At 42.1% G+C, this 144179-nt stretch overlaps 3 protein-coding genes across 6 annotated transcripts; 1 reads left to right on the top strand and 2 right to left on the bottom strand.

Moving 5' to 3' along the window:
* The first annotated feature begins 46011 nt into the window (after positions 1 to 46011).
* LOC112233762 (protein eva-1 homolog B) lies at positions 46012 to 60011 on the top strand. 2 transcript variants are annotated; one of them, XM_024401611.2, is made up of 4 exons: positions 46013 to 46329; positions 55434 to 55595; positions 57936 to 58035; positions 58244 to 60011. In XM_024401611.2, the coding sequence occupies exons 3-4, from the start codon at positions 57969 to 57971 to the stop codon at positions 58672 to 58674; spliced, it is 498 nt and encodes a 165-aa protein (XP_024257379.1). In that variant the 5' UTR covers positions 46013 to 46329; positions 55434 to 55595; positions 57936 to 57968; the 3' UTR covers positions 58675 to 60011. The 2 variants fall into 2 exon arrangements, with proteins under 2 accessions (XP_024257387.1, XP_024257379.1); XM_024401619.2 differs by lacking the exon at positions 55434 to 55595 and having other exon boundaries at positions 46012 to 46329.
* A 9158-nt stretch (positions 60012 to 69169) lies between these two features.
* LOC112246550 (CD2-associated protein-like) lies at positions 69170 to 87083 on the bottom strand. The gene is made up of 17 exons (XM_024414946.2): positions 86921 to 87083; positions 85658 to 85815; positions 85322 to 85379; positions 84667 to 84776; positions 83600 to 83690; positions 83442 to 83503; positions 83291 to 83330; positions 82051 to 82145; positions 80238 to 80339; positions 79479 to 79530; positions 74310 to 74360; positions 73977 to 74100; positions 72781 to 72946; positions 71839 to 71892; positions 71380 to 71588; positions 70772 to 70835; positions 69170 to 70455 (listed from the first exon to the last, which is right to left on the bottom strand). Exons 1-17 carry the CDS (start codon positions 86922 to 86924, stop codon positions 70417 to 70419), a joined length of 1479 nt encoding a protein of 492 aa, XP_024270714.2. The 5' UTR covers positions 86925 to 87083; the 3' UTR covers positions 69170 to 70416.
* Positions 87084 to 92794: 5711 nt separating this feature from the next.
* LOC112246620 (thyroid hormone receptor-associated protein 3-like) lies at positions 92795 to 125020 on the bottom strand. 3 transcript variants are annotated; one of them, XM_024415062.2, is made up of 11 exons: positions 124620 to 125018; positions 115023 to 115174; positions 102931 to 103869; positions 101441 to 102181; positions 100893 to 101065; positions 100238 to 100349; positions 99642 to 99726; positions 95491 to 95672; positions 94898 to 95078; positions 94459 to 94608; positions 92795 to 94244 (listed from the first exon to the last, which is right to left on the bottom strand). In XM_024415062.2, the coding sequence occupies exons 2-11, from the start codon at positions 115142 to 115144 to the stop codon at positions 93969 to 93971; spliced, it is 2961 nt and encodes a 986-aa protein (XP_024270830.1). In that variant the 5' UTR covers positions 115145 to 115174; positions 124620 to 125018; the 3' UTR covers positions 92795 to 93968. The 3 variants fall into 3 exon arrangements, with proteins under 3 accessions (XP_024270830.1, XP_024270831.1, XP_024270832.1); XM_024415064.2 differs by having other exon boundaries at positions 94103 to 94244; positions 94455 to 94608; positions 124620 to 125020; XM_024415063.2 differs by lacking the exons at positions 115023 to 115174; positions 124620 to 125018 and adding an exon at positions 104910 to 105038.
* Positions 125021 to 144179: the final 19159 nt, after the last annotated feature.

Genomic DNA, 144179 nt, shown 5'->3' with positions numbered 1-144179 from the left:
CTTCCCTGGTCATCTCTACTGCCTCTGATCTGACGGACTCACTAACACTAATGTATGTTTATGTCTGAGTGTTGGAGTGTGCCCCTGGCAATCTGCAAATACATTTTTTTTTAAACAAGAAAATAGTGCAGTCTGGTTTGCGTAATATAAGGAATTTGAAATGATTTATACTTTGACTTTTGATACTTAAGTATATTTTTGCAATTACATTTACTTTTGATACTTAAGAATATTTAAAACCAAATACTTTTAGACTTTTACTCAAGTAGTATTTTACTGGCTGAAATTCACTTTTACTTTGTTCATTTTCTATGAAGGTATCTTTACATATATATTCAAGTATGACAATTGGGTACTTTTTCCACCCCTGTTCATATCCATGTGTGTATGTGTATCTTCATAGGTCTGTGTGTGTGTGTGCGTGCGTGCATGTGTCTGTGTGTGCTCTGTGTGTGTCTTCATACGTCCTATGTGGAAATTGATTAATGGTGGAGTCTGAGGGTTTTTCAAACTGTTCGGTTTCACTGTAAACACTCTGACACAGCACAAGCCAATTACAAGTGAAGCAAATGGTTGAACTTCCAGGGAGTTGTGTTTTTGCATTCCACTGTCACGGGAGAGCTGAGAAATGCAATGCAACCCCCCCCGCCCCCCACACACACACACAAACCCCACCACAGTGCCGAAAATATTGCCTTCATGTACTGTACTCCGAACTGGGACTCGGTTGATGTATCTGGTTTTCACACTGGAGACATATCTATCTGAGTTATATAATTATAGTTGTGCATTCCCTGGGGTGGATCAAGGAGATCGATCTCAGTAAAAGTTGGCTGTGTGTACTACTTCTGTTATGAAGGGATTTGTTGTTAGGCACAGAGTGCTGGATGGTCTGGCCCTGGGGGAAAGTGCAGCACCAAACTCCATAATGGGTTGAAGAGTTGAGTTTCAAGTCCCAGGTTTTGGATGAAAGTTCTCAAATTGATATCCACATACATGGGCTGTGAATAAGGCCTCTTAATGTCTTATAAGGCCAACACTATCATTGCATGGACCCTCTGAACTCCCTAAATTTCAGCCCTCCCTACTTTTATGCCCGGTGTAAGGACACCGTATTGGACAGTAATCAGTGGAGGCGGGTCCAGGTAGAGGATGGAAAGTAGCTCCCTTGTAAATGTGATGGACAGTAATTACTAGGCGGTGTCTATTCTCAGCTGTGCCTGCAGGAAGAAGAGCCTATTCTAGAGTAGGCGCCATGCTTCGACATGTGCCAACTGTACACAAAGGGATGAGTGCGTGGAGATAATGACTAAATCCTTTTGATATTAATGCATTATTTGAGATCCATGCATTGATGATAAAGGTTCAAACAAAATGTGGCTATGATGGTGATATGTACATTGCACTGTAACCCCCAATGTGCTGTCATTACTAAAGACTTTTGAGGAAACCCGTTGCACTTCATATATCTGAGTACAGTTACTTAAAGTGATTTTGTAGTCATTATTCTAACTGATAGTCACCGTGATGCTGTAGGGCAGAGGTGTCAAACTCTTTCCATGGAAGGCCTAATGTTTGCAGGTTTTGGGTTTTTCCTTTCAATTAAACCCTAGACAACTACAGTTGAAGTTGGAAGTTTACATACACTTAGGTTGGAGTCATTAAAACTAGTTTTTCAACCACTCCACAAATATCTTGTTAACAAACTATAGATTTGGCAAGTCAGTTAGGACATCTACTTTGTGCATGACATGTACATAACAAGTAATGTGCATGACAAGTAACTTTTCCAACAATTGTTTACAGACAGATTATTTCAATTATAATTCACTGTATCACAGTTCCAGTGGGTCAGAAGTTTACATACACTAAGTTGACTGTGCCTTTAAACAGCTTGGAAAATTCCAGAAAATTATGTTATGGCTTTAGAAGCTTCTGATAGGCTAATTGACATATTTTGAGTCAATTGGAGGTGTACCTGTGGATGTATTTTTGTTACGCTCGTCAAAATGGGTAGACCAAGGCGCAGCGTGATTTGGGTTCATCATAATTTATTAGAATGTGAACCAGCAACAAAAACAATAAAAAGAAACAAACAAATGAATGTAAAGCCCTGTAGGGCTCAAAAGCAACAATACAAAAACAAGATCCCACAAACAACAGGTGGGAAAAGGATACCTAAATATGATCCCCAATCAGAGACAACGATAGACAGCTGCCTCTGATTGGGAACCATACCAGGCCAACATAGAAATACAAAAACTAGACTACACATAGAAATAATAAACTAGAACACCCCCCAGTCACGCCCTGAACTACTAAATAAAGGCTTTCTATGGTCAGGATGTGACAATTTCAAGGCCTACCACCTTTGCTTGACATCATGGGAATATCAGAAGAAATCAGCAAAGACCTCAGAAAACAAATTGTAGACCTACACAAGTCTGGTTCATCCTTGGGAGCAATTTCCAAACGCCTGAAGGTACCACGTTCATCTGTACAAACAATGGTACGCAAGTATAAACACCATGGGACCACGCAGCCGCCATGCCGCTCAGGAAGGAGACTCGATCTGTATCCTAGAGATGAATGTACTTTGGTGTGAAAAGTGCAAATCAATCCCAGAACAACAGCAAAGGACCTTGTGAAGATGCTGGAGGAAACAGGTACAAAAGTATCTATATCCACAGTAAAACGATTCCTATATCTACAACCTGAAAGGCCGCTCAGCAAGGAGGAAGCCACTGCTCCAAAACCACCATAAAAAAGCCAGACTACGGTTTGCAACTGCACATGGGGACAGAGATCGTACTTTTTGGAGAAATGTCCTCTGGTCTGAAGAAACAAAAATATAACTGTTTGGCCAAAATGACCATCGTTATGTTTGGTGGAAAAAGGGGGAGGCTTGCAAGCTGAAGAACACCATCCCAACTGTGAAGCACGGGGTGGCAGCATCATGTTGTGGGGGTGCTTTGCTGCAGGAGGGACTGGTGCACTTCACAAAATAGATGGCATCATGAGGCAGGAAAATGATGTGGATATATTGAAGCAACATCTCAAGACATCAGTCAGGAAGTTAAAGCTTGGTCACAAATGGGTCTACCAAATGGACAATGACCCCAAGCACACTTTCAAAGTTGTGGCAAAATGGTTTAAGGACAACAAAGTCAAGGTATTGGAGTGGCCATTACAAAGCCCTGACATCAATCCCATAGAAGATTTGTTGACAGAACTGAAAAAGTGTGCATGAGCAAGGAGGCCTACAAACCTGACTCAGTTACACCAGCTCTGTCAGGAGGAATGAGCCAAAATTTACCCAACTTATTGTGAGAAGCTTGTGGAAGGCTACATGAAACGTTTGACCCAAGTTGAACAATTTAAAGGCAATGCTACCAAATACTAATATAGTGTATGTAAACCTCTGACCCACTGGGAATGTGATGAAATAAATAAAAGCTGAAATAAATCATTCTGTACTATTATTTTGACATTAAAATAAAATAAAATAAAGTGGTGATCCTAACTGACCTAAGACAGCTAATTTTTTCCAGGATTAAATGTCAGGAATTGTGAAAACTGAGTTTAAATGTATTTGGCTAAGGTGTATGTAAACTTCCGACTTCAACTGTATATCAATCAACAAAGAGGTAAGCATATGTATGCTCTAAGAACATGTTGAAGGCTAGCTGTATTGGGTGCAGATGACTGAACTGCTCACTTTTGTGTCTGTGTCTGCAGGTATACAGATGAGGAGGCAGACTAAGGTATGTCAATTGGTGTTGGTATGTTATGCCGATCACATGTACCATTCTTGTACCAAGAAAATCCCATAAGCCTCTACATTATGGACAAGGTATGTGTATCAAAACCATTATCAAAACAGTTTTTTCATTCACATTTACCACAAAAACCAAGGTATGGAAAATATTGTGAGCATGTTTTGTTAAACATCTGTATAATTACTACTTTTGGGATTCATAGACTTCACTCTCCCTACATCTCTGATGAATATAACAGGAAACCTGTTCAATCATCATGCAATTCGACAATGAAGGTGCCGTGGAAAATTACATAATTAGTCATGCTATCCCGTGTTTTTACTGCTTCAAGAATAGTCCCTTGTTATATCCCAGTATTTTTCTAACCTGATACAAACTTATCTTGGTGTGACTTAGTCATAAGACTGGGCTTACAGCTAAGAGACGTTTGGGTGCAAACGCAGCATGTGAAATCCCATGGGTTTACTATCTACAGAACGTCACATGTATGAAACCTTGCAGAAAGGAGTCAAATATAGTGTTTGTTGTTGTGAATGCAATTAGACGGTTGAGCCCTTGGGCTATCAACCTTGTGCTATCTTAAAGTCTGCACAGACAACTAATTACCTTTTACACACAATCTGCTGATTGCCACATATACAGAAAGGCGTTGTATTTTCTCTATAAAAGCAGAGACCTGGCTATGTTTGTTAAGCTTTCAACTCTGAACCATTCTTGGTGATGTTGACTACTTCATTTTTGAAAATCTTATAATAAAGCTGTTGTTGGAAAAATCTACAGTCTCTCTCTTCCTCTAGAATTTCCCTGACAAATTGGTGACAAGGATGGACGGCTAACTTCGCTTGCTGATTACTCCCGATGGAGACGAGGTTACATGCGCACAGGGCTGCGTTAGATGTGGCTCAGGGAGCCCACACTCTGACTAAAACGGAGCAGAAAGGGACCTGACCCAGACCGGCTAGGAGCGTCAGTGAGTGGATATGCCATTCCGAGCATGCAGAGTTAAGGGTGAGACTGATTTTCTTAAATGCAAACCTCCAATTGGGAGGTTAACTTTGGTTAGAGATACCAGGAGAGAGCCCTGATGAAAGCGATTCCAGAATAAGATCCTGGGGTACTATAGAGATACCAGGACAAAGTCCTGAAGAAATATGCCATGGGTTATGATCGAAAAATGTAAATGCATGAGCTATGTGATTCCAGGACAGGGTCCTGAGGTTCAAGTCAAAAAATATTCCTGCAGCTGAGAAAATTAATAAAATTAATGAATCAGTGCACTGGTAAAACAGTTGTTTAGGATTGGGAAACCAGCTATAAATGTAAAACCTACATTGGGAATTTGCATAGGAGGAACTACCATATGGGTATAGCATTTAAAATTACATAGTATAATTAAATATATATATAATATATAAAACTGCGGAAAAAAGGTCCTGAGAAATAGGCTGTTTACTTTGGGAACGTTATTTTTCCAAACATAAAAATGGTGCCCCCTAGCTTCAAGCAATGGCTTTTTTTCTGGCAACTCTTCTGTAAAGCCCAATGGCTTAAAGTGGTTCTATGGACAGATACTCCAATCTCCAGTGTGGAGCTTTGCAGCTCCTTTAGAGATTGGAGTATCTGTCCATAGAACCACTTTAAGCCATACACTCCACAGATTTGGGCTTTACGGAAGAGTTGCCTGAAAAAAAGCCATTGCTTAAAGAAAAAAATAAGCATACACGTTTGGTGTTTACCAAAAGGCATGTGGGAAACTCCCCAAACATATGGAAGAAGGTAATCAGGTTAGATGAGACTAAAATTGAGCTTTTTGGCCATCAAGTAATACGCTATGTCTGGCTTAAACCCAACACCTCTCACCACCCTGAGAACAGTGATGCTTGGTGGCAGCATCATGCTGTGGGTATGTTTTTCATCGGCAGAGACTGGGAAACTGGTCAGAATTGAAGGAATGATGGATGGTGCTAAATACAGGGAAATTACTGAGGGAAACCTGTTTCATACTTCAAGAGATTTGAGACATGGACGGAGGTTCACCTTCCAGCAGGAGAATGACCCTAAGCATACTGCTAAAGCAACACTCGAGTGGTTTAAGGGAAACATGTCTTGGGATGGCCTAGTCAAAGCCCAGACCTCAATCCAATTGAGAATCTGTGGTATGACTTAAAGGTGACTTAAACACCAGCGTAACCCATCCAACTTGAAGGAACTGGAGCAGTTTAACCTTGAAGAATGGGCAAAAGTCCCCGTGGCTAGATGTGCCAAGCTTATAGAGACACCCCAAGAGACTTGCAGCTGTAATTGCTGAATAGTTATGCACGCTCAAGTTTTCAGTTTTTTTGTCTTGTTTCTTGTTTGTGTCAAGGAAATTGCAAGATTATGTTATAATGCTTGTATTGCATTATAATGGTCGTTTTATTCGACAGAATAGAGTATTCTGTTAACTATTGTGTGTGTGTTCTACTGAGGATGGGCCTCTATGAGAACACTGACAGAGGAGATTTACGATGTCTTTGGATGATAAAACCGAAAGAGCATTCCAGAGAACATGAGTTAATGTTTCTGCTCTATACCATACCAGGAAGAGATGGTTCCAGTTTGGAGTCTTAACCTTGTGGACATTCTATGTATCTGTTTTTTGTCCTGTAGGTTGAAAGTGGTGTATCTTGGCTATAAAAGACCTTTGTACTTTTGTTTTATCACTCTCAACGGATCATTAGAAATGGTAAATCTTTGAAAGCCATTGCTATTGCAAAGCTCTTTTTTACAGATTTAGTTTAAGTATTACTGACTTGTGTGACAAGTTTGTCTCTCCTTATTTGATAGTAAAAAAATTAACCACCACATTTGTTTCAAAATAAAAAATATTTAGCAACTTCAAAGTTGTAGGCATGTTGGGAAAATCATATGATACAAACCCCCAAATAATTAATCCATTCCAGGTTGTAAGGCAACAAAATAGGAAAAATGCCAAGGGGGGTGAATACTTTCGCAAGCCACTGTATGGACTCACACAAGGTAGAGACAATTGACAACCATTTTTTCAAACCCCCATGTGGAGGTTTGTCTCTTCGTCAATGGTGAGTCAATTGGATTTCTAGCATACACTGGCAATACTGCAGTCTGTCATAAATTCAAAATCTATGTCCAATCCTCCCATGTCAAATGAATCAGATACCACTGTAGAAGCCTCGGGAGTGACTATGAAAGAGTTGCTCACGATGCCCATACCTGTTAAAATTGATAACACATGCATAAACCATTAAAAAAATCAGCATGTTGTCCTGTACATTTGGCGGGAAGAGATCTTCTCTGTAAATTGGGAATTAATATTCTTTGTAAAGGAAAAGGCCTCACTGTTGTACAGCCTCAGGAGACATGTCATCTCATGATGTTGTCAGACACAGTCTCAACATTTGATTGGTACTATGAATGGGACGTCAGGATATTGATGTGCCACATTATGACCCTACTGACAAAATGTTCTCAACTGCTCGCAGTTGATGGAAACAGAAAGGCTTTTTTATGTTACAGACTGGCTTACATTGCACAGCACATTTCTCACTATTAACAATAGATTTAGATTATGAACCATTGGCTAACAGGAACCATACCCCATGAGAGCTTACTTTGCAGTGACATGTATAGTGGGCCCCAATTTTGCACTTTAAGTGTTAATGTGTGAAAGTTACATATTTCCCAAAAATATTTTTGAATTTTGCGCACTGCCTTTTCAGTGGAATGTTGTCAGAATGTTGCCGCTAGCGGAACCCCTGCCCTAGAAAGGTTAAATTGACTAAAGAACAGGCTTTGTTGTATGTATTTAGTGACAGGGTGCATCGGTAGCTAAAACAGTTTTGCTTGGGAGGATACTGGGAGGATACTGGGAGGATACTGGTATTTGGTTGAAGTCTGTCTTGCAGGTCACTGACTGGGAACTTAGATCGGATGGATCTAAATTCTAACCCCCAGCACATATACTTTGTGTGTTCCATTTTTGGGGGGCTGTACATGTACAACGAGGTGTATACGGCCTTGATAGCCCTAAACTACCCTAAACTAACTAAACAGATGATTTCTGTGGAGAATGAGTCACCCGTGTTGATTAGTCTCCCGGACTCTCTATGGGCTAAAGATAAGTATGACATTGGGCAAATGAGGGGGGTTGAACCGTTGAACTGTCACACCTAAGGGCACACACAGAGCAAGCAGAACTCAGTATCCCCTAAATCAGGAAGCTGTCAAGGGGATTACCCGTGTTCATGCTTCATTGGTAGAAAGAGAAGCTTTTGTGCCTTGTCCAGACTCTCCCTGTAATACCCCATTCTTCCTATCTGAAAAGCCACAGGTGATGGGCGTTTTGTTCTAGATCTCAGACCTGTTAACGATGTAGTTTATGCAAGGGCTCCTGTTGTATTAAACCCCATTACGATTCTATCTGCTGTGCCGACGTCGGCTAAATGGTTTTCAGTTGTTGATTTGGCTAATGTTTTCTTTTAGCAATCCCGTCACACCAGAATCACAGTTCTGGTTCATGTTTACGTTCTTAAACAAGTGCTGGACCTGGACCGTCTGCCCCCAGGGTTACTCGGAATCTCCAGCTGTATTTTCTGCTGCTTTGGCGCAACATTTAGAGGGTTTCACACCCCCCCGATGGGAGTATGTTAAGACATTGTGCAGCAAATGTCCTATCCTGTGTTTTACTGCTTAAAGAATAGTCTCTTGTATATTCTATTCTAATTACTTTTTATACACTATCTGCTGACTGCCACTTATACAGAAAGGGGTTGTATTTTCTCTATAAAAGCAGAGATCTGGCTTTGTTTGCTAAGCTTTCAACTCTGAACCATTCTTGGTGATGTTGAGAGAATGAATATGTTGTTCCTCATGATGCTGATTGAGAGAATGCCAAGAGTGTGCAAAGAAGCCATCAAGGCAAAGGGTGGCTACTTTGAAGAGTCTCAAATATAAAATATATTTTTATTTGTTTAACACTCTTTTGTTTGCTACATAATTTCATATGTGTTATTTCATAGTTTTGATGTCTTCACTATTATTCTACAAGTAGAAAATAGTAAAAATATGAGTAGGTGTTTTCAAACTTTGACTTGTTGTCACGTTCTGACCTTAGTTCCTTTGTTATGTCTTTGTTTTAGTTTGGTCAGGGCGTGAGTTGGGGTGGGTAGTCTATGTTCTTTTTTCTAAGTTGTGGTTTTGTGTTTGGCCTAGTATGGTTCTCAATCAGAGGCAGCTGTCGTTCGTTGTCTCTGATTGAGAATCATACTTAGGTAGCCTTTTCCCACCTGTGTTTTGTGGGTGATTATTTCCTGTTTAGTGTTTTTTTCCATTCACCTTACGGGACTGTTCGTTTGTCATTTAATGTTTTGTTCAGTGTTCAGTTATTTTATAAAAATAGGAGGAGACCTGAGCCAACTTCCTGTGCTTACCGTGGAGAGAGGTGGACCGGGCAGGCACCGTGTTATGCCGTGAGGCGCACGGTGTCCCCAGTGCGCAGACATAGCCCGGAGCGCTAACTCGCAGCGCCTCGTATGGTATGGCCGGGCTAGAGTGGGCATCGAGCCAGGTTCTATGCAGCCGGCTCAGCGCATCTGGTCTCCAGTGCGTCTCCTCGGCCCAGGGTATATGGCACCAGCCCTACGCACGGTGTTCCCGGTTCGCCAGCACAGCCCAGTGCGGTCTGTTCCACCCCGCTGCACTGGCCGGGCTACGGGGAGTATCCAGCCAGGAAAGGTTGTGCAGGCTCGGTGCTCGAGACCTCCAGTGCACCTCCACGGTCCAGTCGATCCGGTGCCTGCTCGACATACCAGGCCTCCAGTGGCAGCCCCACGCACCAGGCCGTCTCTCCGTCTCCTTCTTCCAGGTGCTCCTGTCCAGTGCTGCTCGAGTCTCCCTCCTGTCCCGCACTGCCAGAGTCTCCCTCCTGTCCAGCGCTGCCAGAGCCGCCCCTCTGCCCTGAGCTGCCAGAGCCGCCCGTCTGTCCTGAGCTGCCAGAGTCTCCCTCCTGTCCTGAGCTGCCAGAGCCGCCCGTCTGTCCTGAGCTGCCAGAGCTGCCCGTCTGTCCTGAGCTGCCAGAGCCGCCCGTCTGTCAGGAGCTGCCAGTGCCGCCCGTCAGTCAGGAGCTGCCAGAGCCGCCCGTCAGTCAGGAGCTGCCAGAGCCGCCCGTCATACTTAGGTAGCCTTTTCCCACCTGTGTTTTGTGGGTGATTATTTCCTGTTTAGTGTTTTTTCCATTCACCTTATGAACTCTTGATCTGTGGACGTAGGGTTGGAATTATTAAGATCAAAATGAATGGTGAATTGGCCGTTGTCGGTGAAAATCCAGCACTTGATGAAAGAGGAAATAAGGAAAATATGTTTGTAATTATTTAACTACTGGTACCATAGATGTAAGCAAAATAGCTGTATGTAGCAGTAGAAGTATTGTCCGTTAGTTAAGTCCAATTAGGGTAGGATGGTAGGGGAAAAATGTATTGAGAAAATATAAATTAGGGGGATCAGAAATGATGCAAACAATTAAATTGATAAAACCTACAATCTATCAGCAATATTAAAGCTGATCTAACCATGTAAAAGGAAACAATTAGTCCACGTGATTTTAGACCGTGTTTTATCTATAATCTACTATTATGGTGACAGAGCAAAATATGGCATTTGCATATCCTTACTACAGCCATGTGTAACTAAAGCCCAAAGTCTTTGTTTGCAGTACCTTTGCCTTAAAACCACATTTGAATTACAGTATGTTGCTCATTGGAATATGCAGTCTCTTCCTCCATTTCTAAGATAGATTCCTTTTGCACTAGCCATATGTCTAAACCCCACTGATTAATGTGGAGTGTCAATCTTTGCCTTGTGGATGGACTGTGATGAAAAGCAGTGCTTCCTGTTGTCATTAGTGTGGGTGTCCTTTGAGCAGCACTCCTGGGTCGTTGAACTGGTAGAGTCCAAATGGCTGAGCAGACACCACGCAGAAATGACTCCAGCTCAGGAGGATGCCACTAACTCAGTCTGTTTATTTGAATTAACTGTGAGTCAACAGTTACAGGCACAGGGAGAGGGAGGAAGGGGAGGGCCACAGTGATGAGGGATTGCATGGGGATTGAGTTAGCCAGCAGCCATCAGAAGTTGAAAGAAACACTAAGAGGAGATCTGAGTGATTCAGAAGACCAAAATGTATGAGTGTTGCAAATCATTTGGGAATTGGAGATGGAGACAGTTTAGGTTAAATATCTCAAATGTCTGGACTTGTTTATAGTGTATACAGTATGAATATTGAAATAAGAAGAATGTGCATATTGTCATTCTAGCATGTAGATGTGTGGAATACAACTATTGTAGACAACAGTGTGTGTGTGTGATAGAGACAGACAGAACACATAGTGGAGGAAATTCAGGATTGGCATGTCCTCTCTCTCCCCTCTCCCAGCCTGAGCTTGTTGGGTCCTGCACTGGGGGAAGAATGTGCATTGAACCTGGTGCTAACCTGCAGTAAATGTGCAGTGGGCCTGGCCTGTTAACCTGGCTCTGGTCTCCATTGCCTATCATCAGTATGTGTGTCACCCTGTCATTATACTGATTATACCCCTCTGCTCTAGCATGCTCCTGTAGGCCATCTTAATGAAAGGGAGAGCACTGGTGCTAATGGATCTGTCCTACGTCATCATAATACATACACACACACACACACACACATGCCCCAACCACACACACGCACACACATTCTGTAGAGTCTACATTCATTTATGTTATACATGCTAGAATGTGACCACATTTTTCTGTGTGGTAGTTCAATATTCATACTGTAAACACTATGCACAAGTCCAGATATTAAATTGTGGGAAGCGGATGACTGGAAAAAGATTGTTTGTTGTTGGAATCATATTGTTGCTGCCAGTTAGTTTCCATGTCAATATGTGGACGGCTGTGTTTGTTGGTTTCCTCGGCTGTAGTGAGGCACGCATCCATCCAGACTTGGGTTCGAATACTATTTGAAATAATTTCAAATAGTTTACCCGTGCTTGATTAAAATTGCCTTTTTGCAAAGGAACCAATAGAAGTGTCCCATATGTGCAAACACGTCTACCTGGCACAGGCTAAAGCCAACGGTCAATAGTATTTTATCCCAGATCTGGTCCTGTGAGGTGATTGTTTCTCTCTGTGGCTTTGGCAAGGCATGCGTCTATTCCTTTATACAGTTTATAATCTGCATTGGGGTATTCCTTTATACAGTCTACAGTCTAAACCGGCATCCTTATTATTTATGCAACCCTCATCTGATGCATTTGGTTGCCTTTGGTTAACATTTCACCTCTTCATCTCTTTCCCGGAACAGACACGAGAAGCTCACAACAGAAAGAATTAAGAGCTTGTAATTATAGCTCACATCTGTGGGATAGTTCACAGAGTCACAGAGGTCCACGGGCTGTGAGTCTGTAAGTCTAGTTCTCTGTCTGTGTATATACAGTACAGTGTCCACAGGACTGTGTGAGGCAGTTATGTGTTTTTATAGGGAGAATGATGTTTGTAAGGACTTGAAACTTGCTGGGGCTCCAGGAAGTACAATATATAATTGGAGCATGGACACGTTCGTGAGGGGACCATGTGGATTTATCTAGCACCCGACAGATTTGGTCCCAAGGGAGTGCTCATTGGTTGGGGTGGGGTATTGGCAGGGTGAAATGGGAGGGGTGACAAAATAACTAGGTGGCTAGATGTTTGTAAAGCTACAGTAGTCTGCTGGTTAATGAACTTCTTACATTTTATCCCTGTGTGTGTGTGTGTGTGTGTGTGTGTGTGTGTGTGTGTGTGTGTGTGTGTGTGTGTGTGTGTGTGTGTGTGTGTGCGCACACGTGCGCATGCGTGCCTGTGTGAACGTGTTTGTGTGTGTGAGTGTTATCCCAAGTCAAGAGAAATCTGTTTGACTATTAGTCTCATATCACAAGGCCTTTTCCGATCCTTCAGGCCCAAGACACAAATGTAACAATATTGGCCATTTGCACTAGTTAAAGTGTTGCTTTGATTGGCCAAGTTTTTTTTATTGGCCTTGCTACACGAGGGGTTTTGTCTTCCTGAGGCTTTTAGCTTTTTACTAATAAACAAGCCATTAGCCCTCATAAGCCATTAGTGTTTCGTGATGAGAACGCCTTGACCAAAAGACACCCTGTTCTAAATGAGCTCTATCAGCAAGGAAATCCTCCTTTGACAAACAAGGACGTTTGCCCACAGGTGAACGAAACGAACAGATTGCACAAGGTTTCACAGCCTTAAAGGCTTACTCTGATATTTATAGCCATGTTTTTTAAACAATTGAATGAATGATACCCATTGATTATCATGTACGTATAAATGCCTCATGATCTTAAATCATAATCCCACTATAGCCTTTAACAGGGTATAGTGTGAAGAAAAACACCAATTATTTTGTGGTAATTCTTTTTTAACATCCTCCTTTTTCTTACTTTGCCATAGACCAGGAATAGCTGGGAATAATTGGGAATTCAAAACATGCTTTGACTTGGTTTCCTGTTGGCAGGAACGCTTGTTTACGTGTAAACCAAATTGCAGCCCGGAGTGCCACAAGGCACCCGCATGCCTTTCCTGGGGTTCCTGTCTGAGTGGAGGCAGTAGAGTAGAGGGACTCAGACTTGGTGACTCATATACTGTACAGGACATCAACTAAGAGGAGGGGGCTTGGGGGATGACTTCGCCCGGAGCTGTATCCACTACTTCCACATTTTTTTCCTAGACAACCTACTCCACATTTTCCAAGTGGAAGAAAGTTATTAGAACCTTTTCAAAATTCTCAGGGCAATATACACTGAGAATACAAAACATTAAGAACACCTGTTCTTTCCATGACATATACTGACCAGTTGAATCCAGGTGAAAGCTACGATCCCTTATTGATGTCACTTGTTAAATCAACTTCAATCAGTGTTGATGAAGGGGAGGAGATGGGTTAAAGAATGATTTTTAAGCCTTGAGATAATGGAGACATGGATTTTGTATGTGTGCCATTCAGAGGGTGAATGGGAAAGACAAAGGATTGAAGTGCCATTTAATGTGGTATGGTAGTAGGTGCTAGGCGCACTGGTTTGTGTCAAGAACTTCAACACTGCTGGGCTTTTCATGCTCAACAGTTTCCCGTGTGTATCAAGAATGGTCCACAACCCAAAGGTCATCCAGCCAACTTGACACAACTGTGGTAAGCATTGGAGTCAACATGGGCCAGCATCCCTGTGGAACGCTTTCAACGCCATGTTGAGTCCATGCCATGACGAATTGAGGGTGTTTAACTCAATATTAGAAAGGTATTCCTAATGTTTGACATTGCTCATGCTCATTCAATTTGGTTGGGAATCATTGCATCACAGCTATATTCAAACCAATATTTAAACCTACTCAACACCACTTGGAAAGACATTCTGGTGTGTCTTTGGCAGTAAAATGTCTGTAATTTTCTCACTGAAAAATAAAACTCCATTCTAGGGTTGGGTTTCAGAAGACTGAGGCGAGTTTTCCTCTTACTTTTTACCTGGGCTTTGCTCCATTCATATTTCGTTTGATCTTAACAAACTCCCTAGTCCCTGCCAATTTTTATTGAACCTTTATTTAACTAGGCAAGTCCGTTAAGGACAAATTCTTATTTACAATGACGGCCTAGGAACAGTGGGTTAACTGCCTTGTTCAGGGGCAGGACGACAGATATTTACCTTGTCAGCTTGGGGATTCGATCTAGCAACTTTTCAGTTACTAGCCCAATGCTCTAACCACTAGGCTACCTGCCACCCCAATGACAAGCCCCAATGACAAGCATACCCACAATAACCCACAATAACCCATAAAATAGAGAGATTTTCACTCTGTTTTGTCTTGGATTTGACCCATCCCCGTAGTTTTTGTATTTGCAGTATTACAGCCTTGTTGAAAACAGAATGGATGATTTAACACATCATAGATTATTTAACACAGACTTCTTTCTTTCAGGGGGGGTGAGAATCCCCAAGCTGACAGGCCAGTAATATTGAGTGAATGCAATCTTGTTGATCCCTTTGTATTTTTAAGTATTGTGGTGGCAGCATCATGTTATGGGCATGCTTGTCACGGCAGAGACTGGGGAGTTTGTTAAGATCAAAACAAATATGAAAGAAGCAAAGTCCAGGTAAAAAGTATTCTGTAAACCTAACCCTGGCATGTGGTTTTATTTTTCAATTACACACATTTTTATGCAAAAGACACCAAAATTGCTTTCCAAGTTGGGTTGAGTGTTCCTGAGTGGTCTAGTCTCAGTCCTGACTTAAAACTGCTTTAATCACTGTCCATCAAAAACCCCCTTCCAAATTTACTGAGCCTGGGCATTTTTGACAAAAACTATGGATACATATACAGTGGGGCAAAAAAGTATTTAGTCAGCCACCAATTGTGCAAGTTCTCCCACTTAAAAAGATGAGACAGGCCTGTAATTTTCATCATAGGTACACTTCAACTATGAAAAATGAAGAAAACAAATCCAGAAAATCATTGTAGGATTTTTAATGAATTTATTTGCAAATGATGGTGGAAAATAAGTATTTGGTCAATAACAAAACTTCATCTCAATACTTTGTTATATACCCTTTGTTGGCAATGACAGAGGTCAAATGTTTTCTGTAAGTCTTCACAAAGTTTTTTACACACTGTTGCTGGTATTTTGGCCCATTCCTCCATGCAGATCTCCTCTAGAGCAGTGATGTTTTGGGGCTGTTGCTGGGCAACACGGACTTTCAACTCCCTCCAAAGATTTTCTATGGGGTTGAGATCTGGAGTCTGTCTAGGCCACTCCAGGACCTTGAAATGCTTCTTACAAAGCCACTCCTTCGTTGCCCGGGCGGTGTGTTTGGGATCATTGTCATGCTGAAAGACCCAGCCACGTTTCATCTTCAATGCCCTTGCTGAGGGAAGGAGGTTTTCACTCAAAATCTCACGATACATGGCCCCATTTATTCTTTCCTTTACACAGATCATTCGTCCTGGTCCCTTTGCAGAAAAACAGCCCCAAAGCATGATGTTTCCACCCCCATGCTTCACAGTAGGTATGGTGTTCTTTGGATGCAACTCAGCATTCTTTGTCCTCCAAACACGACGAGTTGAGTTTTAGCAAATATTTATATTTTGGTTTCAGCTGACCATATGACATTCTCCCAATCTTCTTCTGGATCATCCAAATGCTCTCTAGCAAACTTCAGATGGGCCTGGACATGTACTGGCTTAAGCAGGGGGACACGTCTGGCACTGCAGGATTTGAGTCCCTGGCGGCGTAGTGTGTTACTGATGGTAGGGTTTGTTACTTTGGTCCCAGCTTTCTGCAGGTCATTCACTAGGTCCCCCCGTGTGGTTCTGGGATTTTTGCTCACCGTTCTTGTGATCATTTTGACCCCACGGGGTGAGATCTTGCGTGGAGCCCCAGATCGAGGGAGATTATCAGTGGTCTTGTTTGTCTTCCATTTCCTAATAATTGCTCCCACTGTTGATTTCTTCAAACCAAGCTGCTTACCTATTGCAGATCCAGTCTTCCCAGCCTGGTGCAGGTCTACAATTTTGTTTCTGGTGTCCTTTGACAGCTCTTTGGTCTTGACCATAGTGGAGTTTGGAGTGTGACTGTTTGAGGTTGTGGACAGGTGTCTTTTATACTGATAACAAGTTCAAACAGGTGCCATTAATACAGGTAACGAGTGGAGGACAGAGGAGCCTCTTAAAGAAGAAGTTACAGGTCTGTGAGAGCCAGAAATCTTGCTTGTTTGTAGGTGACAAAATACTTATTTTCCACCATAATTTGCAAATAAATTCATTAAAACTCTTTTCTGGATTTTTTTCTCATTTTGTCTGTCACTGTTGAAGTGTACCTATGATGACAATTACAGGCCTCTCTCATCTTTTTAAGTGGGAGAACTTGCACAATTGTTGGCTGACTAAATACTTTTTTGCCCCCATATGTTGCCCTAAGAGTTGCAAAGTTGCTAGAATCTTAATGAAAATGATAACACATCTGTAATGGCTGCCAAAGGTACTTCCTATTTATATCCGCATCCGCACAGAAATGAAATGAGTATAATATTTAATATAATATAAGCTAGAGACTTCAGGTTTTTGCATGGGTTAAGTCTCAATCCACTCCATCCGCCATTGTCGGCCATTTGGTTCTGCGGTGGAAAACAGCTGACATACAGCAGAGTTTGGGAGATGAGGAGACATCCCGGAAACAGGTCTTCTCATGAAAACATCTGTAAAGTCGGAACAGTTTGAGATAGTAACTATTTTGATTCTATATTCCCAGGCTAATGATCTGTCATGTCCCTGTCTTGTAAAATTAAGTGAGTTAAATGGTCAAGGCGCCAGAGTTCAAAACACAGGTCAACACAGGCATGTGAGGCCTGGTCGCACCCTCTCCCTTGTCTCTCCCACTCTCTCTCCAACTCCCTCCCTGTCTTTCTCTCCCCATCTCTCTCTCTGTCTCCATCTCTGCCTCTTTATCTGTTCCCCTTGTGAGTTGAACACAGAGATTCATCGTAGTCTCTTTTTTTAAACGGGAAAGAACGCATCTGTCAAGACTTTTGAGGGTCGAAGAGGAGGCAAGAATGAAAGTTCAGGGAGATGGTTTGGGGAGGAAGAGGTCGGACTGAGGCCAAAGTAGCAGAATGTTTTAGGTGGGGTAACTACAGACGAACTCTGTCATTATGAAGTCGCCAGTGTGGGGTAGGGGGAGGGAGGGTAGGACAGTTAACTGGCTCCAGCTTGCAGGCCTGGTGCTTTATCAAACCCAAACCACCACGCTTGCCATTTTTAGTGTTAACCTCAAACAATACATTTGGTATACAAGTACTATTGGACATGTTTATTCTTATATGCTCTATCATTTTTTACATCTCATAAAAAAGATAATATGGTGGAACCTTTCATATTGGTCAATTACAAGATATCTGTGAAAAGACCAATCTTACGTGGTAGTTACATCTTCTCCTGCTCCTCCCCTCCGGCATACGACCTCGCCAGAACACTAACCACCGGTCCTGGGATTCATTGTGAAGCACACCTGGCACTCATTATTACGCACACCTGTTAATTATTAGAATTCACGCCTGGACTTCATTACCCTCATCATTTCCTCCCCTTTATATGTCACTTTCTTATGTTTTCTCACCAGTTGGTGTTATGCTTGTTTACCGGCGTATAGCCACATGGAACTGTCGTTTCTGGTTTTAATTTTTTATTAAACGTTTCGTCTGCACCTGCTTCCCGACTTCATCAGGAACTTCAGCGCCGTCGCCTCTCCTCTCAACTCTCTCCTCAAGGGTGGGCCTCGTAGGCTGGTGTGGTCTCCAGCAGCCGATGAGGCCTTTCGTCTCCTCAAGGGGCATTTCACCTCCGCCTCCTTGCTAAAACACCCAGATCTCACGCTACCTTTTGAGGTAGACGTATCTGAGGTGGGCGTGGGGGCAGATTGTCACAAAGAAAGGGTAACCCATTGAAATTGTATCCTTGTGCTTTTTTCTCCAATAAACTGTCTTCCAAAGAGGAATTACTACATCGGCGATCAGGAGCTCCTGGCGGTGAAGTTGGTATTAGAGGAGTGTCTGGAGGGCGCCAAGGAACCATTCGTCATCCTCACCGACCATCGGAACCTAGAGTACATACGGACAGCGACGAGACTGAATCCGCTCCAAACCAGGTGGGCACGTTTCTTCACGCTGACCTATCGCCCATGTTCTAAAACATCAAGGCCAATGTTTTGTCCCATATCTACGATTCGGGAGAGGTTCCTGTCCAGAGGGCACCCATAATCCCATCCTCCTGTGTCGTGGGTCCAGTGGTTTGGGACATAGATGTTGACATCTGCCAGCCTCTAGAGAGGAAGCCCGCACCCCGGAATAGTCCTCCCGAGTGCGTCCATGTTCCCACAGGGATAAGGGACCAGCTGCTGACCTGTGCACACAGCTGTCGTCGCTGGACATCCAGGTAATTCTCGCACCATCCACTCCATCGCTGAGAAGTACTGGTGGCCCACCTTGGTGCAGGATGTCACTCGGTATGTCAACTCCTGTTCCGTATGTGCTCAAACCAAGTTCCCCCAGAATGCTCCAGCAGGGAAGCTCCTGCCGCTTCCTGTGCCTCAGCGACCTTGGTCACATCTATCCATTGACTTTGTAACCAGTCTTCCCCCCTCTGATGGTTTCACCACCAATCTGGTGGTAGTGGATAGATTTTCCAAGTCATGTCGCTTAATCCCTCTTCCTGGTCTCTCCACTGCTCTCCAGGCCGCTGAGGCACTCTTCCAGAAGGTGTTCCAGCATTATGCCGGAGGACAGCGTCTCCGACCGTGGCCCCAAATTCACAACACAAGTTTGGAGGGCGTTTTTGGAGAAGCTCGGGGTCACGGTCAGCCTCACTTATGGGTATCGACCTCAGCCCAACGGGCAGGTGGAGACCAGGAGCTGGCGAGGTTCCTGAGGAGTCACTGTCAGAACCGACAGGGGGAGTGGGCATGATTCCTTCCCTGGGCAAGAAAGAAAATTGTATTATTGAGTTAAATATTGAACTTTCCAAACTGTGCAGTGTGACTACTGGGCCAGACGAGAAGCTGATTTGTGGAAAAAGATTATGTTTAAAGACTTTGTAGATGTTTAAAAAAAATATTAAACGTGACAAACATACAAGAATATCAGAAAAACAGGATTAGGGCTGTGGCGGTCACAAAATTTCCTCAGCCGGTGATTGTCAAGCAAATAACTGTCAGTCTCACGGTAATTGTTAACTTCTTGACGCACCCATCTCTTTAACGGGATCATTTTCATCAACACCCGCTGAATTACAGCGCAACAAATTCAAATTAAATTACTAAAAATATTTAATTTCCATGAAATCACAAGTGCAATATAGCAAAACACAGCTTAGCTTGTTGTTAATCCACCTGGTGTGTCAGATTTTAATACAGCTTTTCAGCTAAAGCATAACAAGTGTTTATGTAAGAACATCTCTCTCAGTGGACAAAATATTACAAACACTAGCAGCCAAGTAGATTGGTCACGAAAGTCAGAAAAGCAATAGATTAAATCACTTTCCTTTGAAAGTTTCTTCACATTATATTCACACATGGTAATAGGCTATAAGCGCAAATGTTCCATTAACGGAAAACACCATTATCAAAAGTGACTGCAAATGCAATTATGCATGTAATGCTTTTATTATGAAGGTGCATTTTTTATGGTGAAAATTATCTTTCCTAAACATGAAACTCATGTGCTGCTTATGGGTGATATAAGCAGCACATGAGTTTCAAGTTTAGGAAAGATCATTTTCACCATGCCAGTTAGACTTTACACTTTATACCCTTAATTAATTTATACCCTTAATTTTTTTAAGTTCTTTGGCCACGTTAGTTGTGATACAAACCTTATTATTAACATGATGGTCTAGGCTCAATGAGGTGTGCAACTAGTCGCAAAAAAAGGCATTACTTCTTATGCTGGGCATCATTCAAAAGTGATAGGCTAATATTGTCACCCATCAGACTGTTCTTGATTTAATCTTGTGTTAACATATACTAATTAATATATGTGTTACATTTGTTTTGACTTAGAATGGACCATTATCATGCACCTGTATCGAAACAGGGGCAGCAGGAAAGAATACATGTCATCTATACACTTAAATAGCGAATGAAGGACGCTTTCCCTGTGATTTATTTTCATGTCTGCCAGGTAGGCTATACTCCTGTTGTAAATATAAGCAATGTGCGTAATATTAGGAACATTGAGAAATAAATATAGTAGGCCTAGCCCTAGCCTAAAGAAAGCTGATGGGATCATCCTCTTTTTATTAACGGCCATCACTCTGTTTTCTCCCGCAACTGCATAGGGTGTTGAAACTATTCTGGAACTGGTCTCTCTCCCTAGTCTGGATATTGAGACTATTCTGCAACTGGTCTCTCTGCCTAGTCTGGGTATTGAGTCTATTCTGCAACTGGCCTCTTACTGTGGTCCTGATATTGAGACTATTCAGCAACTGGTCTCTCTCCCGAGTCCTTGAGTTGAGGCTATTCTGTAGTTGGTCTCTCTCATGGTCCTGTTATTTAGACTATTCTGTAGCTGGTCTCTCTTTCTAGTTTTAGTGGTGAGATTATTCTGCAACTCCTCTCTCTCTCCTTAGTCCGGGGCTGTCACACTAATATTTGATTGATCTCTCTCTGTGGTCCTTGAGTTGAAACTATTCTGTAACTGGTTGATTTCCAATGACTCCTGTAAAAGCGAAAAGTTAATCAAACACAAGTAACTATAACACCACTGAAGATTACAAATGTGTCAGTCAAAACATTCTAAACTTACAGTAGACACACAGGCCTATGATCCCAGCCAGTAGGAAAACACACACCAGCCCCAGCAACTCTTTCATCACTTTCTCAATTGATCATTAAAAATAACATGTACCACAGTACTCTCACCTGTTATTAAAAGTGTGTGTGTGTGTGTGTGTGGATTTGCAGTGATACCTGAACATTTAAAACCAACTTCATACTTTTTTCTGGGCTTGATGGCATACATGTTGTCATCAATATCCATCATCTTCCCGAGTGGCGCAGCGGTCTGAGGCACTGCGTTTCACTTCTAGAGGCATCACTACCCTGGTTTGAATCCAGGCTGTACCATAACTGGCATAGTACCATTCACTTAACTTGCATAGTTAAGTGAAGATCTTAATTGCTGTTGTTAGATTCTTCACATTCAATTCCACCTGAATTTGCAAACGTTTCTCTGTTAACACTCAAATGTTATACTTTAATGCACAACACAAGCTCCAAAATTACAACTCCCCCATTTCAAACTTCTAAACAGCCAAATACGAACTAGTACTGGGATTGAACCGGAGGTGTTTGAAGCCGTAGCTCACGATTTACTCCTTCCTCAAGCGCATCCACAACACCCTAGGTTGCTGTGAAAAACAGCCACTTACCGATTTGACAGTTTAACGCAGTTACACCTTTGACATTGTCAAAAACTAAAATATGCTATGCATTTTATTGGTTACCTCGGGCTAAGGTGGATCTGATTTAATCTAGGCCTAACTCAAATACTTGAGGTGAGCTTGACTTAGCTTACCCAGTACAAAGGACCCAATGTGATAGTCTCAAAAGTGCAAACTATGATGAACAAGTGACATAGTACTCCTATCAGATCAAATGTTCATAATTAAACCATTAAGTTCTGTTACGTACGTCATCGGAATGAGACCAAAGCGTGGAAAGTGTACATCTTTCTTTACTTTAGATGAACACCAAAAAACAACAAACGATAAACGAACGTACCGTTCTGCAGGCTACACAGTACTTAAACAAGATCCCACAAACTCAGGTGGAAAACAGGCTGCCTAAGTATGATTCCCAATCAGAGACAACGATAGACAGCTGCCTCTGATTGGGAACCATACCCGGCCAACAAAGAAATAGAAAACTGGAATACACCAAAACTAGAATCACACCCTGACCTAACCAAATAGAGAAATTAACAGGCTCTCTAAGGTCAGGGCGTGACAAGTTCTATATTATGGGGTGTGTAAAATTGCTGAGGAATTGTTTTTATTTAGTACATTTTAGAATAAGGCTGTAACATAACAAAATGTGGAAAAAGTGAAGGGGTCTGAATACTTCCCGAAGGCACTGTATATTTTGGCAGTATACTGTATTCATATGGCTTCGGACCAGGAACAGGCAGCATTTTCACTTACCAGACATCTGAGAAATTTACTGGACCATCCATTGAGTGCTTAACCTGATTAGGACGTGGTTCTCAGAATGACAGAAATCACATTTAGATTATAGCATTCATCCTAACAGAACATGCAAGTGAGGATGCAATGAAGTGCGTCCTTCTTACTGAATTTCGATGTGCACTTTGAAAATGTTAGACTACATTTACTTTTCCTCAGCCAACAAGACTGGTTACGAACAGCAGAATCACTAGCCTATGTCAATATACTATTTCTCATAGTAGAACAGTTGAACTATTCTATTGTTCAGCTTGTTGAGAAAGAAACATCCTATTCCAAACAGACCCTGGGACAATTGTGGGACGGTAGATCCCAAATTCATACAACCAGTGGGCCTAGGCTACATTAAAAAAGCAATGCGTCTGATGCAACAGTTCAGAACGTTTAGTTTAAAATTATAAGCATAGCAATGCGCACAAGGCCATAGGCTACGCATGGATGTTGGTTTCATAACACAATTCATGGAAAACACCATAGTCAAAGTGACAGATGAAAATATCCTTTAGAAATTTAGAGAGGGGAAATCTAATGATGCAACAACTATGGGTTGCTATTATGACTAATAGGATTGTGCATTTGGCTACCGGACAATGAAAGAAGGTTGAAAACCAATAGAACATGAGAGAAATAGGCTACTGGTTTCAATAGCATATGGAAGTCTTTAGAAAATATTTGCCTCCACGGATACTTTGCCAAGGCACCTTTGAAGCGAGGTAAAACATACCTCATAATAGGTAGTAAAACATTCAGGATTCAAATATGTTTTCAAAACGCATGCTGCCTCCAGCTCATTGCAAAGTAGTGTGTGACACACTGATGAAGTCTGCCTTCAAATCAAATCAATTTATATAGCCCTTCTTACATCATCTGATATCTCAAAGTGCTGTACAGAAACCCAGCCTAAAACCCCAAACAGCAAGCGATGCAGGTGTAGAAGCACGGTGGCTAGGAAAAACTCCCTAGAAAGGCCAAAACCTAGGAAGAAACCTAGAGAGGAACCAGGCTATGTGGGGTGGCCAGTCCTCTTCTGGCTGTGCCGGGTGGAGATTATAACAGAACATGGCCAAGATGTTCAAATGTTCCTAAATGACCAGCATGGTCAAATAATAATAATCACAGTAGTTGTTGAGGGTGCAGCAAGTCAGCACCTCAGGAGTAAATGTCAGTTGGCTTTTCATAGCCGATCATTAAGAGTATCTCTACCGCTCCTGCTGTCTCTAGAGAGTTGAAAACAGCAGGTCTGGCACAAGTAGCATGTCCGGTGAACAGGTCAGGGTTCCATAGCCGCAGGCAGAACAGTTGAAACTGGAGCAGCAGCACGGCTAGGTGGACTGGGGACAGCAAGGAGTCATCATGCCAGGTAGTCCTGAGGCATGGTCCTAGGGCTCAAGTCCTCCGAGAGAGAGAAAGAAAGAGAGAAAGAGAGAATTAGAGAGAGCATACTTAAATTCACACAGGACACCAGATAAGACAAGAGAAGTAGTCCAGATAAAACAGACTGACCCTAGCCCCCCGACACAAAAACTATGGCAGCATAAATACTGGAGGCTGAGACAGGAGGGGTCAGGAGACACTGTGGCCCCATCCGATGATACCCACAGACAGGTCCAAACAGGCAGGCTATAACCCCACCCTCTTTGCCAAAGCACAGCCCCCACACCACAAGAGGGATACCTTCAACCACCAACTTACCATCCTGAGACAAGGCCGAGTATAGCCCACAAAGATCTCTGCCACGGCACAACCCAAGCGGGGGCGCCAACCCAGACAGGAAGATCACTTCAGTGACTCAACCCACTCAAGTGACGCACCCCTCCTAGGGACCGCATGGAAGAGCACCAGTAAGCCAGTGACTCAGCCCCTGTAATAGGGTTAGAGGCAGAGAATCCCAGTGGAGAGAGGGTTCCCCTATCTAAGCATCTACTGCAATGTAGGGTTATGTTTGTCTGGTCATTGTTATAAATATTGTTTAAGTAGACACTTTAATATTGATGTGAAAACAAATGTTGACTGGTTCCCGGCCAGGCAAAGACAGCAAGGGTGGTTCGTTGCTCCAGAGCCTTTCCGTTCACCTTCACACTCCTGGGCCAGACTACACTCAATCATAGGACCCACTGAAGAGATGAGTCTTCAGTAAAGAATTAAAGGTTGAGACCGAGTCTGCGTCTCTCACATGGGTAGGCAGACCATTCCATAAAAATGGAGCTCTATAGGAGAAAGCCCTGCCTCCAGCTGTTTGCTTAGAAATTCTAGGGACAATTAGGAGGCCTGCGTCTTGTGACCTTAGCGTACGTGTAGGTATGTACAGCAGGACCAAATCGGAAAGATAGGTAGGAGCAAGCCCATGTAATGCTTTGTAGGTTAGCAGTAAAACCTTGAAATCAGCCCTTGCCTTAACAGGAAGCCAGTGTTGGGAGGCTAGCACTGGAGTAATATGATCAAATTTCTTGGTTCTAGTCAGGATTCTAGCAGCTGTATTTCGCACTAACTGAAGTTTATTTAGTGCATTATCTGGGTAGCCGGAAAGTAGAGCATTGCAGTAGTCTAACCTAGAAGTAACAAATGCATGGATTAATATTTCTGCATCATTTTTGGACAGAAAGTTTCTGATTTTTGCAATGTTACGTAGATGGAAAAAAGCTGTCCTTGAAATGGTCTTGATATGTTCATCAAAAGAGAGATCAAGGTCCAGAGTAACGCCGAGGTCCTTCACAGTTTTATTTGAGACGACTGTACAACCATCAAGATTAATTGTCAGATTCAACAGAAGATCTCTTTGTTTCTTGGGACCTAGAACAAGCATCTCTGTTTTGTCCGAGTTTAAAAGTAGAAAGTTTGCAGCCATCTGTTATGTTTGTTCCTTATATAATGGGGCGTAGGTTTAACTACTTTTAATGAACATATACTTCAGCCAGAAAACTCCATGTTTAGCCATGCAAGGCATTCTTTAACCCTTCGCCTCCCGCATAGCCTGCTGGGTAATGTAGTCTAAATGTTATTAACACATAACAACACATAACAACATCTTCTTTCCTTTAAAAGAAAACTACCTTTCTATGTAACTACACCTGTCACATCACATTTGTTTACTCAACCAGCTATAACATGCAATTTTCAATAACACACGTCTTTCCCCAAATTGTTTTTCCTTAAAAATAAAATATTTTTTTCAACTAAATATGGTCTGTCCAACAAAACTCAATTGTGGCCCTATAACTTTTCAAATTAACAAAAAATTCAGTCCAGGTGCCCCCTTTTTAAATATTTTTTTAGCAATTCTCAATAAGCCTTGCAGGGGCTCTGACAGTCCTTTTTGGTCGTTCTGCTGAAGTGCTTCCTGAAATAGTTATCATTATCAGTGTTCTGACTGAATTGTCCATTTCTAAAGGCATTTGACGATTCAGCAGTATCCTCCTGATGATCCTCAGTCCCTTGCGTGAATGACTGAAGCCTTAGATCCACTGTTTCGTCTCAGTTGTGATCCATGCTCCATTTGGATCTCATAGGATTGCGGTGCAACTTCTCTCTGCACACACCCGTGCTGCATACAGGTTCCTGTAGTGATGTCTCAGAGTTGTACATTGTCTCCAGGTTTCAGTTCAGGTAAGTGTCTTGCACTTTTGTCGTGTTGCTGTTTTGTTTGTCTTTCTGTTTTTCCTTTGCGAGTTTGACTTTGTGAGCACCTCTGGGTGTTAGCAGGTCCTCATGGATGGGTAGGTTGGTTCTGATGCGAAGTCCCATCAACATTTGTGTAGGTGAAAGTCCATTCTTCAGTGGTGCGCTGCGGTAGATCATCATATTTTTTAGGAAATCCTCCTTTCCATCTTGTGCCTTTTTCATCAGACCTTTGACAATTTTGACTGAACTCTCTGCCAAGCCATTGGACCTTGGGTAGTTGGGGCTGGAGGTGTTGGGTCGGAATCTCCAGTCGTTAGCGAACAATCAGAATTCGGAACTTGAGAACTGCGGGCCTTTGTCCGAGTACAGTTCAGACACAACCACATGTCTTGCAAAGACTGATTTCAGGCAGGTGATTACAGCTTTGCTGGAGGTAGTTGGCAGTGTTGCTACTTCAGGGTAGTTTGAGTAGTAGTCGGTAACAACAGTGTGACTTTTGCCATTGCAGTCGAAAAGGTCAACTCCAACTTTGTAGTAGGGTCTGTTGGGTACTGGATGAGGCATTAGCGGCTCTGCTTGCTGCTTTGGCCTGTAGGTCAAACACAGTTCACATGAAGCAGTGGTCTGGCTGATTTCCTGGTTCATTCTTGGCCAGTACATTACTTCTCGTGCTCGTTGTTTGCATTTTTCCTCACCCAAGTAGCCCTCGTGTATTTTCTGTAGCATTTCTTTGCGTAGTGTCATGGGAATGACAATCTTGTTGCCTTTGAACACTATGTCATCCACAATGGTGAGCTCTGTTCTGCACATCCAGTAATCCTGTAATCTCCTTGGACAGTTGTTTTTCTGTGCAGGCCACCCTATCAGTGTTGTTTCTTTCAACTCTGTCATTGTTTGGTCAGCTTCAGTCTCTCTTTTGATCTGCTCCATTCTCTCAGAAGACACAGGAAGTGATGCTACGATCATGTCAACGTAGGCCTGAATCTCAGTGTTTTTCTGTGTGTCGAAGTTCTCCTTCTTGTCGACTGCTTGAGAAAGAGTGTCGGCGGCGAACATGAACTTTCCCGGGGTATAGATCATCTTCACATCATACATTTGCAGTCTGATCAACATTCTCTGGATTCTCATTGGACAATCATTCAGTGGCTTACACATGATTGACACCAATGGTTTGTGGTCGGTTTCTACTTCGAAGTCTCGTCCGTAGACGTATTGGTGAAACCTTTCGCAAGCGTATGTGCTTGCCAGTAGTTCTTTCTAATATTTGTGCATACCTTGTCTCTGGGCCTGTCAAGGCTCTGGACGCATAAGCGACGGGATGCCATGTGTCGTCATGATGTCGCAGAAGAACTGCTCCCAGGCCAAACTGTGACGCGTCTGCAGAAATCCTTGTGCTTTTCTCTGGATCATAGAACCTGATCAATAGAACCACTGGCTCTTCTGTGATTGTCTTCTTTAGGTTTTTGAAGCAGTTTTCCTGTTCATGGGACCATTCCCATTCATTTTTTCTGTTCCAGAAGACATCTGAGTGGGGCGGACTGTGCTGACAGTTGAGGTATCAACTTTGCAAGGTAGGTGATCATGCCCATGAACATCTCACATCGTCCTTGTTCTTCAGGTGCTCCATGTTGTTGATGGCTGATGTTTTCCTCGGGTCTGGTTTGACTCTGTCCTCTGAAAGTACGTCTCCCACGAAGGTAAGTGTTTTCACACCAAACTCGCATTTGTCCTTGTTTAGTTTTAGGTTTACTTTCCGTGTCAGGTCCAGCACTTGTCTCACTCTCGCATCGTGTTCTTCTTTTGTGGACCCCCAGATGACGATGTCATCCATCATAGTCTCCACTCCTGGAATGTGCTTGAAGATCATGTGGATTGTCTTGTGGTAGACCTCTGGCGCTGAGAGAATCCCATATGGTAGACAAAGAAATCTGTACCTGCCCTCAGGTGTGTTGAATGTGCATAGCCTTGGGCTTGCATCATCTAGCTTCATTTGCCAGAGTCCTGATGAGCCATCAAGCTTACTGAACCACTATGCTCCAGCAAACTGCGACATTATCTCTTCTCTGGTTGGCAACTTGAAATGCTCTCTCTTGATTGCTTTGTTGAGATCTCTTGGGTCTAGACATATCCTGAGATCTCTGTTATTTTTCACCAAAATAACCAGTGAACTTACCCAGTCTGTAGGTTCATCCATTTTTGTGATGACGTCCATCTTTTCCATGCGTCCGAGTTCCTCTTTGAGCTTTTTCCTCAGAGCAAATGGAACTTTTCTGCATGCATGCACAACAGGAGTAATTTTGTCATCAGTACATATTTTGTGTTTTCCTGGTAAACATCTAAGACCCTCGAACACATCCTCATACTCAGCCTGTTGTGATTCTTGGTTATTTTCAGTCTGCGATGTCACTACATACACTCTTTTCAACAAATTGAGCTTTTCACATGCGTTGATTCCTAGAATAGGCTGTATACAATCTTTTCCACAATCAGCAGCTGTGCTCTGAACTGTTTTCATTTGTGCTGTAAAGTTACTATGCAGCTACCGTTGACTGGTACGTTCTCCCCTGTATAACCAGTAACCTTAATTTTCACCGGGTGTATTTTGCTCTTCACCTTCAGTGTTTTGTAGTCATCCAGCGATAACAGGTTTACCTGTGCTCCAGTATCAAGCTTGAATGGTATTATAGTTTCATTCTGCTTCAGTGTTTTGTAGTCATCCAGCGATAACAGGTTTACCTGTGCTCCAGTATCAAGCTTGAATAGTATTATAGTTTTATTCACAGTCAATGGCACAATCCATTCAGCATTTACTCCAATGCATATTTCCACAGAATCAACAAAGAATTATTCCATCTCCTCGACTGTGTGAACCTTATTCTTTGTAGCCTCAGCTTTGCAGCATTTTGAGAAATTATTATTTTTCCCACAGTTGTTACACGATTTGCCATATGCAGGGGATTTTTTTGGCTTGTGGATAAATCCACATTTTCCACATGTAAAGTTATGATTTCTCTCTTTTGCTTGTTTTTGTTTTGTAAGGCGTTGTGTGTATTGCTCCTCTCTTTTTATTGCATACACTGACGTACACTCACGCAGCAATCTCCCCTTGAGTCCATTATCAAGTATGCCACAGACTATCCTGTCTTTCACTAGTGAGTCTTTCAGATTTTCAAATTCACACGTTTTGCTCAGTGTGTTCAGCTCAGCCAAATACTGGTCAAAACTGATTCCCTGTTTCTGATCATGTGAGAAAAATGTGTACCTCACAAACGTGACGTTCTGGCTTGGTACAAAGTACTCCTCAAATTTAGCCATTAGCACCGTCAATGTCAAGTTTGCCTCATCTTGCTGAAAGCTATTGTACATGTCCAATGCCTCCTCTCCAATAACATGCAGAAAAATGGAAGCTTTCAATTTGCCATCATCTCCCCCTGTTTCACGGGCTGCTAGGTAGATATTGAAGCTCTGCTTGAAACGTTTCCAATTGTCAGCTAAATTGCCTGTTAACTGCATAGGAGTAGGAGGACTAAACCTATCCATGACGGAGAACAGGAACAGTGTCAATTCCTCTTACTTCAGTATGTTGTTCATCAACTTGCTCTTCAACAGATTCCAATGCTGCCTCGCTCTCGCTGCTGTCACTTTTGCTGCTGCGGCTCGTTGCCCTCGCTCTTGCAAACTAGCATCTTCGACTACTCACGTCACGTGACTTGTAGTAGAATGTTCCATTTTCGTCGCGGAAATTTGCAGAGTTACTCCTTTCTTTTCTCTGTCTCGTCATAGCGACTACCAATCTGACACCAAGTTATGTTTGTTCCTTATACAATGACAAACTGGGGTGTAGTTTTAACTACTTTTAATGAACATATACTTCAGCTAGAAAACTCCATGTTTAGCCATGCAAGGCATTCTTTAACCCTCCGCCTCCCGCATAGCCTGCTGGGTAACGTAGTCTAAATGTTATTAACACATAACAACACAACATCCAGTTCCTTATGTCTGAAACACAGGCTTCTAGTGAGGGCAATTTTGGGGCTTCACCATGTTTCATTGAAATGTTCAGCTGTGTGTCATCCGCAGGGAAAGTTTACATTTATGTTTTCGAATGACATCCCCAAGAGGTAAAATACAGTATATAGTGAAAACAATAGTGGTCCTAAAACAGAACCTTGGGGAACACCAACATTTACAGTTGATTTGTCAGAGGACAAACCATTCACAGAGACAAACTGATATATTTTCGACAGATAAGATCTAAACCAGGCCAGAACGTGTCCGTGTAGACCAATTTGGGTTTCCAATCTCTTCAAAAGAATGTGGTGATCGATGGTATCAAAAGCAGCACTAAGGTCTAGGAGAACGAGGACAGATGCAGAGCCTCAGTCTGACGCCATTAAAAGGTCATTTACCACCTCCACATGTGCAGTTTCAGTGCTATGATGGGGTCTAACACCAAACTGAAGCATTTTGTATACATTTTTTTTCTTCAGGAAGGAAGTGAGTTCCAACAGCTTTTTCTACAATTTTTGAAAGTAATGGAAGATTCGATAAAGGCCGATCGTTTTTAATATTTTCTGGGTCAAGGTTTGGCTTTTTCAAGAGAGGCTTTATTACTGCCACTTTTAGTGAGTTTGGTACAGAGTTGTGCAGACTCAGGACAACTGAGCTTTGGAGGAATACGCAGATTTAAAGAGGAGTCCGTGATTTGCTTTCTAATGATCTCATGATCTTTTCCTCAAAGAAGTTCATGAATTTATGACTGCTGAAGTGAAAGCCATCCTCTCTTGGGGAATGCTGCTTTTCAGTTAGCTTTGCGACAGTATCAAAAATAAATTTAGGATTGTTCTTATTTTCCTCAATTAAGTTGGAAAAATAGGATGATTGAGCAGCAGTGAGGGCTGTTCAATACTGCACTGTACTGTATTTCCAAGCTAGTCGGAAGACTCCCAGTTTGGTGTGGCACCATTTCCGTTCCAATTTTCTGGAAGCTTGCTTCAGAGCTTGGGTATTTTCTGTATACCAGGGAGCTAGTTTCTTATGACAAATGTTTTTAGTTTTTAGGGGTGCAACTGCATCTTGGGTATTGCGCAAGGTTAAATTGAGTTCCTGAGTTGGTGGTTAACTGATTTTTGTCCTCCGACGTACTTGGGTAGGCAGAGGGAGTCTGGAAGGGCATCAAGGAATCTTTGGGTTGTCTGAGAATTTATAGCATGACTTTTGATACTCCTTGGTTAGGGTCTGAGCAGATTATTTGTTGCGATTGCAAACGTAATAAAATGGTGGTCCGATAGTCCAGGATTATGAGGAAAAACATTACGGTCCAGAGTATGACGTTGACAGTGAGTAGGTCCAGAGACATGTTGGACAAAACCCACTGAGTCGATGATGGCTCCGAAAGCCTTTTGGAGTGGGTCTGTGGACTTTTCCATGTGAATATTAAAACCCCCAAACATTAGAATATTATCTGCTATGACTACAAGGTCCGATAGGAATTCAGGGAACTCAGTGAGGAATGCTGTATATGGCCCAGGAGGCCTGTAAACAGTAGCTATAAAAAGTGATTGAGTAGGTTGCATAGATTTCACGACTAGAAGCTCAAAAGATGATTATTTTTTTGTTTGTAATTTTTTTAATTTTTTTAATTTGCTATCGTAAATGTTAGCAACACCTCCGCCTTTGATGGATGCACGGGGGATATGGTCACTAGTGTAACCAGGAGGTGAGGCCTCATTTAACACAGTAAATTCATCAGGCTTAAGCCATGTTTCAGTCAGGCCAATCACATCAAGATTATGATCAGTGATTCGTTCATTGAATATAACTGCCTTTGAAGTGAGGGATCTAACATTAAGTAGCCCTATTTTGAGATGTGAGGTATCACGATCTCTTTCAATAATGGCAGGAATGGAGGAGGTCTTTATCCTAGTGAGATAGCTAAGGCGAACACCGCCATGTTAGGTTTTGCCCAACCTAGGTCGAGGCACAGACACGGTCTCAATGGGGATAGCTGAGCTGACTACACTGACTGTGCTAGTGGCAGACTCCACTAAGCTGGCAGGCTGGCTAACAGCCTGCTGCCTGGCCTGCACCCTATTTCATTGTGGCTCTAGAGGAGTTAGAGCCCTGTCTGTGTTGGTAGATAAGATGAGAGCATCCCTCCAGCTAGGATGGAGTCCTTCACTCCTCAGCTAGGATGGAGTCCTGTTTGTCCTGTTTGTGGGTGAGTCCCAGAATGAGGGCCAATTATCTACAAATTCTATTTTTTGGGAGGGGCAGAAAACAGTTTTCAACCAGTGATTGAGTTGTGAGACTTTGCTGTAGAGCTCATCACTCCCCCTTACTGGGAGGGGGCCAGAGACAATTACTCGATGCCGACACGTCGGTAGCCCTGCCCCCTGGTAAACAGTGCATGATCGCTGGATGATTCGTTTTAAGTCTAATACTGCAGGTAATGGAGTCGCCAATGACTAGGGTTTTAAATTTGTCAGAGCTAATGGTGGGAGACTTCGGCGTCTCAGAGCACGTAAAGGGAGGAGTTGAGACCAGAGAAGGCTCGGCCTCAGAGTCCGACTCGCTGCTTAATGGGGAAAACCGGTTGAAAGTTTCTGTCGGCTGAATGAGTGACACCAGTTGAGCATTCCTACAGCATTTCCCTCCAGAAGCCATGAGAAAGTTGTCCGGCTGCGGGGACCGTGCGAGGGGATTTATACTAACGGTTACTATCTGTACTTACTGGTGGCACAGATGCTGGTTCATCCTTTCCTACACTGAAATTACCCTTGCCTAACGATTGTGTCTGAAGCTGGGCTTGTACCACAGCTATCCTCGCCGTAAGGCGGTCGTTCTCCTGTATATTATGAGTACAGCGACTGCAATTAGAAGCCATCATGTTAATGTTACTACTTAGCTTCGGCTGTTGGAGGTCCTGACGAACCATGTCCAGATAAAGCGTCCGGAGTGAAAAAGTTCAATGAAAAAAAGTTGAGTGATGGAAAAACTTAAAATATAAATGTAATTAAAAAGTAAAAACTGTAAAGTTGTCAGGTAGCAAAGTAAGGTTGGCAACAAAACGCACAGCAACACGTAAACAAGTCTGCAAGTTGAATGGTGAATGGGAAGAGTGCATCAATTAGTCTACCATGAGAAGTAGGCCTAAAAATATTAGCTCATGTTAATCGTGGCTATCAAAAAAATTAACACATGATTGCGTTTGGAATTGTTGCACAATGATTAGGCTTACAAAAGCGCTGTCTGACAGATTATCCACTCAAAGGCTCTGGATCTGTATGCTGTGCGCATGTGATTAATACGATTCATAAGGAATATACACAAGTGCCAATTTCATTACACTAAATTATGCAAATTAACCCATGGACGATAAGTATGACCAGTCAAATGCTAGGACATTTATCTTTATCAGATATGCTACTGCAGCTGCTATACAGATATAGGCATACAGAAGAATTTTCGATCCCAATTTTTTTTGGTAAAGATAAGCATTATATTGTTAGATTATAGGTGTAACTCTGGTAGGCCTAAAACATTGTTCCTCAAGTTTAACTGTCAGAGTCAGTTGGCGTGCCAGTGTGCACTGCTTTCATATCATAGGCATGCAGTATAATAGGCTAATGGCCACACCCACTAAACCTTCGCAAAAGTTTTTCAACGTTATTAAGGTAATATCAAAAGTATATCAAGCCATTGTTTATAGGGAAAATACGAGCAGGATATTATATCTAAGCAACCAGAACATTACAGTTGGAACTTCATTTGGCCAAGGAAAATGGCTCAACATAATGAAATAAAACACTTGCGAACTGGTTTTGAACAGGCTACAATATATTGCAGCAATTACCAATAAAGGCTAGTGCCTACCGTACCCAACACATGGCAACAATAGGCTAATGATATTTATTTTACAACAGGCCTACTTAAAACCTATCCCAAACTAAATACAGAACACAAAATTCAAAAGACAGATTCAAACATAATTTAGCCAAAGAAAATGTCGCAGCAGAATGAAACAAGACATGTTTTACAATAAATAGGCCTACAATAATAACCATGATATACAATAATAATAATAATGATAAAACAAATACTAAGAAAAAATAATTCAGTTCCAAAACTGCATCCTACCTGAATAGTGAATTGTGCAGTAGCTTGCATTCGGCCATATGTGTGGTATTAAGAAAGATTCTGTTAATGTCTTCTATCATGTAAATTACATAGAGTGCATGAATTGTGTTTATAAAAGGCCCATTTGTTCCTTACCCTGCTTAAAAAAAATCCATGAAAATCCCCATGCATGGAAATCCTAAAAATGTGTGTGCTCAGATAGAATGTGATTATAGATTCATGTAACGCTTTACTAAATGTGTTAATTTTTTAAAATTGTCCAGCACCCCTAACTCACAGCGATGCACTCTTCCCACAGCTATGCAAAGGACCACATGTTATGTCAACCTCAGCATCTCATTTCAATTTTTGGCCCAAACAGTTATGAACTAATATAGCACTGGCTGGTAGGTTCAGATATAAGGTAACATGTGGTTAATTCTGGGTTTTCCAGAAAATAGTTGAAAACAGAAAGTCTGTGTAACTAAAGTTTAATCAAGCTCAAGTCAAACGGAATGTTAAAGTTGCACAATACTGCACAGAAGTGTTTCATATCCCTCCCTCTCTTAAGCACAAATGCTACAGAGGTAAAAGTTACACTTTCAGTGAAAACGAATGGTTCAGCTACTTCAAAATTCCAACCGCATCAAAGACTTGGAAGGCTGAATAACAACATGTATACCTTCCTTTTAAGCCCTGTCAACTGCCATTTTATAACAATGTTAAGTGTTTCAAACATGGTTCCGAACGTTCTAACCCTGTCCGTGTCCCGGCCTACAGTAAATCAGTAACTAGTTGTTGAACTCCTTTCAGTAAGTGGGTTCTAGAATGGTTTTAATCAACAACCGTGTGACCGAACGGCCCATGACAGGCATAGCTAGTAACATCACAGTCATTCAGCATACAACATTAATCTTATCCCCCGTTTTACTTTATTAACATCTGAAACCATGTTTATTTTCAACACTTTCAAACGGGTTATTTAGACACCAGTTCAGTGAGTTCATTCAAAACAACACAGAAAAGTATAAAATGACAAGGGAGTTATTTAAAAACGACATGGACAAGTGTGGAATGGCATTTAACGTCATTTTAACAACAAACCCAGAGTGGTTTTTAACTCTTGCGCTTTTACTGTGAATCCTTCACTGTTTCAATCTGTTTTCTTTCATTTGGTGCCGAATGAACATGACATAGTATCCCTGAGTGGAATTCCATTCTGCAGGCATAATAATGAGTGTATTTGCCTTGTGAGTGTTTGAAGCCGGTCCCCATTAAATATTGATAATGGCACATACAGGGGTCCAAACCCACTGCCTCAAGGCTGACTAGGGAAGTAGTCCCATCACACTATTTCCTCACAACGCACAACACACACACACACGCACACTGAACTATTTTTGTATGCAAATCTAGGTCTTTGGAGAACAACATTTTGACCATATGCAGGTATATGTTTCAAATTGTCATGAGTTTAGTCCCTCCACAAAAAAAGACGAGTGATGACTGAGTTGTGTCCAGTCTCTTGAGTTCATTCTGTAGAAAAGAAATAGAACATACGCATTACTATGCATTATGACTGCTTTAGGGACCATTTCACCGCACAAAGAATACGTCATGCCAACAATCCACTCTGTTGAAAGAAACAGTTAATACCAACTAGTCTAACATTAGCGTATCATCTGGACAAGCTGAAGCACAGGAATGTGAGGAGTGCTTCCAACGTACCTGCTGCAACCTTGCAGGGGCCTACAGCCCTGGGGGCTTGGCACAGGGCTGACAGGGAGGGAGAGAGGGAGGAAGGGAGGGAGGGATCGGAGAGATGGGAAGAGGTAGATGGAAGTCAAGATGCCTGGCTGCCAGGGTGTGGAAATATTTATGTAATCCCACACCACCCCCTCTCCTTCCCCTCCACCCTCTCTCCCGAGGGTAACACAGACCTTCCCCTCTACCGTCTCTCAGTTCTGAGCCTGGCTTGCACCAGTTCAAACTCTGTCACCCCCTCTGAGGAGAGGGGAACACAGGGGCCTTATATTCGGGACCACTGCCCACTGCCGTGCAGGGGCCTCCCTCCCCAGTCTTCCCTGAGCCATTTCCTGTACCAGCTTACCTAGCCTTTCCCGCCTACTAGACCATTTCTTCAGTCCTGAGTCCTTACTGTAGCTTTTTCTCCTTCCTTGCATGCTGCATGGGTGTGCCAGAACCTTCACAGATCGCGCCCATTTCACCATAGCTGCAGTCCCTCCCTGGAAACATATTGGGCTGTAAAACCCCAATCGCTGGTTAACACCACAGTGTCCCTGATATTCCACGATATGGTCAGTTAACAAGGGGTTAGAACTGGCTGTAATAGAGGAATTCAGGATTCTGTGAGGCTTCTCACTTAGCAGTAGAGGCAGGGGAAAGGAGTACGGAGCTGGCTGTCATCACACCTCCAGAATCACAAGGTAAGCAATGGCTCAGCAGGGAGTGGAGAGGTATAGAGTGGATTCTGTGTGTGTGTGTGTGTGCGTGTGTGCGTGTGCGCATGTTCTTTGTGGGTTCTGCGTGTGTTTGTTTGTGTGCATGTTAGCCGGCATGCATGCCTGTGTGTGTATAGGAGTAGTTGATGTAGGGGGAAGTGGAGTCCCCTGATCACAAAACGTAAGGAATGTGGAGGCACTGCCATGGAATCCCATGTGTGTCATGAACTGTCTCCTGGCTAATGCCTCCAGTTAGTTTTACGAGGGGCCTTTGGGGCCAAAAGACAAAGACATATTTTTATGTACTGGGTGGAGGGTGGAGGTGTGGGCTCTACCTGCAGGGAAAACTGGACCAATAATCCGGTAGATTTGTCAAGGGAGCCGTCTTTAGGTAATTGAATGGTTGTGAGGTGCCAAGGCATTTTGTTGTGTCTTGGCATGCTATTTTCATCTTGGCATGTCTGACATGTAAATTGGAAAAGGTACATGCTTTTTCCTTTCTCCTCCCTCCAGTCCTTCCATCTTGTTCACTTTTTAAGATTTCTTTAATTTCAGTGTCAGTCGAGGTAAGCAATCACAGCTCGAGCCGAGGCTGAGCAACATGTGTTCGGAGTTTGAAAATACTGACTCCGTTTCTGATTAAAAACAAAGTATGCTAATTCCCTTTGGGAGCTCTCCCATGATATTCATTTCCAGCGTACTGCACTTCTACAGATGACTATTACAGTGGTATGAGGTGTGTTCATCCCATGGATTTAACTGTCTCACTTTTGTCTGGGCTTGTCAATGGCCATTGAAGACTGATAAAATTATCATAGTCAATTATCAGGTTAGTGGCTGTGTTGAAAAATCATGGCATTGTTAATTACAGTCTATGCTCCTCATCTTGAAGCTAACTGTTAGCTAGCATAACGGCTAACCCTGTCAATCTTAATGGCCTGTTCTGTTCACAGTTAAAGTGTAACAAGTGCTTACATGTGGGATAAGGGTCATTTTGCTAAGCATGTGTAGCCTATATTATTTATATATGTATAAGGTTGGCACCAGTGTTTGCCAGGCGTTTTCTGTCTTTGTGTGAATGTGTCTGTAAAGCAGCCCAGACCTTCATCACCAGTGTTCCCCAGTACCATTCACACATCCACCCACACAATACAAAGCATCAACAAAGGAGTTTAAAGGAAATCTTTTGGATCGTGTGGGCGCACCCTTATTCCCTTCTCTCAAACACTGTTCTATGAGGATTCATCTGAGCTAGAGGCTATACTTTCATAGTCTTTGTTCTTCCAAAACCTGCTTAACATTTATAGTCAACCTGGACTCAGGGGTAGACGTAACATAGTAAACGTCTGTCTCCCTCTATTTTATGATATGTTACATTTCATATGGTATGTATTAATTTGTGGATGTCCATCCATTTCATATGATATGTTACGAATAACAATTAATACGATATGTTACGAATTGCAAACGTAGGGGTCTAGGAGGCTCTAGCGAAGAGTGAATTATAAATTGGACCTCTGTCCATGTCTTGAGGACGTTGGGAAATTCCTTCAAAACCAGCCACTAGGGGCAAAAGCAAGGGAGAACGACTGCCCCCTCTCGTTGAAGCCCCAGTAGTCCAAGGCCGACCGCAACATTTCAGGTCTTAGCAGAAAACAAGAACCCCCCCATTAAACTGAATTAATCCTTCATGGTTAATCTTCATGGGAAAAAAATCATGAAGAAAATCATGGTACCAATAATGTATGTCCTTGAACTGATTATTTTAAAATAGCACACAGAGAAGTTATGAGGATAATTCAGTTGCTAATGGAGCCTGCAGTACCCTGGTTGGCATTCAACTTGAGTTACTTAAAAAACATCCAGTGATTTTGCAGATTTTGCAGAGAGCCACATCAATTTACAGAAATACTCATCATAAATGTTGATGAAAATAGTATTAAAAAAAGTGATATACATTGAACTTTAGATTCACTTCTCCTTAATGCAACCGCTGTGTCACATTTCAAAAAAGCTTTACGGAAAAAGCAAACCATACAATAATCTGAGTACGGCGCTCAGAGCCCAAACAAGCCAAAAAGATATCCTCCATATTGTGCAGTCAACAGAAATCAGAAATAACATTATAAACATTCACATACCTTTGATGATCTTCATCAGAATGCACTCCCAGGAATCCCAGTTCCACAATAAACGTTTGTTTTGTTCAATGATGTCCATCATTTATGTCCAAATAGCTCCTTTTGTTAGCGCCTTTGGTAAACAAATCCAAACTCACGAAGCACGTCCACTAGGAGCAGACGAAATGTCAAAAAGTTCCGTTATAGTCCGTAGAAACATGTCAAACGAAGTATAGAATCAATCTTTAGGATATTTTTAACATAAATCTTCAATAACGTTCCAACCGGAGAATTACTTTGTCTGTAGAAAAGCATTGGAACAGAGCTCACTCTCACTTGAACGAGCGTCACAAGGCATTCTGGCAGACCTCTGACTCCTTCCCCTCTCATTCGCCCCTTCTTCACAGTAGAAACATCAAACAAGGTTCTAAAGACTGTTGAAATCTAGTGGGAGCCGTAGGAAGTGCAACATGACCAATATCCCACTGTATCTTCAATAGGGAATGAGTTGAAAAACGACCAACCTCAGATTTCCCACTTCCTGATTGGATTTTTTTCTCAGGGTTTTGCCTGCCATATGAGTTCTGTTATACTCACAGACATCATTCAAACAGTTTAAGACACTTCAGAGTGTTTTCTATCCAAATATACTAATAATATGCATATATTAGCAACTGGGACTGAGTAGCAGGCAGTTTACTCTGGGCACCTCTGGGCACCTTATTAATCCAAGCTACTCAATACTGCCCCCAGCCATAAGAAGTTTAACGAGAGGGGACAGCACTGACCTAGCCTGCAACGTAATTCCTGGAGTAGCTAAAATGTCACATGTTATGTCTCCATGAGTCACCGTCTTAACCGATTTAATTTGCAATGTGCTATTGAGCCTTCACATAGGAATGAATGGTGTCACATGATCGATGGCTTTGTCCATTGATATATACAGTCATTTGGCAATAGTGAGCACGATTACCATCAAGTATCAAATCAAACTGTATTTAGCAGATGTTATTGCGGGTAGAGCAAAGTGCTTGTGTTTCCAGCTCCAAAAGTGCAGTAATATCTAACAAGTAATATCTAACAATTTCACAAAAATACACACAAATATAAAGTAAAGGAATGGAATTAAGAATATATAAATATTTGGGGCAGCAATGTCAGAGTGGCGTGGACTAAAATACCGTAAAATATGATTGAATACAGTATATACATATATGAGACATGCAAAATATGTAAACATTATTAAAGTGAATAGTGTTCCATTACTAAAGTGGCCAGTGATTTTAAGTCTATATAGGGCAGCAGCCTCGAATGTGCTAGTGATGGCTATTTAATAGCATGATGGCCTTGAGATAGAAGCTGTTTTTCAGTCCCTCAGTCTCAGCTTTGATGCACCTGCACTGACCTCACCTTCTGAATGATAGAGGGGTAAAAGGGCAGTGGCTTGGGCGGTTGTTGTCCTTGATTTTATTTTTGGCCTTCCTGTGACAGTGCTTTAGGTGTCCAGTTGCTGTACTAGGCGGTGATAGAGCCTGACAGGATGCTCTCAATTGTGCATCTGTAAAAAAAATCTTCAGCCTCCTGAGGTTGAAGAGGCACTGTTGCGCCTTCTTCACCACACTGTCTGTGTGGGTGGACCATTTCAGTTTGTCAGTGATGTGTACGCCTAGGAACTTGAAGCTTTCCACCTTTTCCACTGCGGACCCGTCGATGTGGATAGGGGGGTTCTCTCTGCTTTTTCCTGAAGTCCACGATCAGCTCCTTTGTTTTGTTGATGTTGGGTGAGAGGTTATTTTCCTGGTACCACTCTCCCAGAGCCCTCACCTCCTCCCTGTAGGCTGTCTCATCAGTGTTGGTTATCAGGCCTACTACTGTTGTGTCATCTGCAAACTTGATGATTGATTTGGAGGTGTTCGTGGCCATGCAGTCTTGAGTGAACAGGGAGTACAGGAGGGGCTGAGCATGCATCCTTGTGGGGCCCTAGTGTTGAGGATCAGCGAAGTGGAGGTGTTATTTCCTACCTTCACCACCTGGGGGTGGCCCATCAAAGTCCAGGACCCAGTTGCACAGGGCGGGGTTCAGACCCAGGTCCTTGAGCTTAATGATGAGCTTGGAGTGTACTATGGTGTTGAATGGTGAGCTATAGTCAGTGAACAGCATTCTTACATACAGTAGATAATCCTCTTGTCCAGATGGGATAGGGCAGTGTGCAGTGCGATGGCGATTGCATCGTCTGTTGATCTATTGTGGCGGTAAGCAAATTGAAGTGGGTCTAGGATGTCAGGTAAGGTAGAAGTGATATGATCCTTGACTAGTCTCTTAAAGCACTTCATGATGACAGAAGTGAGTGCTATGAGGCGATCATTTAGTTCAGTTACCTTTACTTTCTTGGGTACAGGAACAATGTTGGACATCTTAAAGCATGTGGGGACAGCAGACTGAGATAGGGAGAGATTGAATATGTCCGTAAACACAGTGAAGTTCTTTGAGAACCGTCATGGTATCGGCTTGAGGGGGAATATACATGGCTGTGATTATAATCGAAGATAATTCTCCTGGGAGGTAATACGGTGACATTTGATTGTGAGGTGTTCTAGGTCGAGTGAACAAAAGGACTTGAGTTCCTGTATTTTCTCATAATCAACCCATTAGTAGTTAAACATGAAACATGCACCCCCGCCCTTCTTCTTCCCAGACAGAAATGTATTTCTGGCTGTACGGACTCAAACAGTATATCCCGAGAGGGCCATGTTTCCGTGAAGCAGAGTATGTTACAATTCCTCATGTCTCTCTGGAAAGAAATCCTCGCCTTGAGCTCATCAACTTTATTATCCAGAGACTGAACATTAGTGAGTAATATAGTTGAAAGCTGTGGATGGTGTGTGCGCCTCCTGAGTTGGACTCTCCTCCGACTCTCCTTTGGGCGGTGTTTAGGGTCAGTCTCTGGAATTAGTTCAATTGCCCTAGGGGGTACAAACAAAGGATCTGATTCAGGAAAGTCGTATTCCTGGTGGTAATGCTGATAAAGCTGGTGAGTTACTGCCGCTATGATATCCAAAAGTTATTCCCAGCTGTATGTAATAACACTAAAACATGTCTGGGCTAAAAATGTAAGAAATAACACATACAAAAAAATGAATACTGCAAAGTTTCCTAAGAGCTAGACGCACGGCAGCCCTATCTGTCGGCTCCAAGTAGGCTTGGTTTTTGCTAAGATGTTGTGGACAGGGGTGGTGGATGGATGTAATCCCATGACTCTGCATCAGAAAGTTGTGTGTTTGGTCCCAGTGGTGGACATTTGGTTTTAGTCTTTTGTTCGAACCCTATCCCAAACCTTAAACCTTACCTTAAACCTGTTACGGCTAGACGTTCCACTAACGTTTCGACAACATCCGGTGAAATTGCAGAGCGCGAAATTCAAATTAAATTATTCAAAATATTTAAATTTCATAAATCACAAGTGCAATACAACAAAATAAAACTTAACTTCTTGTTAATCCAGCCACCATGTCAGATTTCAAAAAGGCTTTAAGGCAAAAGCAAACCATGCGATTATCTGAGGACAGCGTCCCATCACACAAACACATGAAAATCATATTTCAACCAAGCAGGTGCGACACGAAGGTCAGAAATAACAATATAATTCAAGCCTTACCTTTGAAGATCTTCTTCTGTTGGCACTCCAATATGTCCCAGAAACATCCCAAATGGTAATTTTGTTCGATAAAGTCCTTTATATCCCCAAAATGTCAATTTATTTGGCGCATTTGATTCAGAAATACACCGGTTCCAACTCACCCAACATGACTACAAATTATCTAATAAGTTACCTGTAAACCTGGTCCAAACATTTCAAACAACTTTCCTAATCCACTTTTGGGTATCCTAAAATAATTGATAAAATTTAAGACGGAATATACTATGTTCAATAACGGATAATATCAAAGTGGAGTGAGCTCCAGGTCACGCGCACCAAACAAAGAGTCCACAAGGCTTGACACTCAGACTGAACAACCCTACTTTTTAATTTCTCAAAGGAAAAACATCAACCAATTTCTAAAGACTGTTGACATCTAGTGAAAGCCATAGGAACTGCAACCAGGTGCCTCATAAATCTAGTTTCCCATAGAAATTAATAGAAATCACAGTGACCTCAAAAAAAACATTCTTGATGGTTTGTCCTCGAGGTTTCGCCTGTTCTGTTCTACTCACAGACATTATTTTAACAGTTTTAGAAACTTTAGAGTGTTTTCTATCCAAGCTTCTGGGCCTGAGTAGCAGGCAGTTTACTTTGGGCACGCAGTTTACTTTAGGCACCTTATTAACCCTTAAAGGAGAAGTGTACCCTAAATACAGAAACTGTGATTCCATACAGGTGATTCCATACATTGAAACTAGTTCAGTGGAGTTTGCCCTCTCCCCCTCTCCCCATCTCTCTCCCTGTAGTGCTGTACTGAAACAGCAGCAAAAACAGGACATGTGACATTGCTGGATGCTGCCCTTTCTCTGATCCATTGCCAGCGAATTCATGATTCTGATATCCACGAACTGTGAACAAATTCATTGTTTTTTTAAAGCGTTCTAGGGAGTTTTCCCTAGCCACCATTTGATTGATTGATTCAAGTTTTTGGGAGAGGAGAAGGAGCTTGTGCAAAAGTTGATGGAGTTAGGCATATCTCAGGTAAAGTCAGTTACACAAATTGGAAACAGAGATGGCAGCAAGAGCAAGCTAGTGTTCGGTCCCTGGCTGCACTTTATACAGGAAATCAAGGGAAGAAGGTACCAAATTTCACTGTTTTCTGAAACAATATGTAAATACCCCCACAGCCAAAACTTGCATCGCTGTGTGTGCGTAGTAAGCACTTCAGCGACAATGCATATGATTTAGATATGTCATCTGAAATGATGGAGAAAGAAAACCGAAGGATACTAATAGATACGACCATTGCTGCTTTATTTCCATGGACTGGATCTGGCGCAGTGCCAAAATGCAAAGGTGCTCTACAGGTTAGCATATGTGTCCTATGTATTTATGACAGGGGGTGAGAGACAATAGATATTATGTCACCTTACATTGCAGAATAGATTATCCTAAAACCATTGTGATAAATTAACATAGGCTATATTGTGTTTTGGGCAAATGTGAAAACATAAGCCCACTAATGGTCCCGCTCATAGAGATTTATAAGCAATCATTCAATGATGTAAAGTTTAGCTACTTATTCATTAAATAACTGTCCGTTTTGCCCAGCTGGAACAGGGTTGCGTCACCAATTCATTTTTGGAATACGGACAATTGTTTCCAGGACACCAGAGTTTATGTGGGCAGCCAAATCCCTGTGGTCGCAAAAGCAACCTTACCTCTCCTCATCATCCTTACGTTCCTCTATTTCTGTAGGAATTGTCATCACGTATGCAAATTCTCTGCAGCGGAAACATTCTTCATTCGTGCCATTGGAGCACAATTGCCACAACTGCACCACCAGTCTGTGTTGATCCGGGGGATGGGTTAGGGCTTTGGTTCAGCTACTGCTGCGGCTTTGGTGGCTAAAGCGGCAGGGACCATCTGAAGCTCAATTTGCCACAATTCTTCATCCGAATACTCAGGCTCATATAAATACGATTCAACAACATCATCGGTGCCCCTCCCGTAGCGAGTATTTTGTCACCAGACAAAGTATTTGTAGGCTGTTTTACTTTGTATAACTAATGTGTAACACTGTCTCCACTTCTCTGCCTAAAAAAACATGCATCTGTGAATAAGGGCATAACGTGCAGTTTCTATGTGGCAGGGATTCCCCTGAGAGCGCACATGCGCAGTTGTTACCCATCTCCACTCCATGATGAAGTCCAATTGAACTGAATCCACCTTCAGAGCATTCAAAGAGCTTGTGTCCCATCATGGGTTGGTAAGTTCTGCTCTCTAGTGAGCATGGGTTAATGAGTAAAATATGTGGACAGAAACCAAGACTGGATTCCAATTGGCACCCTAATCCCTTCATAGTGCACTACTTTTGACCTGGGCCCATAGTGCACAACATTGGGAATAGGGTGCTATTTGGTATGTATCCCAATACCACTTTTCTTTCTCTTTCCACCTCAGCAGGTGTATCAAAATAACAGCTTTGCGCCGACATTGACCCCATTGAGAAATAAGGAAACTTGATGAAGCACTTTCTAATGCAGCTTTTCAATATTGATTTCACAGCACTTTGTAGAGAAGTCTCCCCCTCCCTGGATTCCCATGGAGACCCGGTCCATGTTGATAGGAAATACTGTATCTCCATGCCCACCCACTCCGTCTGGCTTTAATTAAATCTGGTCAAGGCTTTGCTTGGTGGCCCAGTGTATTTACTGCTCAGTCTCTTAAGTTGGTTGGGGGTTTCCTCCCTGCTAGTAAGTCTGGGTTACAAAACAAGACCAGTGTGTGCTGTCTGTAATGTAGGACTTATGTCCATGTCATGCTGTCAGGGCCAAGTGCTAAGCCTGAAAAGTAGGCTATTTTTTCAAAAGTGTTCAAAAGAGTATGGATACTTACATGGCTTTGTGGTTTTGTGTTATTGTGTTATTCAGCAAGGATAGTTACAAGATAGGTATCTCCTACTATGCAGTCAAACCTCTTCAATCTTCCTTGTCTTCTCTATAATGGATTTTAAAATCATATTGATAGCCATATGTTTCTGAGTGTGGCTCACAACTGTTAGCAATTAGCTTTCAGTGAGGGGGTTGTCATACTATTCAGATTACATGTCCTTCCTACCCCCCAAATGTTCCACTTTCCCATTCATCTTTACATATAAACGGCTTAAGCTGCAATACAGTACAATTTTGTTTCAGATATACAGTTATTTTTAATGGCTCCAAAGGTAAACAACAATCCTTCATTGTCATGACTCGTGTTTTGTTTTTGTTTGTGTTTGCTGTCATTCTGTACTCGGTGTGGAAAATCCATTTGTCGAGGGGTTGTGCTTTTCCTGCTCATCATCTTAACAGAGGGGACGAGGGGGAATAACTCCCCTCCCAATACTCCCTTCCTCCCTCCCTCTTTCCCAAACCCTGCTCATTTTTGGCAGTTCCTCGTTCCTCCTTTTTTCTCTCTCTCCTAGAGGGATTGTATGACAGCTATTCCTGCTGCTGGCAGAGAGAGTAGAGACTGTGAGGGAGAGGGAAAGTCTGTTATTCAGAGGAAGTTACCACCTCTTCCCTATAGGCTTCTCTACATGATCCAGGACTGGAGAACAGCAGCAGTCACAGGGAATCGTCAAGATTGACAAAGTCAGGATTGCTTGTTGTGTTGATTTTCCCAACCTGGAGGCGAGAAGTATACTGTTTTGACTGAGGCTAGCATTGAGCCTTCCCTTATCTTGACAGGAATGAACTTTCCTAAGAAGACACCTTGACAGCACTACTTACTTGGTAAGTGTGACAACCTCAGTCTGTGTATGTATAATAACATATGAACCTCAACGAGGTATTTATATCACTGCATTTACAATGTAAAGGCTGTAAGTTTTTGCTTTTCCTTTAAAAGCCATAAGAGTCTAAGCCCTGCCTAAGCCGGGGGAGGGGGTTCTACTAAGCTATATGGAATTTTTGAAGAAGTTCATAACAAGGATAATTTTGTTATTTGATTTATCATTTTAAGACCTCTTGAAGTATCCCCCCCAAATATGTAAAAAAAAATAAAAAATAGGTATGAAAAATGATATTGGGCTGTCCTGCTATTAGCCTATACAAACACATGGAACAACAGATAGCCCCCCCAAAATATCAAAAGGAAGTTTGTTCTGAAATGCCTCTCCTTGTGAGGATCGGCGCTGTTGTGAGGATCGACGCCGTACAGGAGAAGCAGGTAAAGGGAGTCAAACATTTATTCAGGAACGGACATAGAACACGACAGGAACAGCTTCAGCACACGGGACAACAAGGACATATGACAAACAATCCCGAAGCAGGGAAACAGACAGATATAGGGAAGGAAATCACATAAGTAATTGAGTCCATGTGAGTCCAATGAGCGTGGATGAACGTGATGGGGAAAGGTAGGTGAGCGTACTAAAGGTGACTTGAGTACGTAATGTTGGGGAGTCTGGCGCCCTCGAGCGCCAGAGGGAGGAAGAGCGGGAGCAGGCGTGACAGTACCCCCCCCCTCTAGGGCACCACCCGACGTCCCACCTGGGCGAACCGGCCGAGACATAGGCGCTGGGCAAGCCGGCTGGGGGAGGGGGAGGAAGAGCGGAGCAGGCGTGACACTCTTGAGAGATATAAGAGAGATATAAGAAAGATCAAGAAACATTTGTGCATTTTCTTTTTACATGTATTTAAACCCTTATTTTTGGCACTTAACAGTCCACACATATATATATATATATATATATATATATATATATATATATATATATATATACTTCCATACATTTTTTCAACTGATATCATATTAGTGTGTAGCCCAAACTGTTAGGACTCTACAGATCTTCTGTACCGACTTCAGACAAGTCCCAAGACGCTTATTGGGGTCATAGAGCAAAAAGGAGAACACCATCGGCTTCGTGAAAGTCTCATCTTTCCATAGAGGGGTCATAATAGTTTGGGAAGATAGATTTTCGTGATGTCTCATGGTATAACAAACACAGCCTAAGTCTTTCACCTTTCACCGCAGATGTGGAAGTGCGACACAGGCAGATGCTGATACCTCTATCTTAAACTGATTGATTTTTTTATGGGGGTGCGACGTGCGGTGTGTGTCTAGGTACAGTGGAGTTTCAATGAGTGCCTGCTGTTTCATGTTTTGCAGTTTACGTTCCTTCAGAACTCTGCAAAGCAGTACTCTTGTGGTTGCACTAGTTTGCGAACACTTTAAAAACACTTTAAAACTCTAATGATGACTAGAGGTTCCCTTTCAGTCCGTACACTCAATAGAACACACAGCTATAGGTTCCAGCGCTGTGTGTTGTACCTTGTTTCCTTCCTTCAGTAGCTATATTCATATCTTTACGTGATTCAAGCTCATTTATAGGGGGTATACTGTTCTTGTTGGAGTGTCCTCAAGAGAAGCAATGCTCACCTTTTGAGCGTCTCAATAAGAGCTACAGTGTGAAGTGTGTGTGGTTGCAACACGTTTCTGATGGATCGGTGCCAGAGAGCAGGGCTGATGCGGCTAGCTGCACAGTGGCTAACCTTGCGGTGATAAATGACTGCACTTTCGACCACAATAAATACAAAACATCCTGTATTTTGGTGAGGGCCGCATCAACAGCGTAATACGATCAGGGGGAACCGAGGTTAGATCCTCACGCATCACTAATGTGCAGCCCACCGTTTCGTCAACATATAGGGGTCCTGTGTGTGTGCATACGTATGTGTGTGTGTGTGTGTGTGTGTGTGTGTGTGTGTGTGTGTGTGTGTGTGTGTGTGTGTGTGTGGGGGTGGGGGGGGGGATAATGGTTTTGTCTCACACACATACACATGCACACACCGTCTCCACTGGAGTTCCGTGGTCCTCTTATCAGTAGGAGATAGCCATTCTCAGAGGTCCCCTCTAATTAGCATATCTAAGTGGAAAGGCTGTTTGCTGTGCCTCCCTGTGTCAATCTGATAAAGTGATAGATAACAGAGGATAAGTGTGAATGCCTATAACCCCTAGGCGTGTTTTGGGACAGTTGACTTGTATCTGACCTCTCCCAGCTATGTTCCCCTCCATCCTCTTGTTCTCCTCAATCTCACTGCCCCATGTTTTATCACTGGGGTTTTTGCTTTATCTGTGGCCTCTAAGGAGTCACAAGTCAATCTTTGACTTGAAAAGCTTGTCTAAACTCTAATCCATTTGCCTGGCCCTCTACTGCACAGGAGACAACAGTGTTTCAGAGTGCTTTCACGGACACACGTGGCCCAGGATCAAGACGAGGGGTGTATTTTACGAGTGGTGTATTTGCTTCGTTACCACTACCATCCTGTAATGAGGCCTTGGTATCGCTACTTAAGCCGTTGCCTTGGTCATGCTATTCTCTCCTAGCAGACACTGATAGAGCGACTCACATCTGACAATTTCTTCGGGTGAGTGAAACATTACTCTCCCATTTGTGTTGGTATAATGATTGGTTTGTTGTGTAACATGAGAGAGAGTTTGAGACATGCCATCTAAACGAAGTGGGGCGTACAGTATATTATATTTTGTAGACCACTAGCCATTAGATGTTGTAAACCGGTTTTGAAGGAGACGCAGAAGCTATGAACTGCCTCGTCTATTCAGATGTAAAGCCAACAAGACTGTATTCGAATTCACATTCGCCATTGACAAATAACAGGCTGATGAGGGATTTATCTCTGAAGCTGTGTTTAGCAAGACTCCTACTAAAACCACTGCTGTCTCATAAAGGCTCCATTCTTTCTGGTGGCAGCTTCTCCCTGGTCTCCTTAGACTTAGGGGGATGTTTGACGTGCTAAATCCACTAGGGTTTGCCTAAGCCTCTCTCTCTCTCTCTCGCTCTGTACACACACTTGAATGTCTAAGAACATAAATAAGCCCTGGATTTAAGGTTGAATTTGTTTAAACTTTACATGGGAATCTGGGGGAAGAGAGAAACCATATGGTGAAGAAATATTTTTTTTTTAAAGAAGATGACAGGGTTAAGCACACAGAAACGGGTACAGTGGCGTTTGTAAAGTGTCTCTAGTTGATTACACATTAAATAAGAGACACTGGACTCAGAAGCTTAATCTTATAATTGAATCATAGTTTAAGGTCGGTGATCAAATATTCACGGTCTACACCAGCTGGTCTGTCCAGCTCTGACAAAACTGTACTCTGACGAACTAAAGAATTCATACCATACAGACTAAAAATGACACCACGGGTCACTTTCACAGAAGACTAGGCTTCATTTATGTCTACATGTTTGTGGACAGGAGAGTTAACTCTGCCCAGCCACCCATGGAAAGGGCTAACACGTTTTGTGTCATAGGGTTATCACAAGTCCTGTGTAATGAATACAGTGTGTGGTTGTGGTCGGCTGTTGCATGCTGGCCCAGATCGATCAGAGATCACAACTCCATTTTTGGAGCTCGAGGCTGGGGATCACCTGGGGTACATGTGAGGGGGCAAAAATGAAAACACATATGGTGGTATGCACAGACAGACACTCTCACGCTCTGTCTCACACACACACACACACACACACACACACACACACACACACACACACACACACTCACACTCACACTCACACTCACACTCACACTCACACTCACACACTCACAAACTCATTAAGTTCCAATTCTGAGCATCAATGTCCTGGGCTCCGTATGCACAGTACTGGATAGAGATGGAACACATAAGTCGATATGAAGACAGAGCATGTGTTTCCTCTTCTGGATTTCCAAATGAGAGCAGCACTTTGTCTCTGTCTACCATCAAACCCCTGAGACCCCACATCTGGCCACTATTAACCCCCACCCCCATGGGCCCGTATCTCTATTACCCCCCTATACCCCCACCAGCCCAATCCTCACAGGGTAAAGAGATTGCTCTCTAGATCATTTCTTATGTCACTAAAATACCTGCTTCGGTTTGTCACGGGGTTGCAGTGACATACGTACTGCAAAGCATACAGGCTTCTCTGCTGAACCAAGTTGGAGTGGAGTTGAAGTTGCCACTCTCCATTTAAATGAAATCATGGCCTCACGTGGAGAAGTATGACATAAAGAAACCAAAACAACCTCCTTATTGAGTACCTGCCCTGTGAAATAGATCAGAATGTTTAGTAATGCCTTGACTGAGAAGAAAGTTCTGGTCCTTGAAAGCTACAGTGTTAAAAAGCTGTTGTTAATTGAGTCTAAAGTCAAGTTCAACAACTTATCAAAACTGGCTGGCTGTCAGCAAGGCAGTAAGTGGCAAAAGTGTGTAATGGAGAATGATGTGTAACTCAAATATTGAAAATGAAATCAACACAATCTTTGAGCCATGTTAGTGCATTTTGGTTAAAAGTTTGGTGAAAAAAATACAAAAAAAAAGGTTGATTCTCCCAGTTTGTGCCAAGCGGGCAGTTTAAAGTTAATCCAAGGCTACTGTTTGGAAACCACCTTCACTGGGTGGCAATCCTGCTCGCTGTTCAGAGGAAAAACGAAAAAGCTGATTTTCTAAGTTTGAGTTTCAGCCTTGTGGAGCTCCCCATACTCTCAGCTGGCAGCCATCTTTGGGGTCAGCTCTACCTTGTGCTCAGTGTTACTGAGCCTGATGGCAAACACATGTCTGACTGGGCTCGAACTGAAATAATCCCCCCCACAGTACAAGCCCATGGCCAGGGCACGGTGCAATGGAAAACAGCACCAACACTTAGCACAGCTTGATCCCCAAGATCCCATGTCAAGAGAAAACAAAAATGGAAGACACTCTCTTTTCTCCAAAATGCCCTTACAACCCATCATGGCCGTCAAGGAAGACCAGCCGCGCTGGACAGAAAATGCCTTCCCCAGATGCCTACCCTCTGAATGCTTTTGCAGGCACCGGCACAAACAGAGCCCTAGCTCTTAGGAAAAGTGTCAGTTTTTATCGGTTGGAACGTTACCGCATGCACCTCTGCCTGTCTGTCTCAGGGAGAGGGTCAGGGATAGAAGGGATACAGCTTCTGTCAAATGAATGTCAAAAGTCGATTCTTTTGTTCTTGTGCATTTTTAGCTAACGCTAACTCTTTTCCTAACCTCTTCTCCTAACCTTCTGCGTAAGTTCTCCTAACCTCTCACAAAGAATAAAATTTGTCAAAAGCTGTATCCCATCTAGTGAAAAGTTACATCTGGCTTTTCTGGACTTGGATGCTGTCCTGCCTTGGTTGGTGGTCAGGTGATCTTGGTTGGCTGGGTTTTAGGTATAGAGAATGCCTGGGAGACCATACGCTGGCGTGATTGAGGCCACATGGTAAACTATTTTACTGAAAGCTGTTCAAATAGGAAAGGTATGGAAAAAAACATCCAGTAGATACTTTTGTGATACAACAGTTTATGAGCATTCTAGGGAACAGTCATTAACCTGCTTTTCTGCTAATTACAGAATCTCACATCATGGATTTCTGAGAAAAATGGAAACTAAGTAAATCAAAGCACTAGCGCTACAGGCTGTTCAATTGCAGCATACAGTATTTATTCAAGTTGCAAAAGTCAAGTGGAATATATTGAGCTTAGAACTGCCTCCATGTGCTCAAAACAATGAATAAATTACTCCTCAGTCGTCCATTTGATCCCATGGATCATTAATCCCAGACATATTTTCTCTCTCAGTAGCTGAAACAAAAATATAAGAAACAAGGAACTTTTTAATGAACTTTGTCAGGGGCAAAGTTGATGAATGCTATAAAATTGTCCTCATTTTACACTCAAACTCTAAGTGACACCAGTTACAGTGTGTCTCTGATCTCCCATGCCAGAGCTGTTGGACTAGGCTATATATGTGCATAAAAACAACAAAATGGGATTAAATTCAAATCTGGGCTTTTTCAACTCACTGAAGACCTATGCCAGGCAAACCACAGAAAGACCATTCATTGTGCCTGGGAACTATTGTGGCTGCACATACATTCTAGGAATCAAAAATATCCCTTTCGCTCTGTGGTTCAAAGTGTGTCATTATGGTGAGGAAACAGGCGTACTCGCTCCCTAGTGGGATGAGTTGTTTGTCATGTATTTTCTCATTTTCTCATTCAATTATGGCTACACTCCCTGGATAAATTCCTACTCAGGGGCTGTTAATGTGATTTCTCAGATGTGACAGAGGAGTACTATGGTTAGATACTTTATGAATGATTTATAGTGTACAAAAGGGCTTCTGTTTGGTAATAGGAGCTAAAACTCTTGCTTCTGAGGTTGGTCCCTGTCACTATGTGGCTAGTCAATAATTTAGGAAGTACCTTTATCTAGTGAGATGGCATAATCCACTTCTCCCCACAGAGACAATAACAGTGTGATTAGGTCAGACAATCAGACAAAGCTCAGACAATCAGACAATGTTATCCTTCACTTTAAAGGCCCACTTTAAAACTATTATGTTGACTTCATGGACAGTCAGACATTGTATCCATACCTCCATCTATGAATTAGAATTGTTTACATTTCTTTGACCCAGGTTTATAACAAACCAAGTGGCGGGGCTGCCGTTTTGTTGTTTGTCAAATTTAAGGAGTGGGAGATGAGGGTGTTTGTCTGGACTGGGTTCCGGACAACCAGATGTATGGGAGGAAACTTGGTAGGAAAGGAAAAGCTATTGTGCTCTTCTCCAAGTTGATAAGAACAAAAATATCACACAACGTAACGGACAGGGTTTTCCTTAATTTGGTTCCTCTTTCCTCCCAACCAAAGTAAACATCTGTTAGTCAGAAATAGAGAACGAACTCTTCCCAGGCCTCACAACACCACATGTTGTTTACATTGGCATCAGTCTCAGCACAATTTGTGCTTAGGCCTTACAGTTATTTGAGACTTGGATGAACTTTTCATTGTTTTTGTATCTTGACGTGGTGTCAAGATACACTTTTCTTACACTCTTAAGTAAAAACTGATTGGCTTCAATGTGAACTCATTGATTGACTGATGATGCCCACCAAGTGACTAAGGACACATGAAGTGGATTGTGTGTTCAAATTGTTTGACCTGAGGTTATGAGGTCAGTTAGGAATGAATGACAGGCATTATCTGGTCACATGCGAGGTGATGTAATCTATGAGTGAGACCATGAAAGTGGAAGCCTTCTCACGCAACATTAGCTTGGAGTGTACCTCCATTTATTTCCAAAAAAAGGTTCTAGTACCATAAAGGGTATTTGGCATGTCGGTGTAGGAGAACCCAGTTTGGTTTCATATAGAATTATAGAATTCTACAACCACTAAGAACCCTTTGAGAACCTGTTTGTGACAACTTTTTTTTGTAGTGGCAAAATGATCCAGTCAGCATTTTAACTTCTTTAGAGGCTCTTGAAGGGAGTAATATGCCAGAACATTTTCAGCACACATTCAAGGTCCCCAAAACTGCAGAAATACTGAAACATTTGTAAACAGTGTTTTTCTCTCCAGCATTCAAGGGACATGGCAACATCTGCTAATGAATAGAACATGAATTCACTTGGAGAACATGACTGAAAGTTGAGTCATGGGATAGTGCGTTGAGGGAGGTCGAGAGCACGTCTGTTCATCATTTCTTCCTCCCGGTAAAACAAAAACACAACAAAACAACAAAACAACAGGCTCAGGTTAATTATTGTTTAGATTGGCTTCAAATGAGTCTCCGGTTGTCTTTAACCACCGTTCTCAGATGCCTGAGTTCTGATGAATTTCGTTCTGGTGCATTCCACTCTGAGAAAAGAGCAGTTAGCAGTCAAATCATTAGCCATGACCTTGGCGAACTGGTGAAGTCACTCAGGCCTTACACTTTATTGCCCTTGAGACCAAAGCATAATATTGCATTGGAAAGGTCTTTAGACAGTATCCTATGTGGATACTGGCTGCTTTGCCTAGATGAAGAATCGTTTCAAATAGCTAAGCAAGGATTAGGCCTAGGTGACCTGGTCCGAGATCTGTTTTGTGTTTGGCAATTACGATGACTGTAGTTGGCTATACATACAGCACATACAGGATGGATCCCGCTTCTGTGGTCCAAAACAAAAGGCTGACCATATGACTCGGTGGCCTGGAGTGAAGAGATGCTGCCATGGCGACTGCTCCCTGTGTCCTTGCTAGCCGCGAACACTCTCTCGGGCCCAGCATTAGTGTACATAGAGTCTGGCAAGAGTCAGCAAGATCAAAATCTGCACTGGAAAGCAAAGAGGCCCTGCTAAACTAACTTAAGCTGGCAATGGGCTTTTACCTCTCAACACAAAAAAAAGGATTTGCGAAAAATTCATAGCGCAGCATTTTTCATGGTCCTCTTTGCCCACCTGAAATGTATAGAGCTGCTCATTTTCTGTGAGATATACTGTGGCTGTCGGGTGTACAGACGAGGAGTTGTACTTCTTGGAGACAAAGTGCTCTGAGGATCTCACAGTGGTTTGATGTATCAGAGACTTAAGTTTCTATGTAAAACTGTTCCAGGAAAACATCAGTCTGTGACTGTGTCAGAGATATTTTATGTACTTTCATTTATCACTTGTAAGCAGCTTTGACTTCAAAACATATCAGTGCTTAGGAGTACAGACAAAAACCTCGAGAGAATTCACTCTTTGTCATGTTTGATGACAAACACCACGGACAACCCCCCCCCCCCAAAATGTCTCCGTCTCCCTGCACATAATTTATTGTTGTGTAGTCTCCGTACATGTGCAGTGTTTCGGTGTTTAATATTTCTAATATATATGCATTTGCGTATCCAAATATGAACGGTTGTACTACTGAAAGCTAAGCCTGCATTTTGTCTGCCGCCGGACTGTGTATCCCTCGGCAACAGCAAAAGGCCAGTCATTGTTTGCATTGCAAACGCCTCAGTGAGTTTGGATCTGATGTAGGCTGACGGCTGTGTGAGTGTCTGTGTGTTTGCTCTTGTCTCAGGGAGGCCAAATGAACTGTTCGGCCTGAGGAGCAAAGGGCACGGGCATAGATCCAGAGAGAGAGAGAGAGAGAGAGAGAGAGAGAGGCTCAATCATTCAGCAAACCTCTCCACTTCCACCATGAGCTGGGACTAAAGAGTTACCTCTACAGCTTCATTTTATGGTAAGGTTAATGATACAATACAAAAGTGTACATCTGTCTGTACTTCTTATTGCCTAACTTTATATCTTAGAGCAACAGAAAGAGTATTGTGCTTTTTTTTAATAAAGAGTCAGGCATGTGCTATGAACAGCTGCAATGCATATGGTTGACCCATGTTTTTGTTGCATTTTTGTATCAACAAATGGGGGTGATAACAACAGCATAATATCCTCGAGATTCACATTAACGTAGAATCCATAGACTGAAGAGATCACCCCCCAAAAATTGAGGTGACATAAAACAAAAACAGGTGGACTGTGCCATTTTTGATGTCAATGATCTGTAGGCCATGTGCTATGACTTAGCTTGTTGTGAGCAATTCCACGGGTTAGTACTGTATGTGACTGTGCTAGAGTCAGCCATCTTTTCATACTTGAACAACATGTTTGTTCCCCTGGGAGCCATAACACAGAACACGTGTAGAATGAAAGGGATCGGAGGCTAATGCTAACGTGCTAACACATCAAAAGGTTCAGGGATACTCGTATTGGCTGGGCCCCTGTGTCGCTATCTATCATGTCTTGGCTTTCCTGTGCCATGTGCCTTGCATGTACCATGTGATGATGTCATAGTGGAGCGGACGAGAAAAGGGCAGAGTCAGCAGGAAAGGGCTATGACAAGGGTTGAGGGTGAAGAGAGGGGGTTGCACAGGAAATGCGGGAGAGACCCAGCAGGAGCCACATGACCCTTTGGATAGAGTGTTCCATATGGGAGAATCCACACAGCCTCTCACTTCGATTGGAAACAGGTTCTCTCTCGCTCTCTCTCTCTCTCGCTTGCTCTCTCAAAAGCGCAGGGGGGCTCGCTGTAATAGCCTAGCCTATGTAATTGACCACATAGGAAAAGAAGCAGGACCAGGCGTTGTACTGTTGTTGCGTGGTGAGGCGTGGCGCCGCAAGGTTCTCTGTGAGGGAAATTTGAGACTTCCTGGGGAGCCTGAGGCGAGGGAGTAATGACCGGGACAGCGAGGGCCTGCAGGAACACAATGGAGCCAAACAGAGCGACAGGAAACGCTGAGGAAAAGACTCAGACGACCAGAAAGCGTCACCAGGGATAAGCCCAGTGGCCAAAACTTAAGCCAATCAAATGACTTGCCTAAACATAATCATTCACATTTGGTTCTGCTCTCCATGCAGAGCTGCCTTCAGAAATAGATATTTAAAATAGATATTTAAAATAGAATATCTGAAAATAGATATTTAAACAACAGCAACACAGGTCCTCTAGGTCTTCACCCATTTGTGTCAGTCGGGGAAATTAAAAGGGTGAACAACCCAGGTACTGTAAAAACAACACAGAGGTCCTTGGGCCGTGCTCCTATTGATCCGGGAGGCTCGTTGTAGGAAGTGCTGTTCATTGGCTTCTGAGGAGAGAGTTGACCCCTGGCCCCTCACTGTAGAGGCCTGTCCCAGCTCACAGGCAGAACCATGTGCCAAATGCGTCATGATCCCAGTTTGCGCTGTTGGTATTTGAGGACGAAACAGTGGAGCTTTTGTTTGCCACAGCTGGACCAGTAGGCCTTGTCCTCACCCACCCAAAGACATGTGTGACCGACCACCTCGATTCGTTCGTGTAGCAAAATTTGAATTTTTTTTTTTTTACGTAGGATAAAAGTAGACTCAGAGCTAGAAAATGGTATATCATACACTACAGTTGAGGAACAATGTGAAAGTAATTCTGCTTTGAAAGTTGATCAACTTGTAACCCCAATTTTGAGAAAATGTCACTTGAATGTTCCTATGGAGAAATGCTGTGGTCAGTGTGTTTGGCGCGATAGCAAACGAGAAAACATCTAGTGTGGCACTAGAGGCATTCATAAAACACTTTAAATACATTGTAAAGGGGAGGGTAATTATGGGGGTTTGTGGTAGCAGAAGTGTTTCGGGGGGGTGCATGAGGGTAACATGAGGGTAGCTGTGGGGTGCATGAGGGTAGCTGTGGGGAACATGAGGGCAGCATGAGGGTAGGTGTGGGCTGCATGAGGGTAGCACAAGGGTAGCTGTGGGGTGCATGAGGGTAGCATGAGGGTAGCTGTGGGGTGCATGAGGGTAGCATGGAGGGTAGCTGTGTGGTGCATGAGGGTAGCTGTGGGGTGCATGAGGGTAGCATGTGTCTTTTGGCCAAACCTCATTGTGTCAGTTTGAGGGTGTGTGGAAGTTTCTGTGATACGTGGTGGGAATAACTAAATTCATGCATACATTAATGCAGACAGTACTTGGCATTGCATGCATGGCATAGTAGTTGAGATCGCAAGGAATTCTGATCGCAAGGAATTCAGTGTGTTGTGTTTATTTGTATTAGGTGTAAGAAAGGGCTACTAAACATATCGTCAGCATGGATGCAAAGAGGAAAGAGATGGACCTCCTCAGCAACAGCATAGCTGCCTACGCACACATCAAAGGTCAGTCAATCAATCAATCACTTTAACAACAGCAGTTGTCACATTGCTTTTAAAGTACCACAAAATGAATCAATGAAACAAAATCGCCAATGTGCCAGTCATACATAACAATATTGATTTAGGCTACTAGCACAATTACTTTTTGACATATTGTGGTGTTTTTTAAAATCCTAGGTGAATTTACCAATTATCTTTTTCTGTCCTGTAGAGAACCCGGAGAGCTTTGGGCTGTACTTTGTAATCGGGGTTTGTTTCGGCCTGGTCCTCACCCTCTGCCTCCTGGTCATCCGGATCTCCTGCAAGCCCCGCACCAACATACCGGCCTCCACGCCCGAGAAGAAACACTTAAAGGATTTCAGTGAGGACGAATGTGATGAAGATAGCGAGGATGAGGAAGAGGAGGGTGACGTCGAAGCACCTGCCCCCCTGCCCACCACAGAGATTCCCATTGGCAACCACCACAACCACAGCCAATCGGACGGGACACTGAGCGTTAACGTGTTCACGTCGGCCGAGGAGCTGGAGCGGGCGCAGCGATTGGAGGAGAGGGAGCGAATCATACGGGAGATCTGGAGAAATGGGCAGCCTGATATCCTGGGTTCAGGAACAGGCACTATAGGTCGGGTGCACTACTACTAACGCCCAGTACTACGGGACCACTGAATGGACATACTATATAGAACTATGGTGCTATGGAATCAGGGGGTACACTGTGGTCCACACCCGCCAAAGACAGACTTAGAATCAGACCTCTGGGTGTGTCAGTTCCCTGAGGGAGACTTTACGATTCCCATGAGGGGTGTTACTCATGCTGTGCATACACGCAGGTCACAAATGGCGTGCTACTTCGATCTGGTGTGTATTCAGTGATGTGAAATGTTCTGAACGTTGCAGATAGAAATAGAATGATTAGCGCGTACGCAATTCCCTATTCTACCTGAAAGACAATCATATCTGTTCTACACGATACGTTTCTATCTGAACGCTCTGTAACGTGACATCCCTCTGAACAGGCCCCTGAAGTGCAAATCTTGACTCTAACACTATGTGATAGTGGTGTGCTGTGTGAATGTATTTCCCCCATCAACATTTGTCACCTACTATCACTGCCATAATGGAGTTACACCACAAGGCACCTTTGAGACCAGTTCTGCTGCTTTGTGATCTAGGCATGTGAATGGGAACATTTATCATAATTGGAGTCTACAGTGTAGAGAGATGCCTGAATAAAGTATTGCCCTTAGAAAAGCACAAAGGGAGTAAGGAAGGACTAATACAGCTATTGACAAATAGCCAGAGATACTGTAGGGAGTAGGGAGTCAGGACCAAGTATTTTGCAATGAGAGGTCACTTCCTTTTGTTTGCTATGGGGCCATGTTTCCCTCAACACATTGGTGAGTTTACAGCGGGACAGCTCCGTGAACTGTTTGTCATTATATTAGGAAATTATCCTCAAGTGGTCTTGGAACCTTCTGTGAGGAAATTGCTTCGCCTAAGTAAGAAAATAGAAATAGATTCAGTGGGACCATATTTCACCTGATGTCAAGTCTGTTTTCAGAACCAATTACACTTGGGGAAATTAAATAATTAAAGTGTTGAACTCAAAAGGCCTTGTGGTTGTTTCTGTTACACATAATGTCTTTTAGACAAACATTACTCTTCCTTATTAAAATGTCCCTGGGCTATGCCTTTTGAATATACTGTACAATATAAAGATTGTCTAGGCGTGAAATTTAACAACTGAAAGACCTCAGTTGAGCCATTTAATTACAATGGATTGTAAGGTCACTCATTGTTAATTGTTAATCTTAACCAATTGCTACCATGTGTGCCTTGAAATGTTAAATAGATGTGATTTTTATAATACAATATCTTGAAAACCTGTTTGCTAAATGTTTGGGCAAAACCCAGTGTTCTATCTAAACTAAATAAAGTCTTATTTTATTGTCTAAAATAAAACACAGGACAAAAGGATATTTGATTGCCAACAGAGTCATGATGAACAATGATGAGTAACACAATCTGCGTATGTATCTTTGGTATGATCATTATCCAGTTTGGTTCTCTTGGGCTTTAGCTGTACAGGTTACTAACCAAATAAAGACATGGCCCTCCAACTGGGCACAGACATCAATTCAACATCTATTCCACGTTGGTTCAACGTAATTCAATTGAAATTACATTGAACCAATGCAGTCATTTATATTGATCACGGCATTGTTGGGTTAACAGCTCGCAAGGAAGACAGTTCACTGTACTCGTGCACGTGACATTAAAACTTGAATGTTGACACAACATAGATTCAACCAGTGTGTGATCAGTAGGTATGTTTTATATCCATTTGACTTTTTGGCCAACCTAGCAGCCAGAAGCCTTAGAGCTAGAGTCTGACTGTGCTGGACACCAATGTATTGAGAGGCCAGGCCAACGTTGCGAGGAGGAAGGCATTGCTTGTAAAGGAAACCAGCCAAGAACTTCTGAAACATGTCTTAAACCTCCTCGAAGTACACAATGTGCTGGAAAAGCAGACAGGGTAGCAGGTTTGCCTTGGCAAGGTTTTCTCTGTTGAGGTCAGGGCTAAACCCTTATGTGGCCAAGGTCCTAGCTACATATAATGACATGGAGGTCTGGACCTCTGGATTTAAAATAAATAAATACTATAACTCTCAACTTGCTGATGAGAGTTATAGTAGAATACACAAGGTGCAATTTCAAAACTTTGTTGTGCATCAGCAGTTTTCCTCTTGTTATATGTCACTCACTGACAGTCACTCAATTAGCCCATATCAGTTAAAACATTTTCGATTGGTAAATTACTATAGTTAGTCTAGCTAGCTATCTAAACTTGAAGTAATCATGGTCAAATTACCAAACGGGCACGATGGGCACGTCCCCAGGTGCACTGACGTCCAGAGGGCCCACATTGTTTTTGTTAGTCACTCTCACTCAGATATCATATTAATGGCTGGATTCAATCAGTATCGCAGAAGTATCGCAGAAAATCGGCATTAAAATGTTCAGGTAATTTCCATCTGAGCTGACCAATTGAGCTCTCCACAACCGAGGGAACATTGCCTTTAATTGTCAATTGCGCTATAAAGCGGATCTTCAGCGCTACGGACTGAATAGAGCCCTACATGGCATAAGTCATAAGTCCGGCTGATACCTAACTCTGGAAAGGCTCTTTTGATATTGTCAGCATGATGCGTCCATAATGAAGGGGGCTGTGCTTCTATACTGATTGGTGCACCTCTGTGTCTTCCTCACTCATACACCCACGTGGAAAGCCACTGAGGGCCGCCCCCTTCTAATACAACTGTTGGATTTTCAAATCCAAACAATGTGAGGTCTTAACTGAAACAACCAATCAAAGCTTAGCCAGAAATAAGTACAACTCTGTGTGAATACTGCATATGCAACGGCCTCCTGTCCAGACCAGTGTCAGCTCTCCCTCGCTGACCACGTGAGTCGCGTCAGCCGGGCTAATAAATCATGGCAAAATTTGTAGAATTGCAGGAAATTAGCTTTAAAACTGCAATAATGTCTCCACACCCCACAGACCTCACTAAAACTCAGACCCTGGCTGTGGCCCTGGGAAGGGACTGCAGAGATTTTGGAGAGAAATATTTTCTATCTTCCCTTGTTTCCAGATGAGAGGACAAGATTCTAAAGACAGGTAGGCCTAAATTGCATTTCAAATAGGTAAACTGCTTAGCCTAAATCGAATTTGAATTAGGTCTCTCTTCAATACACTTTCCATTTAAATTTACAATAAATGTTTATTAAGATATTATGTTGATGATGATGATTATATAGCCATAATTTACATTGTGGGACAGCACTTCTAAATGATAACACTGACCTGGAGTCGGAGGAGTCTCTCATGTCCATTTGGGCATGCCGATTGGTTGAAATACGATGATGAGGAAGTTGTTGATGATGATAATGATGATGATGGTGGTGGTGGTGGAGGTGGGGATAATTAGGATTATGGATTAAGAATGTGATGGTGATGTCGTGATGATGATTAGGACTATGCATTGCACTGTAAACAAAATATATTATTATTTTCAGTTACGTGGTGGGCTATTCCTCAGCGTTGTGATCGCATCCCTGTGATCACCACTCCTGCCGTGAGTGCATGGATTAGATCATAGACAATGGCTTCCGCGACATCGAGGGGCTTGGCTCAAGTCCCAGTCCACAGTGTAAATCAGTTATACTAAATGTGTAATCATGACTGCATATTTGTGCCTTTTTCTGAGTTTTTGTAACATTTTCTATTCCAATTCCATTTTTGGGGGAAAATCATTGTTGGATAGCTTACTGTGTAGTAGGCCTAGAGGTCACAATCAATGAAATGAATATATCTTAATATAACAATTCCGCTGAACTCCATTCAATACAAACAACTACTTCAGAATACTAACAAACAGGGCTTAAGCTATATGATGGACTGGCCCAAAGGTCAGTGTCAAAAGTAACAGTCAGTATCTGGTGTGGCCACAAGCTGCATTAAGTACTGCAGTGCATATTCTCCTCATGGACTGCACCAGATTTGCCAGTTCTTGCTGTGAGATGTTACCCCACTCTTCCACCAAGGCACCTGCAAGTTCCCAGACATTTCTGGGGGGAATGGCCCTAGCCCTCACCCTCTGATCCAACAGGTCCCAGATGTGCTCAATGGGATTGAGATCAGGGCTCTTCGCTGGCCATGGCAGAACACCGACATTCCTGTCTTGCAGGAAATCATGCACAGAACGAGCAGTATGGCTGGTGGCATTGTCATGCTGGAGGGTCATGTCAGGATGAGCCTGCAGGAAGGGTACCACATGAGGGAAGAGGATGTCTTCCCTGTAACGCACAGCATTGAGATTGCCTGCAATGACAACAAGCTCAGTCCGATGATGCTGTGACACACCGCCCCAGACCATGACGAACCCTCCACCTCCAAATCGATCCCTCTCCAGAGTACAGGCCTCGGTGTAATGCTCATTCCTTCGACGATATACGTGAATCCGACCATCACCCCTTGTGAGACAAAACCGCGACTCGTCAGTGAAGAGCACTTTTTGCCAGTCCTGTCAAGTCCAGCGATGGTGGGTTTGTACCCATAGGCGACGTTGTTGCCTGTGATTTCTGGTGAGAACCTGCCTTACAACAGGCCTACAAGCCCTGTCAAGCCTCTCTCTGTTACGCCCTGACCATAGTTTGCTTTGTATATTTCTATGTTTTGTTTGGTCAGGGTGTGATCTGAGTGGGCATTCTATGTTGTATGTCTAGGTTGTCTGTTTCTGTGTTCGGCCTGATATGGTTCTCAATCAGAGGCATGTGTTAGTCTGTTTTGTCATTTTGAGTTGTGGGTGATTGTCTATGTTAGTTGCTTGTGTCAGCACAGTTCTTATTATAGCTTCACGGTCATTATTCGTTTATTGTTTTGTATTCAGTGTTCAATGCTTTCTTAATTAAAGTATCATCATGAACACATACCACACTGCATTTTGGTCCGCTTCTTACGACGAGCGGGACAGAATCACCCACCAACCAAGGACCAAGCGGTGTGGTAACGGGCAGCAGCAGCAGCAGCGGCCAGCATCACAAGACTCATGGACATGGGAGTTGGAGGAAAAGGACCCTGGGCAGAGCCAGGGGAATATAGCCGCCCCAAAGCAGAGCTGGGGGCAGCGAAAGCAGAGAGGTGGCATTACGAGGAGCTGGCACGGCAGCGCGGCTGGAAGCCCGAGAGGCAGCCCCAAAAATGTCTTGGGGGGGCGGCACAGGGAGAGTGTGGCAGAGTCAGGAGTCAGACCTGAGCCAACTCCCCCTGTTTACCGTAAGGAGCCAAGGATGGAACCAGAGCCGGTGTTGGAGGTGAGCGAAGCAGAGACAGTGAAGGAGTTAATGGGGAAATTGGAGGCGAGAGTTATGAGGGAGGTGCTGTGTTGGTACATGAGGCACAACATTTGCCCAACGGAGCGTGTCGGGGATTTGATGGCACATGAGTCAGCTCTCCATACTCGTCCTGAGGTGCGGGCTACTCGTCTGGTGAAGACTGTGCCAGCCTCACGCACCAGGCTTCCTGTGCACCTCCCTAGCCCTGCACATCCTGTGCCAGCTCAGTGCTAGAAGTGCTAACGGTGGCGTGCATTGTACTGGTCAGGCACCGTGTTATGCGGTGGAACGCATGTTGTCCCCAGTACGCGGGCTTAGCCCGGTGCGCTACATCCCAGCTCCCCACATCTGCCGAGCTAGGGTGAAGACCCAGCCAGGGCGGATGGTGCCAGCCCTGCTCTCAAGATCTCCAGTACGCCTTCACGGTCCGGTCCATCCAGTGCCACCTCCACGCACCAGCCCTCCGGTGGCAGCCCCCCAAACCAGGCTGACTCTCTGTCCTTTGTCTACTGGTGCTCCCGCCTGTCCAGTGCTGCTAGAGCCTTCCGTCTCTCCAGAGCTGCTAGAGTCTCCCGTCTCTCCAGAGCTGCTAGAGTCTCCCGTCTCTCAAGAGCTGCTAGAGTCTTCCGTCTGTCCAGAGCTGCTAGAGTCTCCTGTCTGTCCAGAGCTGCTAGAGTCTCCCATCTGTCCAGAGCTGCTAGAGTCTCCCGCCTGTCCAGAGCTGCTAGAGTCTCCCGCCAGAGCCGCCAGTCTGCAAGGAGCCGCCAGAGCCGCCAGTCTGCAAGGAGCCGCCAGCGCCGCCAGTCTGCAAGGAGCCGCCAGAGCCGCCAGTCTGCAAGGAGCCGCCAGAGCCGCCAGTCTGCAAGGAGCCACAAGAGCCGCCAGTCTGCAAGGATCCGCCAGAGCCGCCAGTCTGCCAGGATCCGCCAGAGCCGCCAGTCAGCCAGGATCCGCCATATATACATATATACATACTCTACACCCGTCCAGCATCACTACTCTGGACGGTTCTGACTTAGAATATGTGGACAACTACAAATACCTAGGTGCCTGGCTAGACTATAAACTCTCCTCCAGACTCACATTAAACATCTCCAATCCAAAATTAAATCTAGAATCTGCTTCCTATTTCACAACAAAGCATCCTTCACTCATGCTGCCAAACATACCCTCGTAAAACTGACCATCCTACCGATCCGCGACTTCGACGATGTCATTTACAAAATAGCCTCCAACACTCTACTCAACAAATTGGATGCAGTCTATCACAGTGCCATCCATTTTGTCCCCAAAGCCCCATATACTACCCACCACTGGGACCTGTACACTCTCGTTGGCTGGCTCTTGCATCATACTCGTCGCCAAACTCACTGGCTCCAGGTCATCTACAAGTCTCTGCTAGGTAAAACCCCGCCATATGTCAGCTCACTGGTCACCATAGCAGCACCCACCCGTAGCACGCGCTCCAGCAGGTATATCTCAATGGTCACCCCAAAGCCAGTTCTTCCTTTGGCCGCCTCTCCTTCCAGTTCTCTGCTGCCAATGACTGGAACAAACTGCAAAAATCACTAAAGCTGGAGACTCTTACCTCTCTCACTAGCTTTAAGCACCAGCTGTCAGAGCAGCTCATAGATCACTGCACCTGTACATAACTCATCTGTAAACTAGCCCATCCAATCTACCTCACCCCAATACTGTATTTATTTATTTATCTTGCTCCTTTGCATCCCAATATCTCTACTTGCACATTCATCTTCTGCACATTCTACTATTCCAGTGTTTAATTGCTATATTTAAATTACTTTGCCACCGTGGTCTATTTATTGCCTTACCTCTCTTATCCTACCTCATTTGCACATGCTGTATATAGATTTTTCTACAGTATTATTGATTGTATGTTTGTTTATTCCATGTGTAACTCTGTGTTGTTGTATGTGTAGAACTGCTTTGCTTTATCTCTACCAGCCTACCTGGTTAAATAAAGGTGAAATAAAAATAAATAAAATACTACCAGTTTGGGGTGTCAGGTAACCTAGTGGTTAGAGCATTGGGCCAGTAACCGAAAGGTTGCTAGATCAAATCCCCGATCTGACAAGGTCAAATCTGCCGTTCTTCCCCTGAACAAAGCAGTTAACCCACAATTTATTATGAAATAAGAATTTGTTCTTAACTGACTTGCCCAGTTAAATCAAATTTTAAAAATAATTTGGACACAGATACTCATTCAAGGGTCATCAAAGCAAAGGGTGGCTGCTTTGAAGAATCTCAAATATAAAATATATTTTGATTTGTTTAACACTATTTTGGTTACTTCATGATTCCATTTGTGTTATTTCATAGTTTTGATGTCTTCACTATCATTCAAAATGTAGAAAATAGTTTTTTTAAATAAGAAAAACCCTTGAATGAGTATGTCCAAACGTACATATATACTATATAGATGCAGTATACACATATTTATAAAATGTATTTTCCTGTATTATTTTTCGCTAACCCTTAGCGAACTTAGGCTTCTACTTCCAGCTTATGCATACTACATACATTATACATACATTTTACGGACACAATCTATTTTACAATACTTATATTTTGTTTGTTTTTAGTCCTGTTCTACTTCAACCCTCAACCTCTCCCATCTATTTCTGATGTCCATCCAGTTTGTTTTCTGTTTGACATACAGTTGAAGTCGGAAGTTTACATACACCTAGTTTTTCAACCACTCCACAAATTTCTTGTTAACAAACTATAGTTTTGTCAAGTCGGTTAAGACATCTACTTAATAACCTGAAAGGATGCTCAGCAAGAAAGAAGCCACTGCTCCAAAACCGTCATAAAAAAGCCAGACTACGGTTTGCAACTGCACATGGGGACATAGATCGTACTTTTTGGAGAAATGTCCTCTGGTCTGATGAAACAAAAATAGAACTGTTTGGTCATAATGACCATCATTATGTTTGGAGGAAAAAGGGGGGTGCTTGCAAGCCGAAGAACACCATCCCAACCGTGAAGCACGGGGGTGGCAGCATCTTGTTGTGGGGGTGCTTTGCTGCAGGAGGGACTGGTGCACTTCACAAAATAGATGGCATCATGAGGAAAGAGGAAAATTATGTGGATATATTGAAGCAACATCTCAAGACATCAGTCAGGAAGTTAATAAAGCTTGGTCGCAAGTGGGTCTTCCAAATGGACTTAAGGATGGCTTAAGGACAACAAAATCAAGGTATTGGAGTGGACATCACAAAGCCCTGACCTCAAGCCTATAGAAAATTTGTGGGCAGAACTGAAAAAGCATGTGCGTGCAAGGAGGCCTACAAACCTGACTCACCAGCTATGTGAGGAGGAATGGGACAAAATTCACCCAACTTAATTTGTGAAGCTTGTGGAAGGCTACCCGAAACGTTTGACCCAAGTTAAACAACTCAAAGGCAATGCTACCAAATACTAATTGAGTGTATGTAAACTTCTGACCCACTGAGAATGTGATGAAATAAATTAAAGCTGAAATAAATCATTCTCTCTGCTATTATTCTGACATTTCACATTCTTAAAATAAAGTGGTGATCCTAACTGACCTAAGACAGGGAATTTTTACTAGGATTAAATGTCAGAAATTGTGAAAAACTGAGCTTAAATGTATTTGGCTAAGGTGTATGTAAACTTCCGACTTCAACTGTAAGCTTTTTGTGTGTTTGGAACATTTTAGGGATCTTTTATTTCTGATTATGAATCATGGGACCAACACATTACATGTTGCGTTTATATTTTTGTTCAGTATAGATGTGATATGCTAATAACAATGTCTTTTTTTTTCTTTTTTAGAATGTATCATTCTATGAAATAATAACATCTTAGGTTGTGTGTTCACATTTCCATCCACTATTGTAGATTTCAACTGTATATTTTTAACTGTGCTGTGTCACTAAAGTTTTGAACCTACAGTATATGAGGAAGGAATGATTGATAAAGGCATTCAAAATGGGCCCATGTCTTTTGAATGATGTCAGTCACCAGTGACAACTGTACTGTTTGTGACTTGTGTCTCCTTATGAACACATTGACACATTTTAAAAACGGGCTTTGTTGTCATTTCCTGGAGGTTAACCCGCTTAAGCTCGTGCCCTTTACTCATCCATAATTTCCCTTTCACAGAAACGAGGTAAAACTGTTCTCTTTCTGTCCGTATCAGACCCTTTTTTATTAAGGCTAATTTTAGTTTACCTTTGAACCTCCTCCGTATCTTACTTCTGGCTCCGTGCCTCTTGCCGATACCATTTCTCTTCTCTCAAATCGCTCCTCTTTTACAGAAACTGTTTCCCTCTAAAAAAAAAGATTGCTCTGGACAAATGAAAAGGCTGTCTATTGTCTCTTTGGTTGATTATGGAGTTTCATGAAGTTGCAAAATTGATGTGTTTCATGGAAATGCCTGTGCTGTTAACAGTTATGATTAATGACCTATCAAATGTGTTTTATGAAGTACCGTTTTCAGTTGTCTTTGCAGGTTCATACGGGTGAAGGATCACTTTCAATTGGCCTTATGTGAAATACATTATGAAAATACTGCCTTACCAACAATCCCTATTTACTATAGTTTATTTCACGTTACACTAGCCGTTTTAGCCCGAGAGGGAATATGCACTCCATCAGGCGTATTCAATGCCATTTTTAAAAATAGTTTGTTCCCATGGCAGTTTCAGAAGCCCACTCTCTGTAATGTGTTCCAGGTGCTCTCCAGATGTGCTTTCCAGCTCACAGACTTCCCGGGCCATGCCAGAAGCATGTCGCCAATGCTGAGATGGAAACAGATCTATAGGGCTCACTCAAGAGAAGCCAAAGCCCTAAACAACAAATACTGATCATCAAATCTCAAACAACAAAATACTGATCATCAAATCTCATTTCAGTGTGCTGTAAGTTAATGTTCTGGTGTGACTGACGCAGCCTCTTTTATCCAGCTGCAAAAGTATAATACCGACATGCTTCACTGTGGATCACTTCATTTCAGTGTGTTTGTATTTTCAAGGTTTTAATTCGATTCACTTTAGCAGCTATTCTAAAAGACATATCCAAAAAATGAGAAAAGGGTACATTTATACAGAATTAACTAATATAGTTTTGTTTTTGTAGACTGAAAGTCAACTACAATGCAGCTCTGAATTAACAACAGTAATAGAAAAGTGCCTCCCTATGGACACATGCAGCATTGCAGACTAGTTGCAAAATATTGCTTGCTAAATCACTGGAGTATTTTGGACAAGTAATATTTAATATTTTAAAAAAGGCACAAAATAGTTACTCTTATATACAATGGCAGTTTGCACAAAATGTACAAGTAGTTTGTTCAGTTGACTCATGTTCCCCAAACACTATGCTTCAAAATATTCCCAAACATACCCCAAAAAATAAGAAATATGCTTTCAGAGAAAAATAAGCACTGAGAAACATAGCCCACATTCAATGTATAAAACCAGTCCTCTGTATTGTTGGGTGATGTTGTTCTTTCAATGAAATTTACAATATCATCAATATAAAATAAAACACATTTTCTACCCAAAGGCCGGGATTCAATGCAAGGCGTGTTAAAGCACGCCACACTACAACATACTTTTAAAAGTGATTTAGGCTTGGTCCAACGTGTGCAGCATTTACCATGTAAACATTGGAGAAAAGTCCCTTAAAAGACACATTGTCAGTTGTATTGTGCACTACACTGTAACCCACCTTGAGTTGAATCCCGGCAAGTATTTTGGTCGATGTATACAAAGCATTTTGGTCGATTCACTTGGTCCCTTGCCAATCAAGTCCAGAATGCCCTCAAACAAAATGGCTGACCACAATCTAGGGCTGGATTCAATCGTTATCGCAAAAGTATCGCGGAAGGTCCGTGTTAAAGTGTGAAGTTAAACTTTGTGATTTTGACAATGAAGACCTTTGTGTATTTCCCCAGAGTCAGATAAACTCAAGGATAGAGGTAGTTTTGCGAGCCAATGCAAACTATGCTAACTAGCAATGGCTGGAAGTCTACGGTGTCTACTAGCATGGTAGTAGATACTTCAGGTCATTGCACCAACGCTAGTTAGAAATTGCGCTTACACTAGTTAGAAAATTCCTTCTGACTGCACGCAGGGACATGAAAATGGTATCCACGGGTTCATCTGAATCCGGGGAAGTAGACTTTCCAAAATCCCAAAGTATCCCTTCAAAGGTAATTTCCAATGCAGTGTTTACCGTAAATGCAAATGCGGGAACATTGCCTTCAAATGTTTTTATCAAGCTATAAAGGGGATCTTCCACGATACTTCAGGGATACGGATTGATTCCAGGCCTTAATGTGGCCTCAGCTGGTATGTCTGCAGAGGAAGCAGATATGCATCCTTTCCATCCCCTCTTGCACTCCAACGTCAGGAACATTTGAATTCCCTTTCAAGTTTGTGTTCAAGGGAATGACATAGCAGAGCCTTACTTAGACGTACTGCCCGGTCATGGTGTCAGTTAGGTTGAATCTTTAGTCCTAAGACCATGTACTTCCTCCTGCACAGGGGAAACGTTGTGTTAATATTCAGCGAAATCAAAAGCTTGTGTTTATGCTCCAAACATTGTCTGTTCCACTGCATGCTCAAAACAAGACATGCTAGCCTCTCACTATTTATTTCAATAACAGGGGAGGTTAGCATGTTCTGGGGGTGTACTATTTGTGAGATATTTGTGCAATATTTGACGGTTTGCATTTTAACCTCATAGTCATGGTATTGTTTCAAATTTAAATTGCTGGAGTACAGAGCCAAAACAACTAAAAATGTGTCACTGTCCCAATACTTTTGGAGCTCACTGTAAATATTCCACGTACCTGCAGAGCCACACGTTTGTTTCTCTCGTCTCTCAGTCCCTCTTTCAGTTCCTGTATGTCTTGTCTAGAAGGAAAGAACATATACATACATATAAATATATATATATATATACATATATATATATATATATATAAATATAAATATATATATATATACATATATATATATAAATATATATATATATATATATATATATATATATATATATATATATATATATATATATATATATATAATAGATCACTAAGAGGTCAAAGAAGAGTCAGAAAATGAAGGAATGGTTTACATTTTTGGCAGGAGAAATGTAGCCTGGTTAACACATACTGAAGTGTTTCAACAATGGTGAGTCCAGCATTCAGTCTGGTTTAACCAGGCTAGGAGAGATCTGACTGGATGTGTGCAGGGACTTTTTCCTGTCTTTCTAGTTTTACATTTTGCCTCCAGCACCTTCACTAATCGTTTTTGAGTGTGCGGTAGATTATGCCTTTTATCAAAATAGTTGAAAATAGCTTGGTGGAACAACTGAACAAATGGGTTAATGTACCTGATTCCTCAAGTTTTTCCCCTGGTTATCTAGAAGTCTGAATAAATGGGTAATACTACTTACTCGTGTCTGTTTTGCAGCAGCTCCAGAGCAATCTTCAGTGCCCTGACCTCAGCTTGTAGGCTGTCCAGACAAGGCTTCTCCTCCTGGGCTGCCCTAGCCTCCACTATAACCTTGGGTAGCGCTAGCCTGGAGATTACCGGATTACCGGAGACTACCGGATTCTTGGGAGGATGTTCAGGCTTGGATGGTGGTGAATGACTTTCTGCAACCTGCAATGTTTAGGCAAGGTATCTCAATGTTTTGTCAAGGATTGACAGGTCTAGGATTCAAACACTTTTATATTAAATCTATTCAATCTCAGTAATCTTATTTAAAGTCAGTTGTTACTTTGTGGCTAATTGATACTTTGAGAGAGATACATTGACGTGATGTTAATTTTGTGTTCTACGTACTTGCCAACAAGGCCTAACATGATGATAGAGTATTCATGAATATGGAATCAAAGTCAATTTTGCAAACCTTCAGCAGTTTAGGCGATTTTTCTGCATCTGTCTGGTCCCTGCCACTCAGAGCCTAGGGTTAGAACAACAACCATGACCTTAATGACGATTCCTTTTTAAGAGTCATTCCTCACATCATGGCCTCGCTAACCCTTCATGGCATGCAACTTGTCAAGCCACTTATGAACAGGCCATCTCTCTCTCTCTCTCTCTGGGCGGGTGAGTAAAGACTTAGTGGGCCAGATGGGCCACGTCACACGAACAAACAGTCTTCAGGGAAACTCTGGAGGAATGAAATCTAACAAGGGCCACTATTCTCCACTGATATGCCCCTATGACTGTGTTGACAGTGATTCCTCTAGGCAGATATGTACTTGTGGCGTGACATTAGAAAATTACATCAGACTAACCCGAGAATGTATCATCATCTTTATGTTAACCTGGGGTTGTCAGTTCATAATGTCGCTGCATGATGAGTGTTGGGCCACACTGCCCCCTGTGGTTTCAGAGGGGATGTGGAGTACAACGTGCACCTTTGGGCAGATATAGACTGGTGGCGTCATGACACTAGACAAATCAGGGATTGTATCATCATCGCTATGATAACCTAGGGGTTGTGGGTCTACTGTCATGTGATGTGTCATGTGTCATGTGTCATTGTCTCCATGTGGTCTCAGAAGGAAACGTAACTGTGTGGTGTGTCCACACATATGACAACGATACTAACTCAAAGTGACTCTGACAACGTCCATGGATGTGTGACTCTGTCCTAATATGCGATCTGTCCTAAATCAAATCAAATACAATTTTATTGGTCGTATACACATATTTAGTCAATATTATTGTGGGTTTAGCGAAACGCTTCTGTTCCTAGTATGTCATAATATGTACACTGTACAGAGGTGCATTCTGTACCATAATAATATTGATAATAATACAGTATGGTATATTGTTGCCATACCTGTGGACCGGTGACGAGGGCAGATGGGGGTCGTCTCTGTGGGGGTTTGGCTCTGTTGGCTGTGGGGTGACTCAGTTTCTCAGGGGACACCTCCACTCCGTCAAACTGGTCCGAGTTGCTCTCCTCTGTACATTTTGGTGAAAGGGGAGGGAGATCGCCATTGGCTCTAATGGGAGAAAAAATAATTTCAGAGAAGTTAAACATTCATTCTTTCAGGCCTACACTGGTTGATTCATAAGGTTAACTTGACCCAAATTGCTCTGATGTAGAGAGAGAAAACTGAAAGAGATGCTTCATTTTCTACTGTTGAGATTATCAGTGGATGACAATTGCTGTGGTACAGTGTGGGAAAAGTGGTATCCTGTTTCCTCTTGCAAGGTCTTAGAGGCAGGTGCTGATGCACTGCATATTGAAACCTCAGTGAGTTTATGTTTAGCCAAGCATTAAGACTTCTCCTTTCATCGTCCACACCCTCACTAGAACAAACCAAAAGACGTCCATAGCTTTTAATAAAATATACAAACTTGTTTGACCTTTGCAAGTATAATCTCAAATTTGTGAAAGTTTAAGTTTATAATCTCAAATGTGTGACAGTTTATTTAGAAAGAACAATCCGAAAGTCTTTTTATTCGTCAATTTCCCCTTGGTAAAGACGGCCCTTTTTGTTTTCCCAGTCGTGTGTGTTTGTTCAGGAAGAAGGAAATGGGCTGCTCTCGTCTGTTTAGGCACACGCGGACTCATCCCAGAGTTTCCAGTGCACCGCTCAAGGTTTGGGAATCCTGGCAATTCAGCGTCAAGACATGAAGACTATGTGCTATAGTAACCTAGGCACCAACCAAAACTCTCCTCCACACTCTCCTTCCTTGCCAGTTTAAAGAGAACAAACAGTTCCTGTCTTGACAGAGACCTTTTGCTTTCTTATCATTTGGCTTTTGAAAATATATAACTACTAAGGCTTCCATATGAGTGCCCTATTTGTCCATTCTGATCCGTAGAAAAGTCTGAAAGCGATGCTTCATGAAGAAATCCTTATTTTACAAGTCTCACTATTAACGTTCATACTTGATACTATGGAGTGATATTAGTGTCAACATTGGATTAAGATTGCATTTATGTTGGCACTACTATACCTCCATACTCTACCCAAATGGTTGGTGTTGACTGAGACAAAAAATGGATGTTCTAGAGTCACTCACTTGCTACAACCGAACTTCTGAGGCTTGTGCTTCACTGGAGGTGGTAGTGCAGGTCTACTTGGAGCAGGGAGCTTGACTTTGGTTGGAGGGTTGCTTCTCAGGTCTTTAGTCTCTGGTTTCTCATCTGTATGCACATGTGCACATTTAAGCATTGCTGGTAGTAAGCAAACGGTACTCGTAAGTACTTATTAACAACACACACCTCTTTGCAATTGTGAAGCATCATCTCCTCTGTATTTTGAAGTATAATGTAATACAACATCTGGTTAAATGAGACTGCAAATACAGTAAAACTGTTCTTTAATTGAACAGTATCAACATGCTGTATCTTACCTTTTGCTTTTGCAAGGCTGCTCTTCTCCATCGCTGAACCCTCTGCCTTGACTAAAAGAACATTAGAGCACAGAATTCACACCATATTATACACGGCCACAGCTATCTATCTTGCCACTGGTGTGTTGTTCTCTTTGCCATGAGAACGGTGAGTGTACAACAGCATCAAGACCCAGACCTCCGGGGTTAATCATTCTCTGCAAAAATGAATTTAACATAATTTAATTGAAATGCAAATTCATATTCATGTAGGGCAGAATCATTGTTAATTTTCTTCCATTTGAGTTTGAAGAAATTCCAACCAGTATAGTGGCATGGGAAGCCAAGATGCTGCATGTCATAGGAGCAGGCTAGGTCACAGCTGTGTCCAATAGAATCCTACAGAATCCAAAATACTGTAGTTGCTGTTCCCATGAGTCTCCCTTGAGAAGGCCTTGGCTTGAGGGTGGAAATAACTGATTTATCATAAAGGAGATCCCTCAAGTGTGAACAGCTACAGTATGTATAATAGACTTATGGGATTGTCTTTTGACAAAGCACAATATTCTGCCTCTCAATTACCATTAAGAGTTAACCAAGCAATTATAGTGTTTAATCAAAAACGAGAAATGATCAACTAGAGTGCAGTTAAGGGAACTGACCACAAAACAGCTAAGTCAATAACAACATGAATCTGCATTATAGCTTTTAGCACATCTCTCAAGATACAGAGGAAGAACATGCTGAGTGTCATGCTGACATGTAAGACAATAAACCACGAAAAGTGACTGGTGATGATGAATTCCACAGACTAAGAGTACCAATAGCAAATCAATGAGAATAGAGCCTACCTTCTTCAAAACACACGTAAAACTCCCTGACCAAGCCCTTCCACCAATGTGAAGCACTAGAGTTGTTGCAGAGTTGCTGCTTGGGCCACTTGTGAAAAGCCACTGTGACAGACAGAGCTCTCTACGGTCCCCCACCCCCTGGCTTCCTCCAAGGCATCTCAGCCAGGTCATGTGACGTACTGTATTACACCCCCTCTCCATCATGGTGTAGGACTTCCTGTGACATATCTGCAACCCCCCAGTGACACTAGACGCCAATGGAGTAGTGGGAGCGATGGGGTGGGGTGCAGGGACTCAATGCAGAGGCTTGACTCTGGCTGAGATTGTTTTGAGTTGGGATGATATTATCTCCAAATGACTGTTAGGCCTCTTAATGTTTGAACACAAACTCATGCACACCAGATATGAACGTTTGTGAATGTTCAGCGAGAGTGAGCGCCTCAAAATGTCAAAGGGGCCATGTAGCAATAACAAGCTTCCTTTGAGTATTTGTGCTCTGATTGTATCATTAAAAATAAATGACGTGATTGAAATATTGCATCTTAATGTTGTGTACCCTTCGTATTCAATTAGAAAGGCTTCATTTATTTAAAGCTGGGAGGAAACATCCAGCCTAACAGCTAACTAACAGTTAGCGTCTTAAACACAATGTGCACCTTCAGCAGAAGTGTGTGTTTGAAACAAGATCTCGTGCCCTCAGATAAAACCTGCCTGTGCACCACATCCTGCTATGTGTGGCACTGACAGTCTCAAGATTGGACTCTCACATCCTCTTTACTGTTTAAGGCAAAACATGTGACACAAGCTGTATATCCCTCCCCACTGGGAACTAACTGGTTGAATCAATGTTGTTTCAATCTCATTTGTCAGCGTATTGTGACACGGAATCTACATGGAAACGACATTGGATTTGAAAAAAGTAATCCTCGTAAACTGTTGTTTTGAGGGTGAAATTACAACCACATGATTATGTCATCACCAAATCTCAACATAAAATAAGTTGAATTTGTAACTTTAAAACAATGCCAGATCATTTGGCTAGGCAGCACCTCCTACTGGATAACTCACATATAGCTTTGATCGCCCGTCCAGGGTTTTAACCAAGTCCTGCTTACAGCACCAGTCAAAAGTTTGGACACTCCTTCTCATTCAAGGGTTTTTCTTTATTTGTACTGCTTTCTACATTGTATAATACTACTGAAGACATCAAAACTATGAAATAACACATAGTTTTGATGTCTTCAGTAGTATTATACAATGTAGAAAGCAGTACAAATAAAGAAAAACCCTTGAATGAGAAGGAGTGTCCACACTTTTGACTGGTGCTGTAACCAAAAAATATATTTTAGATTTTAGATTCTCCGAAGTAGCCACCCTTTGCCTTGATGACAGCTTTGCACACTCTTGGCATTCTCTCAAACAGCTTAATGAGGTATGCTTTTCTAACAGTCTTGAAGGAGTTCCCACATATTCTGAGCACTTGTTCATCGATTTCCTTCACTCTGCAGTCCAACTCATCCCAAACCATCTCAACTTGGTTGAGGTCAGGTGATTGTGGAGGCTAGGTCATCTGATGCAGCACTCCATCACTCTCCTTCTTGGTCAAATAGCCCATACACAGCCTGGAGGTGTGTGTTGGGTCACTGTCCCGTTGAAAAACAAATAATAGCCCCACTAAGTGCAAACCAGATGGGATGGTGTATCGCTGCAGAATGCTGTGGTAGACATGTGCGCCTTGAATTCTAAATAAATCACAGACATTGTCACCAGCAAAGCACCCCCACACCATCACACTTCCTCCTCCATTCTTCACGGTGGGAACCACACATGCGGAGATCATCCGTTCACCTACTCTGCGTTTAACAAAGACACGGCGGTTGGAACCAAAAATCGCACATTTTGACTCATCAGACTAAAGGACAGATTTCCACCGGTCTAATGTCCATTGATTGTGTTTTTTGGCCCAAGCAAGTCTCTTCTTGTTATTGGTGTCCTTTAGTAGTGGATTCTTTGCAGCAATTCATCCATGAAGGCCTGATTCACACCTTCTACAATGAACAGTTGATGTTGAGATGTGTCTGTTACTTGAACTCTGTGAAGCATTTATTTGGGCATTTATTTGAGGCTGGTAACTCTAATCAACATATCCTCTGCAGCAGAGGTAACTCTGGGTCTTCCTTTCCTGTGGCGGTCCTCGTGAGAGCCAGTTTCATCGTAGCGCTTGATGGTTTTTGCGACTGCACTTGAAGAAATGTTCAAAGTTCTTGAAATGTTATGGGATTGACTGATCTTCATGTCTTAAAGTAATGATGGACTGTCATTTCTTTGTGCTTATTTGAGCAGTTCTTGCCATGATATGGACTTGGTCTTTTACCAAATAGGGCTATCTTCTGTATACCACCCCTACTTTATCACAACACAATTGATTGGCTCAAACACATTAAGAAGGAAAGAAATTCCACAAATGAACTTAACAAGTCACACCTGTTAATTGAAATGCATTCCAAGTGACTGCCTCATGAAGCTAGTCACACTAAGAGTGAGCAAAGCTGTTATCAAGGCAAAGGGTGGCTACTTTGAAGAATATCAAATATAAAATATATTTTGATTTGTTGAACACTTTTTGGGTTACTACATGATTCTATATGTGTTATTTCATAGTTTTGATGTCTCCACTATTATTCTACAATGCAGTGGTGGAAAAAGTACTAAATTGTCATTCATGAGTAGAAGTAAAGGTACCTTAATAGAAAATGACTCAAGTAAAAGTGAAAGTCACCCAGTAAAATACTACTTGAGTAAAAGTCTAAAAGTATCTGGTTTTGAATGTAACGTAAGTTCAGTGGTGGAAAAAGTATTCAATTGTCATATTTGAGTAAAAGTAAAAAGTAAAAGTAAATGCTAGACATCAAATTCCTTATTTTAAGCAAACCAGACGGCACGCTTCTCTCTTTATATCAACCAAGCACAATTCAATATTACCTTTTGTAATACAGTAAAAGTTAAGTCTATCTTACAAACTAATGTAACATTCATCCTTAAAATGATTAACACAACCATGTTTGGTCGCTGTGAGGTTACTGAAACTGTACATTTCTTCTTATGTTATAGATAGCATGCATAGGTTGTCGCAGGTCTGTGGAGATCCTCACAATTGCTGCAATAATCTGTTCATAATTTTGAATGGCACTGACAACGTATTATCCACATTGAAATGACGTGGTGTGCCCAGTGGGTCTATTCCTTCATTGAACAACATACGGTCATAAAAACTCAAAAGGGAACTGTGTCTTCGAGATACACCACATAGATAGCAGGTCAAGAGAGGTCTAATTGAAACAGCTTTGAAACTTCAACAATGAACAATCAGTTATGCTACCCAACTTCATTGTATGATGCATAGCTATAGATAATTGAGAAGCAATAAAAACGAGCATCTGAAATAGGGATGATTGGGAGCTTTCATTTACATCATACAAACTACAAACTACATCTAACCTGTTACCAGGGACATCCGTTAACATAGCTGTGGTTGTGTGAATTTGATGCCGAAATCGCTGAGTATTCTGGGGCTTTCCTGTGTTATATTGCTCTTTAGGTAGATTTTCACTTACATAAGTTTTGCCTATGTAGCCTGGACTGAGGAAATGTGAGTGTGTCTGTGGCTTGGTTTGCTAATAAAAACCTAATTGTAGTTCAGTTACAGACAGTCGACAGACAGACAGGCAGAGTGGATGTGCCGTTGTCACTCAATTTTAAAAGCTAATTTGACCCTTAGGGTCGCCATACTCACACATGCTGAGTATTAAAACATTTTTGTGACTTGCCTATGTTAATGTCTGTTTTCCATCCACAAGAACAGTATCTGTAAAATGCAAAGACCTTGATTTTGAAATATTCAGGAAGCAATTTGGACCACACAAAATCTCATATTCAGCTGCTAAAGCAACAACCTCACACACCCTAAAACATGAACACCGTGCCAGACTGAACACGCACCACCGTAGGTGAAAACAGTAGCAACCGTAGCCAACAACAGCTCCCATTAGCATCTCTAAATCACAAGACAATCTATGTTGTCATATCGGTGTGTCACAGATTGGTGTCACCATAGAATTAGGAATTAAAATACTAACACACTAATACTAATAGGATCTCTATGGGTGTCACAGTATATTAATGTTGCACCAGTTATTATGTTACACCTCATAAGCTCCATCGTCAGCATCTAAATCACAAGACATTCTGTACTGTCATATTGGTGTCAAGGACTAACTGGTGTAACAGTATATGCTGTGGCACTGGTCTCTCTGTTAAAACAGGAAGTTGCTGTATTTACCTGAGCGTCTTTCCGTGCCACGGCGCGCAGGTGGTTGGCTGGTGCTTCCAGACTGTAGGAAAAGCAACGGAAAACACAACAGGTTGGCTCAGTCTCTCTTTGCTGCATATATGCTGCAACACACACCCACTGATTAGAGCACCTATTGACGCGAGCGGCCATTCGTATAGTCTTTTATTGTTTTATTTAAAAAAAATATATATATATAAAAGTAATACAATTCAAAATAAACTAACACACTTTTTCCACAGTCGGAAATGTAAAGTCAGTGACTCCTAAACTGCAGATGTTGAAGAGATTTTTGAGTCAGAAATCTTTATAAGTTAGTTAAGTAAAGGTTGACAGGTAGCCTAGTGGATAGAGCATTTGGCCAGTAACCGCAAGGTGGCTAGATGAATCCCTGAGTTGACAAGGTCAACAGGTTAACTGAACAAGGCAGTTAACCTGCTGTCATTGTAAATAAGAATTTGTTCTTAACTGACTTGTCTAGTTAAACAAAGGTTATATAAAAAATATAAGAAAAACTTGACTGAGAATGTCTTTTTTTGTTAGCCAACTGTAGATAGGGGGATTTGTTTTTATTGACCTGTTGCGGTCTAATAAATAGCTCATGTTCATTACTGGTTGGTGTCATAGCTGCTTAGGTCAGTGTAATGTAATGGCTAAACCCCCATGGAATGTGTGGGGGAAATTCCCATTCAAAGGGCTACAGTGAGACTATCACTGGGAATGTTTCCCTCATTCCCTGCTCTAACTCACTTGGAGACCGTCGATCGTCGGTATCACCATGACGAAGTTGTCGGGGAAAAAACCTCTGCGTCCGTTCATCTCTCCCTCCCACCAGCCCTCGTCCTCTGTTTCCTTCAGAAGAAGAGATTGTGTAAAGAGCAACTCAAAGAACTACACACAGATCATAAAACGACAAGTAATCTGAACATCTGAGAGGTTAACAGAGGGTCAGGGGAAGCATGGTCATTGCCCACAGTAGACACTATTATTTGATCTTTAAAGTTATCATAAACTTCCCTTTTCCACTTATAATTTAGCAGTGGTGGAAAAAAGTACTCAAATATCATACTTGAGTAAAAGTAAAGATACCTTAATATAAAATGATAGTAAAGGTCACCCAGTAAAATACTACTTGAGTAAAAGTCTAAAGGTATTTGGTTTTGAATATACTTAAGTACAGTTTTTGGAAAAAGTATTCAATTGAAATATTTGAGTAAAAATAAAAAGTGAAAGTAAATGCTAGACATCAAATTCCTTATTTTAAGCAAACCAGACAGCACAATTCTCTCTTTTATTTAAACAGCGCCAGTCAAAAGGTTGGACACACCTACTCATTCAAGGGTTTTTCTTTTTTTTAAACTATTTTCTACAATGTAGAATAATAGTGACGACATCAAAACTATGAAATAACACATATGGACTCATGTAGGAACCAAAAAAGTGTAATGATGGACTGTCGTTTCTCCTTGCCAAGAGTGTGCAAAGCTGTCATCAAGGCGAACGGTGGCTACTTTGAAGAATCTAGCCTAGTGGTTAGAGCGCTGGACTAGTAACCGAAAGGTTTCATGTTCAAATCCCCAAGCTGACAAGGTACAAATCTGTCGTTCTGCCCCTGAACAGGCAGTTAACCCACTGTTCCTAGGCCGTCATTGAAAATAAGAATTTGTTGCCTAGTTAAATAAAGGTAAATTAATAAATTAATCTGAAATATAAAATATATTTTGATTTGTCTAACACTTTTTTGGCTACTACATTATTCTATATGTGTTATTTCATAGTTTTGATGTCTTCACTACTATTCTACAATGTAAAAAATAGTCAAAATAAAGAAAAACCCTTGAATGAGTATGTGTGCCTGGTACTGGTACTGGTACTGTGTATATATATAATTATTTGTTTTATAGACCACTAATGGCACACTCCAACAGTCAGACATAATTAACAAGCAGAGTATTCTTTTTTTTGTGAGTCCGCCAGATCAGAGGCAGTAGGTATGACAACACATTATATTGATACTGAAGATGCGTAAATTGGACTACATTGTTGTCCTACCTGAGCATTTGAAATGTAACAAGTACTTTTGGGTGTCAATGAAAATGTATGGGAGTAAAAAGTACATATTTTCTTTAGGAATGTAGTGGAGTAAAAGTAATAGTTGTTAAAAAATATAAATAGTCAAGTAAAGTACAGATACCCCAAAAAAACACTTAAGTAGTACTTCAAAGTATTTTTACTTAATGTAGTTACTTTACACCACTGTAATTTGGAATATAATTTATACCATCAGATTTTGGGATGGTTTCCCTACTTATGTAATTGTGCATGCTTTGTCATCTAGTGTATTGTGGCACATATTTTCACGGAATTGCTCACAAGTCACATAACAGGCTTGTCTGGTTGAAGAGGAGAAAAAAATATTGATGAAATTGTATAACCAGGTTTATTCTAGTCCAAAACTGGAGCATTATATTCTTGATTTTGGCCCCAAAGGGCATAAAGTCATGAAGGTACAGTATATTGTATTGGGGAGCATGTATGACAACATTAGTACAAAGACCCAAACCTTGGTGATGATTGTAACAATGTCTCCCTTCTTTAGATTCAACTCGTCCTCGGTCAAGGCTGCGTAGTCGAACATGACTTGACAACATTCTTTCACTGAGTAGACATAATAGAGAGGGGAGCGTTATAAAGAGAACCTAAGCAATGCTTGGCTGGAATAGGTTGGTTCTAAGATTATGTCGTAAAAGTATGTTTACCTAAAAAAGAAAGTTACTCAAGTAAATGTGAAAGTCTCCAAGTAAAATACTACTTGAGTAAAAGTCTAAAAGTATTTGGTTCTAACTATACTTAAGTATTAAAAGTAAAAGTATAAATAATTTCAAATTCCTTATATAAAGCAAACTACACGGTACCATTGTCTTGTTTTTAAAATGTACCTCCGTTTTTAAAATAGCCAGGGTACACTCCAACAGACATCATTTACAAACAATGCATTTGTGTTTAGTGAGTTTGCCAGATCAGAGGCAGTAGGGATGACCACTTGTTCTCTTGATAAGTGCGTGAATTGGACCATTTTCCTGTCCTACTGAGCATTCAACATGTAACGAGTACTTTTGGTTGTCAGGGAAAATGTATGGAGTAAAAAGTACATTATTTTCTTTAGGAATGCAGTGAAGTAAAAGTTGTCAAAAATATAAATAGTAAAGAACAGATACCCCAAAAAATGACTTAAATAGTACTTTAAACTATTTTTGCTGAAGTACTTTACACCACTGATCGTGACTAACCAATCGAAGAAGAATAGCAGTCCATACATCCATATATTTTTCTGAGAAGGATATGAACTGTGAAGCATTGACTTGAACCTATTTGAACCATTAATCTCTTTCCACGTTAAACGGTGACACCAAGCCAGTGTTACTGTCAGAGTTTCTGTGGGCCCACACCCACATAGCCTATTTGGTCAACTGCGGGAATTACTGACTGTCACATGCCAATGATGTGGCTGTCTGTTCTTTGTGGACACCTGCCTAAGTGGTAGTTTGGTCCAAAAATAGAACACTTGTCACAAGCAGAGGTCTCACTGTTGTTGTAGTACATCAGAACATTTCTATATTCAGTGGAGACATTGCTTTGCAGTTTCCTTCAATGTATCAAAAAGTATCTCCCACAAGGAGGATGAATTTGATTAGTGGTACAAGGATGGGCCTTTTATTTGACAATTTAAAATGTATTTCAGATTGCAGTGCACTCATTTATACGACCTACATAAAGTAGGAATTAGAACTATAGAAACTTACCATTTTTTGGTTTGTTCCTCACACTCGTCCTCTGAGGTAGCTTAACAAAAAGACACATTTATTAAATTAATCAGTGGCATCTCACAACTAGTTTTTCAGGAGAGAAAAAGTCCCATATTTATTGTATTTTGATTTATATTGCATTCCATACCTCTTTACTGAACATTGTATCTGAGAGTTTGGGTCTGGTTTTGCTCTCGTTATGCTTAACATCTGAAAAAGATTGAGAAGGAAGTTCTATAAGGATATATTGATTCAAGTCCACTCTCAGAACAAAAAAAGGCCATGTGAAAAATGTGCCCATCCCACCTTTTGGAGAGACAAATATCTCTTTGGTGAAGTTTGATGGAAACGCTCCCACTTTACCACTTTTCATTCCCATCCACCACCCATCTTCAATCTGTCAAGTGTTACAAGAGAGAGGTAAAAGAGAGAGAAGTCAAAAGAAAGAGAAACGGAAATGTAAGAATAGTACAGTGTAGCAGAGCATATTTCACCAATCATCCACATGCATAGGAATTCTCACAACAGGTTTGGTCAGCATAATATCTACAGATGTAGAATCTTCAATTGATCATCCAGTTGCAGGAGAACTTTCCTGCAACGCAGGAAATGAAAAACTCAAGAGTGTATTTGAGGTTTAAAAAGGTTTCAGAAGTTTGTAAATTCCCCTATGAAATGTCCATGAATTATAATCCATATCAGTGGAGGCTATATGAGGGGAGGATGGCTCATAATAATGTCTGGAACAGGGATACCATTACCACGAGCCCGTGCTCCCCAATTAAGGTGCAACCCACCTCCTGTGATCCACATAATATATATCATTTCCTGTTACTGTTGCAGGATTATTTTCCTGCTGTAGCAAACTGGCTGAAATTAAGATCCTACATCTGTACACACCTCAAAGTGAAGTTGGAATGTGTGCGAGAAATGTGATTTCTCAGCATAATCTTGGGGAAACATCACAATGAATATGCATTGCTGAAATGTCTGTGCGACAATTTGGTTATCTGAGCTTTTGGAGGGGTGATATTTTAGTATCATATCTAGCTAGGCAAACAAGATAAATGATTTGTGGTTGCTCATGCATTTGCTATTAGAGAGATGATGCAAAGAAAGTAAATATGATATGACACTCCAATTATGAAGCAAAAACATAAACATTTCTTTCGAAATAGAGCAGCTAATGTTCTCTCCAAGAACCTAAAACTAATTTACACTGATACTCTATAGCAGGGGTCTCAAACTAATTTGGGTCTAGGGCCTTGTTAAATTGTCTTGTGGGATATTTGTTTGAGATTCCTTCTCTAGTATGTTTACAAGTGTTTTCCCATCTATTGATAGTGTCAGTAATGATAAAAGCAACACCGTACCTCTCTGAGGATCTCAATGGTCTCCCCGACAACCAGCTCCAGCTCATCCTCATTCAAGGGACTGTAGGCAAAGGCCACCTCACACTTCCTTGTTTGCTTAATCATCCTTGCTGCATGAGCAAAGCATTGTACCAGCCACATCATTAGTCAAGACTGCTCTTATTATTGTAAAATGATAGTTAAAACTAATGATGAATAGAAATTCAGTAGAGAAATTCAGAAGTAAACAAATACAGAAGTCTCAATATGATAACTTGTAGACTCCCGACTCAGAGCATGACTAGAATAATCAAAGCGTCTTTGTGTTGTAACTAATTGAGTCCCTCAAAGGGACTGTGCTGTAACAGTAGACTGTGGTTTTGATCTGTTCCTTCCTTGTACATTATATTTAAGCTTGGTGCTAGCAGGCGAGGCTGTATATCTACACAAGGCCTTTAATTACTTGTTTGAGCCTGTCGTGCTGACAAAGTGTGCGTGTATCTCGATGAGCACGAACCAAAACACTTCCACATTTCAGTACTAAACAGGGTTCGTGTTTGACAGACTGGGAAACATATCTGGATACAGTTTAAGCTTCAGATCCAAGTTATGGGACACACAATAAGCAGAGCGTTATGGTAGTGGAGGTTTAAAGCCATTGGAGAGTGACACGTACATTTCCGTAGGCTTCTTGGTTCCCTCTGGCTGTCACCTATCAAATACACTGGCACCTCCTGTGTGGGAAATAAAATACACAAACACACACAAGGAAAAAGCTAATGAGTCAAGTATTAGACAATGGATTGCACACGACAAATGCACGAACAATAGGCTGGTCAGAGTTGGGGTCAAATTGATTTCAAATCAGTCAAGGAAGGATGTAAACTGAAATAATGGAATTTCAGTTCCTTGACAGAATATCATTTAATTTGACTTCCTTCGTTGACTGAATTGAGATGGTATTCATCCTAATCCTGGGACTGAAGGCAAACTCTTGATGGACATATTGTACCTTGACGAAGTTAGCGGGGAAGATGCCCCTCTTGCCCCTCAGTTCTCCTTCCAGCCAGCCCTCCTCGCTGGGCTTGGTGACACTCGTCACCACGTCTCCCACCTGCACCGTCATCTCATCTCCCATCATGCCCTCAAAGTCCATCAGCACCAGCACCTCTGAGACACGCAAATGGAGGAGGAGGGAGAAGAGAATATGGTGTCGCAAGTTTCATTCTCTTTTCAAACAGACCTAACAATATCGCTTGAGGAACTGCAGTTATTACAAGTAATGTGGCCCAACATCTAGAAGGTTACCACCATAGTCTAGTAACTCAAAAACATTAGGAGGGGAAGAGAGATAACGTGGACACTTTTCATTCTATTGTGCTGATCCAAACTGTACTGTGCTGGCATGGATATGGTCTTGCACATTGTTCTCTCTAGCATGTTTTTTGGCAACTATGGTAAATAACCAGCTTGTTTGACTCGGCTTGGCTGCATAGTGTGAAAAGGGTAACATCAAGATTATTGTGTTTGAAACATGCAGTAAATCATAGGGGGGGGGGAAAGCTATTGGTATGTTGTTAAAAGATTTCAGCTTTACTTTTTCTGAATAAACACCAAGGCCTTTGTAAACCAAACCAGTCTCCTGTAGCATATTTGTGTTTGAACAACACATACGTAAAGCAAGGTTACAGTACAGCACCGGGGCAGCAAAATGGATACCAAAAATTACAGTTTAGAATTTGCCCTGGCATAGTGAAAAAGTTCATGTTCAAGTAGTTTTTAGGCACTATACAAAACAAAATGTCAGTACCACACACACCCATTGCCTACAACCAACCTGCAAGTAAGAAAATAATGAACAATGTACCTTAGCCACTGCTAGTACTAGTGCTAACCTGTTTACCTGGCTTTAGGCATTTATGTCAATGGTAGCTATGAAGAAACCCTGCAACACCAAATACAGAAGTATCGTGGAGACCCAGAGACTTACTAACTCTTTGCTTTCTGGATAATAAAGAAGCAAGATCATTATCTCTGTTATCTCTTTTCTGAAAAAGAGGGTGTATAATCTACAAACATGAACAGGCCTACATATCTGGTATACTAAAATCCCCTCCAATTGCAAATATTATTTGGGATTACAAAATGACCACACAGTTTCGAAGCTAGAGTTCCTGTCAATTGCCCTGAATGTAACTAATTGACAGACATTGTAAACATTCCCCAAACCCTTGTAAACACTACTGAATGGACAACACAGTTACAATGCACTTACCCATGACTTCTTAGGAAAGCTTTATTCTCTCTTCTAGACTTTTAGGTAATTCCTCCTCAGAGGACAGACAGACACCTCATATGCTACAGGAGGAGAACTGAAAGAAAGTGAGTGCAGTGCCCAAGAAGCAAAGCTATATATGGCTAGCCAGGGCCCTCCTTCCCTCTAGTCAAACATTAACATCTACTTCAGGCTAGTCATGACAAGCCACCAGCCAGGAGGAGGATGGGTCAGAGAGAGCAAGCGAGAGAGTAAGAGAAGGAGAGAGAGAGAACAGGTGGGACAGGTTTCTAATTGAAGGAGAGAGATGATAGGCAAGGGTGAAAAAGAACATAACCACACATCAGCTGTACAAGTAACTGTCACACATTGTATGGGGAAAAATACAAGACAGTCAAGTACATCAGTGTGACGTAATTGTGTGTGTGTGTGTGTGTCTGCAATCCGCCCTGGCATGCTGTCAATTAACTTCTGGGCCACATCCTGACTGTTGGCAGCCCATTCTAGCATAATCCATGCTTGGAGTTTGTCAGAATTTGTGGGTTTTTGTTTGTCCACCCGCCTCTTGAGGATTGACCACAAGTTCTCAATGGGATTAAGGTCTGGGGAGTTTCCTGGCCATGGACCCAAAATATTGATGTTTTGTTCCCCAAGCCACTTAGTTGTCACTTTTACCTTATGGCAAGGTTCTCAGTTATGCTGGAAATGGCATTGTTCATCACCAAACTGTTCCTGGATGGTTGGGAGAAGATGCTCTCGGACGATGTGTTGGTACCATTCTTTGGCATGACACAGGATGGTAGCGGGATGGTAGCGCTCACCTTGTCTTCACCGGACAAGCTTTTTTTCCGGATGCCCCGAAGAATCAGAAAGGGGATTCGTCAGAGAAAATGACTTTACCCCAGTCCTCAGCAGTCCAATCCCTGTACTTTTTGCGGAATATCAGTCTGTCCCTGATGTTTTTCCTGGAGAGAAGTGGCTTCTTTGCTGCCCTTCTAGACACCAGGCCATCCTCCAAAAGTCTTCGCCTCACTGTGCGTGCAGATGCACTCACACCTGCCTGCTGCCATTCCTGCAAGCTGAATCAACTTTAGGAGACATTCCTGGCGCTTGCTGGACTTTCTTGGGCGCCCTGAAGCCTTCTTCACAAAAATTGAACCGCTTTCCCTGAAGTTCTTGATGATCCGATAAATGGTTGTTTTTAGGTGAAATTCTTACTGGCAGAAATATCCTTGCCTGTGAAGCCCTTTTTGTTCAAAGCAATGATGACGGCACGTGTTTCCTTGCAGGTAACCATGGTTGACAGAGGAAGAACGATGATTCCAAGCACCAGCCTCCTTTTGAAGCTTCCAGTCTGTTATTCGAGTCAATCAGCATGACAGAGTGATCTTCAGCCTTGTCCTCATCAACACTCACACCTGTGTTAACGAGAGAATCACTGACATGATGTCAGCTGGTCCAAGGCTGAAATGCAGTGGAAATGTTTTTTGGGGATTCAGGTCATTTGCATGGCAAAGAGGGACTTTGCAATTAATTGCAATTCATCTGATCACCCCTCATAACAATCTGGAGTATATGCAAATTGCCATCATACAAACTGAGGCAGCAGACTTTGTGAAAATTAATATTTGTGTCATTCTCAAAACGTTTGGCCACGACTGTACATAAATGTGCAACACTGTTAAAGACATCCTAACAGCGATTTTGAACTTTTACAATTGAAGAGCGATAATCCCAACCGTAAATACAGTGAAGTACACACACTATAGGCTAATTTTTTTTTTTTTTTACACAACCGCAAACTTCAAGGAGAAGAGTATTCAATGAGTTGGTGTGATGGGAATCTGTGATGTCAACAGCCACATGAGGAATAATAGAGGAGCAATAGAGAGCAAAAGGGGAAAGGCCCACAACCTCACTTGTGCCATGTCATGAAAATCAGGTGCTAAATGAGGTGAAAATGAAACTGGAGTGCCAACCGTGTTTTAGAGTGTAGTTTCAGTGAATTTATGTTAAAAAAAAAAAATTTAACCAGGTAAGCGAGTTGAGAACAAGTTCTCATTTACAGCTGCGACCTGGCCAAGATAAGGTAAGGCATTGCGACAAAAACAACAACACAGTTTCACATGGGATAAACAAACACACAGTCAGTAACACAATAGAAAAATCTATGCACAGTGCATGCAAATGTAGTGTGAAATGTAGAGGGGAAATAATTACAATATAGCATTAACACTGGAGTGATAGATGTGCAGATGATGATGTGCAAGTAGGGATATAGGGGTGCAAAAGAGCAAAACATATATATAAATAAATAAATAACAATGTGGGGATGAGGTAGTTGGGTACAGGTACAGTGATCGGTAAGCTTCTCTGACAGCTGATGCATAAAGTTAGAGAGGAAGATTTAAGTCTCCAGCTTCAGTGATTTTTGCAATTTGTTCCATTCATTGGCGGCAGAGAACTGGAAGGAAAGGCGGCCAAAGGGGGTGTTGGCTTTGGGGATGACCAGAGAAATATACCTGCTGGAGCGCATGCTACTGATAGAGATAAGGCTCGGTTTTACCTAGCATAGACTCAAAGATGACCTGGAGCCAGTGGGTTTGGCAACGAATATTTAGCAAGGGCCAGCCAACGAGAGCATACAGGTCGCAGTGGTGGGTAGAATATGGGGCTTTGGTGAGAAAACAGATGTCACACCCTGACCATAGTTTGCTTTGTATGTTTCTATGTTTTGTTTGGTCAGGGTGTGATCTGAGTGGGCATTCTATGTTGTGTGTCTAGTTTGTCTGTTTCTGTGTTTGGCCTGATATGGATCTCAATCAGAGGCAGGTGTTAGTCATTGACTCTGATTGGGAACCATATTTAGGTAGCCTGTTTGGTGTTGGGGTTTGTGGGTGACTGTTCCTGTCTTTGTGTTTGTTACACCAGATAGGGCTGTTTTCGGTTTTTCACGGTTTCTTGTATATTGTTCTATTTTCATCTTTATTAAAGATGTATCACAATAACCACGCTGCGTTTTGGTCCACCACTCATTCAACAGAAGAATCCCATTACAACAGATGACACTGTGATAGACTACATCCAATTTGCTGAGTAGAGTGTTGGAGGCTATTTTGTAAATGACATCGCCGAAGTCAAGGATCGGTAGGATAGTCAGTTTTACGAGGGTATGTTTGGCAGCATAAGTGAAGGAGGCTTTGTTGCGAAATAGGAATACGATTCTAGATTTAATTTTGGATTGGAGATGCTTAATGTGAGTCTGGAAGGAGAGTTTACAGTCTAACCAGACACCTAGGTATTTGTAGTTGTCCACATATTCTAGAGGTGGATCAGAGAATCACCAGCAGCAAGAGCGACATCATTGATATATACAGAGAAAAGAGTCGGCCTGAGAATTAAACACTGTGGCACCCCCATAGAGACTGCCAGAGGTCCTGACAACAGGCCCTCCAATTTGACACATTGAACTCTATCTGGGAAGTAGTTGGTGAACCAGGTGAGGCAGTCATTTGAGAAACCAAGGCTATTGAGTCTGCCGATAAGAATGCGGTGATTGACAGTCGAAAGCCTTGGCCAGGTTGATGACGACGGCTGCACAGTACTGTCTTTTATCGATGGCGGTTATGATATTGTTTAGGACCTTGAGCGTGGCTGAGGTGCGCCCATGACCAGCTCGGGAAACCAGATTGCATAGTGGAGAAGTACGGTGGGATTCAAAATGGGCGGTGGTCTGTTTAACTTGTCTTTCGAAGATTTTAGAAAGGCAGGTCAGGATGGATATAGGTCTATAACAGTTTAGGTCTAGATTGTCTGCCCCTTTGAAGAGGGGGATGACCGCGGCAGCTTTCCAATCTTTGGGGATCTCAGACGATACGAAAGAGAGGTTGAACAGGCTAGTAATAGGGGTTGCAACCATTTTGGCGGATAATTTTAGAATGAAAGTCTCCAGGTTGTCTAGCCCTGCTGCTTTGTATTGATCCAGATTTTGCAGCTCTTTCAGAACATCAGCTATCTGGATTTGGGTGAAGGAGAAGCGGGGGGGACTTGGGCAGGTTTCTGCGGGGGGTGCAGAGCTGTTGGCCGGGGTAGAAGTAGCCAGGTGGAAAGCATGGCTAGCATGGCCATTTGACCGTGATGAGGGGTGGTTGTTTGAAGACCGCTAGCAGTGGCTTACTGCCTACTAGCTAGTTAACTGAGTAGCTGCTGATGGGGGTTCCGGTTCTAAAATATAAAATTAGCCGATCCGTACCACATTGGGTGAGGCGGGTTGCAGGAAAGTATATTCAGTCCTTAGATGGAAAGAGTGATTAAAATATATACAAAATATATATGGAAAAAACGAGGAAGACAAAACACAAGACAAGAGAAAACACAATGCTACGCCATCTTGGAATAAGGATGAAGCTTATCTGCATTTCCTGCAGTGCAGTAAAATTCTCAACAACAAAAGAGTGATCCAATTAAGATCCTACATCTGTAAATCAAAGCATTCACCACTTCTCTTCCCTATACACAGAATACAGTACTGACAGTCAGTATAACGACTTATAAATCTCTGCTCTTTCGTGTATAGTTCATGTACTGTGTGGTCTATGCTCTGGCTCTTACAACCTCACCTTTCCAGTACAGTATAGACCGGTGTCAATAATGTAAATGTTAGATTTTCAACTCCTTATTGAATAAAGATGTGAAAAATAAGCAACACAGAAGTAAATTTAACAGATGTTAAATTAACCAAAGTTCTTTTTAATTTACATCTGAAAAACATTGGCTACAGGAACCATTTAAAAAAGTTATTGCCCCAACCACATAAAATTGAACATGAAAGTGTCAACCACAACATTTATCATGTACATTAAAGAGTAGTGCCTCCCACAGCAAGACATACAAATCCAAGTAGTGCAACAGTCTACTTTTTCTATAATTTTTTATAAACTATATTTTATTGAACAGCACAAATCATTTTGGATCAAATTCAAATACCTTAGAAGTTATTTTATTTTATATTCAACCAAAGTTTACTGTGTTGCACCCCACACATACTACTCAGCAATCAAAACTTAACAGACGTTGCACAAGGGGGAAAAGTCCCCATTCAATGAGAAAACCTATCACATCAAAGCATTGAGTGTGCCATGATCTAATCAATGCCGTGATATAATCAATCACCATTTTTTCTTCATATACAAAGGAAGCATTAATTGCTACAAATAATTATAAATAGAGCCATTAATAAGTAGTACACACACCCAACCCAAGACCAAGTTAACTGTTTTGAAATGTACAAGACATAACAATCCAATAGAGGATTCTCAACAAACTAGACAAGATAAACATCCAGGTAGCCCATTGTGACTTTGCAGACAGGGTATGCCATTTTATTTAACAGTCTCTGTTTCCCAGTGGTGTAAAGTACTTAAATACTTTAAAGTACTACCTAAGTAGTTTTTTGGGGGGAGTATCTGTACTTTACTTTACTGTTTATAATTTTGACTTCACTATATTCCTAAAGAAAATAATGTATTTTTCACTCCGCACATTTTCCCTGAAACTCAAAAGTACTCTTTACATTTCGAATGCTTAGCCCGGGGCAGTAAAATACACGCACTTATCAAGAGAACACCCCTGGTCAACCCTACTGCCTCTGATCTGGCGGACTCATAGAACACATGCTTTGTTTGTTAATGATGTCTGAGTGTTGGAGTGTGCCCCTGGCTATCCATACATTTCATAAACAAAAAAAGGGTGTTGTCTGGTTTGATTAATATAAGGAATTTTAAATTATTTATCCTTTTACTTTTGATACTTAAGTATATATTTTTTTTAAATTAACTTTTGTTACTTAAGTATATTTAAAATCAAATACTTTTAGACTTTTACACAAGTAGAATTTTACTGGGTGTCTTTCAACTTTTACTTGAGTCATTTTCTTTTAAGGGATGACGATTGGGTAATTTTTCCACCACTGCTGTTTGCTCTTCTAGGGGACTGTGAGCATCTTGTTTCACTCCACAGTGCAGGTCTGTAGAATATAACCTTTGACCCAATTTGGTCCCATTGTCAGAGGGGTCACTTGCAAGATGCTAGACTAGCAAGACCACTATAAACCATACAGTCTAGACCATTAGACAGGTTGTCATGTAAAAAGGGGATTCGATTGCCTCTAGCTGTACTTTAGCCTGGTAGAATCCAAAAACATGCTGCAAAGTTGCATGTTACGTAGTTGAATGTTACGTATTTGAATCAGCAGGTTACGTATTTGAATCCGTAGGTTACATTGTTGAATCCTAAAACTTGCTAAAGTCAATAGCATACTGTATTTTCTGCAGTTGATGGCTAAACTGGTCTAAAAAGATATCTACTGTGTAATAGTGTACGACTTATCACTACTGTATAATAAATAAATAAAATGTTTATCTTCTAGTATAGTATTCATCTGTTTGGCCTCAAATGTCATTTAATTATTTAAATATGTGTCCGACATATTTTATTAAGTCTAAGGCACAAAAAGATCCTCCTGTCATGCTCTGTAAAAATGTGACTTTTTTGCGTCAAGATATAAAAATGTTTAAAAAAAATGTTATGCAATGTTGCATCAGCCCTGTACTAAGAGGCATAACACCCCACAATGCACTGCGCTAACCTATCAAGGTTGGTTACGTAGATTTCCTATTCCAACACAGCAGTTCACTGTCTAACAGTGTTTCTACTATAAGCAGATAAAACACAAGTTAGCTATACCCTGACAAAGGTATAACATAATGTTAAGTAAAGATATTGTGTCAAAGTGAGTCCTGATTGATTCCTAATGTGTGTATTTGTGCATGGGCAAAGCTCTCCCATGTCCAACCTGTGAGCAGGGTCTTTTCTAATTGGACAAGTCCAGGTAGTTTCTTATTGGACAGTGTTTGTTATTGGACAAGTCCAGGTAGTCTTTTCCTCCAGTTTCAGTCCGTTTTCATCCATTTCAACACGACCCAGATGACATGAGACAGTAGAACATTTCCACTGTGCTGGTACAATGTTGCTCTCTCCCTGAGCTCCCTCACTGCTCAGCGTTTTCCATGTCTTCAGACTTCTCCTGGTCTTTGTGGTCCTGCTCTGTGTCCTCCTCCTGGGGCTCGCCCTTCTCCTTCCCCCCGTTGACCTGGAACTTGTCATGTGTCCACTTGGGGCTGCTGTTGTTGTTGGCGTGGTTGTTGGGTAAGCCAACGCTGGCCTTCCGGATAATGAAACGGCCCCTGCTGCCACGCAGGAAGTTCCCCCGTCCTCCACGTCCTCGGTTGTCCACCCACTTCCTCTCGCCCTCCCTGTCATCATGCTGAAGGAGAAATGGAAAGACAGGAAGAGAGAGAAACAGTTAATATCTTGAAGTGAGCTTGAAGGTAATACCATTGTTAGCAAGTTCAAAGGAGTTGCGAATTTGGTGAATTCACTGATTTGACTTGAGGAATTAATTCATTTGAGGATGGAATGTTATATATAGGCAAGAGGAAACAAAGATATAATTTATAATGGCATGGGTACAAACCTACCAAGTAGTATTTTCGGCTCTTGGGGGTGTACTCTGGGTCCCAGTCCTCATTCTTGTTGTGAACTGGTATGCAAATGTTAGCGGTATTACTGTTGGAATTGTTTCCCTGGTCATTTTCCCTGTTCCAGCCCCTTCCTCTTATTCTAAATTGCTGCAATATGAGTCAGACACAGAGAACCCAGATCATAAAAACAAGAAGACAATAATTATTGCACAAATTAAAATAACTATCCTTGAGTTTGATTTCCGGTAGAAATCTGTCCAAGTGCAACGTCAAAGAAGCAAACAAACGTGCCATCATGACATATTTTTCTATTTTAAATGTTTTGTTTCAGGTTAGTTGTGGTTGTACTTTGTCTTGTTCTCTTGACGCTTATATTCTTTATTAGACCCTTTACTTTCTAAAATGAATATGAGCGCACGTCCATGAGCAGACTTACAAAGCCTCCGCGTCCTCGTCCCCTCTCCGTGGGACCGCCATAGTCCCCCCGAGGCCCTAGCCTGGCCTTGTTAAAGCCTTCGTCTTTGGGCTCAGGCTCCTCGTGGGGATAGTCTCCTCCCCTGTGAGATTCGGCAGAAGAAGACGAAGAGGAGGAGCGAGATGGCTTCTTCTTGTTTTTCCTGGAGGAAGAGGTGAAGGTTGAGGGACCAAAACCCCCTTTAAAAGTCAGTTTATTGTTATTGACATTTGGCTCCATTGCTTGTCTTGTACAATCCTGGCTAGTTTTAGATATGAACAGGACTTGTAAAGTAAACGTAGTAAATAGAATGTAGTAAAGTAAAGTAATTGTGATGCTTGTGATAGAGCAGTGGTTCTAAAAAAAAAAACTCTCCTCAGGGACCCTCACCTTTCACAATTTTGTTGTAGCTCTGAACTGGCTCACCTGATTCACCTCGTCAAAGGCCTGATGATTAGTTGACAAGTTGAATCAGGTGTGCTAGCTATGTAATAAATCAAATACGTGGAACAGCTGGGGGCCCCGGGGAGAAGTTTGAGAACCACTGTTATAGAGTGTGAGTTGGCTGAACATACTTGGACTTCTTGTGGTGCTTGGAGGATTTCTCAGCGGGCCTCTCCCTGCTAGCCTCTGGGGAGTCTCCTGAATCTCTCCCCCTATCCTGTTTATAATCACCCTCCCGGGTGGAATATTTTTTACGGCGCTCAATATCCAGACGAAGGTCCATTGAGTCACCCTTCATTTTTTTACCTTCGTCCTGTGCAGGTAAAAAGAAAAAGAACACAAGGATGTGGACATGCTATGGGTTAGCGTGGAGAAGTGATGTCAGTCTGCAGTCAGTCTTGTTTGCACACTGCATGCGAGGGGCCGGGAGAACTGTTACAAGACCATAAATAACCAACATATTCTGGGAACTGCCTGTTTAACGGCTGCTGTGTTACAGTTGACCGGCATAAGTGAAAACAGCCCATTCTGGAACTACACTGAACAAAAATATAAACGCAAAATTTAAAGTGTTGGTCCCATGTTTCATGAGCTGAAATAAAATATCCCAGAAATATTGCATACGCACAAAAAACGTATTTCTCTCAAATATTGTGCACGCGTTTGTTTACATCCATGTTAGTGAGCATTTCTCCATTGCTGAGATACTCCAACCACCTCACAGGTGTGGCATATCAAGAAGCTGATTAAACAGCATGATCATTACACAGGTGCACCTTGTGCTTGTGCTGGGGACAATAAAAGGCCACTCTAAAATGTCACACAACACAATACCACAGATGTCTCAAGTTTTGAAGGAGTATGCCATTGGCAGGCTATTGCCAGAGAGTTCATTTCTCTACCATAAGCCACAACTTCGTTTTAGAGAATTTGGCAGTACATCCGACCGGCCTCGCAACCGCAGACCACGTGTAACCACGCCAGCCCAGGACCTCCACATCCGACTTCTTCACCTGCGAGACCAGCCACCTGGACAGCTGATGAAACTGTTGGTTTGCACAACCAAAGAATTTCTGTACAAACTGTCAGAAACCATCTCAGGGACGCTCATCTGCGTGCTCGTTGTCCTCACCAGGTACTTGACCTGACTGCAGTTCGGCGTCGTAACTGACTTCAGTGGTCACTTCAAATGCTCACCTTCGATGGCCACTGGCACGTTGGAGAATTGTGCGCTTCATGGAATAATCCCGGTTTCTACTCTACCGGGCAGATGGCAGAAGGCATGAATGGCGTCATGTGGACGAGTGGTTTGCTGATGTCAACGTTGTGAACAGAGTGCCCCATGGTGACAGTAGGGTTATGGTATGGGCAGGCATAAGCTATGGACAAAGAACACAACTCCATTTTATTGATGGCAATTTGAATGCACAGAGATACCTTGACGAGATCCTGAGGCCCATTGTCGTACAATTCATCCGCCACCATCACCTCATTTTTACCATATTAATGCACAGCCCCCTGTCGCAAGCATCTGTTCACAATTCCTGGAAGCTGAAAATGTCTCCCCTGGAAACCCATTCATGAAGCTCATGACAAAACAGTTATTGTGCTGACATTGCTTACAGAGGCAGTTTGGAACTCGGGAGTGAGTGTTGCAACTGAGGACGGACAGTTTTTACGGGCTGCTTCAGCACTCGGCGGTCCCGTTCTGTGAGCTTGTGTGGCCTACCACTTCGCAGCTGAGCCGTTGTTGCTAATAGATGTTTCCATTTCACAATAACAGTACTTACAGTTGACCGGGGCAGCTCTAGCAGGGCAGAAATTTGACTTTCCAAACACTTTTTGGAAATGTGTCATCCTAAGACGGTGCCATGTTGAAAGTCACTGAGCTCTTCAGTAAGGCCATTATATTGCCAATGTTTGTCTATGTTGATTGCATGGCTGTGTGCTTGATTTTATATACCTGTCAGCAACTGGTGTGGCTGAAATAGCAGAATCAACTAATTTGAAGGGGTGTCCACATACTTTTGTATATACAGCACTGGAAAAAATTAAGATACCCATAAATAGTAAAACCAGTGGTATGTTTTTAGGGAAAATTAACATTTTTGTTTTATTCTGTTAACTACTGACAACATTTCTCTTAAATTCTAAATGAAAAATATTGTCATTTAGAGCATTTATTTGCAGTAAATAACAAAAAAGATGCAGTGTTGTCAGACCTCGAATAATGCAAAGAAAATAAGTTCATATTCATTGTTAAACAACACAATACTAATGTTTTAACTTAGGAAGAGTTCTGAAATCTATATTTGGTGGAATATCTCTGATTTTTAATCACAGCTTTCATGCGTCTTGGCCTGCTCTCCACCAGTCTTTCACATTGATGTTGGGTGACTTTATGCCACTCCTGGCGCAAAAATTCAAGCAGCTCGGCTTTGTTTGATGGCTTGTGACCATCCATCTTCCTCTTGATCACATTCCAGTGGTTTTCAATGGGGTTCAGGACTAGATATTGGGCTGGCCCTGACAGGGTCTTGATCTGGTGGTACTCCATCCACACCTTGATTGACCTGGATGTGTGGCATGGAGCATTGTCCTGCTGGAAAAAAAACAATCCTCGGAGTTGGGGAACATTGTCAGAGCAGAAGGAAGTTTTCTTCCAGGACAACCTTGTATGTGGCTTGATTCATGCGTCCTTCACAAAGACAAATCTGCCCGATTCCAGCCTAGCTGAAGCACCAGCAGATCATCACCAATCTTCCATCAAATTTCATAGTGGGTGCGAGACACTGTAGCTTGTAGGCCTCTCCAGGTCTCACACCCACTGTGAAATTTGGTGGAGGACCGGTGATGATCTGGGGGTGCTTCAGCAAGGCTGGAATCGGGCAGATGTGTCTTTGTGATGGACCCTGTTCATGGCCAGTCCAATCTCCAGACCTGAACCCCATTGAAAACCTCTGGAAAGTGATCAAGAGGAAGATGGATGATCACAAGCCATAAAACAAAGCTGAGCTGCTTGCATTTTTGTGCCAGGAGAGGCATAAAGTCACCCACATTCCAGAGGTTTTCAATGGGGTTCAGGTCTGGAGATTGGGCTGGCGATGACAAATCTTGAGAGGACTTACAAGCCACAGTGTCTCGCATCCACTGTGAAATTTGGTGGAGGATCGGTGATGATTTTCTGAACTCTTCCTAAGTTAAAACATTAGTATTGTGTTGTTTAACAATGAATATGAACTGATTTTCTTTGCATTATTCGAGGTCTGACAACACTGCATCTTGTTGTCATTTTCTGCAAATAAATGCTCTAAATTACAATGTTTTTATTTGGAATTTTAGAGAAATGTTGTCAGTAGTTAATAGAATAAAACAAAAATGTTAATTTTACCCAAACACATACCTATAAATAGTAAAACCTGAGAAACTGATAATTTTGCAGTGGTCTTTAAAAAATATTTTTTCCAGAGATGTATAGTGTATCTGTGAACAACAGATGCATATCTGTATTCCCAGTCATGTGAAATTCATAGATTTTAGTCTCTAATACATTCATTTCAATTGACTGATTTCCTTACATGAACTGTAACTCAGTAAAATCTTCTAAATTGTTGCATGTTGCGTTTATATTTTTGTTCAGTGTACTTTCCCAGGTTTGCACAACACAATGTTGAACCTCTGCGATACAACCGGACATAATGAGGTTACAAACTCCTGAAGGTTGAGTTCATTGACTTTCACGCTGTTTCATTCCCCTAAAATGTTTCCGTTTTGAAGAAAGTTCAACTTAACCATACCGCAAAATGGTCTCATTCCGATTTCATCAAACGACCGAAGTTATAAGTAGGCCTAGACTAGAGACTGTATAAGCACCCTATACGTACAACAGGTTTTGCTTTTGACTATATTTCCCCTTATTTGTTGAAGAATAATACTTACTATGACATTTGTTTAGAGTCCTTTGAATGGCTTGGACACAGGAGCAATTGGCCGTTTCCATTTCTGACCCCTCATGTTTTTCGACTCAATGGTCTCATGGGGGCTTGTACCCACAGTATAACCAAATCATCATACGTGGAGGGGGAGTATATAACACACAACAAATTCAATGTGCCTCGTTTTGCATTTGCTTTGCTTTTAGACGTTATGCATCTCCCTTCAAAGACAAGCACAGGCTTAGACGGAGAACGCAGTCTAAAGGGGGATGGCTGGCTCACTCGCTCGCTTGCTGTTGTTTTGTCAGTTTTCCAAAATACTTCATATTTCAAAAATGTTCAGTCACCTTGTAACTGCCATCCCCGGAGCTTTTCATCCCCTCAAACAGGTGAGAGTGTTTCTTAAAAGCACTGGGAGAAACATCAATTCTCCTGCAAGAGAGAAATACACACGGTCTTAACTTTTCCACAGCTCAGGTTGCAAACATAACATGAGGCAGGGATTACTCTAAAACATTTTAAGATGAGGACTGAAATGACTGCAAGGAATTACTCTAAAACATTTTAGGTCAGTGCTGTTAATATGAGGACTGAAATGACTGCAAGGAATTACTCTTAGTCCCAAGTCAGTGCTGTTAAGATGAGAACTGAAATGACTGCAAGGAATTATTCTTAGTCCCAAGTCTGTGCTGCTCAGGCGAGGACTGAAATGACTGCAATGAATTATTCTTATTTTCAGTGATGATCAGATGAGGACCAAAATTAATAAGTCTACGAGCGATGTACAGATGTAACTCCAGGATGTCACATAGCAAACAAGACCACCATTGAACCTGCACTGAATGACAAAAGGTAAGATAAATACCTGTGCAAGCTTTGATAAAACTAGAGGTGATGCCACAGCACACTGAAGGTGAGATGGTCACTCAGAAGGAGACTCTACCTGTGTATCTCTGGGCTCTTTCTTGGATTCATCATTTCTTTTTGCGCAGCTCTTCTTTGGTAAATGGCAAATCGCTCATTTAGAGTAATTCCGTTGGATGGAAAGTGCTGTGCTGTAATCAACAGGAACCAGAACTTGTGTTACACAACAAATATGACCGTACGTTCAGTGCCAATGCACTTTCCCATTACTTTAAATTCATAAGTTACATACAGTATTAGCTTGTGACCATAAAAACTATATTTTCAGCTACTGCATTAACGATTATATATATTTAAATGTGATTTTATTAGCCATGTAGGGTCACAAAAGGTATAATATCTTTGCAAATGTGTCATAGCAATGAAACCCATTTTTGGAAAGGTTCTCGAAACCAAATGAAATTACATAACATTTGTGCCTGAAAAACGACTCCATGTTTTTTCGGTGTACAGCAATATTTTTCCATAATCATTCCCACACAGGATTGCATTGCACGGCTAGATTCACAAGCACTTGGCAACTCTTTTCAGTTTGAACTATCAACTGATATACTGTATAGGCTATATAAACTTTTTGATATTGCAATTGCACCTTAACTTTCACCTGTGTAAATGCACAGCTAGCAGAGAGACTGGTCAGTTGCAAAGGAGCAGAGGTGAGAGAGGTCAGTCACCTTTAATGTAGTGGACAATGGTGACAATGTGCTGTGCAAACAGCTCTGAGGGACTCCTTTGTAACTGTGTGGCCTGAATGTGCTGGAAGATAGAGCGAAACTCCTGCTCCTTTTTAGTAGGATGCACAAGATCCCGTGATAACCTTCGCTCACCAACCATAACACCAGAGGAGCTGGGGAAGAGACAAAACAACAACAAAAACATTTAATTTGATGTTTCACCTTTGCCCTTTTTAGCAAAAATAAACAGAAAACAAAGAATGGGATCTTTCTCATGAGACCTTTATAAACAACACCTGAAAGATTTAATCGGGAGAGGTCATTTCATTATCTCAATTGTCTTAGCACACATCTTAATTCATTTTCATAAAGCTCATGGTTTCATAGAACTATGACTCAAAGAGGCTGTAAAACATGGTCCAGGCCTGAGCCAAAGAGTGCGTCTCATGAGTCATGGCTTACTGCTAATGGAGATTGAAACCTATCTATGGCGATAAGGCATCAGAGTCTCTATGTGAATCTATGTGATGATGGTGCATTCTGCTTACCTTGCCACGTCATCTCTGAGGGAATCCATTCTGACGCTGAACTCCGCTCCTCTTTTCTCAGAGGCCCTTGGGGGAGAGTCCTCCCCCCTGACCATGAACATCTCCCGGTCAGAGTTCCTCCGTGGTGCGGGTATGGGGGACAGGCTGGAGGCAGCTTTCTCCATCCTCCTGTCTTTGCTGACGTTCTCCGGGGAGAAGCTTCTGAGCATGCCCGCTATGGCCTCTCTCTTGGCCAAGGCCGCAGCTATGGCCGTGGCCTTCTCCTGCTTCTGGCTGCGGTAAATCTCCTCCGCCATGGCATCAAGATCATCGTCTTTGGCAGCCGCCTGCAAGTAGGCCAGGTCCTCCCACTTGCCGAAGCGCTCCTCAAATAGTTCCCTGGCCGAGAGGGTGACTTTGCTCTTGGGCTTGGGCGACCTGTCGTCCTCCCGGGCATGCTCTTTGCGGAGCACCTTGGGACGGGACTTGGGTATCATTTCCTCGTCCTCTTCCTCGCCATCGCAGGAAAAGAAAGGGGAGGCTTTCAAGAAGCTGTTCAACGACACGTTCCGGTCATCGTCAAAGTCGTCCATGTACTTGTACTTCTCGTTCTCCCCTTTGTCGGGCTCTCTGTCAAAGATGCCCCCAGAGGCCTTCATGCCATTCTCTTTCTCCCGCTCAACATCCCCATCATTGGTTTCCATCTCTCTGCCATTCTCCCAAGCAGACTGCTTTTTCTTATGATTGTGCTCTTCCAAGAACCTAGAAAATGGCGGAGAGAAAGAGAAACAACCGTGTTAAAATGCATCTCAGACAACTGTTCCGGTGAGTGCCCTGCAACTTAATTACAAAACAATGTGAAAGAAATAAGGACGCTTGTCAATGGTGTAGGTAAAAATCCCATTGATTGTGGAGGACATAGGGTAATGGATGATACAGTTATAAACATAGAATATGACGGCCAGCAAAAGAACTCCCCTCTTCAAAGGCCCAAGCCATGAGGGATTTGTCATGGTTAGTGCAGCGTTGACTGGCCAAGAAAACACACATGTCTCAAAACTCCCAAGGGTCCGTAATGCCTTCTCAACTTACAAACTCCTGTTTCAGCTTGCTATGACGACCACCACTTCCCTAAGGGCTTAGGTCCAAGGAAAAATACCAGGGACAAATAATTCTGTGGTGCATGACTCATTGGGAAAGAACCATGAATTCTAAATACAAATAAAAGACCCTCAGGGAAAGAGTCCTAGACTCATACAATTGGCACGTTACAACTATCCACTAACCACACTAAATAAAAGGTTTCAAAAAAATATGACAGATATGTCCTAGCGTTGAAAAGGGCCTTTGACCAAAATGTTGACAATAATCGTGTGCTACAATGTGTGCTTTGGGGCAGTAAATTCCTCCACCAAAAAATGAGAAAAACATGGTAGTGTGTGTGTTAGCCTTTCATTTCTAAAGATATTTCATAAGTGGCAAATAGAAAAGGAGAAAAATATTTGTATTACCTTTTGAACACTGAGGAGATAGCTGCTTTATCTCCTGCCAGGTTGTCGTCTTTAGAGAAGAAGCCAAAGCCAGAGAACACAGGTGTGGGGCTTTTCTGAGAAGGGCTTTTGGTGGAAGGTGAACTGCCCACTGTCTGTATCTGCCATGAGGGGGCACCATTGGAATTGGAGCCATTAGCATTGGTGCTTTTAGGAGAGGGACTAGACTGGGTCGAAGCTGGGACGCCCTGACCAATGATAACAGCTGAGCGCACCTGAGGACTTGACCCCCTGGGGCTGGTGCTGTTGCTATGATCTGTCACGCCCTGCCAGTTAGCCTTGGGCTTGTCCCCACCAGCGCTCCCATCAGGCCCTGCAGACACCCCTGTGATCTCCACGGGCTCGCCATCTCCTCCTCCTCCTCCTCCTCCTTTCTTCTGGACCTCTTTGGAGGCAGAGCGCTCCTCCTTGACATCCTTAGAGTTCTGCGTGGCTGACCCAGAGCCCGACCTGCGTGTGGGAGAGGAGGAATGTGAGGAAGAGGAGTGGCGGGAACGCCGGGAGCGGGGCGAGGAAGAGCGGTCCGAGACCTTGGAGTGGCTGTGGGAACGAGGGCTACCCGAGCGCTTTTTAGGGGTACGGGATCGTCCCCGTCTCGGGCTGTGGGGGTGTTGCTGTTGCTGTTGTTGTTGTTGCTGCTGCTGTTGGGGGTGCTGCCTGTAGTTCTGCCAGTTATTGGGGCGGTAGTTGTTGTTGTAGCCACCTCCCCCACCCCTCTGGAAGCGCCCCCGTGGGAAGTAACCACGCCCTCGGCCTCTGAAGTAGTAGGGCCTCCGGAAGCCTCGGTGGTAGCCCCGGAACTCACGGTTATTATTCTGGTACTCCCTTGGGTAGTTCCGCTCTCGGTTATTGTGGGATGGAGAATGAGATCTGGAGCGCGAGCGAGTGCGGGACCTAGAGCTTTTGAAGGTGGGAGAAAGAGAGCAGGCAGAAGGGATAGAGAGATGAAAGGGAGGGAAGACGAAGAGAAGATGACTGATTACACCTTCCATTATATATATATCTCATTAGAAAACAGTGCTTTGAGGAAAAAGGTGTGAAATACTGTTTTTCTCAAGACTATAAACAACCTTATATTATGAGCAATTAATTTGTTTGTGTTGCGTATGAAAGTGATGCTGACCTCCTTCCAAAACCTTTGAAACAATTAGGCCAACACATTTTGTTTTCAAGTTCACATTTCCATGAGAAATGTGATGGGTCTACAGCTTAAATTCAAGTGATTTCTGGTTACAGATGAGAGAAAAAAGAAAAAAAAGTGATGTGTGCATCTGACAAATATATTAACAGAAGTAGAAAAACCACATCTTAACATTTAACTGCTGGGAAGTGGAAATACATGGGTGTACAGTGGAGCAATGGAGAGAAACGGACTTCTCGATTCGTCTAGAGACATGGCTGTGAGGTTTACCCAGTCCACATGGTGGCTCCCTAGCACCATGGACGCTAAAAGAGGTAGCCTTCAGTACCACTAGACAAGTTTCTCCAGTTTCTAAAACAATCTATCGCCTCCGTAAGTATTAAGATTTAGTTGACACATATGGTCCATCTTAGCTACAGTAAAGAAAACAAATGTCATTTTAAAGAGGATACATCTCTGAAACTTCTCATATATCAGCACGATCCAACAATAAATAGCTTGGTAAATAATCAGAATCCTTTGATGATAACATGCGAGTTAAAAGTCATTCAAATCTCAACCTGCTCCGCAGCTATGCACTGCAGTCAATTCCCCTGTGCAGGCAAAGATGGATAACTTTCACAAATAACAATGAGAAATCCAAACTACAGTCAGCATTACAGAAAAATACCTAAAATGACATCGCTTAAGACTAAAAGCAGACAAAATCAAAACAGAAAACCACCATTGACAGAACAATCTAGTATTTTTAAATAAGACCCATCCCATCTAAATAACAAAGCCCTGTGGCACTACTCACCCCGTGTGTTTTTTCATTGGAATAAAGGGTAAGCAGAGAAAGTAGTGCACCGAGCAGCATTGCACACTCACATTGAGAGCAAGACAATCTGCATCTCTTATGCTGAGCACTAGTGGAAAGAGGCGGTCACATGGGCCATATGGGAAAAATGTCTACTCTAATCCTTCAAAGCAAAAGGAGGGGGCTAGGCTTGCCAATTACTATGGCTGACCAGCCTGCCCAGAAACCTAGGCTTAAAAGGAGCAATTCAGTTCAGCCAGCAACTGTATACAGGGATTTAGGACAGCTAAAATCACAGTTTTATGAATGAAATGGTCTAATATTACATAATACAGCATGTACAGCATTTTCAAACCAAACCATGTAGGCTATCTTTGCAATGGATTTAGATTTCACTTGAAATGCTAAAGATTTGTGTCTACATGGAGTACTTTTGATGAAGGAACATTTCATGGAATGCTTACAACTAAAATAAGTGATGTTTGTGCGTGTGTGCCGTCTTGTATTGCGAGAGGGTTACATTTCACACACCGTAAACAGTGATAGGCCAATCCAGGTTCAGCATGCACTTTCAGGTTCAAGCAGTCTCTTTTCTGAACTCATAGAACTCAAGACCATGGCTTAATAGTGCCATGCCGTGCAGTGTCACTCCCCGGAAAAGAGCTGCCATGCACTCCATTTTAATAGACACAAAATAATTCTGCCAGCAGCAAGAGTGGCCGGTGGAGTCACACTCAAACCACAGTTTCCCTTGCAAATTAACAACATTGCAGCCGACTGACAGATAACCCACACCCCTGCCAAAGAATTTCCATTTAGGACTACAAAGCAACATAGTAAAAACACTAGGTAGATGTTGAACATGTAGCCTACTAAGGAATACCAATATCGTAGTTAGGGAAAGGGAATACCTAGTTAGTTGTACTGAATGCATTCAACTGAAATGTGACTTCCTCATTTAACCCAACCCCTCTGAATCAGAGAGGTGTGGGTGATGCAAATCATTCTGAAATGTTTCTGGTGCAAGTCAAATGTCTGTGTAGTAGTGGTAGAGCTCATTACAATAGCCAAGTCTCACTGAAGCAAGTGTGCCATCACAGCACCAGAGCTCTTTCCCACACACACATCAAATTATTTTGTATAAAGTGCACCAGACCCTGGGTAAGGCCCATAATAGAAAGCTGTTGTCGCTCTGCAGTTAATATGAGCGCCAACTCACCATAAAACACAGGAAGTGCATGGGTTTTGAGACAGAAAATCAAAAGGTGTATTCTTCAGCACCACTGCAAACCCTTCCAAGCACACTCACATATTACACCATGGACATCTGCAGAAAGAATGGGGTGTCAGCTATGACATGACACCTTGACTTTGAGCAAAAATCTATTTTGGTTATTGAACTACAGTAAGCGAAGTGGATTAACACTCATTAACAGAATTGCGTTAAAGGAATTGCATCATGGGTCTCTGATCTGGATGTGAATGTAATTCTCTTCGTGGTGGTGTATTCTAAATAGGTACACAAAGGTAGAAATATGCAATATCCTCCTTTGCATATTTGGTTATTATTTTACACACTGGCTATTATTTTAATGAGCTCAGCCACCAAACAAGACATTTGTTCCGGACCAAATACCAATACATCAATAAAATCAATTTAGCATCAAATAAATAATGAAATAAGTCATTTAAAAGTGTTGGAGAAGAAAGTAAAAGTGCAATTTGGGCCATGTAGAAAAGCTAACGTTTAAGTTCCTTGCTCAGAACATGAGAACATATGAAAGCTTGTGGTTCCTTTTAACATGAGTCTTCAATATTCCCAGATAAGAAGTTTCACGTTGTATTTATTATAGGAATTAAAGGACTATTTCTCACTATACCATTTGTATTTCATATACCTTTGACTATTGGATGTTCTTATAGGCACTTTAGTATTGCCAGTGTAACAGTATAGCTTCCATCCCTCTCCTCGCCCCTACCTGGGCTCGAACCAGGAACACATCGACAACACCCACCCTTGAAGCATCGTTACCCATTGCTCCACAAAAGCTGCGGCCCTTGCAGAGCAAGGGGAACAACTACTCCAAGTCTCAGAGCGAGTGACGTTTGAAACGCTATTAGCGCGCACCCCGCTAACTAGCTAGCCATTTCACATGGGTTACACCAGCCTAATCTCCGGAGTTAATAGGCTTGAAGTCATAAACAGCTCAATGCTTGAAGCATTGCGAAGAGCTGCTGGCAAAATGCACGAAAGTGCTGTTTGAATTCATGCGTACGAGCCTGCTGCTGCCTACCATCGCGCAGTCAGACTGCTCTATCAGATATCAAATCATAGACGTAATAATAACATAACACACAGAAATACGAGCCTTTGGTCATTAATATGGTTGAATCCAGAAACGATCATTTCGAAAACAAAATGTTTATTCTTTGAACGCAAGAGAATTGACACAATTTCACCTGGTTAATATTGCCTGCTAACCTGGATTGCTTTTAGCTAAATATGCAGGTTTAAAAATATATACTCTGTGTATTGATTTTAAGAAAGGCATTGATGTTTATGGTTAGGTACAGTCGTGCAACGCAAATGCACTTTTGTTAAATCATCCCGTTTGGCGAAGTTGGCTGTCATTTGTTAGGAAGAAATAGTCTTCACACAGTTCGCAACGAGCCAGGTGGCCCAAACTGCTGCATATACGCGGACTCTGTTGCACAGAACGCAACAGAAGTGACAATTTCCCTAGTTAAAAGAAATTCATGTTAGCAGGCAATGTCAACTAAATATGCAGGTTTAAAAATATATACTTGTGTATTGATTTTAAGAAAGGCATTGATGTTTATGGTTAGGTACACGTTGGAACAACGACAGTCCTTCTTTACGAATGCGCACCGCATCGATTATATGCAACGCAGGACACGCTAGATAAACTAGTAATATCATTAACCATGTGTAGTTAACAAGTGATTATGATTGATCTATTGTTTTTTTATAAAATAAGTTTAATGCTAGCTAGCAACTTACCATGGCTTCTTACTGCATTCGCGTAACAGGCAGTCTCCTCGTGGAGTGCAATGTAAGGCAGGTGGTAAGAGCGTTGGACTAGTTAACCGTAAGGTTGCAAGATTGAATCCCCGAATTGACAAGGTAAAAATCTGTCGTTCTGCCCCTGAACAAGGCAGTTAACCCACCGTTCCTAGGCCGTAATTGAAAATAAGGATGTGTTCTTAAGTGACTTGCCTATTTAAATAAAGGTGTAATAAAAAATATATAATAAAAACGGACAACTCAGTGTCCAAAAATACCGATTTCCGATTGTTATGAAAACTTGAAATCGGCCCTAATTAATCAGCCATTCCAATTAATCGGTCGACCTCTAGTTTGGACATCAAAGTACAGCACAGTAGAGTATAGTAGAGTACAGTACAGAACAGCACAGCACAATAGAGTAGGATTCAGTGAAGTACAATAGAGTTCAGTACAGTAGAGTATATTAAAGTAGAATAGAATTCAGCACAATAAAGTAGAATTCAGTTCTGTACAGTATTCAGAACTGTACATTTCAGTACAATACGTTATAGTGTTCTCAACTCTAGTATGGTCTACTGTGTACTGTACTGAACTCTACTCCACTCTAATCTAGAGTACAGAACTATACACTGCTTTTCTTTACTTTACTGTACTCCACTGTGCTCTACTGTACTGTAATGTACTGTGCTTTCCACATTTTAGAAACATAGATATCTATGATTGGTTCAGATTTGGTCCTGTCTGGGCCAAATGTAGGCCGGTCCTGACATTTGTAGACGTTGAAATCAAGGCTAGGGCGGACTGACCAAATGTCAACTAACTTTCAACGTCCATGGACGTCCGGTATCGGTCTGTGCTCAGTGGATGAGGATGCTGCTGGTTACAGTAAATGGAAAGAGAGGGGGCTCATGGGTAGGTGTCAGTAAGAGCCGTGAGAGGTAACATTAATTGGAGGTAGGGAAGGAGAGAGAGGGAGGATTGTCTGACTCTTCACACTCTTGCTTTGTCCACCAGATGACAGAAATAGAAAGGAAACCGTTATCAGCTTAACATAAAAATATTCCAGTGGAAGGGAGGACAGTAGCAGGTGACCCACTTGTGGTTTGTGAGTACTATGATTTCCCATTTTAGCCTATTAAATAGCAGAAATCCAGTTACAGATCTTTATGAAATGTTGTTACCGATTTGTATTCACTTAATAATTCATAAACAAAATGTATATTAGTAAAACACGATAACTAATTGGTAGGTCTACCTTTACTTGTAACTTCTGTGAACTTTCATTATCCTCTCTCCTCATGAGGGTCAGAAATTAGAAAATATCTTAAAGATATGTGGGATTTTGGTGACAGAATTTCAAGGCACAAGACAATGTTTCTTAAACTTACAGAAGGCAGAAAAAATTGTTAAGTGTGACACTATTTGGCAGGGGTCTTTAATTCAACATTATTGTGATTTTATATAAGAATAAATAAAAGCTTTAGCTTATTCCATCTTTAAATGACATGCAGCTTATAAAGGCTTCATAAACCCTTCATAAACACTACATAAATGTGTAACAAATCATCTAAGGGAAAGGGGGGTACCTAGTCAGTTGTTCAACTGAATGCCTTCAATTGAAATGTGTCTTCCACATTTAACCCAACCCCTCTGAATCAGAGAGGTGCGGGGGGCTGCCATAATCGACATCCACGTCGTCATCGCCCGGGAACTGTGGGTTAACGGCCTTGTTCAGGGGCAGAACAACAGATTTTTACCTTGTCAGCTCGGGGATTCGAACCAGCAATCTTTCGATTACTGGCCCAATGTTCGAACCACTAGGCTACCTGCTGATCTATAACTATATGTCATGCTTTATAAAGGGTTCATAAATGTGGCATAACTGTGTGACATAACCACCAATGTGAAATGTGACATAACCCGCTATGTCAAATATGACATAAACCTGTGCTTTATAAAAGGTGGCATAAGCACAGCGTAATAAAGGCCTTATATACCATATTAAATTGAGGCATCACACAGAATTTATAACCCTGTCAAGCATCTTGGTAGAGCACTGCAATGCCAGGATAGTGGTTTCGATTCCCAGGGCCAGCCAAACATAAAAATGTATTCATTTTTATTCACGTATTTTCATTTTAATCATCTGCAAAATTTGATATATTACATTTTTCTAGAACATTTCTAGGATGGCCCAACTTCTTAACAAAATGCAGTCAGTCACAGCAAAAAAACATTGGTGTGGCCTTTTAAAATCAGTTAGATTTTTTTGCCGAATTCCATTTTCTCAGTTTAGTCTTTCCAGGTTTCGGATTTTCCCAATATCTTTAGTTGTTCACACATGTTAAACAGAAAAACAACAACATTTGATTTGTGTCCACAACAATGCTCAAACCAAATCAGGGGATGAGTTTTGAGGTCTGTTAGAAATCTAAGAAACTTTTTTGTGTAGTTGCCCTTTAATTCAGCTCTCATTCACTGCACTGTTGTTTGGTTAGAGAGTTTTCTGTAGTGCAGTAATCACACATGTGATGATTATGTATTCCATATACAGTGATTTGCATTGTGACCACCAATGGAATGGGTGGAGGAAAAGGCCAGCAACACTCCGTATTATTCAGAGCCCGATGAAATAACAAACGTTTGGACGTTCAAACGTTTGGACACACCTACTCATTCAAGGGTTTTTCTTTATCTTTTACTATTTTCTATGTTGTAGAATAATAGTGAAGACATAAAAACTATGAAATATAGTAACCTGTAATGTAGTAACCAAAAAAAAGTGTTAAAGAAATCAAAATATATTTTATATTTGAGATTCTTCAATTTAGCCACTCTTTGCCTTGATGACAGCTTCGCACACTCTTGGCAATCTCTCAACCAGTTTCATGAGGAATGCTTTTGCAACAGTCTTGAAGCTGGTTGAGAGAATGCCAAGCGTGTGCACAGCTGTCGTCAAGGCTATTTGAAGAATATAAAATATATTTTGATTTGTTAAACACTTTTTTGGTCAGTACATGATTCCATATGTGTTATTTCATAGTTTTGATCTCTTCACTATTATTCTACAATGTAGAAAATAGTACAAATAAAGAAAAACCCTTGAATGAGTAAGGTGTTCTAAATCTTTTGACCGATACTGTATGTGTTAGGAATGACCAAAGGTGTCTGACTTTATAGTAAGTACAGCGTCATATGATATAAGACATTTACGCATATGTTATACATTTCAAAATGTTTCTGACTTTAAATTAAGTAAAGAACCATGTGATATAGTCTTTATGGATGTGTTATGAATGACCAAAGATGTCTCACTTCAAACTAAGTATTACAGGACACTACATAAACTGTCAATAGATAGGTTATTACCGTTCTGCTGATTTATGAAGGTTCTCTCATGATCCACAGGTTACTGTAGGGTGTGAAGTATTTAAATGGGTTGATGGACCTGCAACAAGTTTGTGTGTGTCAAAGCCAAGATGACTTGGAGTAGTCCAACCTGAGACCACCACAACAGGTATTCCTCGTCTGTTCCCATGCTGGAGACCATGGCTTGATTACAACCTGCTACAATGGTGGCAACATTTTGTAGCTGATCTTTCAGCGGGGGAGTGTGTGAATGTGTCAAACACCTGATGGACCCAGCACCGCACGGTATGGCTCGTTTACGTTGTTGTGTGTGTTTGTGCACTGAGGAACATGTAACTTAGTTGCAGAAGAAAGCCACTTTCAATTTCTTTAGGTTGGGGGCTTTCATCAAGGTAAGCGTTTCTTGGTGTAACGTCGTCTCCAGGCTACTGCACACACAGCACATATAAGCCTGGGATATCAACCATTCAAAGTTGGCCTTAGTGGGAGTGACCATATAATTCTAAAGGAGTGGCCTTACTGAAAAAAGTATTTGTCATTGTCACTAGTTAACACAGTAAAAAAGTAATAATTATGGCCAAACCCTGCCCACTTCCACAATTTATCTTCTTAAAATTTGACTTGAAATCTAACCTTAACTAATAGTTGGTTATGTCACATTTGACATGGGTGATTATGTCACATAGTTATGCGACATTTATGACCCTCTATAAAGCATCATATATGGCTATAGATACTTTGTAACACATTTATGACTGAGCTTTCATTTGACATGGTCCTATGAACTTCACGCTCTTGCTGCTGGTGAGTCTCTGATCCACCTCTACGCAGACGACACCATTCTGTATACTTCCGGCCCTTCTTTGGACACTGTGTTAACAACCCTCCAGGCAAGCTTCAATGCCATACAACTCTCCTTCCGTGGCCTCCAATTGCTCTTAAATACAAGTAAAACTAAATGCATGCTCTTCAACCGATCGCTACCTGCACCTACCCGCCTGTCCAACATCACTACTCTGGACGGCTCTGACTTAGAATACGTGGACAACTACAAATACTTAGGTGTCTGGTTAGACTGTAAACTCTCCTTCCAGACCCATATCAAACATCTCCAATCCAAAGTTAAATCTAGAATTGGCTTCCTATTTCGCAACAAAGCATCCTTCACTCATGCTGCCAAACATACCCTTGTAAAACTGACCATCCTACCAATCCTCGACTTTGGCGATGTCATTTACAAAATAGCCTCCAATACCCTACTCAACAAATTGGATGCAGTCTATCACAGTGCAATCCGTTTTGTCACCAAAGCCCCATATACTACCCACCATTGCGACCTGTACGCTCTCGTTGGCTGGCCCTCGCTTCATACTCGTCGCCAAACCCACTGGCTCCATGTCATCTACAAGACCCTGCTAGGTAAAGTCCCCCCTTATCTCAGCTCGCTGGTCACCATAGCATCTCCCACCTGTAGCACACACTCCAGCAGGTATATCTCTCTAGTCACCCCCAAAACCAATTCTTTCTTTGGCCGCCTCTCCTTCCAGTTCTCTGCTGCCAATGACTGGAACGAACTACAAAAATCTCTGAAACTGGAAACACTTATCTCCCTCACTAGCTTTAAGCACCAACTGTCAGAGCAGCTCACAGATTACTGCACCTGTACACCTGTACACACATACATAAATTGCCCTTGCTGGAAGCCTGTGTTTCAGACATAAGGAAGTGGATGGCTGCAAACTTCCTACTTTTAAACTCGGACAAAGCAGAGATGCTTGTTCTAGTTCCCAAGAAACAAAGAGATCTTCTGTTGAATCTGACAATTAATCTTGATGGTTTTACAGTCGTCTCAAATAAAACCGTGAAGGACCTCGGCGTTACTCTGGACCCTGATCTCACTTTTTTCCATCTATGTAACATTGCAAAAATCTGAAATTTTCTGTCCAAAGATGAAGCAGAAAAATGTATCCATGCTTTTGTCGCTTCTAGGTTAGACTACTGCAATGCTCTACTTTCCGACAACCCGGATAAAGCACTAAATAAGCTTCAGTTAGTGCTAAATACAGCTGCTAGAATCCTGACTAGAACCCCAAAAAATGTATCATATTACTCCAGTGCTAGCCTCCCTACACTGGCTTCCTGTTAAGGCAAGGGCTGATTTCAAGGTTTTACTGCTAACCTACAAAGCATTACAAGGGTTCGCTCCTAACTATCTTTCCGATTTGGTCCTGCCGTACATACCTACACGTACGCTACGGTCACAAGACGCAGGCCTCCTAATTGTCCCTAGAATTTCTAAGCAAACAGCTGGAGGCAGGGCTTTCTCCTATAGAGCTCAATTTTTATGGAATGATCTGCCTACCCATGTGAGAGACGCAGACTCGGTCTCAACTTTTAAGTCTTTATTGAAGACTCATCTCTTCAGTAGGTCCTATGCGAGTGTAGTCTGGCCCAGGTGTGAAGGTGAACGGAAAGGCACTGGAGCAACAAACCGCCCTTGCTGTCTCTGCCTGGCCAGTTCCCCCCTCTCCACCGGGATTCTCTGCCTCTAACCCTATTACAGGGGCTGAGTCACTGGCTTACTGGTTCTCTTCCATGCCGTCCCTAGGAGGGGTGCGTCACTTGAGTGGGTTGAGTCACTGACGTGATCTTCCTGTCTGGGTTGGCGCCCCCCCTTGGGTTGTGCCGTGGCGGAGATCTTTGTGGGCTATACTCGGCCTTGTCTCAGGATGGTAAGTTGGTGTTTGAAGATATCCCTCTAGTGGTGTGGGGGCTGTGCTTTGGCAAAGTGGGTGGGGTTATATCCTGCCTGTTTGGCCCTGTCAGGGGGTATCATCAGATGGGGCCACAGTGTCTCCTGACCCCTCCTGTCTCAGACTCCAGTATTTATGCTGCAGTAGTTTACGTATCGGGGGGCTAGGGAGATTCTGTTATATCTGGGGTATTTCTCCTGTCTTATCTGGTGTCCTGTGTGAATTTAAGTATGCTCTCTCTAATTCTTTCTCTTTTTCTTTCTTTCTCTCTCTCTCTCGGAGGACCTGAGCCCCAGGACCATGCCTCAGGACTACCTGGCATGATGACTCCTTGCTGTCCCCAGTCCACCTGGTCGTGCTACTGCTCCAGTTTCAACTGTTCTGCCTGCGGCTATGGAACCCTGACCTGTTCACCGGACGTGCTACCTGTCCCAGACCTGCGTGTTTTCAACTCTCTAGAGACAACAGGAGTGGTAGAGATACTCTCAATGATCGGCTATGAAAAGTCAACTGACATTTACTCCTGGGGTGCTGACCTGTTGCACCCTCGACAACTACTGTGATTATTATTATTTGACCATGTTGGTCATTTATGAACATTTGAACATCTTGGCCATGTTCTGTTATAATCTCCACCCGGCACAGCCAGAAGAGCACTGGCCACCCCTCATAGCCTGGTTCCTCTCTAGGTTTCTTCCTAGGGAGTTTTTCCTAGCCACCGTGCTTCTACAACTGCATTGCTTGCTGTTTGGGGTTTTAGGCTGGGTTTCTGTACAGCACATTGTGGCATCAGCTGATGTAAGAAGGGCTATATAAATACATTTGATTTGATTTGAACATGTTGGTTCATCCCTCTTAAGCTGTTTAAAGACAATTTATAGACAAAATAACATGAATTCATAACAATGTCCTAGTTGGAGGTGGGCCGTAATATGTAAGTAAGTAAGTTACGTTGTTAGCCACCTGTAGCGATGTTTCCTAGATCTGGACCGTGAGCTGCTTCTGGAGCGGGAGACAGAGCGAGATCTGGACCAGGACCCAGAGTGGGACCGAGACTTGGATGCTGACTTCGTTGCCTTGGACATCACCGCAGGCAACCTCTTTGAGATGACAGCCTGTCAGACAAACAGAGGGGAGTCATGTGTGATCATGAGCATCTATTCAATTTCAACATTTAACCCACATGTTCCATAGGCCCACATAGGCAACATTGAATAAGTAGAACAAGGAAAATTTGCTGATCATAGGATAACAATAATAACAATAATTGACTAATTTCATTTTTGTCATCTGAAACCATTGCGTACAAAAACTGATATTCTTCAAAGAGGCCTACTACATAGGAGATACCCACAATGTAATACAAATTAACTAAATAAAGGATTCTTCACATATTTGAAGATGTAGAGCAAAATGACTGTCAAGTAGTACAAGTGGGCGAATCTGTCAATCACTGTGACCAAAGTGTCAGGTGGCAAACTACAACCAGACGGCTAGGCCGCTGAATGATTATCTACAGTCACTGCAGAAACAGATGGATTAAGATAAAGCTGTGACTCGAGAAAACCATGACAACAACACCTCCAAGAGATATAAAGCATTCAAGAGATGCCATACCTCAGAAAAGCTTCTGTGCAAAAATGTGCACTGAAGCAGCTTCAAAAGAAGTGCAAAAAAGCTACTACTGTACACTAACTATTGCTGCCAAAAAAAACCTGTTGGAGAACAGTGTGGATACTGCAGGTGCAAGTAACATAACCGGTTTCATGTAGTCAGTCAAACTAGTTTCATGTAGTCAGTCATTTGCATTAAGGAATCAGTTTCATTCCAGTGATGGAACTGAACTTTTGACTTGTATTGGTCACAAGAAAAGATGAGGAACCTTACACTAAGTCTGCGTAAGTATAGACCTTCTCTATAATGGGATAGATGCATTCTAGGCTCGAGCCTCTATACACACTTCATACAGTATATCCAGTAACAAATGGAACAATCATCTTACATTCCACCAGCCTTTCACATTGTCCCTAATTATTGTGCTAGTCTAAGAATGGTGGATGGGAATGTTTGTTTTCTCAAGAGAGAAATCCTTATAGCCAGCTGTTCAAAAAGAGACTAATGGCAGCTTTCAGCAAAGGTAAATGAGGAAAGAGCAGGGGTTGTTTCACTACTTACCAAACACCCATCAGTCTCATTGTTAGGACAGCATTCTATGTTATCTACCCGGCACAGAAAGTCATACTGATGACTGGCTTTATGGACACAATGGACCAATGAAGGAATAATAAAATACATGACTGATGTTTATAACACGTTTATAACTTTTCAAATCAACCTCAGCGCTAAATTGAATGTAATAGAAAATGACAGGCAACATTTACAGGTCAGGGGCGTTACTATATCATCATTATACAGGACAGGACAAGATGGCGCCGACAGACACGGTCGCCATGTTTCTAGCTCCTAGACAACTTTGCAGTGTTTTTGTTATTATTTGCTCAGACCGTTTGTTGTAGCATTATCTAGAGCTGAAAAAAATGACTTTTGGACATTAGATCAGCGGTCAATCATCATACATTTCAGCAGAAATTTGGCTTCCCTGACCTGGATCCTTTGTTTGAACTTTCCGAGGCAGCTCTATTCATCCTGGGGGCTGCACCGAAATTCCGACATCGGAGAAGAGGAAGAAGTCCAGAGAAGTGGAAGAAGTAGTGGGGCCCTAGCCAGACTCAAGCTCCGTGAAAACCATCCACTGCTTCTGAGTATATTACTCGCTAACGTTCAGTCCCTGAACAATAAAGTAAACAAGTTCAGGGCGAGGATCTCCTTCCAGAGAGACATCGGGGACTGTAACATACTCTGTTTTATGGAATCATGGCTCTCGCCGGATATATTGTCCCCGTCCATTCAGCCAGCGGGGTTCTCCATCCATTGTGCAGACAGGAAGAAAAAAACTCTCAGGGAAAAAGAAAGGCGGCGGTATTTGTTTCATGATTAACAACTCATGGTGTGATTGTGGTAACATACTGTACATGAACTCAAGTCCTTTTGTTCTCCTGATCTGGAATACCTCCCCATCAAATCCAGACAACATTACCTCTCAAGATAATTGTATTCTGTCATCATAACTGCAGTGTATATTCGACAGTACAGGGACAAAGTTGAGTTGCAATTCAATGGCTTAGACACAAGACATATGTGGAAGGGACTCCAGACAATCACGGATTATAAAGGGAAATCTAGCCATGTCACAAACACACCGTATCACTCCCGGATAAGCTAAACACCTTCTAAGCCTGCTTGGAGGAAAACAACTTTGAAACACCAACACAGACCCCCTCCACTCATGAGAACGGTGTGCTCTCGCTCTCTGTGGCCAACGTGATTAAGTCATTTAAGCGTGATAACCCTCGCAAGGCTGCCGGCCCAGGTAGCATCCCAAGCCACGTACTCAGAGCATGTGCAGTCCAGCTGGCTGGAGTGTTCACAGACATATTCAATCTCTCAAATTCTCAGTCAGTTGTCTTGATGCAAGTGGGGTGTCCACCATTGTTCCTGTACCCAAGAAAACAAAGGTAACTGAACTAAATGACTATCGCCCCGTAGCACTCACTTCTGTCATCATTAAGTGCATTGAGAAGCTAGTTAAGGACCATATTACCTCCACCTTACCCAACAATCTAGACCCACTACAATTCGCATACCGCCCCAACAGATCCACGGCTGACGAAATCGCCATTACACTGCCCTATCCCACCTGGACAAGAGAAATACCTATGTAAGGAATGCTGTTTGTAGACAACAGCTCAGCCTTCAACACTATGGTTCCCTCCAAGCTTATCACTAAGGTCAGGGCCCTGGGTCTGAACCCCTCCCTGTTCAACTGGGACCTGGACTTTCTGACGGGCCGAACATGTCTATATACACAATTATATATACAGTTTATCTAGTACAGGGTTGGACCCCCCTTTGCCTCCAGAACAGCCTGAATTATTTGGGGCATGGAAACTTTCCTCTGGTATCAAGGGGCCTAATCTATGCCAGGAAAAAATATGAAGATGTGGCTCCAATGGGCCCCCAATCACCAACACTGGACAATTGAGGAATGGAAAAACATTTCCTGGTCCAAAGAATCCCGGTTTCTGTTGTATCATGCTGATGGCAGAGTCAGGATTTGGCGTAAGCAGCATGAGTCCATGGACGCATCCTGCCTGGTACAGGCTGGTGGCAGTGGTGTACTGGCACACTTTAGGTCCCTTGATATCAATTGAGCAACAAACGTTTCCGACACCTTGTAGAACCAATTCCCCCGAAGAATTCAGTCTGTTCTGGAGTCAAAGAGGGATCCGACCCGGTACTCGATGGGCGTATCCAATAACTGACATTGCTCGTTCTGATATGTTTTATATATTTTTATTTTACTTTTGATGGATTGATGGCAGCATTCACGTGAAACTGAAAGCGCGAACCACTGCTTTTAACCAGGGCAAGGTGACCGGAAACATGACCGAATACAAACAGTGGAGCTATTCCCTTCGGAAGGTAATCAAACAAGCTAAGCGTCAGTATAGAGATAAAGTAGAGTCGCAATTCAACGGCTCAGACACAAGAGGTATGTGGCAGGGTCTACAGTCAATCACGGATTACAAAATGAAAACCAGCCCCGTCACGGACCAGGATGTCTTGCTCCCAGGCAGACAAATTTTACTTTTTTGCCCACTTTGAGGACAATACAGTGCCACTGACACGGCCCGCAACCAAAACATGCGGACTCTCCTTCACTGCAGCCGAAGTGAGTAAAACATTTAAACGTGTTAACCCTCGCAAGGCTGCAGGCCCAGACGGCATCCCCAGCCGCGTCCTCAGAGCATGCGCAGACCAGCTGGCTGGTGTGTTTTCGGACATTTTCAATCAAGCCTTATCCCAGTCTGCTGTTCCCACATGCTTCAAGAGGGCCACCATTGTTCCTGTTCCCAAGAAAGCTAAGGTAACTGAGCTAAACGACTACCGCCCCGTAGCACTCACTTCCGTCATCATGAAGTGCTTTGAGAGACTAGTCAAGGACCATATCACCTCCACCCTACCTGACACCCTAGACCCACTCCAATTTGCTTACCGCCCAAATAGGTCCACAGACAATGCAATCTCAACCACACTGCACACTGCCCTAACCCATCTGGACAAGAGGAATACCTATGTGAGAATGCTGTTCATCGACTACAGCTCAGCATTTAACACCATAGTACACTCCAAACTCGTTATCAAGCTCGAGACCCTGTGTCTCAACCCTGCCCTGTGCAACTGGGTACTGGACTTCCTGACGGGCTGCCCCCAGGTGGTGAGGGTAGGTAACAACATCTCCACCCCGCTGATCCTCAACACTGGGGCCCCACAAGGGTGCGTTCTGAGCCCTCTCCTGTACTCCCTGTTCACCCACGACTGCGTGGCCATGCACGCCTCTAACTCAATCATCAAGTTTGAGGAGGACACTACAGTGGTAGGCTTGATTACCAACAATGATGAGACGGCCTATAGGGAGGAGGTGAGGGCCCTCGGAGTGTGGTGTCAGGAAAATAACCTCACACTCAACATCAACAAAACTAAGGAGATGATTGTGGACTTCAGGAAACAGCAGAGGGAGCACCCCCCTATCCACATCGATGGGACAGTAGTGGAGAGGGTAGTAAGTTAAGTTCCTCGGCGTACACATCACAGACAAACTGAATTGGTCCACCCACCCACACAGACAGCATCGTGAAGAAGGCCTAGCAGCGCCTCTTCAACCTCCAGAGGCTGAAGAAATTTGGCTTGTCACCAAAAGCACTCACAAATTTCTACAGATGCACAATCGAGAGCATCCTGTCGGGCTGTATCACCGCCTTGTACGGCAACTGCTCCGCCCACAACCGTAAAGGCTCTCCAGAGGGTAGTGAGGTCTGCACAACGCATCACCGGGGGCAAACTACCTGCCCTCCAGGACACCTAGACCACCCGATGTCACAGGAAGGCCAGAAAGATCATCAAGGACAACAACCACCCGAGCCACTGCCTGTTCACCCCGCTATCATCCAGAAGGCGAGGTCAGTACAGGTGCATCAAAGCAGGGACCGAGAGACTGAAAAACAGCTTCTATCTCAAGGCCATCAGACTGTTAAACAGCCACCACTAACATTGAGTGGCTGCTGCCAACACACTGACTCAACTCCAGCCACTTTAATAATGGGAATTGATGGAAAATATATCACTAGCCACTTTAAACAATGCTACTTAATATAATGTTTACATACCCTACATTACTCATCTCATATGTACAGCATATGTATATACTGTACTCTATATCATCTACTGCATTTTTATGTAATACATGTATCACTAGCCACTACTATGCCACTTTGTTTACATACCCTACATTACTCATCTCATATGTATATGCTGTACTCGATACCATCTACTGCATCTTGCCTATGCCGTTCTGTAACATCACTCATTCATATATCTTTATGTACATATTCTTTATCCCTTTACACTTGTGTGTGTATAAGGTAGTAGTTGTGGAATTGCTAGGTTAGATTACTCGTTGGTTATTACGGCATTGTCGGAACTAGAAGCACAAGCATTTCGCTACACTCGCATTAACATCTGCTAACCATCTGTATGTGACAAATTTGATTTGATTTGATTTTTGGATTATGTGCGTATAGTTTCATATTGCTAGGTATTATTACTGCACTGTTGGAGCTGCACCTGCGATAACATCTGCAAATACGTGTATGTGACCAATAAACTTTGATTTGATTATACAAAGTTACAAGACATGACTGGAGAGCTGTATAAGATTCACAGACTGAACAACTAGGCTGCCAATAAAGAAGAGGTCACTCTGGCTCACCTTGAATGTCAACAATGTGTGAAAAACACTCTTCGAAATAAACGAATTGAAAGGATAACGTCATATGGTGCCAGACCAGCAAGTGGATTTGTTCATGAGAGTTGAGAAGATTATCTGATTATTGGGCCTTAAGCAACTACTAATCAGTGGCCAGAGAATGTCCATTCTTCAATAGCACAATCAGTGCCAAACATGTTCCTTACCCCTGTGGAGGGTAAATACGATTCCTTAATAAGGGGATTCTGTCTATATCCTGAGAGTGATTCATATGATCCCGCAGATGAGGTTATTCAGTCTATGGACACTCACCATGGCATATGATCTCCGGTCTAAGTGAGCAGGGATCAAAACATGTATTTTTCATTTTGAAAAGCATCTGAGGGGGAATGCCGTGAGGAGGAAATTGCAGACTAAACATTGGGAGGACTTCAAAAACGGTGCACCGGCATCTAGCAGCACATGCTAGTCACAGAGTATATCCCTGCTACTATTTTAGTGAGTATTGAAATGGACCCCTCCTCCTGCTACTCCTCTATGGTGCTCCTTCCGGGGCTAATTTCCTGAAGGCTCTGGAATATACTTTTTTGCCTCCCGGTCACATTTCATGACCAGTATTCAGAGTGTGCTCCCGTATCCACATTTTGGAAAAATAGAGGGAAACTAAACCCTAGTCAACAGATGGTATGGCATATTATGAAATTAGACATTTTGCTAAGTACTCTCTGCAGAAGACCTTTATCACCTAGTCAAACACAGTTGATTTATTAGCTGTAGACTATAGCTGTGTAGCTGTGTAACTGCATATACTGTAATACCAAGAATCTGTTTAAAACTCATTAAACAAACAAGAAAAACATCTGTTTTTCTCGGGACTGGTTTCATATGGCTGAGAATAAACCTTTCTGAAAGCTCTCAAACGCCTGTGAAATGAAACTAAACAGGATGAGGGCCATAACTTTTGCATTCATCCACTAGGTAACTAGAGTATAATCACTTCCTTCACTTAATTTTGTGTGACTGGTTTATCTTACTGGTAAAACCGTGTAGCGAATTGCAGGGGCCAAAACTGGGCAAACTGGGCATTCACTAGGTACAGTAACTATTAAATCATGTATCATCAGATTTAACTTAAATAGATGCTCCCCTGAATTGTGTGTGACTGGTTTATCCTACTGGTAAAATGGCAAGGATATGTGTAGCCCATTCCAGGTGTAGTTAACTGTAACTTAATAAGTAATAAGTGTCTGTAAAGTGTGATGAATCGTGGGTCCATTTCAGTCAGAGAACAGTGACCCACTTCCAACTGATAACCAGGGGCAGCTGCCTGTCTCTTCCTAACAGAGTGTGCTCCACAGCCTAATCACTAGGATTTAAACTTCCAAAAGGCTGTGACAAGCATCTACACTAATTATGTACCCTCTACTGACAGACACACAAACACACCCACAGGGCCCCTCGTGCAAAGAGTAACAGTTGCTCAAGCCCGGTCACCTGTTCATTTAAGGGCAAAAGTTGTTCCCGAACAATGGTTGGGCAACTCGATACAGCAGCAAGAGTATAAACAGACACACTCCACTCAATCAACTACACTATCATTAAGACCCGGATGCCTCAGAAGCAGCTGGAATCACATTTGGCATCTATATGGACCACTGAGATGACACTCGCCACAGCAACTGTCACTGATGTTGTCTTTGGTAACCAAAATGGACCAGAAATGTGGGCATCATTGTCAGGGTGTCAGAGTTTTCCCTCAAGACTTGGCTTTATAGAGGCAGTTCATGGATTGCCAAGCGGACTCTGCTGCTAGAGTCCAGATCAGAGGATAATTATTATGTTTCTTAAAGTTGCCTTATTACCAAATAAACCCATTGTAACTTGATTTAGGCCTATTAACAATGGCACTCTCAAATAAGAATGAATTCAACCACGGCCGCTTCATTGTGATTTTCTGCAGCAAACTCAACACCGACCAAAGTTGACAAACCAACGTTGAATCGGACGATGCAACAATAATCACTAAAACCATACCAAAAAAGACTCACCCGGTAACTGAAAGGCTGAGAAAAGTCATGTGCTTTGTTTTCTCAGAGTGAGAAAATACAGCGCCCCATAGCAGTGTGGTCTCACTAAAGGTTCAGTGTCTGTCTACGTGAGACAGTCTCTCTGTTGGGTACAACCGCTACAGCGAGTTCACATCCACTCCCACCAACGGAGTAGGATTCATGTGTGGTACATATAATCACTCTTTGTTGCTACTTGAGACTTCTTTTAAAAAAACTCCTCAGTCAGCACTGTAATCAGTATGTTTATTTCTTGGGCTGCTGTAAATGGGTGAAAACGTTAATGTGTAGCTATGTGAGCTTTTGATTTACACAACTGTTGTCCTGAAAATACATAGTAGAAAATGACTGAGGCATCCTCAAATCGTGAGGATATGCGTCTTAACTTGTTGCTATCAAGATGGAACTCAACAGCTAAAGGTCCTCTCTATTTTGGTCTGTTGTGAACAGCATGGCAAATGGCAAGCTATCCTTCCTTATTTCAGCAATGTGGTGAGATTATGTATATGGTAGGTCTTGCCTATTGACAGATATTTTCATTCAAATGTAGGCTAAAGCTGTAGATATCATGTGCATTTGGTCAACTTTCAGTGTTAGCCATTCTACCGGGGCCAAAGTCATGACAGTCACACACAAGTGACATTACCCCAGAGTTGGCCGTGTCAAAAACTCCATATCAAATTGTCGACTTCTCCTGTGAACATTTTGGACTGTCTGAAAAGAAATGACACGTACATTGTGAATCCTGTGAAGAGGCAGGTGTTGATACAACACCCTTGTAGATTCAACACCCCGACACTGGAGTGCCAGTTACAGGGGTATCCTCAAATGTACACCCTACAGAATTCACAGCATCAACTGTAGGCTAGTCTACAACAGAGCATACATACTGTGAAAGACCACAAGGCCGATTACTGTAAATCCCATTGCTTTACAATGATCCCCGTGAATAAGCAAATAGAAAAGTTATTCTTAGTAAAAAAATAATTTTAAAAAGCGACAGTTCAGCACAGCTTCTTTGTTGTAAGGACCTGTGCCGGGATACCGGTGGGGATGTGGTTACGCCTTTCTCCTGTGTACATTTGAACAAGATATTATTTGCTCTAAGGGAACAATAAGGCAGGATCCTAGAGTACACTGCAACAGGATATATGATATGATGTAGTGATTACTTCTGCCAAGGGTGGCACAATCAACCCTGTCCCATTTTTTTTGTTGCTCATAAATCATTTGAAATTATAATTGGGGGGTGAACAATGAATTGGGTTTGCACTATGCAACTGATGCATTTATGGAAAAAAAATAAGCTGGATACCTCACTGGCTGACTGAACTGATGCTCTAGCTTTGTTGATCAATCAATCGACAACAAGGAATGCAATTTAGAGTGACATCGAGCTGTCGACTTTCTGTAGCTTGAGAAATGGTGTCAAAGAAATCCCAGAGAAATGCAAACATAACATTGCTACCGAGACGTTAGTCTATATAATAGTAACTACACTGTATCGTGCCATGAGAATAACCTCACATGTGATACATTATATCATATATAGTAGCTGGCGGGGATACAAGGACACACTAGAGCAAGGACAGACAGGCTATAGCTTACCTCCGATGTGTCTGTTTTTTTCACGCTCCTCTGGCGGGTCCGGGTCGTATAGCTTCTTGGGTGACAGCAGGCGGAGGATCCGTTGCTGTCACACTATCAACCAAATAATTTTAGATGATAGGTTGCAATCCGAATAAACAGGCCAGTTGAGCTAACTTTGACTACTGTGTGTCAAGCATCGTATTGACCGAAAAATGTGCGGGCATGACGTTTATCAGCTCGTTCAACAAGCCTTTCATCAGATCGGTTTCGTATTCATGTCACATTAAATAGCTAGAGCAGTTGTAATGCGACACTGCACTGTGCGCTCACGAGGAATGAATTCAAAAGTGGAGAAATTCTCCGAGAACGCATAAAATATGAAGCTATAGTACTGGCTACAGTAGAGCCTTCCTTCGCAGCGCAGCAGGGGGTGTGACTAGTGCTCAGTGCACGCACACAGGTCAAATTTCCTTCCTGGTATCCCCCCGTCAAACGTACACAGAACAAAAATGTAAATGCAACATGTAAAGTGTTGGTCCCATGTTGCATGAGCTGAACTAAAATATTACAGCAATGTTCCATATGCACAACAAAAAGAGAGCTTATTTTCTCTCAAATATTGTGCACAAATTTGTTTACATCCCTGTTAGGGAGCATTTCTCCTTTGCCAAAATAATCCATCCACTTGACAGGTGTGGCATATCAAGCGTGATCATTACACAAGTGTACTTCTTGCCGGGGACACAATGCCACAGATGTCTCAAGTTTTGAGGGAGTGTGCAATTGGTATGCTGACTGCAGGAATGTCCACCAGAGCTGTTGCCAGATAATTGAATGTTAATTTCTCTACCATAAGACGCCTCCAACGTTGTTTTAGAGAATTTGGCAGTACATCCAACCGGTGTCACAACCGCAGACCATGTGTATGGCGTTGTCTGGGCGAGCGGTTTGCTGATGTCAACGTTGTGAACAGAGTGCCCCATGGTGGCTGGTGTGGTTATGGTATGGGCAGGCATAAGCTATGGACAATGAACACAAGTGCATTTTATCGAGGGCAATTTGAATGCACAGAGATACCGTGACAAGATCCTGAGGCCCATTGTCATGCCATTCATCCACCGCCATCACCTCATGTTTCAGCATAATAATGCACGCCCCCATGTCGTAAGGATCAGTACACAAATGTCCGTTCTTCCATGGCCTGCATATTAACCAGTCATGTCACCCATTGAGCACGTTAGGGATGCTCTGGATCAACGTGTACGACAGCATGTTCCAGTTCCCGCCAATATCCATCAACTTCGCACATCCATTGAAAAGGAATGGGACAACATTCCACAGGCCACAATTAACAGCCTGATCAACTCTATGCGAAGGAGATGTGTTGTGCTGAATGAGGCAAATGGTGGTCACACCCGATACTGACTGGTTTTCTGATCCATGCCCCTACCTTTTTTAAAAGATATATGTGACCAACAGATGCATATCTGTGTTCCCTGTCATTTGAAATCCATAGATTAGAGCTTAATGAATTGATTTAAATTGACTGATTTCCTTACATGAACTGTAAAATCTTTGAAATTGCTACATGTTGCGTTTATATTCTTGTTCAGTATAGTTACACTAGCAAAATGTTTTCTACTTCTTCCGCAACTGCGTGTTAGACTGTAACAAAGTCCACCACAGTTGTTACATTTTTTGCAGTCACTACAGCGCTTCTGCAGAAATGTCATTGGTCATGTACGCTGCATACGCAGTATACGAAAGAATCTAAGGCAGGTGAGAGGTCTTATAGACATGTTCCAAAATTTGTCGCTATACTACAGCAAGTTATTTCTGTCCTGGCATAAATTGGACAGGAGGATGATGATGAAGACTGAAATGATGATGGTGGCATGAACCTTGCACAAATCTTTCAATATCTACCGTACGTGATCGACATATTCATTTATCAACAGACCTGAGTGCTTGGACCAAATGGATGCACTGACCGTTCAGGTCCTGGGGTTACAGTGACATTGCCTTGAGCTGTGTAATTGCATGGCAAATATTGGCACATATGTTAGGATGTATCAAGCTAACACAGTCTCGAAAGACAGCGAACTAACAAGCCCTTAGGCAAAGTTCTGTTGAGTAGTATTGAGCCCCATTCAAATTGCAAGAACCACAAGCCCAACTATTGACGTATATTACCAGGGAACACTTCCTTTTAATCTTTGCTTTTTATCTTGACATAGACCAGATAGAATGTACATAGTGATCATTTTTCCCATGCCATGTAGGCCTACAGCTTTCCAGAGGTAAGCCTACAAGTGACCCACAAGTAACCTAAAAATAAACCCTTGCGTAGACACAACTAGAAGACAATACCCAAATATTAACTAGCCAGTGGGGGAATATGTACCCAATTGTCATACCTGAGCAAAAGTAAAGATACATTAATAATTTAAAAATGACTAAAGTAAAAGTGAAAATCACCCAGTAAAATACTACTTGAGTAAAAGTAAAACAATATTTGGTTTTAAAGATAAGTCTAAAAACTACATTGAATTGCTCAAATATACTTAAGTATCATAAGCAAAAGTTTATGCTATATTAAACAAACCAGACGGCACAGTGTTGTCACGACTTCCACCGAAGTCGGCTCCTCTCCTTGTTCGGGCGGCGTTCGGCGATCGACGTCACCGGCTTTCTAGCCATCGCCACTCCATTTCTCATATTCCATTGGTTTTGTCTTGTTCCATTACACACCTGGTTTTCATTCCATAATTACTGCATGTATTTAGTCCTCTGTTCCCCTCAAATGTCTTTGTTTGTAATTGTTTGTTTGTTAAGTGGATTATTGTCAGGCGCTTTACTTCTGCAATGTTCTGTGTTTTTGGCACGTTATTGTTTTTATGTGCTGAAATTTTTGGAATGGAAATAAAGTGCGCCTGTTCACTACACTCTGCTCTCCTGCACCTGACTTCGCCTCCCGTACACACCCTTGACAAGTGTTCAGATAGCCAGGGGCACATCTCCAACACTCAGACATCATTTACAAATAAAGTATTTGTGTTATTGAGTTCGCCAGATCAGAGGCAGTGGAGGCAGAGGACATGGTTCCACATGTCACATGTCACCAGAGGGTGGCAGAGACCGTCCTCGAGAAATTAACGACACTCAGGTGTCCTATTTACTTATTATTATTTCCCTGTTAAAAGAAGTGTGTTTTCGGATGTCCTTTGCTGAAGCTTGAATTATGTGCCGTGTGCGATTGACTTCTGAGTGAGTTTTCGATACTTAATGTTTGTTGTTTTCCCAGTGATACTGTGATCCTTCCGTTACCGTTTCTCAGTAAAGTGTTATGTTTATCCTTAACCGCTGATTCCTTGTCTGGTCTCTTCTCTGAACCTGGGTCCAGATGCAGAGGAAACAGATACAAAAGTATCTATATCCACAGTAAAACGAGTCCTATATCGACATAACCTGACAGGCCGCTCAGCAAGGAAGAAGCCACTGCTCCAAAACCGCCATAAAAAAGCCTACGGTTTGCAACTGGACATGGGGACAAAGATTGTACTTTTTGGAGAAATGTCCTCTGGTCTGGTGAAACAAAAATAGAACTGTTTGGCCATAATGGCCATCGTTATGTTAGGAAGAAAAAGGGGGAGGCTTGCAAGCCGAAGAACACCATCCCAACCTTGAAGTACAGGGGTGGCAGCATCATGTTGTGGGGGTGATTTGCTGCAGGAGGGACTGGTGCACTTCACAAAATAGATGGCATCATGAGCCCTGACCTCAATCCTATAGAAAATGTGTGGGCATAACGGAAAAAGCATGTGCGAGCAAGGAGGCCTACAAACCTGACTCAGTTACACCAGCTCTGTCAGGAGGAATGGGCCAAAATGTACCCAACTCATAGTGGGAAGCTTGTGGAATGGTTACTTTTTAAAATGGTATAGAATCATCTTGATCCCCTCTGTTGAAGATGCTTGGACCTTCGTTTTTATATTTTCAGTGATACTGTTAACAAACACGCCCCCGATAAAGAAAATGATCATTAAAAACAGGTTCAGCCCCTGGTTCGACAATGATCTCGCAGAGTTACTCCACCTCAAGAATTGCATTTGGCAAAAGCCTCGGCACACGCATAATCAGGCTGAGTGGCTATTGTTTAGGTACATGAGAAATAAGTGCACTCAGGCTATCCGGAAGGCCAAAGTTAGTTACTTTAAGGAGCAGTTCTCTCTCTGTGGGTCTAAGCCCAAGAGGTTCTGGAAAATAGTTAAATACCTAGAGAATAAACCCTACTCCTCACAGCTGCCCATGTCCCTTAATGTTGATGATGTGGTTGTTACTGACAAGAAGCACATGGCTGATCTCTTTAATCACCACCTCATTAAGTCAGGATTCCTATTTGACTCAGCCACACCTCCTATCCCGTCCAACATTTCCTCATCTCCCATTCCTTCTAATGCGACTATCCCCGATGCTTCTCCCTCTTTTTCCCCTGCCCCGCTACAATGTTTCTCCCTGCAGGCAGTAACTGAGTCCGAGGTACTAAAGGAGCTCCTTAAACTTGACCTCAAATAACCATCTGGGTCAGATGGGTTAGACCCTTTCTTCTTTAAGTTTGCTTCCCCCTATCATTGCCAAGCCTATCTCCAACCTTTTTAACTTGTCTCTCCTTTCTGGGGAGGTTCCCATTGTCCCATTGCTTGGAAGGAAGCCACAGTTCATCCTTTTTTTAAAGGGGGAGATCAAGCTGATCCAAACTGTTGTATGCCTATTTCTATTTTGTCCTGTTTATCAAAAGTGTTAGAAAAACTTGTCAATAATCAACTGACTGGCATTCTTGATGTCTATACTATTCTCTTGGGTATGCAATCTGGTTTCCCCTCAGGTTATGGAAGTGTCACTGCAACCTTAAAGGTCCTCAATGATGTCACCATTGCCCTTGATTCTAAAGCAATATTTTTATTGACTTGGCCAAAGCTTTTGATACAATGGACCATTCCATACTTGTGGGCCTGCTAAGCAGTATTGGTGTCTCTGAGGGGTCTTTGGCCTGGTTTGCTAACCACCTCCCTCAAATAGTGCAGTGTATAAAGTCAGAAAATGTGCTGTCTCAGCAACTGCCTGTCACCAAGGTAGTACCCCAAGGATTGATCCTTGGCCCCCACTCTTCTCAATTTACATCTACAACATAGCTCAAGCAGTAGGAAGCTCTCTCTCATCCATTTATATGCAGATGATAAAGTCTTATACTCAGCTAGACCCTCCCCCGGATTTTGTGTTAAATGCTCTACAACAGTGTTAAATGCTCTACAACAAAGCTTTCTTAGTGTCCAACAAGCTTTCTCTGTCCTTAATCTTGTTCCGAACACCTCCAAAACAAAGGTCATGTGGTTTGGTATGAAGAACCCACAGGTGTTATTACTACCAAGTACTTGGGAGTATGGCTAGTTGATAAACTGTCCTTCTATAAGCACATATCAAAGCTAAATCTATAGTTAAATCTATACTTGGTTTCCTCTATCATAATCGTTCCTCTTTCACCCCAGCTGCCAAACTAACCCTGATTCAGATGACCATCCTACCCATGCTAGACTACGGAGACGTAATTTATAGATCGGCATGTAAGGGTGCTCTCGAGCGGTTAGATGTTCTTTACCATTTGGCCATCAGATTTGCTACCAATGATCCTTATAGGACACATCACTGCACTCAATCCTCCTCTCTAAACTCGTCATCTCCTCTCTAAACTCGCAAGACCCACTGGTTGATGCTTATTTATAAAACCCTCTTAGGCCTCACTCCCCCTATCTGAGATATCTACTGCAGCCCTCATCCTCCACATACAACACCTGTTCTGCCAGTCACATTCTGTTAAAGGTCCCCAAAGCACACACATTCCTGGGTCGCTCCTCTTTTCAGCTTGCGGCAGCTAGCGACTGGAACGAGCTACAACAAACACTCAAACTGGACAGTTTTGTCTCAATCTCTTCATTCAAAGACGCAATCATGGACACTCTTACTGACAGTTGTGGCTGCTTTGTGTGATGCATTGTTGTCTCTACCTTCTTGCCCTTTGTGCTGTTGTCTGTGCCCAATAATGTTTGTACCATGTTTTGTGCTGCTACCATGTTGTGTTGCTACCATGTTGTTGTTATGTTGTGTTGCTACCATGCTGTGTTGTCATGTGTTGCTGCCTTGCTATGTTGTTGTCTTAGGTCTCTATGTAGTGTTGCGTTGTCTCTCTTGTTGTGATGTGTGTTTTGTTCTATATTTATAATGTTTTTATTTTACATTTTTAATCCCAGGCCTCCGTCCCTTTTGGTAGGCCGTCATTGGAAATAGGAATTTGTTCTTAACTGACTTGCCTAGTTAAATAAAGGTTAATAAAATGAAATAAAAATCTTTACACCACTGTAACTAGCAAAGGGAAGTTAGACTTTTCCACTCATAGCAATAGCTTTGTTCTCAAGACGCAGCACAGCCTATAACAGTGCCTGCTGGCAAATCACCTAAAGACAGTTCTTGCGTTTGTCTTTAAGTCCTGTTTTCTACTGTGTAATACTTGTTCTGTCAAGTAGGAAAACTCATTGTGGGACAACCGCATTGAGTGAAAGAGAAAAACGTATCTGACGACAAAATGACACTAAGCTCCTTGTGAAGCTTCGTGTAGCATTACTGGCATGTGTGGCATGTCGTCATCAATATTTAAAGAGTAGGGGGCCTGTATTCATGGATCCTCTCAGAGTGGTAGTGCAGATCTAGGTTCAGATCCCCCTGTCCATGTAATGTTACTCATTGTGATTTTGAATGTAAAATTCATCCTACATCAGCGCTCCTACTCTGAGATGCTTTGGGAATATGGGCCCTGGTCCCAAAACCCTAATGTAAGATAAAAGAAAAGTAGAGGCCTTTGAAGGTTTAAACCTTGAAACAGCCTTCCACTTGTGCCAGAAACTTGGACAGCGATGATGAACCTATTTTGCATGGTAAAGACAAATTTCTATAACCAAATGTGTGGCACAAATCCATCACAAAACAAATAGTGCTATCTGAGAGCTTATTTGATTAATTTAAAGCAGGAAGCCAAAAGCAAAGGCCTACAGTACATTGTTTACCTCATGAGTAGATGTGAGAGCAGGCAAAGTAGGGGTCAGTGGTTGTAAAGTGGTTAAAGTATCAAAGAGAGTTGTCTCTCCATCAAGCAGGGGTTGTTTTGCAGTGTTTATGGAGTTCGCATTGTAAGGGGTCACCAAAAGGCCTCAGTATCGTACTCTTTATCCACAGAAATAATTTAGCTGCAATACTTTTATTGAATACACTGTACCTCTGTAAGAATATATAATATATATATATATATATATATATATATTATTTTTTGGGGGTGTTAAGGTGTTAAACTGTTGTTTAACACTTCTGTTTAACCATCATGAGTTTTGTGCACTCATATCTCAACAAATATCCTACATGATTTACTACTGTCCAATTGACATAATTAATATGCATGTGTTCAGAGCACAGTCTATGTTTCAGTGCAGCTGTGAAGTATTTTACGAGTTCCTCACATTTGAAGACATAAATAGAGAAAGATGTGTCTTTATTATGAATTAATTAATAGTTATCCAGGGATATATATTGATTCCAAGGATATTTGGGTTCTCTTCGACTGAATAGGCCATTCCAAACACAGGCCACATTGTCGGTGTGTGTTTGTGTGTATGTGTGTGAACTAAAGAGTGGTTTTGCATTAACACTTACAGTTGAATAGTTGCCCCCTGAGTCACGCCCCTCATGGACTTCCCCACCTACCCTATTAGCTCTGGACTGTGACCCACAGAATTGGTATAACCCACGAGTGTACAGACAGCAGGGAGGTTTATTTTTGGGCGACCCATCTGACACCACTTTCTCCATCTGTGCCTGGATAAACGAGGTCTCACTCCCCCACATACTGCCCACCTGTTGGAGCCGTTTTCTCCCTAACTGACAGGTCAGGACACACAGGTCTTTACAATATCCAATCTAACTTCCAGAAAACCACCCTCATCTGCAGGGGTCCACAGACAGTGTAGTTTCATAGTAAAGAATAACATAAGATACTGAAGCAGGAGATGCTTATCGACGACAAGCATAGACTCAACCAACACCTAATGTGAACCTCAAAGAGAAACAAAATCTAAACTCTACTGATTGAGACCAATGATTAACCAACACCTTACTAGGGATCAAGGACACACTTGAAATAGAAAGTGACGTGTATGGCAGGCTGTGTGATTTCCCAACATCGCTGTGTGAGCACAAATATCACAAATGGGCATGCAGTCTGAAACAGACATGTTTTCTCAGAAGCACTTCTGAACTTCACTATTTTCTCTGTGTCTCCGTGCCAGTGACTTTGCATGATATTGTTTTAAAGCCTTTTGACCATCTGTTAATGGTTACCACAGCGTGGAGGGATCTACAGTTTAACAATACAGTTGGTCATGTGTCGATTATTGAACTACGAAGCATTGTGATGACACGAAGGCATTGTAGATGTATTTATTGAATTTATTTAAACAACATTTTCAAGATTCAGATCAGTATCTCTGTAATGCTCAGACTATGTACGTGATGCACAGAGCAGTGATACATAGAGCACGTAGTGGTGCACACTTTCGCCGTTTCCTGCCCAGTAACAGCGGTGCGGGGAGATGGGGTTGGTTGGAGCCAAGACGCCATGCTATCGTCATATCCCACGTCAACTCCCAAATCCAGCCTCTACTCACTTTCCTACTCCACGCTGACACAACCATGGCACCTGTTCCACGCTCTACAAAGCACTGCTATTCAATTACAGGCCTTTTTTTATGTGAGCCTCTTCCAACTACCCAGCTACAAAGGATCCCAGAAAGGTCAGCTTCAAAGAAGAGGCCTGTGAATTTAGATTGGATTTAAAGGATTCGAGTTGAGGATGCATAAAGGTCTAATTTTTCACCTAAGTACAGAGGCCTTTAACCTTTGTAACCAAGGTTAGAACGAATTGAAGGAGTTTATTGATTGTCCTGATTTAGGTGGGGAAATCCATAGATTTCGCAATGTCCCATACAAATTATTAAGAGAAAACAAATAAATGAAACAACAGTTCAATGTCCATTACCCTCTGTTAACTGTCAATACTATTCAGCCCCCAAACTGCATTTGATTATGCTTGTCCGATCTGTTGTTGTCTGCGATGCATTGAAGGATGGGTTCTTTTTGTGCCACAAGGCTAGAATTAGCGACTTCAAGAATATAAAATGCCAGTGTGTAGGAAAGTACATTTCACCATTTCAGTTGAAAATCCCTAAAGCCACAGACCGCCATCAGATGTGTTAACAATCTTTATATTTCAGGATGGTAGTGTTAGTTAGATGTCACATTTATTCATAATGAGTCCAGTAAATTGATATGCGATGTCTCTACCATCTGGCCAGTCCTATCGTAGTCCACAATCAGTCTGGACATCTCACACTTTACCAAGTCGGGCTCCATGTCTCTCTCAGTCTCTTCGTCCCCTCTTCTTTGAAAGACAGGCCGGGGCTGACCTGAGGTTGGGTTGAGAGGATGAAACCGTTTGTGGGGGGCAGCTGCCCATGACTCCAGACTGACTCCAGAGGGGCTGTCACCCAGCTGTTCGGAACCTCTTATCACCTTCTAGATGTTTCCAGGGACCTGAGGGCTCGGGCCTCCTCAGACCACACCGCTCCGTGTCAGTGCTCAAAGGAGACAAGGGTCGGAACCCAAGAAGGTGCCATCTGATCTAAGATTTTATCGACCGTGTCATTAAAATCAACAGTCCAAATTTACTGAGCAGACATATGACACGTAAAGTTGACACACAGATTTACGATCATCTTAATTGATGCAGTTCTTTGCCATTACATATCAAGAAATGTAGCACAGAAATGAAACCTACACCCTGGTAATGCTCCCAAACTGTTAGTTTAATCAGAATATTTTTTTGACCGCAACTGGGTCTGCACTAGCATAAACCATCATCAAAGTGCTTAATTATTTAAAACAGTACATTACATACAGAGCATTCGGAAAGTATTCAGACCCCTTCATTTTTCCACATGTATTTTGTTCCTCATCAATCTACACACAATCTACACCCATAATGACAAAGCAAAAACAGGTTTTTAGAAATGTTTGCAAATTTATTAAAAACAAATAACAGAAATACCTTATTTACATACGTATTCAAACCCTTTGCTATGAGACTCAAAATTGAGCTCAGGTGCTTCCTGTTTCCATTGTTCAACTATCAAATGTTTCTACAATTTACAGCTCCAAGACAGGATATTTTTTTTTGTAATTCGTTATTTATTTATTCTTTATGTAACTAGGCAAGTCAATTAAGACCAAAATCTCATATACAATGACAGCCTACAGGGGAACAGTGGGTTAAGTGCATTGTTCAGGGGCAGAACAGCAGAACAGCTCGGGATTCAATCCAGGAACCTTTCATTACTGGTCCAATGCTCTAACCACTAGGCTACCTGCCGCCCTGATTTCTGTCAAGACACAGATCTGGGGGAGGGTCCCAAAAAATGCCTGCAGCATTGGCCTCCATCAAGAACACAGTGGCCACCATCATTCTTAAATGGAAGAAGTTTGGACCACCAAGACTCTTCCTAGAGCTGTCTGCCCGGCCAAAACTGAGCAATCGGGTGAGAAGGGCCTTGGTCATGGAGGGCAAGGTTTTGCAAGACCAGATCGACCAGCATAGACCAGCATGAACCAGCTTTGTCACCAGCATGCCAGCATAAACTGGTCACCAGCATATCAGCATGAGCTGGTCACCAGCATCACCAGTTTGACCAGCTGGTCAGCCAGCTTAACCAGCTAGACCATGCTAGTCAGACCAGCTTGACCAGCATAGACCATTATGAACCAGCATAAACCAGCTTGACATTTAGGATGGTCTATGTAGTTTTTTTCGCCAGGGAAGTCTGTCTTAGGTAGTAGTAGTGTGTTGGTTATTGTTCCGTCGCTGGCATTGCTATGGTTCAGATTCCCAAAACTGCCCAAATTTCATACATCTGGATTCAATTTGCAGAGCACAAGATTAAATATGAGTCTCCATTAACATGGCTAGCTTTTTCCTGAAAGCTAATTTAGGAGTCCACAGGTGAATGTAATGTTTTTATTTGATTTAACTAGACAAGTCAGTTAAAAACAAATTCTTATTTACAATGACAGCCTACCCCGACCAAACCCGGACAACGCTGGGCCAATTGTGCACTGCCCTAGGGGACTCCCAATCAGAGCTGGATGTGATACAGCCTGGATTTGATCCAGGGACTGTAGTGATGCCTTTTGCATAGAGATGCACTGCCTTAAACCGCTGCGCCACTCGGCTGCCAAATGGCTTACATTTTTACTGTGCTACACTTGTCAAACTACTCTGAATTGTTATTACGGAATCTGTGTCCTGACAGACATAATCGCTGTTACAATAGAATTGTTCCAATTTCATACCATCAAGGTGTACAGTAAGATGAGTAAAACTCAGCTATAATGGCATATGAATGACAACAAGTCTGCTAATTGTGTAAATGGTTATATGCAGTAGAAACAAAAAATAACTGTATAGTTCTGTCTGTATGTACAGTTGTGAGGCAGTTTTGGCCAGTCATTAGATGGATGGACTGCCTGAGAATAATTTCATCCAGAGACGAGGTGTACTTTAGAGCCTTGTCACAAACAGGATGCATTTTTTAAAAATTGTATATATTTTGATTATGTAGCTTCATTATTTTCCTTATGTTAATTAGGTTAATATTGTGGAGTAACTACAATGTTGTTGGTCCATCCTCAGTTTTGTCCTATCACAGCCATTAAACTCTGTAACTGTTTTAACGTCATCATTGTATGTGTGTTGTACAGAGATGAGGTAGTCATTCAAAAGTCATGTGAAACACTATTGTCTATGCAACTTATTATGTGACTTGTTAACAAACTTATTTAGATTTGCCATAACAAAGGAGTTGAATACTTATTTACTCAAGACATTTCAGCTTTTCATTTGTAATTCATTTGTAAAATATATAAATAAATGGAAAACCAAAAGGCCAATGACAAAAAACTCTAAATTTAATCAATTTTAAATTCAGGCTGTAACACAGCAAAAAAAAACTCAAGTGGTTTGACAAATGTGATAGAAGCTGTCAGCAGAAACGAAAACAAAGGATGCGACTGTATTTAACTGGGCCAAGGACAGTGGATACAGGTGAACACAGTATCAGTAGGTTTGTGGATTAGCACTGGTTTCACTATTTATTCCCTCATGAGAATAATTAACCAACATACCAAGCATTTCTGGTCTTTAGAACTCTGGTGGAACAAGCATAAATGAATGATGTTTCTGTCTCATATTATGACAGGGATGAATAGGGCTAATACAGTTTAAGTAAACAACGTCATTAGAAAAATAAGAAGTCCACACAAGGAAGCTAATGTGTTTTCCAAAATATACCCTTTGTGTTGGAAACACGTATTTATGGGAAAGATGTTTGAAAGGGGTATTTTGTTCTTAAAATATATTGTAAACGGTAATGGTAGAGTTATGTCCTTCATGGAGTTATCAGAATTATACAGGAAGGTCTGCTCAATCCAAGAGTACAACCAATTGATTACAGCATTGCCCCAAAAATGGAGGAGGCGGGTGACAGCGGGAGGAGGTAGGGAACTGGTCTGTCTGCCCAATATAAAGGATCAAAACTGGTGGAGGAATAAAAATAGAATAAATAGGAAAGTATACCAGTTTCATTTGAGGACCAGGATGTTGACAACTGTGCCATACAGATTGCAAAATAGTTGGGAAGAGATTTTTGATGTACCAATTCCATGGTACAGGGTGTATGAGTTGATATATAAAACAATGCAAGATTCAAGACTTTGTGCTTTTCAGCTAAAATTATTACATAGAATTCTTGCCACCAACAAAATGTGGAATATTTGTGGCATAAAATCATCGAAGCTCTGCAGATTTTGTTGTGAGCATACAGAATCCATAGACCATTTATTTTGGTATTGCCCTCAGGTAGCCTGTTTCTGGTCTCAGGTTCAGGAATGGCTAAAAATGCACAGCATTGATCTAAAATTGACCCTGGAAATAGTACTGTTAGGAGATCTGGAGAGACCGGGTCAGTCAATTACTAATATACTAATACTCTTAGAAAAAGTGTTTATCTTCAACACGCAATCTGTAGATTCTATTCGATTAGATAGATTGAAATTGTACGTTAAACATCATAGCATATTTGAAAGATATGTGTTGCGTAGAAACACGAATTGGGTGGTCAGCAGAGATAGATGGGATGGGCTGTGGGAAGCTGAGGGTTGGTATGTGGAATTGGAGACAAGTGGGGGTGGAGTTGCTGTGTGAGAGAGAGAATGATGGTCAAAAGATAAAGGGGGAAAAAAAGTCTAAATAAAACATCATAAAAGTACATCTGAATGACACTAAGTGGCAGTGTTTTTACAACTAATGCCGGTTTGCCTGAGGCTGATACCATGCAGGTGTTTGTACACATGCACATACACACACTCTCATTCAAATAAACACATACAAGAACACACACATACTGTGCATGTAATAGTGCAAGACATGCACATAAACACATATAGTTGACATTGCTGTTATGATTTCAGTAGTCCTTGACGTCCTTTGTTTTAAATGTATTATTTTGCTGAAAAGAATTGCATTGTTGTCTGCTCTTTTCTTCTGTCTATTCCTTTTTTCTCTTTAGTTCATTCTCTTGGTGCATTGGGGGGTTCTTGGGGGTGGGGAATAGAATTAATTGTATTTTTTCGAGTTTCACAAGATTGTGACCATGAAAAAGGAAACTGTGACATATATTTTATATTACTATCATGCACGTGCACCGTCACACATAAGGATGGCTCTGTTGCAGAAAGACTGATACATGTTTGATAGTGTCTTGATGCTGTATTGTTTGTCCTTCATGTTCTAATACTTTAATGATACCCCTTCCTTGTGTTTTTTGTAATGACTAATACAACAACAAAAAAATACAAAAAAAGAATAATAATGTTTTTGAACAGAACTGGCCAAAGCATAATAAGACATTATGTAATTTCCTCTGTAGACTAGACCCACACAGTTTGGATTTCAGACTTAGAAAAGAGACTTTGTCATGTTGAACCTGAGCTACAGTGCCTTCAGAAAGTATTCACACCCCTTGACTACTTCCACATTTTGTTGTGTTACAGCCTGAATTCAAAGTGTATTAAATGTGTTTGTTTTTTCTCACCCATATACACACAATACCCCATAATGACAAAGTGAAAACATGTTTTTAGACATTTTGCAAATGTATTGAAAATGTAATATCTAATTTACAAAAGTAAAACACATCCCTGATGTGAATACTTTTGTAGAAGTACCTTTGGCAGCGAATACAGCCGTGAGTCTTTCTGGGTACATTTTTTAAGAGCTTTCCACACCTGAATTTGCCCATTATTCTTTTAAAAATTCTTCAAGCTCTGTCAAATTCATTGTTGATTATTGCTAGAAAACCATTTTCAAGCAGATTTTAGTCAAAACTGTAAATCGGCCACTCCGGAACATTCGGTCCATAACGATTACAAGAATACCCATAACATGATGCAGCCACCAATATGCTTGAAAAGATGAAGAGTGGTAGTCAGTAATGTGTTGTATTGGATTTGTCCCAAATATAACAGTTTGTAATCAGGACAAAAAGTTAATTGCTTTGCAACATTTTTAGTAGTATTACTTTAGAGCCTTGTTACAAACAGGATCCATTTTTGTTGTTGAATATTTTGATTATGTAGAGGCTTCCTTCTTTTTCTTATGTCAATTAGGTTAATATTGTGGAGTAACTACAATGTTTTTGGTTCATCCTCAGTTTTGTCCTACCACAGCCATTAAACTCTATAACTGTTTTAACGTCATCATTGGCCTTGTGGTGAAATCTCTGATCGGTTTCCTTCCTCTCCGGCAACTGTATCTTTGTAGCTGAATCTGTGTTTGAAATTCACTGCTTGACTTAGGGACCTTACAGATAATTGTATGTGTGGGGTACAGAGATGAGGTAGTCATTCAAAAGTCATGTGAAACACTATTGTCTATGCACCTTAATATGTGACTTGTTAACAAACGTATTTAGGTTTGCCATAACAAAGGAGTTGAATACTTATTTACTCAAGACATTTCAGCTTTTCATTTGTAATTAATTTCTTTAAAAAAAAATATATATATATATATATATATATATGGAAAAACATAATACGACTTTGACATTATGGGGTATTGTTTGTAGGTCAATGACAAAAAACTCTAAATTTAATCGATTTTAAATTCAGGCTGTAACACAGCAAAAAAAACTCAAGTGGTTTGACAAATGTGATAGAAGCTGTCAGCAGAAACGAAAACAAAGGACGCAACTGTATTTAACTGGGCCAAGGACAGTGGATACAGGTGAACACAATATCAGTAGGTTTGTGGATTAGCACTGGTTTCACTATTTATTCCCTCATGAGAATAATTAACCAACATACCAAGCATTTCTGGTCTTTAGAACTCTGGTGGAACAAACATAAATGAATGATGTTTCTGTCTCGTATTATGACAGGGTAGGGCTAATACAGTTTAAGTAAACAAAAATAAGAAGAAGTCCACACAAGGAAGCTAATGTGTTTTCCAAAATACACCCTTTGTGTTGGAAACACGTGGGAGAAAATGAAAAACTAATAATGTTTTTGAAGAGAACCGGCCAACGCATTCGAGAACCGCATAAGACAGTATTTCATTTCCTCTGTAGACTAGACCCACACAGTTTGGATTTCAGACTTAGAAAAGAGACTTTGTCATGTTGAACCTGAGCTACTGTGCCTTCAGAAAGTATTCATACCCCTTGACTTCTTCCACATTTTGTTTTGTTACAGCCTGAATTCAAAATGTATTAAATTTGTTTTGTTTTTTCACCCATCTACACACAATACCCCATAACGACAAAGTGAAAACATGCTTTTAGACATTTTTGCAAATCTATTGAAAATGTAATATCTAATTTACAAAAGTTTTCACATTGTCACGCCAAACAAAATGTTAACACTCTAGAGACCAATTTGACTGGTTAACTTCTCCCATTGCTCCAATTGCTCTGGGGCCTCACATGGGCTCTATCGTGGCTCTTTATTGCAGAATGTAGAACAATACTTGACATGGCAGCATCAGAGAGCTCTGTAACATGGCTCAGCCATGTTATGCTTATCCACATTCCAGGAGGTGGTTTTGACACAGCTGAAATAGGCCTTTGAGAACACTACTTCAAGTCTGCTGGTATAAAGCTTCATTACTTGTATGAGCTTTCATAACCGCTTCATAATGGCTTCATAATTGCCTTATACTTGAAGGTTTCGGTAAAGTGTTATCGGGCCTTTTTGTGCATAGAGTCAATGGCTTGAGAAGGCTTAGCAACAGAGGAGATTCTCTCTCTCTCCTGGCCCAGGCCTCTTTCCTCATCTAAGTTTGGTTCTTAAGCCCCTACTTAGAGGTCACTGCCAAGAGCCCAGACCTAAATAGACTTCCCCTGTTATAATGCACTGCGGTGCACTCATAAAATAGGAACTCTCCCCGCGTGTGGCTCACACACACAGCAGCTGGGTCAGTTGGAGTTACTGCTAAAGAGCAGTCTTTACGTCAAGCAGGGGAGGAGGGGAGTGGTGGTATTTGGGGGTACAACCATTTTCCACCTGGGGGACTTAAGAGGGAAAGCCTTGAGCTAAAATTGAATGGCAAAATATTTGACCTATATGAACCCCCCCCTGGGTGGAAAGGCCTGTGGGCGGGTTGGGGGGAACAAGCGGGAGGCGGATTTTGCCCTAATATGATTAGATTTATGTTGTTTATGGCTTTGTCCATAGCTGTAGTCGTAACTCATCTCAACGGAAAGGAACCGGCATCTGGCAAAGCCATTCAAACCTCTCCACCGACGACCAATACATGCTCAGAAAGTGAACTCAGAGGGGTCCAAGGCCACATGACACCTCTTGTGGTGGATTCTCCCCAAAGTAATTAATGAGATGTGAAATGAAAACCTGCTGTCAGGTTGCCCAACTTGCCTTTCATTGCCTTTGCAATGGAGTTCCTCCAATTTGATAGATCCTCGACCATGGAATACCAGACAGAGTAGCGTCACCCCATGATCAACTGGAATGTTCATCTTCAGACCCAAAATTCATGGGAGCACTTTGGCATGTTCCGGGCCTTCTTCCATGTAAGGACCAGGTAATGTGGCACAGATGTGAAGCATGATATCACACAAGTAGCAGCTGACACATGACATTTCCATCTACTATGTGCTGATAAAAGACATTTTCTTCATTGCGTTCACTGGGGTTTATATAAAACCCAGCTGATCCATATTAAACTCAGATCAGACTAAATGGAATGGGATTAGACATACTTCTGTAATTGACGGAATGCTTCTGCAACAGCCTCCTTCAACAACTAATAAGGCTTCAGCTTCTTCATAGCCAATATCTAAGTTTCTGTTGAACATTTCAGAGCTAGTCCTGGAGAGTTTGTGTGTAGAGAGAAAGAGAACAAAGCACACATCCGGCATGGAGCCGACATTATGCAAATGGTTTGAAGCTCATTTCTCTGAGGACTGTGATAGTGTTGTAAACAATACAGGTGGTGCCACACAAAAGACACAGTGCTCCTGTTAGGCAGGTTGTGTGTACGTGTGTGCGTGCATGCACGCGAATGTGTGTGTTTGTAAGGAAGCATGGTACAGTACAAACCAGCTGCCTTCCCAAACTCTTAGGAAGAGCTAGAGACCCTAGGCCAGAGGGATGCCCAGAGGAGCAGATTTTATTGGGCAAGGGGGGGGGTTTAGCTGAGACCTTGATTCTACGAGGGTTAACAAACTGAACCGTTTGCTCCATAGCGATAGGCTCAATCCCATGGTGGGAAGGTTGTGATCTGTTATTTCAATAAAGAAGAATTACAAGCAGGCTCTATGGTCTGATACTGTAAACAGGTTTCTCTTCGCTTGAGGTGAAACATCACAAACACGTCCCTGATGGAACCCCATCTGCCTACACATTCCACATGCACACGCACACACACGCACACATGCACATGCACGCAAACACTCCACACAGACCCTTACCACAGGTGCACCCCAATTCCACATCCCGCCACCACCCATGCACGATTGGGTAAAATGAGTGCCCGCGCAAATCCTACCATACCTCGGACACCCTATCTCCCAGGCCTGTCTGTCAACATTGCAGGCTATTAACGATCTCGCTTACCGTTAGCGTTACAGAGTATCACTGGTAACCGGAGATCGTGGGTGAGGGATGGGGCGACAGTGAACGCTCCTATGGTTTCCATCATAAAACGTTCATATGGTCTTTGCTGACACCCGAGAGTCCAGTTTGCTTTTTTTTCTGGGAGGCTTGAGAATCATATAGCACATTGCTAATGCACCTCTAACACACACAGAAAGAGGTTCAAGGGGAGTTCATTTAAACTTAGTTTGATAATCATTTGGCCTGTGAATCTATTCCCACACCCCAAATCATTTTGTTTTCTCTTTGGGTCCCCTCTGCCCTTTAGAAGTGCCCAGAAACCAATCAATCTCTCTCTCTCTCTCTCTCTCTCTCTCTCTCTCTCTCTCTCTCTCTCTCTCTTTCTTTCAACAGAAAACATTCTGCTCTTTTCTTGTAACGGTGAAACTGATTCGGCGGGGTGGGCATGCAATTAATCATGTTTATTTGTTGGTCTTTTCCCTCTCTCATTTACTAGACGGGATATTTTCAAAAGGCCATCTCCTTTGCCGTAACTTAATCGCAGCAATCAATGGCTGACATACAGTGCTTTATTTATGCCAGTCTCTAGGAGCTGAGGGCCTAGGCCCCAAGGTCCTTAGTCATGGCCTGACAAGCTCCACACCAGCACATAGACAGAGCCTCACAATCTCAGGGAACGCTACAGTAATAACCTAACAGCTCAACTGCCGCGAAACGCATCAAACACAACACGTATTAAGCTCCACTATTGCTGAAAGTTACAAAGGCATTGAAAGGGACCTAAAAACTCAGTCCCTATAAGAAATATGTTCTGCTGTGTGTGAAGACATTAGCTGCTCTGCTACTCTAGCAGACCCGCCTTGGAGATGTGATCAGTCTGAAGAAGCAACCAAATACATGACAGCCACATTTTGACATATGCAGTCTTAGAAAAAAAGGTGCTAAATAGAACCATATAGGGTTCTTTGGTTTGTCCCCATAGGGGAACCTTTTTTGAACCCTCTGTAAATGGTTCTACCTGGAACCCTATTAATGGTTTGCACCTGACGTCATAAACAGTGGTGCCTGCCGTGGTGCCCTCAATACTGCTGCCCAACTCGTTAGCATCCTTCCATTAAAATCAGTTGCGAAGCATTAGCATTAACACTATTTTCCTCAATAGTTCGCTGAATTAGCCAACATGCCTGTAATATGTTGTGCTGTCGAGTGTAACAATTGCACCGTAATGGAAAGGGTTATCTT

The sequence above is a fragment of the Oncorhynchus tshawytscha genome, linkage group LG03, assembly GCF_018296145.1.
Source record: "Oncorhynchus tshawytscha isolate Ot180627B linkage group LG03, Otsh_v2.0, whole genome shotgun sequence".
Taxonomy (NCBI): Eukaryota; Metazoa; Chordata; class Actinopteri; order Salmoniformes; family Salmonidae; genus Oncorhynchus; species Oncorhynchus tshawytscha.
Note: the sequence above shows the minus strand (reverse complement) of the source record. Positions and strands in the feature narration are given on the sequence as shown.

Excerpts from the sequence above, each read along its gene's own strand:
- LOC112246620 (XM_024415062.2), bottom strand. The coding sequence starts at position 115,144 with ATGTCCAAGGCAACGAAGTCAGCATCCAAGTCTCGGTCCCACTCTGGG. Across the intron at positions 102,182-102,930 it reads ATCTCCTCAGTGTTCAAAAG|GTTCTTGGAAGAGCACAATC; the intron begins GTAATACAAATA and ends GCCATTTTCTAG. Across the intron at positions 94,245-94,458 it reads AGAGCCGAAAATACTACTTG|CATGATGACAGGGAGGGCGA; the intron begins GTAGGTTTGTAC and ends TTTCTCCTTCAG.
- LOC112246550 (XM_024414946.2), bottom strand. Across the intron at positions 82,146-83,290 it reads GAGGAACAAACCAAAAAATG|TGAAAGAATGTTGTCAAGTC; the intron begins GTAAGTTTCTAT and ends ATGTCTACTCAG. Across the intron at positions 70,456-70,771 it reads ACAAACGTGTGGCTCTGCAG|GAGGAAGTACATGGTCTTAG; the intron begins GTACGTGGAATA and ends TCCCCTGTGCAG.
- LOC112233762 (XM_024401619.2), top strand. The coding sequence starts at position 57,969 with ATGGATGCAAAGAGGAAAGAGATGGACCTCCTCAGCAACAGCATAGCT. Across the intron at positions 58,036-58,243 it reads TGCCTACGCACACATCAAAG|AGAACCCGGAGAGCTTTGGG; the intron begins GTCAGTCAATCA and ends TCTGTCCTGTAG.